At 40.9% G+C, this 142,290-nt stretch overlaps 6 protein-coding genes and 1 long non-coding RNA gene across 10 annotated transcripts in view; 4 read left to right on the top strand and 3 right to left on the bottom strand.

Moving 5' to 3' along the window:
- YEATS4 (YEATS domain containing 4) overlaps positions 1–1,929 on the top strand; it is a 5,709-nt gene extending 3,780 nt beyond the window's left edge. Inside the window, exon 7 of the mRNA XM_057429541.1 lies at positions 1,347–1,929. Coding sequence (XP_057285524.1) covers positions 1,347–1,516 — 170 coding nt within the window. The 3' untranslated portion in view covers positions 1,517–1,929. The remainder of the gene's footprint in view (positions 1–1,346) is intronic.
- A 9,600-nt stretch (positions 1,930–11,529) lies between these two features.
- LOC130610009 (uncharacterized) lies at positions 11,530–20,605 on the bottom strand. The gene is made up of 3 exons (XR_008974936.1): positions 20,424–20,605; positions 19,134–19,218; positions 11,530–11,557 (listed from the first exon to the last, which is right to left on the bottom strand). It is a non-coding gene; the product is annotated as an uncharacterized LOC130610009 (long non-coding RNA).
- Positions 20,606–37,295: 16,690 nt separating this feature from the next.
- FRS2 (fibroblast growth factor receptor substrate 2) lies at positions 37,296–75,979 on the top strand. 4 transcript variants are annotated; one of them, XM_057429529.1, is made up of 7 exons: positions 37,296–37,537; positions 63,187–63,292; positions 65,810–65,901; positions 67,801–67,987; positions 71,097–71,255; positions 72,186–72,349; positions 74,636–75,979. In XM_057429529.1, exons 3-7 carry the CDS (start codon positions 65,836–65,838, stop codon positions 75,584–75,586), a joined length of 1,527 nt encoding a protein of 508 aa, XP_057285512.1. In that variant the 5' UTR covers positions 37,296–37,537; positions 63,187–63,292; positions 65,810–65,835; the 3' UTR covers positions 75,587–75,979. The 4 variants fall into 4 exon arrangements, with proteins under 4 accessions (XP_057285512.1, XP_057285513.1, XP_057285514.1 ...); XM_057429530.1 differs by lacking the exon at positions 37,296–37,537 and adding an exon at positions 41,043–41,096; XM_057429531.1 differs by lacking the exons at positions 37,296–37,537; positions 63,187–63,292 and adding an exon at positions 41,076–41,096.
- Positions 75,980–84,143: 8,164 nt separating this feature from the next.
- On the top strand, positions 84,144–96,248 carry CCT2 (chaperonin containing TCP1 subunit 2). The gene is made up of 16 exons (XM_057429528.1): positions 84,144–84,293; positions 85,465–85,539; positions 86,001–86,066; positions 86,165–86,276; positions 87,182–87,258; positions 88,336–88,448; positions 88,988–89,190; positions 89,363–89,463; positions 89,550–89,677; positions 90,972–91,075; positions 92,845–92,964; positions 93,180–93,308; positions 93,394–93,497; positions 94,525–94,624; positions 95,115–95,256; positions 95,917–96,248. Exons 1-16 carry the CDS (start codon positions 84,291–84,293, stop codon positions 95,945–95,947), a joined length of 1,608 nt encoding a protein of 535 aa, XP_057285511.1. The 5' UTR covers positions 84,144–84,290; the 3' UTR covers positions 95,948–96,248.
- A 2,457-nt stretch (positions 96,249–98,705) lies between these two features.
- On the bottom strand, positions 98,706–99,542 carry LRRC10 (leucine rich repeat containing 10). Its single transcript, XM_057429540.1, has one exon. It carries the CDS (start codon positions 99,540–99,542, stop codon positions 98,706–98,708), a length of 837 nt encoding a protein of 278 aa, XP_057285523.1.
- A 4,687-nt stretch (positions 99,543–104,229) lies between these two features.
- LOC130610005 (cathepsin E-A-like) lies at positions 104,230–113,377 on the top strand. Its single transcript, XM_057429537.1, has 9 exons — positions 104,230–104,471; positions 104,630–104,807; positions 106,849–106,966; positions 107,432–107,550; positions 108,012–108,211; positions 108,605–108,727; positions 109,392–109,536; positions 111,947–112,045; positions 112,141–113,377. Exons 1-9 carry the CDS (start codon positions 104,416–104,418, stop codon positions 112,318–112,320), a joined length of 1,218 nt encoding a protein of 405 aa, XP_057285520.1. The 5' UTR covers positions 104,230–104,415; the 3' UTR covers positions 112,321–113,377.
- Positions 113,378–117,825: 4,448 nt separating this feature from the next.
- On the bottom strand, positions 117,826–139,043 carry BEST3 (bestrophin 3). Its single transcript, XM_057429521.1, has 10 exons — positions 138,868–139,043; positions 134,892–135,061; positions 133,112–133,206; positions 132,267–132,500; positions 126,955–127,109; positions 126,152–126,229; positions 125,601–125,753; positions 122,616–122,696; positions 121,154–121,305; positions 117,826–118,984 (listed from the first exon to the last, which is right to left on the bottom strand). Exons 2-10 carry the CDS (start codon positions 135,041–135,043, stop codon positions 118,087–118,089), a joined length of 1,998 nt encoding a protein of 665 aa, XP_057285504.1. The 5' UTR covers positions 135,044–135,061; positions 138,868–139,043; the 3' UTR covers positions 117,826–118,086.
- Between the last annotated feature and the right edge of the window lie 3,247 nt (positions 139,044–142,290).

Genomic DNA, 142,290 nt, shown 5'->3' with positions numbered 1-142,290 from the left:
GATGTACTTAGTGAAGATTTCTGTTCTGAATATTTGGATTTCATCTCTTTAGTACTCTGAAAGCAAATGTAATACTTATTGAGCCCAAACCCTACCTTGTTATTACAAATTCTAATGCCAACATAGGCCAGCTCACCAGGCCTTTGGCTCATCTGCATGTTCCCCTGACAGCACATGTTACTGGGTGGTTTTGGGCAGTCAGTGTCTGGAGCCAAGAACAGCCATCATTTTGGAGCTCTACAAAGTTTGGGTTCCCATCTGCCTTATGTCTGTTTGGGTGTGTGGACTTGTGAGCTACTTGTATTTTCTACATCTGTTTAGCCTGGCTTGAGGTGGATTTTCCTTATGTTGCATGTTGTTACGGTTTATGTGTAGAAGATCTTTAATAAGAAAGTATTCTCCAAATTTAAACTTTTCTCACTAAAATTTCTGGATGTTTCTCCTGAGAGCAGATAGAAATTTTACTGTTTTTTTTTTTTTGTGGTATATATTCCCTTAAAATGTGCTACTGAAGCAGGTAAAAATTAAGTTGTTTGGGTTTTTTTGCCGTGATCCAGGATTATGTAATGTCTGGAATAGGAAGGGATATCCATGGCCTCCCTGGTATATTGGCTTTGCCAGCTTTGTCCAAAAACTTGTGCATGAGCAAATTAAAAATATCTCAGCAAAGCAGATCGAGACGTTCTAATGTCAGATATTCATAATAGCAGTGGCAGCACAACTAAGTCTTTTACTCCAGTAAGGCAGAGAGAGAAAGTGGTTACAGTACATGGAAAAGGAGTCACAGGATGGCTGGAGAAGGGACCTCTGGAGGTCATCTGCTCCCTCCACCCTGCCCAAGCAGGGCCACCTACAGCAGGTTGCCCAGGACTGTGTCCACATGGCTCTTAAATATCTCCATGGATGGAGACTCCACAACCTACCTAAAGCAGCCTATATCAATGCTTGGTCAAAAAAGAGTTTCCTGGTGTTCAGATGGAGCCTCCTGTGTTTCAGTTTGTGTCCATGGCCTCGTGTCCTGGCACTGGGCACCACATACAAATTATTTGTAACTCTCTGTAATCTCCCATTTATTTGCTGTTACCATGTCAGGGTTTTTGGTATTTTTCCCATTTAATCTTTAAAAAGCTCTAGAAAATGATTTATGATTTAGTGAATTATATAACTCCATCCACACAACTGATTGGCTGAATGAGGCCCAGCAATATAATTTATTTATAAAATACATTAAAATACATTTTTTCCAGAACACCCCATCCAAATTGTATCTGTTGCAAATTTAAAAAAACATGATCACAACTTTTCATGGTACTCACAGTGTTCATTTTTCTTTGTTGCCACCACAGTTGCAGATCTTGAAGTGAAAACCAGGGAAAAGCTGGAAGCTGCCAAAAAGAAAACTAGTTTTGAAATTGCTGACCTTAAAGAGAGACTAAAAGCAAGTCGTGAAACCATCAACTGTTTAAAGAGTGAGATCAGAAAACTTGAAGAAGATGATCAGTCTAAGGATATGTGACAAGCATTGACTTGATACAAGAGCCTATACTGAAAGTGGAAGGACTTCTTCAATCATGACATTGTATGCGTTCTCTTCAGTTCTGTAAATGAGACTATGCAGATGTCACTTGCAGGTGATTGAAGTGTGTGACTTGACTTCATACATGGAAGAAGAGGAAGGTATCCTTGGTTTGTAGGTAAAATCTGTGGATACTCAACAGCTTATTTCTGGTAGAAGGTGTCTTGGAGACCAGGCTACTTGTTTGGTTTTGTTTGTTTTTAAACTGCATTTGAGTGGTATATGAAAACTTAGTCTCGTATTAGTTCAATGTGATTTCACAAAATGCAGGTGTTTACTTTTTTACTTGGTTTTGTATTGATGGTTTAGAGATGCATCTTTAATGCTAAAATAAAATATGTGGTTTTTTAGTATTTTTTTGTCTCTGTGCAGTTGTGGGCTTCAAGAACAGCTGTAAACAGCATGCTCTGATTTAAGGCAGCTGTTGAAATAATAATGGTATGCAAGTTGCTTAAGTCTGGTTACAGTGATTTGTGCATGTTTGTCTGGTATCAGCACACTGAAGACAGCACTTTAAATAACAACTTATATCTGCAGTAAGAGTTTCTAGCCCGACATCTGCGTTAGCACATACAAATGCAGCAGTTACGCAAGTTGTGATCAGAAGCAGGAAATTGTTCCGATCCTGTTTTGTAGAACGTTGGTTAATATTTGCACTGTACTGCCACCAGTGCATCACACATTGTCTCTGCCACTCCTTCCTCCTCACACTCTTCTGCTCCAGCCTGGAGTCCTTCCCTTGGGCCTCCCACAAACTTCTCCAGTGTGAGTCCTTGAACAGGCTGCAGTTCTTCACACGCTGCTCTAGCGTGGGTCCCTTCCATGGGGTGCAGCCCTTCAGGAACAGGTTGCTCCAGTGTGGACTCCTCTCCCCACACGGCCACACGTCCTGCCAGGGCCCTGCTCCAGCGCAGGCTTCCCACAGGGTCACAGCCTCCTTTGGGTACCCCCCTGCTCTGGTGTGGGGTCCTCCCTGGGCTGCAAGTGGAGGACCTCCATGGGCTACAGGGGGCACAGCTGCCTCACCGTGGGCTGCACCACAGGCTGCAGGGGAATCTCTGCTGTGGCACCTGGAGCACCTCCTGCCCTCCTGCACTGACCTGCCTTTCTGCAGAGCTGTTGCTCTCACGTATTTATTTTGCCTGTAACATATCCATGTTTGGGGTTTTTTTCCTTTTGTACAGGTAAAATAGCTGAACAGGGATGGTGCTACCTCAGGGTTGGAAAAGGCTTGGGCACCTTTTGTACAGCTTCAAGATGCCGTGTTGCAGTTAACTGTGCATTAGAGTCAAACATCCCACATTCACTTTCCCGTAGAAAACAAATATTGTCAATGCTTTGAAAACAAAGTACACATTTCTTCATATTTGAAACAATTGTTGATTGGCTTTTACCATGGCTTGGTAAAAATTTAGAACTGAAACAGTTTAAACACTCAATATGTAGACTTCAGTTTTTCGTTAAGAAAACAGCTGTTAAAACTTGGCATATTTAGCTATTAGATATTATGTATGCACATAGACTGGGGAGCAGCTTGTGCCAGTGTGTCTACTCAGAGCCTTCTGGAAATCCCAGATTTTCCGGCTACCTAACTGGTTTGGTTTATTGATTCAGGAGCCAATTTCCTTTCAAGCAGCAGCTGAAGGAGAATGTTAGGCAATTTCAGTACAGTAGAATGTGCCATTGTCAGAGCTGGGCTCTGAAAATAAGACTCGTGTGGGCCATGGTGTATTATACATTCTCCATGTGTAATGTCATGCATTTCACATTTTTTTAGTGAAAAGTAAAATCATCCATACCATTTTCTTTGATGATACCTTATTATCCAAAGGGTTTATTTGGCTGCTTTATTATCTTTGACAATCATCAGTGGCAGATATTTAAGGAACAAAATAGTAGGATTAGTGTGAAGTGAGTTCAGGTGTCTTCTTTTAGCTTCTTGAAGATTTATTCCATTTTCTGAGGTTTATTTGGCTGCTTTATTATCTTTGACAATCATCAGTGGCAGATATTTAAGGAACAAAATAGTAGGGTTAGTGTGAAGTGAGTTCGGGTGTCTTCTTTTAGCTTCTTGCAGATTTATTCCATTTTCTGAGATTTTTAAGGTCCATTTGTGTGTGGTGAAACCAAAACAGGAATGGAAAGCACAGGTTTCATGGTACTAAGTTATATGCAACACTATTATCTTTGTATTTGACAGTTAGAATAATACTAATGTTGAGTAAATCAGATGGAATATTAAAGAGGTTTGCAAGAGCTGTGACTAACAAAAAGAGGTCTGCTGCAACAGGCTTGAATGGACCAGAAGAGAACAGTGATACCTTTTGAATCCAACATTTTCATAAGAGCTTAAAGTATTCTTTTTGTTTACATATTTTAAATATCCCATAAATAGCCTAGTATTCAACGTCACAGAAGCAATGATCCTGGACCCACTGTTAGTAGCTGTTGACATGCTAGGCCAGTGACATAATTTTTACCTGTGGTTAGCAGGGGGTTTTCTCCTTCAACTTCTTGTATTTCTTTTTCCTCCCCTTTATGCTCTCTGTAAAGATCATACAAGAGTCATTAGTTCTCCCCATCAATAGTAAGGCAAAAAAATATTACTAACATCTGTTTGTGCTGAGCAGTTATTGTTGATAGAAAGCAGGAAGAATATCTTCTGCTTTATAAAGTTCCTTCTTCTGTGTTTTCATTAGAAAGCACTTTTTCAGATGGTGAGAAAGCCACTGAGCCCTGCACTAGGCAGTAATTAAATCCTGGGAAAAATTAATGAGAATTAAGAGGTTTAGAATATCAGCTTAAGAATAACTGGAAAAAAACCACCTGCCTGCATTTCACAAGTAAAGCTATAGCTAGCTACCTTCTCTCCATGCAAGTGCCTGGTTCTCAGTTAATAGATAGGTCCAAATGTAACCTATGTGCTCTGCTATTACAAGAGATGCTGATGCAAGCACCTGAGATAGTATATGTACACAGTAAATGTACAATATAGAGCTGACCTTCTAGTGCATATCATTTTCGAAGTTCCTAGAACTGAAATAGTGGGGCACCAAACACACAGTTGTATTTGACTTCCATTGCCCTGCAGAAAAACCCAACTGCTGCATTCTACTTTTGGCAGCCATTCAAAGAAGCGATTCCAGGCAGTTACAGTTCATGCTTGCCAGGGGTGCTCACTTACACGCTAGCTATTTATACTGCTCAGACTGACTTTAGACTGTGGTTTCATCCAGAGTTACAACGGTAAAACACAGATGTATTTCAATCTGGTTTGCAAAGGAAAGGAAAAAAAACCCCAGCCCTCACTGTGCTATAGGTACAGTTTGATCATCACTGAATTGCACAGTAATTTTTCCAGTTGCCCACACTGGAGCTTTAGACCCCACTTGAAACAACCCTTTCATAGGTAAAGATAAAACATGGTTTATCTCAGTTTCTGTGCTTAATGTGATCAATGCTGCCAATGAAGAATGTTTCCTTCAAGCATCAAACATACAAAAGTGGTAGTGTCATTGCCACTTCCACTAAACAGCCTTGGGGGTTTTAAGTATTTTGCTCAGACATGTTAATTGTCATCACAGTAATTTCAGACCCTGCCTGCTTACTCATTTACTGCTCAGTGTTATTTATTGCTAGTCCTTTTTTTATGTAGCTCTACCTCATACAACTTTTTTCCTTTGCCTTTGGGCTTGGCACGCTGTACCTTGCAGACTGTGAAGCTGTGTAAGGGAGGTTTCTCATCAAAAGTGTCATTACTGACAGGAGATGTGTAAATACACTGAATTCAAAGATTTACTTGAGAATTTTTGTGGTTATCATAGGTGGGATTGGAAGGAACATTAAGTAATCCTGTTCCTTTTCTTTCTAGACAGATTCTGGTAATAACACCAACCTAAGGACACTTTTGCTGCTTATGCTTTTAATCCATATTAAATACATCAATGTTTGTTTGCTTCTTAATGGGAATACAGATTTAAGAGCAATTCAGGTTGTTTTCAGACATGAGGTGGTTTTCCAAACGCCAGGTGGCAGGGATGTCCAAAGTATTCTCCAGTCTCAACAGCATTTTAGCTACTGAGATTTTGGAAGATTGGTGATATCTTTGGTGCCCTCATTTGCTTTGAGACTTGATCATCTGATTAGACAAGGTGTATTTGTAGTTTGTCCAGCAGCCTGTGAGCAAATCAAATGTGCTGTGCCAGGAAGCAAAAGAAGTGTGAATGTTTGCAATTTTTATTCACTTGGGCAAGGGAAGCAGCTTTCAAAATATGAATCTATGGGGCTGGTTTCAGGTTGGTTTTTTTTGCTCTTTCAGGCTGAGATTGCATGACAATATGAACAAACAAAACGTAAGTTAGGGACTGGACTGTATACTTTGCTTGCACTCAACTGCAGGTGCAAAATGGCAGGATTTTCCGTAAGTAAAAGTAATTCTTTTTTTAAGCTTCATGTTGATAGAGTTCATAAGCTTCTTTGCTTAATGAACACTATGAATGAACCTTTGGCTTCCAAACATGGTGAAATGTTTAATTTTCCCAAATACAGTAGGGAAGAACATCTCAGCTTAAGTAAGGAAAGAAGAGAGTTTGGGTTAATTTTTAACATTCATTTACAATACATTTATACTATTTCCATTTTAAAATGTTTTAAGCTGGAACCTGAAATCATTTCAGTTTCTAGTGAAAGGCTGGCCTGTGCAAATAGCCAACACACATCTGAAATTAAGATTTACATTTCAAATTTCTTAGGAAAAACCTCTCCAATGCCTAGTGATTAGGCCATAAAAAGAACTCATTAGCATTGGAAAATGCAGTATTTGTCCTACTCCCTCCTTTGTAATTACTACACTTTTGAAGGTGTTCATGTGTTAAATGAGTGGCTGGCACTTATTCCCACAGAGAGAAACAAATTCCATCTGATCTACTGGCTTCTGCTTTGCCAATACTTCCCCCCGAAGGGATCGATAGTTTTTTTTCCCCAATGCCTAATTCTGCAATGTCTGGCAAATCTCACATTTTTCCTACTCTAAAATTCAGTCTTATTTCAAATAACGTATTTTATTTAACCTCTGATCTATGATGTTATTCAAATGCATGGGTTTCATATAAACACACTTCTAAAGCTTTTCAGTGAAACATTCTTGTATCTTTATTCATAGAAGCAGTAAACGAAGACATATGGCTAAAAAGGTCTTCACCTGCTGAATTGATCAGACAAAACAGCACTTCAGTTTAATGACTCTGAACAAAAGATCTGAAATCACTTCACAGTGAAATCATATTTTCTAAGCTTGCATCTTTAAGCACTAGCATGATGGATAAATATAGGTATTAAGAGGTGGAAAAATCAACAAGGTTTATGCCTCTATGCATGTAATCTTGTTACAGGGTGAGTTTTTGGAGTACGGATAGTGCTGCAGCTGTTCCATGGCCTGAGTCTTATGAATGTAGCAGGGCTAGCATGTGGCTCCCTCTTCCTGTCTATATTTATTAAAGCAAGAATTAATCCAAGTCATTTTTTTCACTGTCCTGATTCAAGTGATAACTATGTCCCACTTAAAGCTCCACTCGGGTCCTAAGCCACCTGAACTCTGAGTAGGTAATATGGAGAATCTTGAAAACTTAGGTTTGAGGGGCTTGTGTTAACTTCTGGAGTTATTCCTTGTTTCTGTATGTAAGTCTATGTAGTAGTTAAAGCATTCACTCCATAAGCTAAATAATCCTGAGGAAGACTGAACCTGTATCTCATGGTTTTAGATGTTCTTAACCATGAGATCATAAAAGTACTCTCTACTGCTGCTGTTCACAGTGAGCTGCAGACAGTCAGCTCTGCAAGACTTATTAATTAGGGTATTGGAGAATACAAATTCAGTGCTTTTCTTCAACCTGAATAAAGCCACCATCTCAGAAAAGGGTTAGATCCTTAGTAAATGAACATATCTAAACTAGATGGAGTTAATTTCCTATTACCTTCAGAAGCCATGCACCTTTTAAGTAGAACAAATCTATATACTGGACAAATTTGAACTGATTTTTTTCCTTCCTGCTCCAGGTTAAGCACATTTGCATGGTGAGGCAAGAAACAGCATAGGCACTTAGACTGGACTCCACTGCTCTCCTAACAGTGTGTTTGGAAATGATTAAAGCATCTGCTGCTTTGCACAGCTTTGTGGTTGCTCTGAGTCTTCCTTTTTTAGCCCTTAGCAGCAACACCCAGAAACTGCAGTGTTCCATGAACATGGGCACTGCCCTGGATCATGACAGAATGTCGTGGGCAAGGGTAAAACAGATTTAGTATCCACCCAACTGTGAGGCCTGCAAGCCAGCATATGGTGACTCTTCTTGGCTAGTAGTTGTACTCTTTGAGCATCTCTTTATTGACCAGTCTCCTAGGTTCCTGTTCCCTGCTAGGTTCATTCTACAGGATTTAACAGCCATGAGACTGCAATTTCAAACAGTTCATGCAGTTTAGCTGAATTTAGAATAGAATCATAGATTAGTTTGGGTGGGAAAGGGCCTTAAGATCATCCAGTACCAATCCCCATGCAATGGGCAGGGACATCTCACACTAAACCATGTCACCCAAGGCTCTGTCCAACCTGGCCTTGAACACTGCCAGGGGTGGAGCATTTCCAGCTTCCCTGCGCAACCCATCCCAGTGCCTCACCACCCTAAGTTTTAACCCATTACCCCTTGTCCTGTCACTACAGTCCCTAATGAAGAGTCCCTCCCCAGCATCCCTATAGGCCCCCTTCAGATACTGGAAGGCTGCTATGAGGTCTCCATGCAGCCTTCTCTTCTCCAGGCTGAACAGCTCCAACTTTCTCAGCCTATCTTCATACGGGAGGTGCTCCAGGCCCCTGATCATCCTCATGGCCCTGCTCTGGACTTGTTCCAACAGTTCCATGTCCTTTTTATGTTGAGGACACCAGAACTGCACACAATACTCCAGGTGAGGTCTCACAAGAGCAGAGTAGAGGGGCAGGATCACCTCCTGAGATCTGCTGGTCACGCTCCTTTTGATGCAGCCTGGGATATATTTGGCTTTCTGGGCTGTGAGCGCACACTGAAGCCGGCTCATGTTCATTTTCTCATCAATCAGCACCCCCAGGTCCTTCTCCGCAGGGCTGCTCTGAATCTCTTCTCTGCCCAACCTGTAGCTGTGCCTGGGATTGCTCCGACCCAGGTGTAGGACCTTGCATTTGGCATGGTTAAACTTCATGAGGTTGGCATCAGCCCACCTCACAAGCGTGTCAAGGTCCCTCTGGATGGCATTCCTTCCCTTCATCGTATCAGCTGAACCACACAGCTTGGTGTCATTGGCAAACTTGCTGAGGGCGCACTCAATCCCACTGTCCATGTCAGCGGCAAAGATGTTGAACAAGACCGGTCCCAACACCGATCCCTGAGGGACACCACTCGTTACTGGTCTCCAGCCGGACATTGAGCCAATGACCACAACTCTTTGCGTGCAGCCATGCAGCCAGTTCTTTATCCACCGAGTGGTCCACCTATCAAATTGATGTCTCTCCAATTTAGAGACAAGGATGTCGTGTGGGACAGTGTCGAACGCTTTACACAAGTCCAGGTAGATGACATCAACTGCTCTACCCCTGTCCATCAGTTCTGTAGCCCCATCATAGAAGGCCACCAAATTGGTCAGGCAGGATTTCCCCTTAGTGAAGCCGTGCTGGCTGTCACCAAGCACCTTGTTGTTTTTCATATGCCTTAGCATGCCTTCCAGGAGAATCTGCTCCAAGATTTTGCCAGGCACAGAGGTGAGACTGACTGGTCTGTAGTTCTCTGGGTTTTAAAATTCCCTGGAATTTAAAATAAACTTATAATTGTGCTTGCTTTCTATTAATAAACCAAAAGTGAGTCCGAGTTTTGTACATTTGCTGAGAATAGAGAGAAGACACTTCTTTTAAGGCTGTGAATTCTTTCTGGTACTTTTTTTTTCCCCTCAAGAATAAAAGGTAGAAACAAAGTCATTACTGTAAAGATGATGAAATTCATTTGTATGAGTTTTAGTGTTACAGGGTGACACAGTATGTGTGTGGAAAATGGAAAAGCAGTAAAACTTTTCATGGTTTCATTGAGAAGTTAAATTTAATTAAAGTTTGTTCATAGTCTAATCTGACCATGTCCATGCACAAGGCTGTTGATATTGGTTACTGGCCTGTGTCACCTCTCCATGATCTTGTGTAAAAATACCCCTTAAAAACCAAAACTCTGTCGCTGAAACTCTACTGTACTGTACTGTCCCTGAACAATAAATTAATAAAATTTTATAATCTACAGTATTTTAATAACAGTAACATTTTGAAAACTGCATCTCATGCTAAATCACTACATCAGACACTTGTTATTACAGTTTTGTTGGAATTTCTGCCTAAAAAAACCCCACCACCAAATAAATCAAGTCAGTTACATGAGTGCATTCCAATCTCTTTACTGCTCTGTAGTCATACCTGTTTTTTGAGGACTGACTGTGGTTTACTGCACTTGGACTAGAACTGCATCCAAACTAACTTCAGTAAGACATTTTGTAATTGTGAAGCACAACTCGATTTGAAATAACATTCTCATGATCAAAGATTCTCAGAAGCTTTTGTAGTAATTGGAGAATAACAACTATATAAAATGTGTTTGCTTCTCATATTTAAATTAAGCATAAAGATAAAATGCATGAGAGGGTTATTAAATGAACATACAGATACTTCATCTGATAAGACCAAAGCAATAAAGTGGAATTTTAATTTAGGCATTTGACTGACTTTGTCTAAGAAAAATGTTTTTGAAGTAATGCTGGCCTTGTTCCATAATATCCGAGAAGTTCACTCACTTGTGGATTGCTCCACAGGGATATTCCCTTCAATGCTGATGTATTATTATTTATATTGTATCCTGAGAATACTGTACATGTGAAATGCACAGGCAGAGTTCCAGGCCTGAAGGCCTTCAATCTAAATGGGCAATAGAGGATGGGTGGTAAAATAAATTGCAGTTCTTTACTTGAACTGTAAGCAAAGTCTTTTAGCTCTAAAATTATACCCTTGATCCACTTTGAACTGAAGAAGCATTCAGTACAGTTCTCATCCTGTGGCAACACAACTCAGTCTGACTACACTGGGTAAGCAAAGCGACTGCTGTCTATGGCTTTCACCATCTTTAACAAAATAGGTTTCTTTTAAAAACTAATATTCCTGGAAGTCATTTAGATGAAAATTTTTCTTATGGTTTTAGAAAAGGAGAGATGCAAATGAAACTTGAGCCAAAATACTCTGAAAATCTCCCATTTGTATCAGAAAGACTGATTTGAGGGTTGGAGTGGGCATGCAGTCCTTTGGTACGGAACTAAGTAGCCTTGGGAAGCAAACCTAAACCCCCGTACTCTAAGCATCTTGCTTCATTACTTTGACAAAATATGCTTGTGCCCAACAACTGTGAATGAAGAACAAAAAAACCAAATACTTCAGGCTGCTTCATAGAGGTTTGCACTGACAAGTGGATACGCAGGATATGTAGCCTGCCCTGACCACTAACACAAAGAGCAACTATTTGAACATCTTTGGAAAGGCCAAAAGTAGGACAGAGAGAGAAGAAAAAACATCAAAGATCATCCATGGTCCACAGTTACCAGTTTGGTTCTTCTGCCATAATGAAGCTCTCTTCACAAGGGGGCTAAAGCTTTCTTAGCAGTGGAATAAACATCCCCAGGAGTCAAAACCTCAGAAACATCAACTTTTCTCCCTTCATCTTGACAATCTCATTCTTTGGGGTTTCTTTAACATAAATACAAGCCAAGCAAAAATGTTCCGTTGTCTCTCTCCTCCTGCTAAGAGGCAGTATGGAGAAACAAAGACAACTGGGACAAATACTTCTCTATAGTAGAGTTGGCTAGTCCCACCTGAATCAAATAGCTTTGGAAAATATTCCGTAAGCAGGACTTCCTTCAGACTCTTCCCCATACTTGTTTCTGCATGAGAGAATAATGTTGGTATATATTCTAATTCTGTACCTTATTTGGCTTAAAATATATGCTCTTACACATAATTGAAGGGAAATCTAATTATTTCTGCTTAAAATAATTATTGCTTAAAATATCATTAAATTAACAAGTCTGCTTTTATTTCCCTTATTTCAAGCAATTATGTAGTTTGCTTCTACTAGCTTTATGTGTGAATTTAGGGAGTCCTAAAAGTGAGAAATAATATACTGGCTGCAAAATGAGGCACTGTAAAAGCAGCTTTATATTCTATTACCAATAAGTCTGCTTTGCCATACTCCATCTTCCCTTCTTCTATGCCTTTTCTGAGGGAACATACCCAAAATTATCTCACAGACTTTTATGTGGGATGTCTCAGCTCTGATTTTAAAAGTCATTTTTTCAAGGACTGGAGTTAGTTTCTCACCTTGGATGGCCCTTTACCCTCACTTAATAGTTCCTGCCTACATGGTAAGAAGGTTCTTGCTTTCCTGAAGAAACCCACTCCTTATACACTGGTTAGAAATAAAAAATCCCTGGTATTTATGTTTTTCTTCTCTTAAAATGTCAGGCTATAATACATAGTTCAGCAGCAACTTCATAAACTGAGCTCCCCCCCAAGCAGTCATGGGACCCTTCAAGAGATGGGTAGGTGATACTTTTCACAGCCCTCTGATTTTCATCTGTCTGTATAAATCACGCCACTCAGTTATCCATTCATGGCTAGATGTGATTTTGGAGTATGTGGGACAAAGGCACATGAATGAAGGAGAGCAAAGCCTGCTGTACCACTGTTCAGAACTGTTGATCTTGCACTTTCTTTGTCCACTGCTTTCACTAACAAATTATGTTTAAGAGGCAGGAAAGAAGAGTAATCCTGGCAGTGTGAGCTTAAGTTCCCTCTGCAGATTTACTGCTGAGCAGGCAGAGTTGTTTTGGAAGACAGAAACAGTGTGTGTTTCACTGTTTTTCAATGTGACACTTTGACTTCTTCAGAGAAGCTTTTATTTCTTGCATACTCACCCAGAGGAGCTGCAGAAGATCATTGTCAGTCCAATTTACTTCATTATTTACATCAAGGTTAATTTGAAGTAATGTATTTTATCTTTTCTACTCCAGATAGGAAAAACACTAGATGAAAACAAACACCATTATATCTGATTTTGCTAAGTCAGATCTATCCCTGCTAGGAGAAAAAAAATCCAGGCTGCAATTTTGAATGTTCTTGAAACATTCTTCCTGAGCACCTAAAAGCTGTTTTTTTCTTGAAAAAGACAGGGTCTCTTATTGCCCAGGACACAGTAACTTATGTGTTAGAGAAAGGAGTTTTAGAAAGGCAGATACATAACTCTGGCATGTAATGTCAATTAGAAACTGACATTAAAGACCATTTCCTAAAGACAATTCAGTCATTCTGCCAATCTTAGTTATGCAAACAACCAAGTAGAGCAGTGATTATCTGCCTATGCCAGTGCAGGTTTTTCCACCACTGCTCACTGCACATTTTTGTGAAGGTACCTGCTGTCCCTATAGGCACCAGGTCCCCTCAAAGTCACTTTAATAATCTGCAAACATGAAAAATGTTTACTTAAATGTAGCCCTGGAACCTGGGATGACTAATCCACCCATTCATGAGAACCATCAAAAAGATACTTGGAAGGCTTTATAAAAAACATTCTCTAAGTAAGTCATTTAGTAAGCTGATGGCAAAATACATACCACTAACAGCTGTTGCAGTAAAAGCCTAGATCAACTTGCCAGTTTTCTTTTCTCACTGTCTCAGCTCCTGTATGTTGCCATGTAGCAGGACATAGTCTTGTAAGGGTGCACCCAAGGAAAAAGTAGTGTTATTTTTAACATTTTCTCTCTAGTAGTCACCATTCGTAACCTACAACATATTCTGTGACAAGACTGAGAAAAACATTGATTGATTTAAATCTGCCTTAATTTTTTACCAAAGGCAAAACCTCCACACACTGGTGCTTAATCACACTTTGCATCGTGTACAAGCATGCAGTTTTTCATACAAATTCCATAAGGTGTTTAATCTGCTATTGCAAAAATACTTATTTGCATACAATCACACCCTGCTGTGGTTTTAAATGTTTTCTCAGAATACATTTTGAACCTATTATCTTAACCTCACTGCCTTTCTACCCACATATAGACTAGCAGACATGCAAACCCTTTAATTTTTATTCAGGCCTGACTGTAATTAAGTTGAAGTGCATTTGTTCTTTGAAAGTACAGGACTCAGCTTATTCCGTAAGTGCTGCTGGTAAGTACACTGTTGTTAAGTTGCTGAGCTGTAGCAAGGTTTGCAGCTTACGAATAAAAGTTCTTATTACAGGAGAAAACAGTGAGGGGCAGTTTGGGATATTCTGGTAGTCTGAAATGTTTGTTCATGCCATGCATGCCAGCTGTTGAACAGAAGCAGTCAGTCAGAACAGCCCTATCTTATCTTTCAAAAAATCTTAACCCAAATACCAAGAAATGCTGACCATGATTAGAGAAATCAGGGTGAAGAGCATCTTTCTATTGGCTTTCTTGCTGGAAACAGGTTTGATCCAGCTGCAGAGAATACGCACTCACAATCAGATTGGGCGACATGGCAGCACATGCTATGCTAGGTATACTCTTCCCCACCAGTGTCTGACAAACTAATTATGTATCATTTGTTTAAAGGAGACATTAGAAGTAAAACACAAACACTGTAAGCATGGGTAACAGTGCCTTTACTGACTTGTGCTACAGCTGCACCCTGACAAACAAGTCCTCTTCTTGACGTGTTTTTACAAAGCATTTTAATGACTACTGTCAAGCCACTTAGAAAGTACCTTCGCTGACTCTTGGATTTTCTTTATGGCAAATACAAAATGTCTTGTCCCCCTATGTTCTTGCACTGAACTTTAGTATATATTTATTAATCCAAACCCACTATATTCCACTTCTAAGAAAAAATATACCATATGAAGTAATGTGTAGTTAGGGCACAAACAAATAGTAAGAGCCTATCTTAAGAGGACGGAACTAAGTAGGTTGCAATGGGCCTTGGGAAGACACCAAGGACCACCTACTGCTCAAAGCAGGGCCACTTAGAGAAGATTGCTCAGGACCACATCTAGTCAAGCTCTGAGTATCTACCAGGAGTCACACAACCTTCCTGGGCAACTTGTTCCAATATTTGACCACCTTCATTATATAAATAAATAAATACATACATAAATAAATAAATACATCTATCTCTGCATCTAAGCAGGATTTCCCATGTTTCAACATGTGTCCATTCCCTTTTGGCCTACCACTGTGTAACTCTGACAAGAATCTGACTTGGCCTTCCATGCACACCACAGCAGTAAGATCTTCCCTTAGCTGCCCCCTTAAGGCTGAACAGTATCAGTTCTCTCAGTCTTCTATAATATACTGTCCTGGGTTCAGCAGTAGCAGTCATTTTTTCCCCTTCTTAGTAGCTGGTGCAGCACTGTTTTTGACTTTCGGCCTTGGAACAGAGCTGATAACGCTCAGATGTTTGGCTTGGCCAAGGACTTTTCTGAGCCTCATGCTCTGCCAGGGAGGAGGGGAAGCTAGGAGGAAGCAGAGACAGGACACCTGACCCAAACTGACCAAAGAGGTATTCCATACCATAGCACGTCATACCCAGGATGTAATGCGGAGTTACCCGGAAGGGCTGCGACTGCAGGGCTGGAGGAGGTATCGGTCGGTATTTGGTCGGGCTGGGGGGGCGAGTTATCAGTTGTCTAGTGCTGAGGTGTTGTATTCTCTTCCCTTGTTATTTTCTCTTATCATTATTATTATTGGTGGTAGCAGTAGTGATCTGTGTTATACCTTAGTTACTAGACTGTTCTTATCTCAACCCGTGGGAGTTGCATTCTTTTCGAGTCTCCTCTCTGTCCCTCCACGAGTAGGGGGAGGGCAAGAACGGGGGGAGTGAACGAACGAGCTGGCTGGCTGGGCTTAAACCACAACAGTTCTTTTTGGCGCCCAAAGTGGGGCACAGCGTATGTTTCCAGTCATCCGGTGGTTGCTTCCACCATGGTAAGCACATGGTGCTTGCCTTGGTGGGTTGGTGGCAGTGTGATATAGTCAATCTGCCAGGCCTCCCCATATCTATACTTCAGCCATCGTCCTCCATACCAAAGAGGCTTTAACCGTTTGGCTTGTTTAACTGCAGCACGTTTCACACTCATTAATAACGTTCACCATCAGGTTCTGCACCCGGGCAGCAATATATTTGCACAGTGCAGCAGCCCAGATAGGTTTACGTCTGCGTTGCCATTTTTTCCAGTCCCTTGACCATCTTGGTGTTTCACTCCTGTACTAGTTGCAAAGCAGCCGTACTATATCAGACTCCACAGGTATGCCTAACTTGCTTCTCAACTTAATGACCAGGACTACACAGTCAGGAGGACAGTATAAAGAACAACTCAGGTATAGCATAATCCTTTTTCATATGCAGAATTTTCAGTAAAGCGTTGGTTAGCAAAAACTTGAACTAAAGGCCAGTGTATTCTGTTCTATTTACTAGTTACCAATGCTCCACCTCTCTTTTGAATTTAGTCCCTTTTTGAAAGTAATTATAGTTTTAGATTCCACATTTCTGGAAGCAGTGAGGTCCACACTTTAGTTCTGCAGCATCTGAAAAAAAGACTACTTTTTGGTTGGTTTTAACCTGCTATCAATTACTTACTACAAAAAGTGCATGAGAGTTCCCTACCTTCTCTCCACAAACGACCATTTTATATCATTCAAATATCTCGCCTCCATCATTTAGGCATTGTTTTGTTTTTTTCAAACTGAAAAGTCCAAGTGTAGTCAAGTGTAGAACAGAAACTGTGCTCTATGTTTTATTATTCTTTGCTACCTTCTTTCTGACCTGGAAAACCAACTTCATACTGTTGTCTAGATGTGGCCACACCACTGGTGTACACAAGGATGTCACAACGATTTCTGCTCCATTCTGTCTTCCTTTTCTAATAATTCCTGGTATTTTTGACTTGGAACTGGAAATTAAGTTTCTAAACAATTACCTATAGAGGCTCTAAGAACTTCTTTTGGTGTAACAGCACATGTAGAACTTAGGTTCATACAATTAAGATTGATTTTGCCTGTAGGCATTATTTTACAGCTATTGAGACTGTCAACTTCTAGTTGCTGCTCAGCAGAATGTGATCCTCTTGAAACTCCTTGCTCTCAGCTTTGTACTCCACTACTGTAAAGGATTTTGCATCAGCAGCAAACTGTGCTGCTTCCTTACTCAGTCTCTTTCCAACACCACTTCTAAAATGCTAACTAGTGCAGGTCCCAGCATGAATCCCTGTGGGAGTCCAATCGTAACTCTCCTGTGGTGTAAAAAATGACTATTGCTACCCGTTAACCCTTCTCCTTCCACCTAGGGAAGACAGAAAACACAAGACAAGCTTTCTTCCTAACCTCTGACTGCTCATGTCCTTTAGCAGCACTGGTGAAGGACTGTGCCAGAAGCCCTTTTGAAATCATGGCAATGAATGCATCACCCTGGTTTATCAGTTTGTTGATTTTGTCAAACAACTTCATAATTATGACAAGGCTTCTCTATCTACAAAAACCCATGTTGATTTTTCCATACTCTGACGTATTTGTCTGTATGCTGAAGCCTCACCCCAGCTCTCTGTCAGTAATTTCCCTGTGTGACCTGAGACAACTCTTGGTGACTACACCAGCAAAAGGACTCAGATGCTGAAAATGAATACTTCTGATCATTAAAGCCAAAATTCTCATCCAGTTGTTTTCCAACTATGGAGATGCCTACATTCCATAAATTCCTATTTCAGTGAGGTTCCCAAAGCATCTCTGACTGCTTGTACTGAGTTTGCAAAGCAAGGTTTTGGTAGTGGGGGTCTACAAGGGTGGCTTCTGTGAGAAGCTGCTAGAAGCTTCCCCATGTCCAACAAAGCCAGTGCCAGCCAGCTACAAGATGGGCCCATCACTGGCCAAGTCCGAGCAATTCAGTGAAGATGGTAGTGCTTTTGGGATAACATAGTTAAGAAGGGGGAAAAAAATGTTAATTTCTGTGTTCACAGAGAGAGCATAAAACAAAACGCAGGCCCTCCTCAAGCTGAGTTTCAGGGTTTCTAATCACTGGACTATAGAAGAAGGACAGGATGGTATCTCCTATCCCTTAAATATTTGCATTATGTATAAAGGGGCCTCCTTAGGTCTAAACATGACCTCTTTCTAAACATGAAAAAGTTTACTGAACTCCAAGCAGAGCAAGCAGCTCCTTCCAACTCAGTTTTGATGATGTTGAGAAACACACTTCTAAGTTTTGCAGCTGTACTTCATCACCTGATTTGCATCTGCACTGAAACACATCCCATGTAGTTGTGTTGGCAAAATGAATTATTTGCTTGTGTCCTGGTTATAAGTTTGTGACATGGACCTAACATAATACTCCTGAATTAGCATCGTAGTGGTTGATACAAAGGCACACAGTCCATCTGCCAATTTTCCAATAGCATGAGCAGTAATACCTGCTCATGGGACACAACTGACACCATCCCAGCATCTTACAAGATTCTTTACCACTAATCCCTGGTCACTGTAACTTCAGTCACATAAACGTCATGGGCTTTTCACAGTGTACAGTATAGCCAGCTTGTTTCTCCACTTGCTTCCACCAAGGACCATATAGGAAACCTGAGCAGAGAACTAGCTGCGACGTGACTGACTTCACCTACCAGCAAGGTTTTTCAGTGTTAACTGCCACAAATCTGAGCAGTGCAGTACTGACACCCCCTGCAGACCTAATCCACACTCCCTTGCAACTATAATGAAACCGTATTTCTTCTCTTGAAAAATAAACACAGAAATAATTCCATTAATGCTAATGAAGTATCACCTAACACAATGACAAATGCCCTCAGAATACCTAAGTATTTATTCATTGAATGAATAAATAAGGAGGCCAAGGGCACTTGCTGCACACAGAGATTTGAAATAACCAGCTGCTTTCTCCTGTAAGAGGCATCTATTCTGTGTCCTGAATGAGGAAGGGGGAAAACAGAAAAATAGTGTATGAATGATAGGCTACTTAATTCTGTCATACTTTGTGCCCACAAGCGAGTCAAAATTACAGTTGCACAAGTTGCTGATTTTTAAAAGTCTGACATTGTGACAATGCTCTTTGAACAGTTTTGTACAGTCAAGTGTGTGCAGTTCTGAGGCCCTAAAATTCTGAAATACAAATGGGTGAAGTAAGGACATAGCAGCAATCTTCACTTGGAATTTCCTTGCTTTTGTCAGCTGATGTCAGATCTTGAATGTTATTGCAACACACTGTAGCTTTTTTTTTTGCATTTAATTAGATTTACATCCCACTTGGTTATCACAGGCTAGTTGGAAGCAGACGTGTACATTCTACAGTCAGCACACTGACGCTCCTCTTGGGAAACAGCCATCAAGAAGTTACAGGAACTGCAAGTGGCAGCCTTTGTTAGAGGAATGAAAACAGATCAATTTGGTTAAGGAGAACATCCATTTGTGAAGGGAAGTGAATTAGAATATATACTTGGGAGACTCAAAAGGCAGCTTCACTTGCAGTGATGTTTTCCAGGCTTTCAATATTCACACGGTAAGGACCAAGCATCTAGTATCTCAAGAATACATAGTATCTCAGACAGCAAGCCTAAGAAAACACCTAAAGTTTAAAATTCTGGTTTTGGTAGCATATTGTATTACCTTTAAAAGTCTGCTGACCAACTGCCACAGAGACAAGTATCTGCCCTTCACAGGTTGGTTCTCAGAGCTCATGGATGCTTTAACCACATCAATATACCAATTTGGACAAGAACAAAACAATCTGTTCAACTGAGGGAAACCAAATTACAATATGAACAGCCACCTGAGGAATTCCTGGATGACCAGGTCTGCTCCATTTTTCCCTGAATACCACACGAACAAGAGGACAAGGTCTGTCATATTCCAGCAATCATTTCAGGAAAAGTTTCGCAATGTGAATTACAATGTCCAGCAGCAAAACACCTTTATTTGCTATTGTACATATTTTTTCCCTACTTTTAACTGAAATGATGACAACCTAACTAATGATGACAATACTCGAAGTATTGAACTACTGGTTTGAATTATTGGCTTAATCTTGTTGTGTTGGTGGTTTTTTTGTTTTGTTTTTTTTTTATAAGGGTTTTGTTACAGTGTCCAAAGGACACTTCTGGGGTCAGAATAAAAGAGCTCTAGGTAGCCTCTTACAGCAGAGAAAGAGGGCGAGCTTCTGTACCGCATTTCAACCAGAAACGTGCTTTTGATGCTGAGTCATACATGCTGTGAGACAGTGTTACTGACACCTATAGCTGGGTTAGGTGGTGCCTATAGCATATCAAAGGCCTTCTTTATTACAAAACAAAGTGACTGCAAAGTTCTGTGATTTGTCATGAGGCTATTGCTATGGTTTTATTTTTAACAGAAACTGTTTACTCTCCTATGTTTACTTCAAGAATAGAATTTATAGTTGAAACATTAAGGATCTTAATCAGTATCCATCTCTGAAAATACATCCAGGCTTCATGCTGGGGAATACGCACCTCATACTGATCAGAAAATACTTCCCTGATAAGAAGGCAAACTACACATGAAATGGGATAAATTCCAAAGCTCTTGGGAAGAAGAAATGTAACTCCTTCACTTCATACCTTTGAGAAGTTTGTTGCCACAAATCTCTGAACAATGCATGACAGGGAACTGCAGAAACACAATGCAAAATTTGGCAGTCTGTTCCCAAAGAGTCCCCTTTTTGTCAGGCTCAGGCATTAAAAGAAAGAATACAAGATAAATAAGGGAGCACTTTCTTAACCAGATGAATCTGCTGTTAAAATGTTGTATGGTACTGGACTCTCTCGTTTCCAGAATTGAATGCTGCCTAAATCAGTGTAAGCCACAGGCAAAAGCACTTGACCTGCTGAGTCCAAACTTCATGATAAAGCTCACCACAAAATGTTGGTGCCACCTGGAAGAATTCTGGAGCTGGAACACAAGGGGTCTGTGAACTGACACTGAAATACGTTTTACAATGAAACGAGAACTTCTGGAAATACAAGCCACAGTATATCTGACGCAGCTCAATTCTATTTCCTTTTCAATGACTCCTTACAAAATATTTATATGACCTGCTAATTTTTAAATGAAAAGGATGGGTTAAACTAAAAATTTTCATTTGGGGTAAAAGTTTCAGTATTAATAAAGGAGTTAATTCTAAATAGTGCTAAAATTTAATACCTTTAAGATGAACATTTAACCATGAAATGGTTTACTCACCAGTTATGAATCAGAGAACAATGAAATGTATGGTTACTTTTGATGCCTCAGAAAAACCATGCATTTAGCATACCCAGTAGCCACTGCATAAGACCACGTAAGAAATGCCCAGGCAAACAAACTGAAACATTTAGCTACTAAAATAATGATTGTACAAATGTTAGCTACGGGCTAACCACTATAGAAAAGCTTTAAAGGTGTCAGCAGCAATTTTAATTTTTAAAAAGAAAGAATATGAGTTATAGTGAAACAACAGAGGAGGTCTCTGACTTCAAAGTTGATTTGAAGAACGTTTAGGAAAATCTAACAGAACTGAAGATGCCATCAAAGGACTTAAAGCAATCTAAGTTCATAATGTGCAGAAGTTTGCAAACAGATATGCGATCTCTGAAAGACTAGTAATTGATGCAGCATCTGGACTAGCTGCAGTAATCCCAGTTTGGGATGACAAAAACGACAGTAGATATGACCAAGAACCAGTATGTCTTGGATCCAAAACATCTATGAAGTCAGAAAGAGAAGGAACTGTGTGGAGACCTCATAGCAGCCTTCCAGTATCTGAAGGGGTCCTATAAGGATGCTGGGGAGGGACTCTTCATTAGGGACTGTAGTGATAGGACAAGGGGTAACGGGTTAAAACTTAAACAGGGGAAGTTTAGATCGGATATAAGGAGGTCGTTCTTTATTGTAAGGATGGTGAGGCACTGGAATGCGTTGTGGAGGGAAGTTGTGAATGCTCCATCCCCGGCAGTGTTCAAGGCTGGGTTGGACAGAGCCTTGGGTTGACATGGTTTAGTGTGAGGTGTCCCTGCCCATGGCAGGGGGGTGGGAACTTGATGATCTTAAGGTGCTTTCCAACCCTAACTATTCTATGATTCTATGTGACCAGTCAGAAATTCTCAGCAGGAATGAGATGTGGTAAGGTCTTAAGAAGACAGGAAACCACCTGGAGAAAGAGCCACAGAGAACAGCAAAGTTCCTGAAGTATCTAAATCCAAAATTGGTCTGTCAGTAAATCCGAGTGACCTGGGTAAGAAAACAGGTAAATGGTAAAGACAACCAATTTGGCAGGTGAACAAAACCAGCACTTTACCTTTGATGAAGACAGTGAACTTGACTGTCGAAGAGGCACTATGCTATCCAAATTTAATACAAATCCTGACATATAAACTCTGCCATTCACATGAGCTGGTGAAGCCATAGTGAGAGCTAGAGGGAGTATAAAAAGAAATAAATGACCCAGCAGAATAGACATTTGTAGACTTTGTTCCTTGCTCATCCAGATGCTGCTGAGGCAGCTGTGGAAAAATTGCAAGGTACAACTACTTATCTGGATGTGGACTCACAGATCAAGATCAACAACTGAAGCCAAGCAAACTTCAAGGCAAGTGCGCATAACAGACAATATGAAGGTCACAAAGAATACTGCAGATGTCTTAAGAGCAGGTCATTGCTTTGCAACCCACTGATATATTACATTTATGGGACATGAACATATACAGTATGTTAGATGACAAAGTTTGCTACGTGTCTTCACTTATTACGTGACTCAGTTATAGGAAAATCCCATTTCCTCTGTTTTACCCATCTAGCTCTCTGAGCACTGACTCACACACAGAGAAGCCAACAGCTGCAATGGTACAAATCACAGTTGTGTGCTTTCTCCCCTTTTCCTTCTAGATACTATCACCTTTCTAGCATGTACATCTGAAGAAAATCTCTGCATGGACTTCAGCTTCTCCAGCTCTCATGCAACCTACAGATTAAGTTAATGTTGGGGTAGTGGAGTACTGTCATCCATGTGCTTCTGCCACTTCTGCTATGAAGCAGTGACTGTCAACAGAAGGGAAGGGTGAGCAACTGTCAGAGTAAGATTCTTCCTGCTCTCTGTCAAAGACTTTAAATAACTGAAACACAGTCAAAACATGAGTTGCACAACCTCTGTGAAAGTAAGATACATAGACCAGTTCTGTGAAGTAACTGGGCAATTGGTATTGTTTGGAGGAGAGGTCAGAAGTTAGAGCAAGGCCAAAGAAGCCAGACAGCAAAAGGGAAACATATGCAGCATGGTCTGAAACAAAGCTGATGAGAGTTTTGTGCAGGCTGCTGGCTGCTCTAACCACAAGCAATGTTTTTGGTTTGCGTGTGTGTACTGGGACAGTAATTACACATTCAAGATTAATTGTAGATTACAAGGTCTTCTGGCCCAGGACCTGTTACATGTATTGGTCTGTCAACAGGCAACACACGAGATGACACGTGGGTAGTCACAGTAAGAACAAATATGTGGTGTTTTTTTTGCGCCAGCTAACAGGAACATTCGGTGTTTCCACAAAGCTGCACAACACACAGGTGTTGCACTTTCCTCTCATTATTCTTCTTACCCTATTTATTCCTGTTGTATCTTTGGTTTTAACTGATACACTGTCCACTCTGCTTTCAGTTGCATGTAGTGCACTTAATGAAAACAGCACAACTTCAACAGCTGTTGATGAGTTACCGTGTCAAGTGCCTAAAACACTGTGGCACCTTGTACAGTGCAACTGAAAGCACTGCCTCGCCAGAAATTCAAACCAAACCAGCTGACCCAATCCTGTCCAGAGCTGTGTGCGCAGTTACACCTTTAATTCTCTATTTATTTATTTTTACCTGAGAAGCCAGTAAGACCCGCTCCGCGGCCACCTCTCTCGCGGCTGACCCCTGCACCGCTCTGAGGCGCGCTCTCCACCGAGTGCCGCTTACCCAGGAGCAGCCCTCCCGCCCCTCCCGCCTGTTGGGGTCGGGGCCGGGCCGGGTGACATGGCCGCTACCCCCGCCCTTAACGGCCGCCCCGCCGCGCCGCGCCTCGCTCGCTTGCCGGCTGCCCCCGCCCCCGGCCCGCTGCCCCCGGAAGGCGCTCGCGCCGTGCCCCGGAAGTTGTGGCGGGCACAGTTCGGCCCAGAGCGAGGCCCTGTTGCCGCTGCTGTCGGGACGCGCAGCCGTTACCTGCGGGGCCGCCGTCTTGCCCGTCATAAGCGGCCCGGCCGGCTCGGCACGGCACGGCACGGCGGCCAGCCTGGGGCTTATGGCGGAGGTGGGTGCTGCTCCTTTCCTTTCTCTGCCTGGATACCTCTCGTGGGGATGCCCAGCCGGCTCCGCTGGGAGGGGGCGGCAGTGGAGTCTTCTGGGGCCGAGCCCGAGCCCGGCTCTCCGTGGGCGGGAGCAGCCCCGTGTCTCTCCTCCTCCCGTGAGAGCCGCGCGGGGACGTGCCATGCGGGGGGACCTGCTCCTTCCCCGGTCGAGATGTAGGTCCGGAGTGTGGGGGCTCGCTGTGGGGGTGGCGGGGCTGGGACCCTCGGGGTGGGGACCGTCAGGGGCACGGGCTTGTGGGGGGCTGCGGTCGGGGGACGTTTGTTGGCGGGGAAGGCGGCGGGGGATCAGAGCCGTGTTCTGGGGCGGGAGGGAGCGAGCGAGCGGGGGTGGGTGAGCGGAGTGTGAGTTTAAAAACAAAAGACGTTCGAGTCGTGCTGGCGGTTGGCTCGCTGGGGCAGGGCTGGCGCGGGGTGCGGAGCCCGGCTGCCTGACCGCCCGCGCGCTTGGCGGGTCTGCGAGTTCAGCCTCATCTTGGGTGACCTGTCAAGCGCCTGCACCTTCCTCTGGCTCAGCTGCTTCCATCACATGCTTCTCAAGACAAGCGCATGTTCTGTTCCACGTCGTCGATCAAGTCCTGGGGCTTTCGAGGTGTGAGCCCTGAGACTTAATTGAGAGCTCTGTCGGGTCAGTGGGTTAGTTAGGATCAACAGACAGAGCCTCTTTCGAGGGGAAGGGCGTCTTCCGGGCCTTTCAAAGTGATGCTGTCTGTATCACTGAAAGTGATACCTAGCTTACTTGTTCCTGTTTTAAACTCTTCTTCCTCTGACATAACCCTATGTGTGAATGTAGTGAGGGCAGATATGAAGTTGCAAAGGTCAAAAGGTGTCTCCGTATTCATTTGCCTCGGTTCTTCACCTTGATCTTGCAGTTTAGGTTTTGGGTCTTTTTGTGCCTTTTTTTTTTTTTTTCCATTTTCATGTGGGAAATGAAAGCATGTTTCCTCATCTCCCTGGTCACTGCATCTTGTTCGCTGTTAATGTGCTAGGTGCTAGAGGTAATAATCATGACCAGAAATCGCTTGGAATGTTGTTGGACTGTGAGTTGAAAATAATCCTGTTACTGCAGTGAATACATACTGTAGAAATCAGAGTTGATTTTAGTCAGCATTGAACTGTCATTTCATATTAATAATGTTTTTAACAGTATTTTATTTGTGACTTTTTTGAATAGCCTTTGATTTATTTTTTTTTTCCTATTTAAAGTGCTAGTGACAAAGTTACATTTAGTGTTAATGAGCAAAAATGTTTTCTGAATAAGTATCTCTTTAATGGCATTAATGTTAGTAGTAATTCTGTATTATGAATTTACCATTAAATCTGCTCTGCTAGTCCTACAATATTAGGGGACTGAAAAACTAATATTTTTAAGACTTATTGCTGTGTTAAAAGTAATTTGGTATTAAGATACATGGCTCCAGATCCAATAAGCATCCTGTTTTCTAGTTAAAGTCAGCAGAACTGCCAGTGAAGTTCATTGTGTGTCTTCCACAGTTAGTAAGTGCATTTGAAAAGCACACCTGTCTGTGCCTGCGTAAGAAGAAACCTGTATCAGTATAAATCAACAGTTCAAGTCCAAACCCTGTTAACTCCGTTCCAAATGGAAAGGGATTAAGAACGTTATTTGTTGACCGAGATTCCCTGAGTTTATTTGCTTCTGTGTCAAGAATACTTTGAAAACATTTGTTGAAACAGTGTGCTAGCAGTCACATGTTAATCTGGTTAAATGGCTTTCCCGGGTTTTGCTCACTTTCCAGTTCAAGTGTCTTTGTCTTAAGTGTTGGTGCTGAGTTGTAGTCAAAATAAACTGTTCTCATTTCTGCATAATTCTTACAGGCACAGTAGTTTGGAACGCTTTCTCATGATACAAGAAATCTGTTAAAGAGAGGAAAGGTTGTCTTACTGTTGCAATGGGCAGATGGTAGTTTGTGGAAGAATCTATATTTGTAAGAAAGGGAGAGTTTCATGAACTGGAAAAATATACAAGGCACTTGGGAAGACTGGATACATGAATCTGATTCTGCATGTCAGTTCTCCAGTTCTTGAACTGTGATGTTGGTATGTTTTGTCTTTTGAATTGATAAGATTGTTTCTTTTACTTGTTAACTGGCTCAACATAAATGTATTTATTTGCATAGGAAATAATTCCCTGCCAAATCTAATGCTCTAGTAATGAATTTCTATTGTCTGGATGTTAGCAAGATGATTGCTAACTGTCTGTACTCTTACTTATGACACTTTACTGTTCAAAAATTAGCTTGAAAGTAGCTGTATCCATGTTTATTAGGGGTCTGATTCTGAACACATAGAAATTAATTTTGTTCACTTCTGCAACCATTGTGTCTTGTAGTTTAAGCAAAACAACTTTTTGAATAGTGGATGAAATTCACTCCTGAGCAAAGAGGTTTGTAAGACCACTTTAATCACCGGAACCATTGTTTAAATTCCTTGTAAATACTAAACTACAGTTAAGATGACTTAACATGACTTCATTGGTTTAATTATGTCTGTGTTCTTCAATGCAAATATTTGGGGTGATTTAATCAGTGATATTTAAAAGAATATCTGGTGGAAGTATATCAAGTTAGAGTAGCTAATGCTCTATCTTCATTTTATTAAACATGAAGAGCAAAACTGGTTTAATGTAGTGAATTGATGTCACTTTCTGCTGCTTGTGCCCAAGTACACTATGGCTGCTTAGGTTTCTGGAAAAAAGAATGGGACAAGGTTTAATCTTAGGAACAAATTAATTAAAATAACAATGTCAGCTCCTTTGACAAGTTTCAATGTAAAATGTGGCTGTGTACAAGTGCGTTACCACAGCATCACAAGCTGGTTAAAATTGGATCTTATGCTTTCCTAGCCTTCTTCCCCCTCTTCCTTCCTTGTGCCGGTAAGGGTTGCACTGGAAGCTGGTTGAGGAACCTGAACTAGCTGAAAGCTAGCAACGCTTTTCAATTTGGTAGCCAGTTTTTGATTGACTCGGCACCCTGACCTGAATGACCGTGCAGTTGCATACCTGTCAGGGGCTGTGTGAGCAGAGGTGGCATCCCAGAGATGGAGGGAAGAGTGATACTGCATAGGCCTGAAAGTGTGAGACTGATACTAGGGGGCTCCAGCCTGCAACCTACCACTTTGCATAGGCGATCCGCTGGTATAGACCAGCTCCACCATTGAAAAACATGGTCCTGTTTGTTTCCACCTCGCTCTGCTGCTTCCTTCTTTGTGCAGGCAAATACTTGTATGGTTATGTGGTGAACTGGGTTGAGGTTTGAACGAACTTGGGGGAGGGGTAGGGAGGGGAGGGTTAGGTTTAAGCTGGATCAGTTTGCTGCACAAACATTTGTGCTGGCGCAAAGATGGGGGTGGAAGCAAGCAGTAAGGGGAGCAGGGTGTGTCCGTTTCTTTTGGTGACAGTGACACATTATGCCAGTTTAAAGTATATTCAGTGCTGTCCTCCTTCACTGAGGTTAAGCTTGTGCAGCGTGGAGGATTTGAAGACATTGTTCAGCTATGGTTCATGGGCATATTTTACATCTAAGACCCCTTAATCCATGGCAGGGTGTCTCTGATTTCATTAGGTACTTTGAAGGGATTTTGGGTGAAGAATATGGCCTTTTGTATAGTAACTAATTTTTTTTAACATTTTTATTTGGTACCTGTTGCTTAATTTAGTGGCACTTAATGGACAAACATGCCTGTTTGTAACTGCTGTTCATCCAGTTCTTGAAATGGGGAATTTATTCAGCATATGTATTCTGTTTTTAAAGACTAAAATAAGAAACCTTCAAGGTATTTTGCAGTAATAAGTAGATTAAAAACCCCAGATGAATAAACCTATGAAAATTATGAGGCTGACTTAAGACTTATCACTTTAGACAGTTTCCTAGGAGGCAGTGCGTGACTTCTTAAGTAACTATTTAATGGCTAGTGGTTTTCAAAATCTATCTTAAGGCTTTCAGGCTATCACAGAAGTTGTAAATGTTTCAGGATATGGACAGGCATTGATTTTTATTCCTCCTGTTCCCAAACAGCTGTGAAAATTGTAGACACTCTGCCCCCTGCCTTTTGTCTCTATTCCTCTGCCATAGATTATTACCATGCTTAATGATCCTTTCCACAAAAGAATTTGTATGCAGTGTTACATGCTTTAGGCATAATCAGCAGTTAAATGCATCGTATTAGCTCAGTCTGCCTTCACCGGTCAATTACCTTGATTAATTTTCCTGCAGAGTATTACTGTGCTCTTACACGATTCACTCTGCTGCAAGTCTGTATGGGTGGTAACCTCTTTGCTGGGTGGTGATGAGTAACTGGGCAGTAGCCGCTCTTGGAAGAGATGACCTATCTGCAGCTTTTCAGTGACGCTTTCTGAAGCAAACATAATGGGTTTTATTTTTGTCTGCTACTGAATAACATCGGTTTTCATCAAAGATGAGGAGCAGTTGGCTGAAAACTGTCCAGAGATGTGCAATTTCACACAGCATATGCAGATGATATTTTAGTTGATGCAAGCTGTAGAACAACAGCCCTAATGTAGCAGACTTAGAATTTTTGGCTCTTAAGCATCATCTTTTCTGGTGGCCTTTCTGTGTAATCAGTGGTAGATGTGAACATTCTTTTTGAACTGGTGATAAAACTGATGTGTGGTGTTTTCTAATGTAAGTATGTATGCATATATGTGTGTATATATGTCATGTATTCTTCAAGTATAGTGTAGTCTTCAGAATTTCCTCTTCACTGCTTCTGACAGGGTGGCAATAGTCATGACAACCAATTTAATTCACTCTTTATTGAGGCCCATCTTCCTGCAGCCGTGTGATTCTCCAGAATTTCAGTCTTTCCCTCAAGCTTGAAATGACAACAGAAATAATTATCCCTTGGCTGTAACAAAAAGAACTAATAAATTATTTCTGATGTTTATACAATAAAATGTCATGCTTATTGCATGTTTGGGACTGACTGTATGCATTCTTTTCTAATTAGTGGAAATGGTGTTGTGATTACTGACTATTTCCTTGTCTTGTCTTACAGTACTTTAATTTTATATGTTATTTGTTCTTCTTTTTACATGCTTCCACATCCATATGTGGGATAGTGAGATAAGAAGCTTCTTGTCACAATGAGCCACACTTAATCTGTCACTGACTTCTCAGGTGGTCCAGGATAATCCCTAAACTTTTTGCTTGATTCTCAGTTGACAGTGTAATACTAATATCAGTGTTAAGCAGTGTGTTGCTCTGAATTACTTTAAGTGTAAAATCGTTGTGTTGTGTGTCATTGCTATTGTAGCTGCCTGTGCTGGATGGCCACCTTTATTTACTTCAGCTTTGGAACCAGCCACAGTTGCTAGACCTGCCACTTCACATGGATTTTTTTATTATGTAAAGATTCAGAATGGGCTGTTGGTAGAAACACCTCTGTATTGGTACATTTTTGAATCAGGATTAAAAAAAAGCTCCCAAATGTAGGTTTTAGCAAATGTACTCAAGTATATCTTGCTATTCAGCTTTTCTTGTGCATGAGACTCCATCTAGAGTATGGCGTTCGGGTCTGGGGTCCCCAAACAAGAGGGATATGGAGCTGTTGGAGGATGTCCAGAGGAGTCCACAGAGATCCTCAGAGGGCTGGAGCACCTCTGCTGTGAAGACAGACTGAGAGAGCTGGGGTTGTTCAGCCTGGAGAAGAGAAGGCTCCAGGGAGACCTAAGAGCAGCCTCCCAGTACTTAAAAGGGCCTATAAGAAATCTGGAGAGGGACTTTTTACAAGGGCTTGTAGTGACAGGACAATGGGGAATAGCTTTAAACTGACAGAGGAGAGATTTAGGTTAGACATTGTGAAGAAGTTATTCACCGTGAGGGTGGTGAGACACTGGCACAGGTTGCCCAGAGAAGCTGTGAATGCCCCATCCCTGGCAGTGTTCAAGGCCAGGTTGGACTGGGCTTTGAGCAGCCTGCTCTAGTGGAAGGTGTCCCTGCCCATGGCAGGAGGTTGGAACTAGATGATCTTTAAGGTCCCTTCCAACCCAAACCATTCTGTGATTTTGTGTGTTACGTTTTCTGTTGAGGAAAATCCGATTCAGAAATACTGTATGAATTATCTCAGCTTGCAGTAAAAGCTGAGAACTGTAGGGTATATCTGAGATAGTGGTAGCTTTCCTGAACTGTACTCCAAACTCAGGAGAGACTGGGGCACTGTTTTATTAGTCTGAAGAGCACCCTTGTTCCTTTGGCTTTTTGTCATAGTGATTTTGGTCCTGGCAGGGTTGAGATGCTCCTGCTGCCATTCATATAGTGGTAATGGTTACTGTAAACCACTGATCCGTTACTGACTCAATGGTGAAAAGTTGCTTTAATTGCCTCCCTTTTAAAGGGTAAAATAGACATTGGCATATGCTGGTACCTGGATTCCTGTGTTTCTAATGGAAGATACAGAACCTTGATCTCTCTGTCTCACCGGAACTGCAGTTTAAACTGATGTGCTGATATTTCCACTGTTTTCCTGTGACTGCTGCCAAAGAAGTTAAACTGCATAGTAGCTCTTGCCTGCTGGGATTACTCACCTTGACACAAATAAATATTTGTCTTTCAAACAAACTTTCTGAAATGCTTTGCAGGGGGGTATTATCTTCTCGTGTGTTAGTGTGACAGTGGCACAATATGCGGGTGGGGGCACTTCATTCTTACCATAACTTAGTAAAAATAATAGTAATACTGCTTGTTTAGAATCATAGAACATAGCGAGTTGGAAGGGACCCATTAAGAGAACACTGGAAAGATATCAGCACAATATTAGATGCATTTCTGAGATGGAATGTCTTTATTTCATGACTTGCAAGATGCTTGACAGGTTGGAGACTTGACAGGTTTTGCCATGCCTTAGGACAGTGATGTCTTTTTCCCAAATGGAGATGTTGAAACAGTAGCTTTAACAGGGAAACTGAAGCTATTTATTTTTTCCCCTGCAGAAATGCAAACATTGGTATATATAAACTTAAAGTAAAAAACGAAGGATCTAGTGCTATGTTCAATCTGGATAGCAATGTATCTATCTCTTGCTGAGCTTTACTGAAATGACAGCAGTAGCTTTTTGCTTAGCTGCACAGTAGAGCAAAACAGAGCTGGCTGTGCAGCAGTTATCCTTCAGACATGTCTAAATTTTTCAGTCTATTTATGAGTATCAACAAACACTTTGTGCATACTTTTGCCATGCGTTGAATGCTTCTATTTTCCTTTAATTTAGCTTAAAACTAGTAATGGAATTCCTGAGGTTTTGAAAGGAATAGCTCTTGGCAAGCCTAGAGTTTTGAAGCCAAAGGCAAATTAAGATACCAAGCAAATACAGGGAGGGCTACTTCTTCAGAGAAGTGTGTTAAGATTCTTCTGACATCTTAGTTTGTTGTACTGATTTTTTTTTTTTTTTTTTAATCTCTTTGAATTACTCCTTTAAAGCAAAATCGTTGTTATTTTTCTTTTAAAAAAATCTTCCTGGAACACAAGGTGACTGTTTTGTTTTTTTCCTCTTGATGTCACTCAGCAAGTTTAGCCTTTTCAGCCAGCCATTAGAAGTAGAGGGTGCAATACTCCTTTCTTTGTAGCTCTCTGTATTTTTCAGTAACTCAGGCACTGATTAAAATATGTCATTGTAGTTTAAATGAAATACGCTCTTGCTACTTAATCACCAAAATAATTGTAATTGAAAGTGGTTGTTATGCATTTGTCAGGTGATGTCATAATGCAGTAAAAAATTTATTTACATTTTTAAAGTCTAGTTGTGCTTTTTATAAAGCATATCACTAAGTTGCTTTAGCTTTGTGAGAGTAAGAGGTAGGACATAGGGAAGCTTGCCTGTCTGTCACAGCCTGTCCCTCTTTGGCATCTGTGGTACTGCTTTCTGCAAGAATCTTTCTTCTTTTGTAACTTCTTCCCACTAATCTTGAGCTGTTCAGCTTTCATAGAAATCTGGCATGCTATCTCCTTTATTTAGGTTAGTGCATTTCTTTATTGAGTTTCGTGGCTCTATGTGCCTTCATTCAGTCCTTGCAATGTTTTTTATTATCATAAGCATGTCTGGGAGCTCATTATCATCTCTCTCAAACTTAAATCATTTGCTTGCCATTTGCAATGCTGCTGACAGTGATATAATCCTCTCTTGCCCAGGGCAGTTGTTTGGGAGTAGCCCTCTTTTTTCCCTTGAATCCACAGTCATGTTTTATTCATATCCTTCTTCTTCCTTGTCCAAACAACATTTTCAAGACCACGTTTTCTTTTTCTGTCTTTACAAGTGAAGCTGAGGCCCGTATCTGGAGTACTTCAAGTGCCTCCTCCCTCTTCTGCTGATATTCTTGTCTCTGCAATCTGTTTAAAATACAGCTGGTACCATGTTTCAGTAGTCTGACTGCTATCTAAAGCTCATTGTCTTTGAATTCAAAGGCCTGCATCTCATCATCTTTCATTTCTGCATCATATTCTTTCCCCCTGCTACTTTAGGCATTCAGATCTGTATTTGATCCCTTTCTCCTCCCCCCATATCTTTACTTACATTTCATGTCATATTCTTCACTTTGATTTAGGAAACTTGAGTATAATTGTATGTTATATATGTTAATGCTACTACAAGAGAAAATGACTGCACCTCTGGCTTTTCTTCATGGGTATTACAGTGTCCTGTTCTGTCTCTGCTTATACAGATGAAGTACTTTTTGATGTACCAAAACTACAGGGATGCTGTTACCTTTGGATCTTTCCTTACAGAGACCTGTGAAATGTATGTTGCTGTAAATCTTCCAAACTGGTTCACTTGTCCGATGACTATACTTCTTACTCTGGAGTAAGCAAAGAGCACTGGTGGTATGCTTTAAACTCTGTTGTGAGAGTACAGTGTCAGATTTTGTGGACTTTTATTATCGTATGTGATTTCAGTTAGTAAATATTTTTTTCTGCACTTGGCAGGTTTCTTTACTGAGGCAAATCAGATGTAATCTGCAGCTTTTATTTAAACGCTATACAAATTTGAGTAAACTGGCACTAAAAGTAGTACTAAGTGCCATGTCCTGTACTTGACTTATTGCAGAATGAAAGCTAATATTAACAGAGGTAATACTTTTTTTTTTTTCCCTTTAAATAAGGAAAGCCAAGTGGCTCTTAAATATTTTTTTCATGTCTCATGAAACTTTAGGTCACAAGGTTTTTGTGGCTTGTGTTTTGAATGCTTTTGGCTGGTAGTACAATGAAAAAGTAAAACAATTATAATAGCTAAAATAATTAACATATAGCTTGCTGTGCCTGTCATTAGAAATGTTTTAGGATAGCACAGTTAAATCATCCTGAACCTCTTCTGGGTCCTGGCAGCTTGCCCTTGTGTTTCAGTCTCTCAAAATCTACTTTCATGCCTTGAATTTGAGAGTGCACTGTGTGTGTAACTCAGGAATTTGTATTGCCATAAATGTTAAAGGACAAGAGCAAAAGTAGTTTTGGTGTTGATTCTCTTAGGTGTACAGATGTTAATACTAACGTAAGCTGGATGTTTCATATAGGTCTGTACCATGTTTGTGCAGCTAGACTGGAAGTAGTCTTAAATTCTTAAATAATTGGCCCTTACTTTAAGGTTCCTAAAAGCATTAAATTAGCAATGCTTGGATGCTCTGTGTGAATGTGAATGCCTACTTACTTTCTAATAGGTGTCTCTTTCTTAATTTACTGTTTACGTTCTGAATGGTGGTATTCAGTTCCTGAGAGCTTCCTCTGCACTTGCAGTTTTGCTAGGAAGAATATTATGTTAATCTTTGCTATTAGAAGGCATTTGTTTAAGACATTTTGGATCTTAAAAAGTAATGAACAAGCTAATATTAAATACAGTATTAACCAATAAATTGTTCTCCAAACTTGAACTTTGTGGTATTCTTTTAGTAATATTATAACATTGTTGTGGCTATATTTAGAGAAATTCTGAGTAATACATGCCAGTCGATCAGTCCTGCAACCCCAGAGAGTGCTTCATTCCTAAAAATTGTTGGACTAGAAAAGAAAGTATACAGGAAGGGAAAAAGGGAATGTACTATGTAGGCTTCAGACAAACTGTTGGTTTTTTTGTTGTTGTTTTTGTTTTTTTTTTTATTTTTTTCTTCCTCCTCCTCCTTATTTTTGTAGACAGGTAGATGGGTGAACCTTCCTTACCCAGTGCTTACATCCTGTCTCCTCAAGGTCCAGAAGTTTTTATTGTAACAGAGGTGGGAAGAGCATCTCCAGCTTGTCCTCTGGCTCTTTAGATCTAGAGCAGCGAGTGTTTTGTCTCGGAGGTACAACATACACAGAAACTTAGATAAGCTTCTAGTTTCTGTAAGACTCTTTGGATTTAAGTGTATATTATGACTATTATTTTAAGATACTTATAGCCACTTTGGATCTTGAAATATTTCTACTCGTAAAGGGCAGCAAAGTGCCCTTCAAAATCTAAAGTTCAAGTTATTTGTCTTCGATTTTCTGTGCTTACAGTGAATGTGGATCATCTGACCTTCACAAATCTGTTTTCTTTTACTATGACTTTAGTTTGTATGTCTCACTAAGTTTGCTTAATAAATATTTATTTCTTTCTGCTTCGGGGTTCCTTGTTCTGTTAAGGCCCTCTAAACTGGTCCCACAGTTGTGGGGGACATCATGTATGTCTGCTAAAATTATGTCTCTTAAAGAGTTTGTATTTCTTATGTCAGCTGTAATACAGGATTGTATTTGTTAAATGGATGTCAATAATTTTAAATTGTATGTTTTTTTAAATAGTTTTATATCAAAGTAAAAAGCTGTTTAACATTGTCAGTAGTGTGAAATTAAAAAGTAAACTACCTCTCTGAAGGTTTGCTTGTGCCAATACCATATCAGTTATTAGTTTCTGTGAATTTTTCACTGCTCATGTCAAAAGAAATCAATTACACTTACTAATACTTAAGCCTGTCCCCTACCCTGTCTCCTTCCTCCAAGGACATAAACACCTCCATTTTACTCTGGGGCTCAGCCTAAGGCAAGCTGTGAAGATTTGTGTCCAGGTTTAAATACTTGTGAAGTGTTAAGGCTCACAGGTACAAGTGTATAAAAAAAATTAATTAGTAAGCAGTTAAATGAAATTTTATGTTCACGCCTCACCTCTGATAGCTTCCTATACTCTTACCTATGGCTAAGTAAGTTGGAGTACAGTTTTGAGCGGCTCTTTATTGATGTCCTGATTCATGTAAGAGTTTGCATGGTGTTTTAACTTCTCATTGAACTTAGTGAGATATGTAGGAAAAGTAGGGATTAATTTAAGCATATGCTGTTCAGTTTGGAGTTTAAGCTCTCCTTAAGGTGGGTGACTTCTCTGTAGTCATCAGGAAGATGTCTGAAGAGGAGGAAACCTGTTCAGCTGAGGTGTTGGGGACAGGCTGAAATACTTAATGATGAGTAATTTACTCTAGGGAAAGCTCTTAGTAGCATGATTAAATGTTGACTACCATGAGATATTTTATGCTAATAAGTAGAGTGATGTTAACCAGTTGTTATGTGATATGCCAAACTGCTCTGGCATTCATGATGAGATGACTGATTGCAGTGGTACTATTAGATTGATTGGCTGTATTGCTGACTTAAAAAGTGAGCACTGCATTAAGGTGCACTGGATTATTACGAAGTGTTCTATCATAAGTGTAAGTTTTCAAGTTGTACGTGAAATATGTAGTTTTAGGCTGTTGAACAAAGAAAGTTAAGTATTTGTTTCAATGTTACACATTAAGTAGCTAATTATTTTGAAATTCTAACAGTTTTTTATGAGCTGCTGTGCTCAGCATATTTTAAAGTGCTCATTACACACAGGTCTAGATTTTTTTTAAAGAAAACATATTTGAAATAAGACCTGTTTTCTAATCCTGCTGTCAGATGTAAAAATGCCTAGAATAAGCAGATTGTATTTCTTCATCTTGCTTTCCAATGCAGTGCCTCACAAAAAAGTGTGTGGCCTGAATGTGTGTGGGTTTTGTTTTTTCTTTTAACGGAGTTATGCAAGTTAACATAGCTTTTATTGTTGATTAATAGCTAAAATTATTGGGTGGGGGTAGGATGGGGAAGGGACTACTAGTGTGCATTCTTTTAGAGAAAGAAAATCTTAAGCTCTCTTCCATCACTTGGGTGCTTTCAGCTTTATGTTCTGCTCTGTCATTAGTTTATAGAAATGCTGGCATTCAGCTTGTCAAGAATTGGACATAACCGAGGAGCTGAAAAGAATGTAAACTCTTGTATAATGAAATATATAAAACTTTCTTGTCAGCCAAGGAGGAATAAGTGAAATAGTGTATTAGTGCGGTTTTTAAGTAGTTAGATTTTAGATTTGTTCTGTATGAAATGCTATTTCTCAAGTGTGCTGTATAAAGGAAATGTAGCTTCAGAATGCCTTCTATATTTTTTACTTCAGAACAAGCAAGGAAATGTCACAGAGAATGCTTGAGATGATAGAATAATACAGGCTAGCAGTGTATGGTGAACAGTAAAAGTATTCTACATATTACATCAAATAGTAAATGTTGTGGGCTGTTAGGAATCTGAGAGAGATCTTGTTTTACATTCATTGTAAAGGCTTTCCAGGAATTAATTCCAATACCAAACACTACTCAGTGAAGTCACATTGTTGATTACCTTTCATTATGAATGGACTATTTTGAGGTGGGTAGTTGTAGAAAATTTTGTAGTTACATATGGCTGTGTAAAATGAACATAAAAACTAGACAGAATAAGGGGATCTTGTCTTCAGAATGCAACCCTCATGAATGAAATGTAATTAAAACTGTCACCAGAACGTTTGATGTTAATTTTTTTTTTTTAATGTTAAAAGCTACTTGCCCAGTTAGTCATAGGCTAACCCTAATAAAACCCATTAAACTTTCTTTGGGTTTCAGATCTGTATTTGTGAATATATCTTTTATGCTACTGGTGGGAGTAAACCTATTGTTCCAACAGAAATTTGGTGAAAATCTCAGAAACCTAGAATTTGAGTTTCACTTGCTTTGTGCTAAAATACCGTCACCACTTTCTTTCCAAACTGAGATACAGAGAAGAAGCAAATTCCACTGTGTTTTGGTTGTTCATAAATATTTTTATAGAAGCTTCTTATTACTGAGACCTGAATTTTTTATGCTGATGCATATGCACAGTGAGTAGATCATTCCCACTTCCTTGAAACATATTATTAAGTTGTTTGAATGGCACAGTTTTGCCCAGCTGTTTTACACTTGGGTGAACAGTTAAAATGGATGTCAGTAGGTTTTGAGGTTTTTATTTGAACTCAAAGATAGTGACAGCATAGCTTGGGGTAGGCAGGGCACCTTTTCTACAGTTTGCTTTGCAAAATCATCTATGCATGCATGATAATCTACTTGTAAATCAGTTTACAGTATGCCTTACAGTATTTTTTTGTTTGTTTGCTTTAAGAGGCCATGATGTGAACTGCAGCAATATAGCAGCTGATTCCCGAGTGGTACAGTGTTTGTCTTCTGAATAAGGTAGGGATTTTGTTGGGGGGCTGGCACCTTGTGAGGGTAGTGAATTTAGCTGCTGGCTCCTTGGTGATGGTGGTTGCTACTTCCCAGAACTTCATTTTATTTCTAAGAAAACTGCAGATGTTCCCTTATGTGCATTCACAGGCACACCTTATGCCTATGCGTAATGTAATGAATTGTACCAGTGGGTTATGTGGTGCCCTGCAATTTTTCATACAGATTTTATCCATTATTTACCCATCCATTTTAGTGCCTTTTTTCTTAAATAAGCTACTGTATGTGCTGCATCTAAGGCTATACTATAGTAGTGACTTGGCAGAGATTTTAAACACTTGCAAATGTAATTAAACTTCTCAAAAGTGTCAACTATAGATGGTTTTCTAGGGAAATTCTCAAGTGAGTCATGTACAGTATCACATAAGTAGAAGACTGAGTTCTGAGGACCTTATTCCCTAGGCTTATCTGATGGCTAGCAAGGAAGTCTAGATGTGATTAAAGAACTTGGCTATTGCTTCAGCATACAGAGAGTTACAAAAGTGGCTACGGTTAATATACCTCTACAAATTTGTTCTATCCAGTTTGGCCCTAGTTCAGTGAATATAACAGACAAAAGGTATCACCTCATCAGCCAAGAATTAATGCATTTTAGATAGAATAATGTACAAATTACACTACTGGGGCTAACTGATCCATGTTGCTGCTGTATAGGGCTGTTAGGGTAGGGAATGTTGACATGCTCCGGATCCTGTCTGAAGTAGGCTAGGTCAATAGGACTGCTTGCAAAAGTCACTGACTGCTGCAGTAGAAGAATTTGCATCAGTCTATAATGTTAGGCAGGTTTCAGAATTTTTCAGCAGCCCTCCTTGCAGCATAGTACAGGCTTTTTGGTTGCTGGCACAGCAGAATAGGGGAGTGATCCCACAGCAGTGAGACGTGAGTATAATCTGGCTGTGGTTGCATCATGTATTATTTAAAAGTTTTTCAACTGTTTGTTTTCCCTTCTGCACTACAGTTTGCTGTCCTCTCAATTGTAATGTTAAAAAATAGGCTGACTGAAATAATGCGAATTAAAGGTCTTCTCTCCTTCCCAAGGAAAGTAACATCAATACATATGCTTTGCATAATCTCTTGCTTCTCTTATTGTTTTCCAGGCCACTTATTAAGCATGCTGTATTGGCTTCTAAATGAAATCCAACAGTTTTCCCCTTCTGTAATTTAGGGGATAACATAGAGATTGATCTGCATATTCAGATTCTCAGCATATATGGGTTGGAATTTATGAAGGAGCGTAGGGATGTTAGGTTGATAATCTTTCAAATATTCAGTGTGAAATAATTTACTTGAAGTCATACAACAGTATCAGACTAGATACCATGTTTAGAATAAGCAAATTACTAGTGTAATGATAGGCTATTCTAGGTGATGCATCCAGTTGAGATGTAGAACTGGACCTGTGCTTCATATGGAGGAGCAGCCTTAAAGGCTGAGGGAGTCAAACAGAAGTTGTGGGACCTGGGCAAGATAATGCAGTGGGTGAGCATAGGGAATTTAATGGGAGCTGATAAAGAAAGGGGACTAGGAATTGGTTAGGAAGAAGCTTGGTTTTTGGAATATTTTGAATTTTGGGTGCTTGACTTGGTTTATTCTAGTATCATTAAATACAGAATTTGAATTACAGTGTTTGTCTTAGCAGTAGCTAATTGTCATGTTTCTTAATTCTAAATTACTTTCAAAATATCTACAGTATTATTAGGCAGGGATAAGTGGCTTTGAAGTTTCTTTTCTTTTTTTTTCTTGGGTGTCATCCAGTGTAGACAAAGGGGTTGAGATAAAAGGACAGAGCATCTGGGATTAGAGTGCACCGTAAGTAGCATCATGATTATTTCACACAGCTTCTGAACCTGTGACTAAGTTTTCTTTGGTCCCTTTCTGTATTTTAGAACATAAAGTAGTTTTTTGCAGATTTTGTTATTGAATCGCAGTTTCTGTAACATACTCTTGTTGACTGATTAAATTATTGGTGGATGTAATGGGTTGCTTTCATAGAAGAATGTGTTTTGTTTGCTTGTACAGTCTGAGACACACCATTTATGTTTGCTTTTGAATTTTTTATATGAACTGCAAAAGTACAGAGAGAAAGAATGGGAGTCGTGGTTTATCTTGGATTATCCAAACTTGCTGTGGAACATTGTTGCCAAAGGCTATTATGCTGAGAGATTATTATGTTTATGAAGTTGTTGTATTTTCTCAAACCACAATTCTTGTAAAAGGATAATTAACTTAAAGCTTGGGCTATTCTTTCCAGAATGTGCCAGTGCCAAAATATTTTCAAACAATACATAGTTATCATTTCAAAGATATCCTTTTAACTTGAAATACTAAATAGTGCAATAAGTTTTTAAAACATACTGCTGTCCTTCTAGTTTACTAAATGCTATTTTTAAGGTAAAAGCAAGCCATTTATCTCGCATTAGAAATCAGATGTGAATGTGCTACTTCATATGAAGTCTTAAAGTTTATGTTCTTGCTCTAAATCAATATTTATGCTGTTGATTTTCTTATGCTGGGGGGACATATGCGCAGAAGTCTTGCTGTTCGTAGCTGTTGTTGCTGAACACTTTAACAATGAGGTTTAGCAAATCACAAGCTTCCAAAGGTTTCATGCTGTGTGTTTATGTAAACTGTAATTTAATACTGAGTTGGATAATGCTTGAGCTGGAGTTTGTAAGGATGCTTGACATCCATAGTTGACTTTTTGAAAAACGATGGGAATGATTTCCATCAGTCAAGTGAAACAGCTTAAGTGTCAGGAGTTTAGTATTTGTTTGTACACTTCGGTGAAGTTTTACGTTTTTGTTTTTAAAGAAAACTCAAAAGTAAGTGGACTTTTTTAACAAAATCTGTACTGGCTAAATTATCAGTAATCCTGCTCCTAAACGTTTAGGAAATTTTGAAGCTGTATCTATGCAGAATTGTTGACACTTTTACTGCATTAAAAATGGCAGTTAGAAATAGCACAGTTAGAAATTGTAGAATGCCAACATGCTGCTTCTGTAAATCTAGATTTAATGAGCCTTATTAATCTCATTCTTGATGTTGCAACTGGAGTACTATGCTTTTGATAAAAATTTTTTCCCAGCTTTTAAACAGATGTCAGTATTTGCTTGAAATTATACTTTGCACACGTAACTAAATGTAGCTTTATATGAACTTACCTTTGCATAAAATACATTCAGAGAAAGCAGTTTCAGAGACTAGGTGTTCTGTAGGTTTTTGTACAACTGATACACAAGTTGATCTATTTTAGCAGAATACTGTAATATCTCTTTACATCACAATGAAGCTGTATTTTCGTGACCACTTTAAAATGGTCCAAGTATGACCTGCTTCCAAAATAGAAGAGTATGATTTCTCCTTAGGCTTCATGGTCCAGCCTTCCTGTTCTTGGCACAAGAAGATGAGTGCAGTGATTTGAACTGAAGCTTGTCTGGCTAATTATAAGATAGCCAGAGCAGGAAAAGACCATGTCTTTCAGATGCAGTCACCTTTAGATCACCTGAAGGTAACAGATAATAGCATTCTGAGAAAGAAGAGCACTGCAGTTAATTAAAAATATCTAATATGACTGCTTAATTCACAAAAATAAAACGTCACACTACCTGATAGCCAGGCATGTTTCCTATACACAGGAGGAAAAAATATGTCCTTGTTATAGATTGAATTTGTATTATCTCAGAAACATAGGCTTGGTTTTGAAAGAGGTGTTTTTGTTACCTCCTGTCAGTGCTAGTGGACATAATTCTAGTAGAGAATTACAATTTTTATAAAAGAACTACTTATATTGGGCATTTTTCTGTGACAACACATAAAAAAAAAAAGAAAAAATTGAGTGGAACACAGATATGTAAATATTAGTATTGAGTCATTTGGATTTCTCCGTGATTTCACAACAGCAGTAAGAAATTATTTATTTATTTACTTTTCAAGGAAGCAAGCAGGGCTTGGCAGGATAAGAGTTTATGGAGTAGCCCAGTATTTAATCTGCAATATATAGAGGGGCCTTTAGTGAGTGTTACACAGCTGTATTGTGTATCAATATTAACTGGTTTGGCGCTTTTTTTTTTTTACTTTTTAAAAGGTGTGTGGGCATCATAGTTATTCCCTTTACATAACTAATATCAAATGCTCTAATTAAAGTACATCGATATTATGTATAATGGGAATGATATATGAATAGAATACAACTGAGTTTCTTCTGTAAATGGGACTTTTTATATCTTTCTCCCTACATCCCAGTCATTCCTGTACCACATATAAATATGGCTGCTGGGACACAATTAATGTAGTGTGGTTTTTTAAATTGTGAAAGAGAATATTTAAGAGAAAGTCAAAACTTTTAGATGTTTAGCTTTAATCTTGAGTATGTGGTTAAAACAGCATTCACAATCCTTAGCTGTTTAGAAAACGGTCTGCCTGTAATGTTAAAATCTTTGACATAAAACGTGACTCTTATTAATATAAGCATCTGCTTATACAAGTAGAAAAAGCATCCATTCTATTTAACCTTTACCTTAATATTTTCTTTTCAGTATAAATACTTGTTACTGCTTATAAAATCATTGTGCTTTTTGTTATATTCTGCCTAGATTAGTGCTGTTCTCTGTGTGGAACAAATTTAAGGTGCGAAATGACTTGCAATTTGTCCTCACTATTAAATTCAGCATGATGGAAAGATTATTACATGAAACTTAAGTTCTTAAGGTTAACTTGTAGCTTTACTGACTGTGAGGGGTAGTTTTAAGACACCGTTGTTAACAGGAATTTTTAAATCTGTTCTTCCCAGAGACTTCCTATCTGTCCTGGTTGTTTGAAGACAACACTCTATGTTTCTCGGGTTGCACTGAATCAGTAGGAAAGTTGTGAAGTTAATTAGATATTATTAATAACATCTGGTTTTGCTATTCGTACTGCTGTCTTTTTCTGGATAAACTAAATAAGCAAGAACACCAAAATATTTTTGAATTTGAAAGAATCAGCTTTTGGTAATTGAAGATGTGATTTTAAAGGAATGACTTGGAAAATACATATAAATATTAATGGCATCCTTTAATAGCTTCTATTTATCTTGATATTGTTTAAAATGTTATTTAAAATATTATTATATTGGTTATATAGGTACATTTCTATGCAAAAACGTGCACACATGCTGCTCTGTCAACTTGTGTGACTGGTTTCGGTGGTGCTTTGAGGCCAGTGTTTGTCTGTTAACTCAAGGTGAAATGATAATCTTTGTGTTAGTCATCATAGATAAATTGCAACTTTTTGAGGATCCATCTTTATTTTTACAAGTAGCATGCATTACCTAGCTAGCACAGGCAGCAATAGCAATGGAGATGGAGGCATAGGCTCAAAGAGACTAGTCCTTTTTATAAAATTAAGACCTGCCACCTCTTTCAGAGTTGGTGGTGCAAAAACTGCTATTTATGAGACCACAAGTAAAATCCATCCTGCTTAAAACCAGTCACATTGGGTAACTGGGGGGGGGGGGGTGTGGGGTGTGTGTTCTTGTGTGTAGTAAAGCTTCAGAAAGGAGAAACAGCATGCTCAGGACCTGTCTGTGTCTATATTACCATGCCAGTAGGTAACGCATGATCATGTCCTTCTGCCTGTTTATTGTGTAGCTTTGGTAAAGATGGAACTTATTGCGTTAAGAGACTTAACTTGGATAATGCTGTGTATTTGAAACTAGGTAATTAATGGATGTTTTAATCCAACTAATAGCCAAAGCTCTTTGAACCAGTCAAGCACACTTGCAGATCTGTTTCCAAAGCATGTCAGTATCCAAAATTATAAGCTTGTTGAGCAGATTCATGAGATATTTGTGCATTTGGTAGAAATAAGTTGCACCATCTTAACTGTTTATTCAAGTTCTCACTGGTTGTTTATGGTGCAGTCCATACAGATAGATGCTCAACTGCATTTAACATGTAGTAACAGTTTTTTGAAATGTTTGATGGGTACATGGTCTTCTGAGCCATCTTTTCCCCTTGCCACATAGGCACCCTTGTATAGCCGTTAGATTGTAAGGGAATGGTGGGAGACTTTTTGACCAGGTGCCCTTTTTGCCTTTGAATTTATATGAGCAAAGCTCTGAACATGGTTGTAGAAAAGATTGTAATTTCACATGATTGAGCCTCCTATGCATGTACCTTTGGGCTCACTAGTTGTATTATCTCCAAGAATACAGTTCCTGTAGTAAAAGTAAACTACTTTTGGCACAGCCTGTCTTGAAAAATGTCTTAACTTCAAGGTCTTTCACCTTGCTTTTTCTTCCCTTGTCCCTTGTACTATTGCAGACAAAGATTTTAAACATAAAAATAAAAATGGATCTATTAGCATTGTGTGATGACTAAGTAAGATATAGCTGAAGGCCCATAAGAAGGTTTTTCCAAGTGGAATTTACTGACCAGTTGTACACTTTCCCCCTTCCAAGCCTGTGCTCATCAGCTGTGTGTTTGATGTCTCTACAGCTATGGGTTTGAAGGGTTATTAAGCAGTACAATATCAAACAATACCTCTGTAAGTATAAATGGCATGTAAAAACTCGTAACATATTCTCAGATTAAGGGAGAAAGTGCAAGGCACTTAAAATGTATGATAAGCATAAGACTCTTTTAATGTAGTTGAAATGAGTCTGCTCATTGCTGGTTCTTGGACAGAGAATATTTTCATTGCATGGGAACAGACAAAAGCAACAAGATAACTGTGCAATAAAATGGGGATGCCAGTTTAGACTGGTAGAGGTGTTCCTTCCAAGGAACTGTGGCTGGACTTACAGTTTTCATGTCTGTTACAGTGTGTGTAATGGTCAGCTGAAATTACATCTCTCTTGTGGTAGCTGCAGTATAAATATTAGGGTGGGAATTACCAACTGTTGTTTAGGATTTATAGTCTAAATGGATGAAACAGGCATACAAAATAACAAAAAAAATGGATTATTTGATTGTATATTGGCAGCAATCATGGTAGCAGGCTCCTTTATATGAACTAGGGATGAGCTGAACAAGGAAAATGGAATGAGGGAGATAGATGAGATGTGGTGAGAGGAGGAGGAGCAAGGAAGTGAGATGAAGATTGTAACGGACAGAAAAGGTCAAGCCAGCATAGGAAAGACAGTCGGGGAGATGTTCAGAGAATCTTTCAAACATTCTGGAAACCAAAGGTCCTCGCCTTAGCTGCTTCTGGTCCTGTCACGTGGGTTGCTTTTTGGGCTTCATCTGACTGGCCTTGTCCCCTGGCAAGGATAATTTGTAGTATGGTGGTTGGAACTCATCACCCTACTGATTCACTAAACTCCAGAGTTGGTACAAAAGGGCCAGTTGGTATTTTCATGGTATTTCCCAGCTGAAGTTCCTGTGGCAGGAGGTGGAATGCTATAGGAAAGATGGGGGAAAAAATTTGAGGTAGACAGAAAAGGGAGGAACACCATGTCCAGCACTCATGCTTTATAAATCGTCAGATAAAACTGTTACCTGAACTGACTGCTTCTGGAAAACCTCCTCTTATACAGTACAGCGAGGGTTGTTTTTTTCCTTTATGGAATAGGTGAAACTCGTTTTCAAAGATTCTAGATCAAAAGTAACATTAATGAAACCTGAAAGTTTACACTTAAGACTTCATAGCGTTGTTACATAGCAAACATTTTGATTTTTCTATCCAAAGATGCACCTACTTTCAAACCTGTGTGTTCACAGGTTATTGCATGTTAATTTGCACTGTTCCGTGCTTTAAGGTACTCAGTAATCCTGTTATGTCAGTCTTGTATGTAATGCAGTGATACGCTAAAACGTAGTCCACGGCAGGAATATATTTTAACACCAAGTTCAAATGTAGTTTTTATTCTAATACTGCTTTTGAAAAGCTTTACATGTTGGAGAAAATGGCTGGGTTTTGTTTGTTTGGGTTTTTTAATGCCAACATTTATTCTTAGTCATAGGTTGCTTAAGGCTAGAGTGGAGGAACCTAGTCTTAGTCCTTTGTGTTCTGATAAGAAACTACAGCTCACCCATTTACTCTTAAACTGAAAGCAGTTAACTTCTACCTAAATAATTTATTCCACAATGTTTACTGGCCTTGATTTTTGGAGCTACTCAAGACATCAAAGCTCCACCAGTTTTCTTGTCAGTTTATTACAGACATTAATTGCTATGTATTTATTATATGCTTAATTATTTGGGGGGGTTTGTACTTAATGATTTAAAAAAAAAACCCACTTTTTTAATTCTCAAAGGTTCTATTGAGTTATCTCATGTTGAAGTGTAAACCTTTTTGTTTGTGTCCGTTTGAGAATTTTTTTTTTTATATAAGTACTTATCAAACTATGATGATGATGATGGCTTGACTTTGTGAATGAAGATTTGGGAAGGGCTTTACCCACGCTGGCAGTATCCCACATCTCTCAAATACTAAAGAGCACCTCAAAAGTCAGTACTGCATTTCTTCACAGAATAAAACATTATGCTGGGGTCTTGGGTGCCAGAGTGTTCAGCTAATAAAATATATATGACATAGCTCTCAGAAACTTCTTTTAAATTACTATATTTTGTTATGATAACTAGTAAAAACAAATCCTCTGTGGACAGTGGTGGTTCAGTTTAGCTGGTTTACACTTTTTGTGTATCATTCCCTGGCCTTTCCTGAGCAGCTGAAATGTTTTGTAGGGAGTGAGAAGATCTGTTATCTACTTTACAGGCATTTGATTATTAACAATGGTAACAAGCAGTTTCCCTTACTTAAAAATATTTGTTAAAATATTTAGCTGTCATGGTTTATCAAACCACGGGAAATCAAACACCACACAGCCACTTGCTTACTGCTCCCATGTCAGGGTGGGGGAGAGAATCGGGAGAGTAAAAGTGAGAAAACTCCTGGGTTGAGATAAGGCAGTTCAGTAGATGAAGCAAAAGCTTTTTGTGCAAGCAAAGCAAACCAAGGAATTCATTCACCACTTCCCATGGGCAGGCACATGTTTGGCCATCTTCAGGAGAGTCAGGCTCCATCGCACCTAGTGGTTACTTGGGAAGATGATCACTGTCACTCCAAATGTCACTTGCTTCTTCCCTCAACTTTATATGCTGAGCATGATGCCATATGGTGTGGAATGTCCCTTGGGTCAGTTGGGGTCAGCTGTACTGGCTGTGTCCCCTCCCAGCTTCTTGTGCACTCCCAGCTTGCTCTCTGGTGGGGTAGGATGAGAAGCAGAAAAGGCCTTGACTTTGTGTGAGCACTGCTCAGCAATAGGGAAAACATCCCTGTGTTACCAGCACTGTTTCCAGCACAAATTCTATAGATATTTTCATATAGAGCATTGAGAAAGGTCGTAGTAAGTCAACTTAAGTAATTGTTGAACTTAATTTTTAACTTGCAGTCATGTGTACCTGAAGTCTAGTTTAAAACGTGGAATCATGTAAATTAACACTAAATTTAAAACACAAATCTAGTTCTTAGAATTGAGTGAATTAGAATGGATTGTTTTCTTTCCATTCTTGTCTAAGTAGGTGCCAGCAAGCTTTATGGGCTTGTTATTTAAATGGGTTTTATGCCAAAACATTTTATGTGCCATGTTTTTAAAGAAATTGTGCTGTTTTGCTAGAGACCACAGAGTTTTCACCCATAAAATGCTCTAGCTGTAGAATCTGTGAATGATTGTTTTTTTGTATCATCTTTGGCCAGTTTTATAATACCCTGAAGCAGCAAACTGGCTGTTGAAACTCTGTAATGTAAGTTGTCTGTCCTCTCCTAGCAAATTGTTGGATTGGGGTGGTATTAATTTCTCTTATTGCACCTACTTTAAAATTAACCTGCAAGACCCATAGGTGGGCCTGAATCATAACTTTTTTAATGTTTCTGTTAAAATGCCTGAATCTGAGTTCTTCTGTGTTCTGTCCTTTCTTTGAGGCTTTCTGTGACTTTTCACTGACAGTAAGGTGTGATTGATTATTTAACTGCAGCACAGAATAGAGTAACTACAAAGGTGTATTTGGGGGTGTAGTTTCAAAAAGCATTTTTCTCTGTGGTGCTGTTCGTATAGACAGTGCCACCCCCCTTATATGTGCTTGGATGTTCATGCGGTGAACCTGATCAGGAAGCTGGTCCAGATTGAAAAATAGCTGAGCAAGGGAAATAATGATTATTTTTAGTCCACATAAGTTATGGGTGACATCCTGATGTTTGGAAGTGATGGGTAACTGAAAAAAATGTTTGTAGGAAGCTGAGATACCTGCATTTCAATTATAGGGTTTTCTTACTAGTATTTTTGTTTGTATTTTATTTCTCCATAGCAGTAAAGGATATTTTGCATACATTTAAGTAGAGATATATATTCTAGCTGGAGCAGGAGCATAAGTAAAATGATCTCTGGTCAAGCTGTGCTAATGGAGGTGTGTGATCTGGATGCGGCTTGAAGTCCCAGCTGAGCAAAGCACATAGCTGTTTATAGCCTTGCTCCCCCTGCACATTCAGGCTTTCTCTCAGTTGTGCCAGCTCCATCACTAAGCCAGCAGGAAAGCAGCTCAGGAAGCTAAACTGGCTGAAATGTAGCTTTTCAAAAATATATTTTCTGCTGCTCTTGCCCCATGAGGCAGCTCTCCATGGAGACTGGTTAGGGCCAGATTTCACCTGTGGCCAGGAGCAGCAGGAGGGCCCATTGCTGTACCTCTGACTTGTGTAGCCTCCATACACCAGGAGTGTGGCATGCTGAAAGGTGGCTGCATCCATTTCTAAGCAGCTGTGTTGTCTTCCTGCTCTCTGTGCTTCCTGCCAGACCCTCCACATTGTCACTGCATTACCCCTGCCTGGTTTCAGCAATCGCCTCTACCCTCTGCTCCCCTGGCACCTTTGCAGTTCTCCATCGCCTTCTGCAAAGTGCTGCCAGACTGGAGGGAAAAGTAGCAGGGGTGGGGAAACATGCCTTGAGCTTGAGGACTTTGATTTGAGGAATGCTGGTTTAGATGTGGTGGCTGGCATATGGATAGGGACTTTTCATAAGAGACAATTTGTCTTCTCTAGCCAGTAAAGCATTTAATGTCAAGAATACTTCAGAATCTACAATTCATCTCATGAAGTTCTGCAGGACTTTCAGAGCATCAGTAGTACATTTATTTTGGCTTCTCATTTGCAAGGCAAGTTTAATAATGAAAAATGTCACAGAAGAGCTACTCTGTATACCTTTTAAGCTAATGTATTCTACCAAGTGGTACTACTTCAATATCCATTAAATAGCATAGCTGGCACAGAATGAGAGTGTGATCTGTTGTTGATGAAAGAATATAATGTAATATTGAGAATTAATGTAGCATACCCCAGGAGCATACATGTTGGCTGGTGTGTGTGCCTTCCCCCGCAATGTATGTGTTTTCACTGTGGAGGTTCATCACAAAAAAAATAATTGTGTAGCTCTGAAGGGTAAATTTGGAAGCTTTAGTCCCAGGTAAAGATAAGACCCTGTTGTGGAATTGATACCATTTTCAAAGGGTGCTATGGTTTCTGCTTTGACATAGTCATGGCTAGTAATGGTAATAAAGTCTTGGCATCTTCAGCAGTCTCTAGAATTAATCCTTTATGAGAGAAAATGGGCTTTCAATATAGCCATCAGATGCTAGCAAAATCGATGGGCATGGACAAGCTTGTCCGTGCTAGCTATAAACCAAATCAGCTTGTTTTCTGTATACAGGAGTGTTTGAAGTTCTAGTATGGTATTTTAAACTACATCAGTCTCATTCATAATATCTAGAAGCTGCAGAAATTTGAAGCACAAAAGATTGGCTCATACAATAAAACAGAAACATTAAGCCAGTGTGAACCCGCATGTAGAGATTACTGCTGAATGCAGTTGGTAGAGAAACAAAAAATCTGTATGAAGTCTTTGAGGGCTCAGTATTTCAGGTGATATTTGACACTGTACAGTGCTCAGAATTCCCCATAGCCAAGCAGAGGTGGAGGTGTGTGGGGTTTGTCTGAGGCTGAAATGTTACCATCCCAGCACCAGGAAAGTTCAACATGCTTCTTAGGCTTTTGATTTAGGATTTAATTTTTTTCTTTTAAACTGAATTGTATCACTGTTTTGCTCATTCATGGGGAATTAGAGCCGAGTCTTCATACTTCCTTACAAATCCCAGTCTTGGATGTGACTGCTGTGTGAGATCATGTGCTGCACATACTCAGGCATCATATTTATTGATTAGAGAATATGTGTGTATTATCAACACAAGAATTCAGAACAGTTTTTTATCCATAAAGATTATCTGCTACTTAAAATAACAAGTGATAATTTCAGTACAATAAGGTTAATACGATTTTTCTGTGTAGTTGAAGGTACCAGTGCTTACAAATATCATGTGACACACAAAGTCAACAGTTTAATCCTGAAAACCTTTTGACAGAAACTATTTTCTAAATGACACCTGGTCAAACTTTATTAATAGAAGGAATATATATGTAATAGAAGGAATATGTAATAGAAGGAATCTTATGGAAGGACTTGTTTAAATAAAAGTAAATGTGACTTTTTTGGTGAGAGAAGCTTCATTTTATTGTAAACTTCTGTTCTTCAAAAGGGCACCTTCACTGTACGTACAGTCTTTCAAACTACAAATTTGGGACAGTAAAATGCTTGAAGAAGAAGCTTCACTAATGTCTTGGAAGAGTTCAGTCTTACAAAAAAAAAAATCAGGCTTTTGGATTCTTTTCTCTCCGTTTCACCCCGGCCATACTCTTACAGTTAGTAAAGATACAGTTGGTAATAGTGATTTAGAAAGGTGTCCCAAGGGAAAAAAAGGAAAAAAAAGAAATTATGTAAGTAGTAGCAAATCATGTGGTCCACAACTCACGGTATTGAGGAATTTTTAAATGTGGCTGGGCTTGCAAGCCATATTTGCATTCTTATGTTACAGTCCATTATTTTGAAAAGTAAGAGCAAATGGTTACTCAAGCTAATTTTATAATGAAACCCATGGTTCTGGGACAATTATTTTACAATACTACTTACAAATAGAATTAGTTTATCTTTTTAGGAAGGGTGGTTCAAAGTTCAGTGCAAGATCCTATAGAAGGGCAAGGTGGTATATGTTTCTCTGATCTCTTGCAATGCTTGACACATTCTGTGACATTTTATTTGGTTGTGCACTTGTGTCTAATTGTTTGACAAGCAGCAAGACTTGTGGCCAAGTGGTTTAGCCAGGATCTTTTGTGAGTGGCACAGGACAAGAAAAAAAACCTCTGGGGTCCTTACTGACTGGTGATGCCAAACTATTTTAATATCTTTTAACTGTCATCAGGTGTTGTGGTGTGGTTTTCTCAATCTTCAGCTTCCATAAATCTCAGGAGGGACAGCTGTTCATTCATTGTTTTTCCTTTTCTTACATTTTTATTTTTCTTTATATGTGTCAATACCCTCTTTTGAGGATGCACTAACAGGGAGAAGAACTGTATATGCAGTGTGATGCAGCCTCAGTACTATTCTCCTTTTGTTAGGCTGGAGGCTGTTCCACTGGCAAGTGGTCCATGCTGTGGTCTGATCAGAGGAGGAGCCTTGCCACTGGAAGCACTGCTGTGGCAAAGATGCTCTTCCTTAATAGGACAAGCTGAGCTTTAATCTTTGTTCTACTGCTTATTCTGGTGTGTAGACACTGACACATACATGGACAAATACAGTGTTTCCATTCATGTTGAATAAGGGGTAAAACTTAAACAGGGGAAGTTTAGATTGGATATAAGGAGGAAGTATTTTACTGTGAAGGTGGTGAGGCACTGGAATGGGTTGCCCAGGGAAGTTGTGAATGCTCCATCACTGGTGGTGTTCAAGGCTGGGTTGGACAGAGCCTTGGGTGACATGTTTTAGTGTGAGGTGTCCCTGCCCATGGCAGGGGGGTTGGAACTAGATGATCTTAAGGTCCTTTCCAACCCTAACTATTCTATGATTCTATTCTAGCCTTCTAATGCTACTTTTACAGGTCTTTATTTAGGAAGAGATCTATACAAATCGGACAATTAATTATGGATCCTGCAGAAAGGTATGTTTATTCTTTGCTAAATGAAAAGGCTCTGTGGTGATAACATTGGGCAGCAGTTGTCTAATGAAGTATAATAGTCATCCAGCAGAATAAAGCTCTGTAGGACTCTATATTGAGAGCTCCAGGTTGCTACAGAAATTTCTGTAGTGTTTCAGCAGTATTCAAGAAAGAAGCATTTTATAAGCCGCAAAAAGGAGCTTTTAAAAAAGACTGAAATACAGTAGAAGGAAATGAAGCTTTTAGCTGTGTTAGTTGTAAAGCACTAAGAATAAAGATTTGTTGTTTAATGGAGCTTTGCTCTCCAGTGTACAGGTAGATCAAACTACAGTTTTTGGGAACTTCCATTTCAAACAGGAAAATACTTTTCAGGTCATGGATCAGCTAGACTAACAGGGAGCATGTTAAATCACTAACAAAAGAGTACTCAAAACTAAAGAGAATGTTTTAGTTATTTAATTATATAGAAGTTGACTGTAAGAGATTCAGCAGTGAAAAGAAAGTGGATGTACAAACATGATTATACTTGGGTTTTACTTAAATCTGCTGGGCAGATCTTAATAATCAGAATTTTAATCTGTTGGTGTAGCCCAAAGCATAGACAGGTGTCTACACAGTCAGGTTACCATGGTTTAACAAATCAGACATGTTAACTGAATGTGCTTATGCTCTTTTGTATTGCAAATGCAAAGGAGAAAAAAAAGCAAACCTAAATCTGCTTTTTGGCAGATGCAGTTCAGTGGTGACAAAAGGTACCCTAGGGTTGTGGATCTGATGTCTCATTAGCTGCTGGTGAAGAGTCTACATAGTCTTGATTTAGAGGAGTAACTAGACATTGTTAATCTTTACCTTTCATACAATGAATTGGAGTCACAGGGGACGTAGAGTTAAATAATTGTTAGAATTTCTCCTTAAAGTAGGAACTAAAAATGGACAAGAAGCATTTGCGGAGGCAACAGAACTAGGAAATTCAGGAGTCTTTCAAATGTGCCTTAGAGAGTTCTTTGCAGAACAGGGAGAAATGGTAAACACAGGAAGCAATTTTTAAAAGAACACAGATTTAATGATATCTTGGGAGGATGGGATTGTCAGTTTTCTAAGAAGCAAAAACCATGAATAAAAGCTAGGTGTTCAGGTAAGGCCAGGTTCCTTGTATCCAAGTGCTAAGAACTTGCTGATAGTGAAAGAGGAACCAAATGACAGATGGAAGAAAGGCACTTCTTGAAAATAGATACTGAAACTGTATTTATCTTCTTATTTATTTTTGTAAAACATGCTGGCGTGGTCTTGGTTTTGATAACATCTTCCTGAATCTGTTTAACATTTTGGTAAGAAGGACCTTGCAGGATTTTTTCAGTGTTGTTTCTGTTCATCTGTTAGAAGACTGGGTATGAGACATATCAAAAACATAACGCAAAACTTTTCCTGAAATGTTTGAATAAACAGTCTTTCAGAGAATAAAATACTACAGAATATAAACTCAATGCCTTTTACTCAATTACAAATTTTGGCACTTTGCTGGCTTTGAAGACTTGGCAAAAGCTGTGGGCTTCAAGGTTTAGAAGGCATTTGTGGTTAAATATTGGGGAGCTGACTCACTAGTTAAACTGACTCAAGCCAGGCATCCTTTTTGAGAATTAAACTACATTCTCTCTTCCTCTTAGGCCCCATTACTTGACTTACTTCTTGTAGCCTTCTGCTTTATTTTCCCATCTCCTTGCCTTTCTCCTTGATCCTGTATTCAAAAAGCCTTTCCATAACACCCATGTTTAAAACTTCAATCCTGTTTTTGCTGTTTAATGTGTAAAAATAATGCTTTTCGTGTATGTTGTTCTTGAGAGGACATTTTAAAAGAGATCTGGAATTTCCAAGAATAAAATAATTTAGAAGTGCTTGCGTGTTTAACCTAATGTCATGGTTTGGAGTTTGATGTTCTGGCTGTTTCTTTTAAAAGGATGTAGTTAATCTGGCAGTCATTCACAGAAAACAATATGGTGGTGTGGATCTGGAGAAATTGTTTTAGTAAGAAATTGAAAAATATTTGCATATGTGTAAGTTGTTTTAAAAATAATACCAAGTAAAATATAAGTCTTGTTTCTCTGGAAGTTTAGAGCAAGAGGCTTGGGTTTTGGAGAGTGATTAAAGAGTAGAAACAAGGAACATTGTCCCACATCCTCAGAAGGATTAATGGGGATAGTGGAGCAGAGTGTGTGCTTCTGTTCAAGATGCATATTCATTAAAGACCTAGAGGTTTTGAAGTGTGCTGAGGTGATGATTTCAAACTTCCATTTAATGCTGTGTGTGTATATATATATATATGTATATGTGCACACATATTGATAAACTGTTCTATTCAACCTAGTACCTGGATGAAATGTGTGATTACCTTCTGTATCACATTAAGATAGGCCAAAATATGGGGCTGCTTCACTTCAGGATAAGGGATTGTGAGTCTTAGAATTAAATGCTAATGGGAAGTGGAGAGGTCTAGGATCAGATTCACACAAATCAGTCTTATATGTCATGAAGTATTTAAGAGTTGGCACAACATCACTGCCTGCTGCAGTTTTCTCTGCTTGTCTAACTCAGCTGTTTGAGTTGGTCTTTAATCTTCAGTTCTACTGTAATTGTGGCAAATAAAAGCCTTTCAGTTAGAATGAGCATGTGTTTTTAAGGAATTACGGATGAAGTGTTCCAACAAATGTTTAACTAGCTTACCTAAATTTGAGCATTTTGCTAAAATGATCACTTTTAAGGAAGACTGTAGAGAATTAAATTAATGCTAACATGCCATTTTGAAATTTTACATAATGACTCTTGAAGATCAGTTGCCAATCCTCAATTTAAACAAATCAACAAGGCTCCTCATTTGCTTTTCTTTATGTTTTGGGTTTTTTTTTCCTCTGCTTTTTAAAATGGTATTGGGTATTATATTGCACTAAGGCAGAGTGAGGTGTGGAGGGGGAAGTTGGTGTTCACTTTGAATCGAAATGTACTGTTACATATACAGCAAAACAGATCGAGTTGTGAGGATCTGGGTGTTCAAAGGGACGAGTGAGAAAAGAAAACCTCCTGTGAGTCTGAGAAGCAGGCAGTTGGCAGCGGCACGAGGTGCCGGCAGAGGAATGTTGCTGAGAGGGCGAGTTCCTGGTGTGATCCTGCATCAGCCTCCTCGCCGAGCGTTCAAAGCGGGCTCTGAGGGCGGTGTGCCGAAGTGGCAAGCTTGTGTGCTGGAGCTTGTGTGTGGTTGCTGTAATTTTGTTTTCGCAGGAGCCAGAAGGCTTTTCAGTTTAGCTTGAGTCTTGCCAGGTTTGTTTTTTGTTGTTGTTTGGGGTGTTTTTTCCCCTTTGGAAAGGGCTGAAGAGAGAAAAGGAGCATACATTTATTACTTTATTTTAAACATAAGTCTGACAACATGCTCATTTAATAAAAATCTTGAGGTAAAACTCCACCTGTTAGCATAAGCAAAGTTATAAACTGGATTCTGCAACTTCACCTCTACCATTCATAGTTTGTTTTCCATAATTGCAGCCAGCGGCACCAAACTCTTTCTCAGCATGTTTAGTTTCTCCTTGGATCTCCTTCACTGTTTTTAACTCTGTTATGGTTTGTTAGTACTGCTGCTTTTTCATCCTTGTAGTACTTAGGTACCTTCAATATTAATTTTCTTAGTAATCATTGCCAAGTGGATGAAGGGTAAGCATTATGTCTGACCTTAGTTCAGCTTGTTTTACTGTTAAAACACCATCACCCCAACATACATTTGCTGTTTGGGGGTGAATTGGAATTGTTACATCACCATTTCTCAGACTGTGCAAGACAAGGGCCTTCCAGGATACCTGGAAGAAGAGGAGTTGATTTGAAGGATGGTGGCATGTTTGGGCAGGCAAGGAGAACATTTTGTGCCCCTTTTGCTCTATTTCTCAGGGTTTCTTCCTGTTCTGCTGAACACTTGTATCCCTTTAATGCCCTGTGTTTCCACAGGAGAACATTCCAGCTCTGGCACTTCTTACATGTGTTCAGTCTCCAAACATTAGTAAATTAGTCAGCCTTTGCTGATGTACAGAAATCTCTTACTTTTTTCCCAAGTAATTATAAAGTGAAGAGGTCCTTTTTGTGACCGTTGGGGGAATGAGGTTCTTGGAGCTGACCACGCTCAGTAATTGCTAGTTCAGGGCAATGTCTTATTTCGGTGCTACATCTCTTATGTGCATGTGAGCTCTGGTACGTGGGAGTCCCGTGTTCCAAAAACCTAAGTTTTGTTTTCCAATTGAAAGAACTTGGCTTTGTGGTAGTGAAGATAGCTAGCCAAAATAAATAGAAGGTCGAAGTATGGGCTATTTTAAGTCCTAAGTAGGATACCAGGATTCTTAAATCATGTAGAATTTGCCACCATGGATTACATCATGACTCTGAAGACACAGGATTTGCCACATCAGATAGATAGGTTATCCATTTTATCCGTCGTATTAGCCAGTTATGAAGCAGGCAGTATTTGGCTACCAGAAAAGCTCAAAGGGCTGACTGCAGTACCATTTCAGCTTTCTTCACCTATTTTCTGGAAGGAATAACATGGCAATAAACCAATCATTATTTTACTCAGTAACATTTTTTCTTATGTGGTAAGTTGGTTTCTCTGTTTATTAGTCTGTTTGCTGTCTCAAATGCCTGTAGGATTTCCACTTGCATCCTAAATTTGTTATGTGCGAAAAAATCAAACTGCTTTGCTTTACTGACAGCTGTGGTTAAGGAGCAGAGGATGTGTAATGTGTTACTTAGAAATTGACTATGTGTAACCTGAAATGCTCAGATTTACACTCTCAGTTTGTACTTAATATCTAAGGTGACAGTATCCAGGTGAAATTCCATGCTGTAGAATAACCATTAGCACCAATAGTGCTCAAAAACCCTTCAGGTGAGAAAATGACTTACCATAATGCATCTGTAGGGATTTGGCTGTGCTTTCTTCAAGTATTTTCGATTGTGAGGGTTTAAAAGAGGAGAAAGATGTACTGGAATGAGCTTCAGGGAGGGACAGTTCTATGCTGTGTGGCTCATCATAGGGCAAACAGAAAAACAAAACAGAAGTTGAGTGGAGTTGCTAGTCTTTGAAGGAACTGAGTATGTAAGCTTCAGGTTCTGTCATGAGAAGATTTCAGACCGGTAAAAGTAATGTAAACTTTGCCATTGTTTGGGGTAAATTTTTAAATAAGGACTTAATCCACAGTTCATGCAGTATTGCTTAAAGTATGTTTTTCCTTTGACTTATTATTTCCTCAATATTCTTCATGAAGGATCTAGAAGAAGAGGCTGCTTCATAAATTGCATCCCATCGTTGCTGCTTGTTCTTTTGCAGGGTGAAGGTTGGCTGTTAAACAAACTTAAATACACCAGTTGTAATAAAATATCGAGCAATACTTACCATGCTATGTAAGGGTGGGAATGATGAAACTTGAAAAGTATAACATCTGAAATAATTTTATGTTTAGTATTATTCTGTAAAGAGTTTATAAGGAAAAATAGGTCCTTAAGGGAAAAACAAGGGACAGGAAGAGAGATCAAAAGTAAGTTGTGGAGTGGTTTTTATCTGTTTGACAGCAGTTTTGTTTCCATATAATCAAAGCCATAAAAAAGATTAAATACAACTTCTGCTTTAAAAGAAATCAGTTTTGAGACATCAGTAACATTCCTATAAGAAGCCATTCATCCAACTCTAATGAAATTAGATTTCTTGTTTTGCATAGGTCACCTCTGTCACCAAGTCTTTTGTCTGTGATTGATTAGTCTTGCAGCATGTGCTGGCAGCTGATGGTTGCAGTAATACTGTTGCGGATGCTTCATGTCTGAATACCTATATAAATGTAAACATCCAAACACTTGGAGGCCACGAATGTTGAACTTTGAGAGAAAAGTATCAAAGATAATTTTTCCTATTTCAATGTGTTCAGTTGTCTAGCAGTTTGTCTGTGATGTCTACTGCTAGTGTCTAAGTCAGATGCAATGTAGACAGCCAAAATTTGGACTTGGTTTCTCATATGCAAAATGGAAGGAGGTCAGTGTCTGTGGAGTGAAGGCATTGAAGTAACCTAAAATGCAGGATGAATCTGGTGTCTACTGTGAGAATGAAGACCTTGGGCCCACTGTAGGAGAGGAACTGGTTCGAGACCATCTTAAAAATCTGAATGTGCAGAAGTCCATGGGTCCTGATGAAATCCATCCACGGTTCCTGAAGGAGCTGGTGAATGAAGTTGCTAAGCTGCTGGGCCATCATATCTGAGAAATCACGGCAGTCAGGTGAAGTTCCCGATGACTGGAAAAAGGGAAATATAACCCCCATTTTCAAGAAGGGGAAAATGGATCACCCTGGGAATTACAGACCAGTCAGTCTCATCTCTGTGACTGGCAAAATCTTGGAGCAGATTCTCCTGGAAGGCATGCTAAGGCACATGAAAAACAACAAGGTGCTTGGTGACAGCCAGCATGGCTTCACTAAGGGGAAATCCTGCCTGACCAATTTGGTGGCCTTCTATGATGGGGCTACAGAACTGATGGACAGGGGTAGAGCAGTTGATGTCATCTACCTGGACTTGTGCAAAGCGTTCGACACTGTCCCACACGACATCCTTGTCTCTAAATTGGAGAGACATCAATTTGATGGATGGACCACTTGGTGGATAAAGAACTGGCTGGATGGCCGCACACAAAGAGTTGTGGTCAATGGGTCAGTGCCCGGCTGGAGACCAGTAACGAGTGGTGTCCTTCAGGGATCAGTGTTGGGACCGGTCTTATTTAACATCTTTGTTGCTGACATGGACAGTGGGATTGAGTGCGCCCTCAGCAAGTTTTCCGATGACACCAAGCTGTGTGGTTCGGTTGATACGCTGGAGGGAAGGAATGGCATCCAGAGGGACCTTGACACGGTTGTGAGGTGGGCTGATGCCAACCTCATGAAGTTTAACCATGCCAAGTGCAAGGTCCTACACCTGGGTCGGAGCAATCCCAGGCACAGCTACAGGTTGGGCAGAGAAGAGATTCAGAGCAGCCCTGCGGAGAAGGACTTGGGGGTGCTGGTCGATGAGAAAATGAATGAGTTGGCAGTGTGCGCTTGCAGCCCAGAAAGCCAACTGTATCCTGGGCTGCATCAAAAGGAGTGTGACCAGCAGGTCAAAGGAGGTGATCCTCTATTCTGCTCTTGTGAGACCTCACCTGGAGTATTGTGTGCAGTTCTGGTGTCCTCAACATAAAAAGGACATGGAACTGTTGGAACAAGTCCAGAGGAGGGCCACGAGGATGTGGGGACAGGGGACTGGAGCACCTCCTGTGTGAAGATAGGCTGAGAAAGTTGGGGCTGTTCAGCCTGGAGAAGAGAAGGCTGCGTGGAGACCTCATAGCAGCCTTCCAGTATCTGAAGGGGGCCTATAGGGATGCTGGGGAGGGACTCTTCATTAGGGACTGTAGTGACAGGACAAGGGGTAATGGGTTAAAACTTAAACAGGGGAAGTTTAGATTGGATATAAGGAGGAAATTCTTTCCTGTAAGGGTGGTGAGGCACTGGAATAGGTTGCCCAGGGAGGTTGTGAATGCTTCATCCCTGGCAGTGTTCAAGGCCAGGCTGGATGAGGCCTTGGGTGATATGGTTTAGTGTGAGGTGTCCCTGCCCTTGGTAGGGGGGCTGGAACTTGATGATCTTAAGGTCCTTTCCAACCCTAACTATTCTATGATTCTATGTGACCAGTCAGAAATTCTCAGCAGGAATGAGATGTTTTAAGGTCTTAAGTTTTAAGAAATTAGGAAGAAAAGATGCTAGCCATTTTTCAACTGCCTTACTCCCTCAAATACTGGTTTAGCAGAATAATTATTTTTTAAAATAATAATAGTTGCCTTTTCATACGTGTATCTCGTGTTTCCAAATGACTTATTTCCACAGAAATTGATGTTAAATGTAGAGTGTTTGGTAATACTTCCTTTTACTCTACCTTTTCAGTAAATACTTTAAATGAGTAGGAAATAAAAGTGCAGAGGAGTTTGGTGTTCTAGTAGTTGGGATTATGTCCTTTTACATACATGTATGTACATTTGATTTATTTTTTTTTTTCTACATAGCTTAGGCCAAATGAGAAACAGTCTTCGAAAATGGTCGATGATGACACTTTAAATTTAAAAGTGTATGTAGTCTTCTAAATTGGAAAGTTGGAATATTATAGACAAAAACGATGTTCTAAATGTGTATTTCTATTGCTTAGCTGTGATCAAAATGATATTTTGATGCTTGATAATATGTGAATGAATACACTCAAGTGCTTGTCAGCCTGAGTGCTAACAACCTGTACACAGGCATCTTTCTCCAGTTACTCCATTGTACTCATTGGCCTTTCTAGATACTAAAATTTCTGAAGCCCCAATTTAAAAAGCCCAAATTTTTTTAAACTACACTTTTGTGGTACAAAACACTTTATGTTAATGTGCTATGGTTATGTTTTCTGCACTCTCCCTGTATGTGTAAGAGCAAGACATACAGAGGATCTAGCACTGTGGTAGTTAGTGATTTGAAAGATCACATTTTCATTTGAAAAGAATTCATGCAAAAAAATGGATTTACAGACAAGGCATCTTTGCTTCTCCATACTTCTTCTGGGCCATGCTATGGTTTGGGAGTTTTCCTTCCCTGAGTTCTAAAAGCTGTGTGCTGGGAATTGAAATATCCCCCAAAGTTAATCTTTGATTCTGCAACCAGAGCATGCAGAGCTAATTTAACGCCAGGTTTTACCTTGGCATTGCAACAGTGAGCAGAGTTTAATGGGTCAGCCAGTTATCATGAGCAAAAGGAGGAATATGACTGCAGCTTGCCCATGTGGCTTTTCTTACATGAAGGAAACACGTATGTTCTGACGATTCCCAAGCTGGGGACATTGCACAATTGCAAGTGTCCGAATTTCCCCAAGCTTTGGCATACAACTTTAAAAAAATATCTACTGTATTTACATTGATACTTTGTCTTCTTTGACTTTTCAGATTAGCATAACTTGTTGCCGATGCGTAGTTCTTTGAGGGAAAAGGACATGGTTCACTTTACAGAGCCAAGTAATAAATCTTCCTGAAGTTATGGCAGTTCCTAACTTTAACTCTGTTAACAAGGTGTAGATAAGCGCTGGTCCTCGTTTGTCTTGCCTGGGATTTTACCTTGTAGAGCAGTAATGAATGTGTTGGGGAGAATCAGAAAATACTCACCCCTTCCCCCTCCTTGCATGACTGCACCCAACCACCACTGATATTTTGTGAACGGGAAATTACAGCTCCTAAATTTGACATTTTAGACATAACTGAAAAGATTAACTTTTAGGGTTGTGGCTGTGAAAATGTCTACTCCTTGTATGTTTAAGTTTGGGTAAATATTTTGCAATCTGGGAAGATTTAAGAAAATCACAAACAGTAAATGGCCAACTTGTAATTGGAAACAACTGGTTGGAGAATTTTGCTATTCCTTTACGTTTAAAAGAAGTTAGGTGCTGTAAATTTGTGTGCTTTCTTTTATCCATTAAAATCTCTGTTTAGATCACTTGAAGTATCATTCTTGGGTAACTGAAAATAGGCTCCTCTGCTTTGGGTAGCCAAACCATGTGAAGGCTTTATAACTCTGCTAGAAAAATATCAGGGTAAATACCTGTGCAAACACACCTGCATGAGTGTAGCTTGCCTGTGAAAAGTTTTAATTTTACTATTTTTCTAATGACTACCTGTAAGATTCCACTGGAGTGGGGTGCATGTGTGTGCAAAGCTTTCTGCTCCCTCTTTCCTTTCTCCCATCCTAAAGATTTTTAGCAGGGAATTCGGTAAACTAAGTAAATCCCAGTCATTAGTGCAGCAGCTAAGTTTTCTGAAAACTGGGCAGAGATGGCTAATGCTGTGATTCTGTCCCCAGCTGGCTCTGGCACTTGCTAGGCTCTCTGCTGAGCTGGTCTGGTATGTTGAGCCAACAAAAATGTAACCTGACCAAAAAACAGTTAAATAATACCAGCTAGATGGGTCAGGCCATCATAGAACCAGAGCCCTCTGCATGTTGCAGAGGGACAGATCTTCAATACAACTGTGTATGATTTTGTCCAAGATCAAGAAGGCTTATGGCTAAAGGGCAAATAAATTATAGGAAGCATATGTGACTTGCTCCAAGTTCCTGGTACTAAATACTACTTATGCACAGCAGAGAATCTGTATGTGTAGTATGTGTATGCAAAATAACATATCTGTCAAGCAGTTCAGTAAGTTTAGCCCTCTACCGTTGTGAAATCTAGGGTTTAGTTTCAAGTTAAATACAAGTTGGTTATTTCTTTTTTTTTTAATGTCTTACTGCAGTACAATCAAACTTACCTTGAGTCCATGTCATCCTTTAGTGTTAACTAGGATAGCTTTATTGGATCAAACGTGAAATACAAGTGTCTCCGGTATCCTGTTTCTGACAGTAAATAGTGAATTCTGACAGCCAATATTAAATATAAGGGAACAGTAAGAAGGAGCATGTCTGTGTTCTAAGACCCTTCTAAATATCTGCAGCTTATAGGCTTTTTGAGCCAGATGTGACATCCTTGAGTTTACAAGCTCTTCATGGAGCTTGTGTTTCCCCAGTTACTTTCTGAGTCTTTAAATTTCTGGAACTCATTCCCACAATATGTTGTGGATCACAAAGTTTAATTACATACCATGTGCAAAACTACTGTGTTTTTTTTGACCCTGCCTCTTAATAGTGTCCACTGCTGCTTCCTAATGCTTGCACTTGGAAAGTACTTGTGCTTTATTTATCTCCTCCATGTCACCTATGATTCTGTACTCATCTTTTCTAACCTCTGTGGCTCCTTTTTCCAGGCTGAGCAGTCCAAGCACTATGTTTCTGGTTTTACTCTGCTTTTCTTGACAGGGGAAGGCATGATTGCATACCTTACTGCATCTGTGGGTGCACTGGGGATGCATACAGTAGAATTGTATTTTTGGTTTGGCTCTTCGAGTTCTTTTCAAACAATTGTTTCATTTGCTTTATGATAGCTACTGAGCTAGTGTTTTGTTGAACTGTGTGACTACATGACTGTTTTTCCTACCAGATAGAGCTCCTATGCTAGTTGCGTTATTTTGCATTTACCAGTGCTGCAGTGTTAGCCATACAAGTCAGCATTTGTGTGTGTTCAGTAGGATAAGCAAGAGGGAGTTAGGCAGAGGAAGCTGTATGTGTTCCTTCTGTTTGTGTCCTGTGGTTTGGGTCAGTATGTGCTAAGGATAATGGGAGCTTCATATCTGTCACTTCCACACACTGAATTGGGTAAGCAGTGAGTGGGAATGAGTGGAGTCCCCAGTGTTATAAGGTGACAATGCAGAAAGGGACACCAGGTGATTTTCTTCCAAGACCCAGCTAGGCACTGAAATGCTGGGGAAGCTCTGAGAGATCAGTCTCTTGTTTAAAATTCCACTTAAGATGCATCCTGGCCAGCAATACCTCACTTGACATAATACTGCCAAAATAATTTTAAAGTACGTATTTTTGCTATTTACTAACTTGTATCTTAAAACCCAGAAAAATTACATTTCTCTGTACTCTTCTAGTTCTAGGTCAAATGATTAGTTCTGTGACAAGGCAGCATGACACTTTGAGTATGACAGAAGCCCTGATGCTGCAGGAGAGGCTGGGAATATTAATGGCCAAATCTAGGTGAGTGATTTTTAATTCTGCTGGTTCCCTAACTGTTTCATTTATTCCTCGTAGCCTTAGTTTACATCTCTTCTTTGAACCAACATTGCAGTTCTTGATTTTCTGAAGTATTAATATCAGAATATATTGGAGACAAAGTAACAAGCTTACATAATTATCAAGACCCTACCCTTTCTTTTTGTCTTTCTTGAGATACAGTGGCCATACTTCATACAATTTCATATAGTTTATTGCAAGCTTTCTGCTTGCAACTCTAGTGATTTATTCCAAACTATTTTGCAGTTAAGGATTTTTTAAATTGTTTTAAGTTTGCAAGCACCTGCCTACAACAGATTTTATCAGCTGTTTTATGCTGAATGCCGAGAAAGTCATGATACTAAAACAGCATGCTACTGTCTAGTTCTGTTTCCACTTTGTCAAAATGTTTGGGGAGGTCTAACACTGAGCTTTATTAAGTGCAAGTTATCTGTGCCTGAAAGCTGCTAGAAGCATCTACAGCTATGACTGCTGTATGGACCAGAGCTTGAAAACTTTTGCTGCAAATTTATATATTCATTGTGAATCTGCATTGCAGCTGTTGTCACTTGTTGCTCTTTTTAGCAGTGAATTCTCAGCATGAGTAGGGTACCATCAATAGGCTAGCAAGACCAACAACGTGAACATTACTGTAGTGAGGCATTGTGGAGTGCAGGGTAGGAAATTAGTAGTAGGTTTTATTACCTGTATCTCCCTCTCTAAACAAATCAGGCAGAATTCAGAAGTAAAAATTTTGCTGAACTAACTATGGCATGTATGTGTGAAGACTGTTAAAAATAGTCTGTAATTGAGTGATTTGACTGATGAAAAAGATTTAGGACTTCGCTATGCAAAAATCAGTTGTGTGTAGCATAGCTTCATTCTCTAACAGTACAAGCAAGCAATCAACTCCCCAGTTTCATATTGAGCGGAGGGAAAAAAGCTCCATCAAATTAATGCATGTTTTGGTGTTACAGCCAGAAATGACAGTAGAGAATCCATGATTTTGACTGTGTGTCTGGCACTTTGCCTCTTATTGGGATTAATCCAAGCCATATTGTTACCTTTTATGTTAAATTCTCCATTTCACCTCTTCAGGGCTTTAGTGGCAGATTTATACAGTCTCTAGGATAGCCGTATCTCTTTTGAGTGGGTTTTCTGGTCAAGAAGAGTGGAAGAGTTATCCGCTCTTCATTGTGTTTCTTGCACCTTACTTCTCAGCAGACTAAAGTGCTACTTGGGGTACTACTTCTGCATGCTAATACAAATGCCTGTCTAGAAAGCATGTCTCAGTCTTATTAAGGTGACATCAGATTTTTTTCCCCTTTAGTCAGGCAAAGTTACCAACCAGTTCCTCTTTCTTGATTCCTAATGGCATATCTTGTGTTGACTTACTCTTCCAGGATTTTGCCCCACTTTTCATTTTTGTAGTGGAAATTCTAGTTCTTACCCAGTATAAAGATGAGGTAAATAGTCAAGGTTTCTTTTGTCTGACTCTCATTCTTAAATACCCATTTAATACCCTCTACCACCCATTCTGCAAGGTGGTAGAGGGAGGAGAAGGTTGTTGTGAGACTTGGTTCTATGAACATTTTATCATTGTTTTATGAAAGTTCTACCACACATAGAAAAATATTTAAATGAAAACATTTAAATGCCAAATATTTTTATTTCCTTATTTTAGGTTAGTTGAATATTTTAGAGTTTTATAGCAAATGAAGTAGACTCTGTAACACAATCCAAATAGAACTGAAATAAAAAAACCTTCAAGTTTTGAAATATTTGTGTTGAATGTGGGTTTTTTTTCCTTCCCTTGACTTTGGTTGCATAGTTTTATGTACATTGCTATATGGGAAGTATTTAAATGTGAAGCACAGAGGCTCGCTGCACTGCTGCCAGCACAGGGCTGCCTCCAGGCTTAGAATGCCTCCATTCTCTCTTGCAAGCCAGCCCTGGAGCTGCTGAAGCCAGGGCAGCCTTTCAGGACTGCCATGCAGGCTCTTTGTGTTGCCTCTGCCTGGTAACTTCCCACAGCCCAGGGCTTGTATGGGCATCACTAGGGCTGTGCTCAGCAGTCTCGGCTGGGGAGTGCTCATTTAGAACTGGAATCCAGAGAGTTGCCCTGTGTAAAGGCCCTGGTTCAGGAGATGAGAATTGCACACAGTAAGTTGTTGGGTTTTGTTTTCCCCAAGCTGCTGCCATGGGAATTAAGGTGACAAATCAAATGGGTCTGTTTTGTAGTAACCTAGAGTTGAATTATTGGTAGGACTTTAACCGCTCGGTGTTGCCACTCCTAAATGCCAAATCTAATTTAACTATTTAAAAATATGTCTAATATTTATGTTGTTTTTGTTTTTTTTTATTGCTTATGACTGTAAAACTCATCATGAAGAATTGTCATTTCAAAGAGCAATTTGTTTGGGGTTTTTATTGATAATACTCTAATTATTCTTCAACTAAATGATACTTCTCGTGTTTGGTTGGGTCTTTTTTCGCCTTTAGAGATCACATGGTCTTCTAAAGAAGTCATGGGTAGCTGTTGTAGCTGTCCAGATAAAGAAACTGTCCCAGATAACCATCGAAATAAGTTTAAGGTAAGCAAATGATGTGATACGTTCTTAATTATTTTGTTGCTTTCTTGCAGAGCAGGTAATTATTTTTTTCTTAAAAAAATTAAGTAAAAAAAGGGTGAGAATTACTGAACAGTTAAAACATTGCAGAGTTGAAAGTGTCCATAGCTACAGGTTTCTACTGCCCCTTTGAGAAATCCTCTCTTACCAGCAGTGACAGGAATTCTCTAGATGGGTAGGCTTTTTTGTGACAGTTTTGATCTTCAGGAAAGAGCAGCAGTCCTGTGCTTTTGTTGGTAGGGCCCTAGTAAATGTTTTTTGCCTCTGTGAGGTTATGGAAGTTAGGAGGGGAGTTGTGAGCGTAAGGGAAGATCTGTTGGAGAAGTGTGATTGTGAACCTGTATGTGGAGTCAGCAATGGAAAATTTTTGAAGCCCACTACTAATGGCAGTATTTTTGTCAGGATAATAAAAAGTTTTTATTTTGTCGTTTAAGAAATTTTATTTATAAATGTGCTTCTGTCCCTCGTATCCCTGGAATTTATAAGCTTATGTCACACTTGTTCATATGTTTAACATGCTTAATATGAAGCTGCTGAAGTCAGTGACTTTAAGTAAACATACCTTTGCATAGTCACACAAGTCAGATTTGCTTCTGTGCTCCAGACTGTCTCTGTGAGTTGGCAAAGGAATGTAATGCTTCCATAGTGGAAAAACTATTCATGAGTTGCCTTAGGGCAACACCAAAATGAGCTTTAAAGCCATGGGATTTCTGGAAATGTTTCATATTATCAGTAGAAAAAGCTGAAGGATAAAATATTTTTCTGTTTTCTTGCTTTTTATGCATTTGACATCAATCACTTTGTGTTACTAGTTCCTATTTTTCTCCTCATAGAATTTGTCTATTGTTTGTGTGGGTCACTGATTTAGCAGCAGGGGGAGGAGATGCAAGCATGTAATTTGTAAAATGAAGAAAGTTGGCATAAGCCTCAGTGGCAGATTTAACTATTCCTAATTCTTTTCAGTTGACTAGATTCCAACTTGAAAATCTCTCTTTAAGGAGTAACATTCATCAATATCATAGGGAAGATTTTTTTGGTAGCCTTTTTATTGAGTAAGACGCAATCCCATTAGAAGCAGTATTGTGAGATAAAATAAATGCAGAGGAATCTTCTAATTGAAGATGTCCATACAGGGGTGTTGGACTAGATGACCTTTGAAGCTCCCTTCCAACCCAAACCATTTCTATGAGTCTGTGAAAATAGACATTGTCCAGATTGCCTAAAGGATGCAGATGACCTCAAACTGGTTTAAAAGCAGAAAAAAAGGGTTTTAATCTTTGTACACATTTTCACACAAGGTAATCATAGGATATTTGAATTATTTGGGGTTTTTTTTTGAAAAGGCATAAAAAAGTCTAAACCAGTCTGGTGATTCAGCACAGTGCAAGGCTACACACGTATGTGAAGGAAGCTTTATCTTGGAGCTGCTTATCTTTTTCATTCCTTTACCCAACTTTAAGTGGGGTTATATGACAAATCAAATGTTTTTTCAGAAATGGGTCTCTAAAAATATTTCATTATCTGAGGTATGCCTTATCTGGATGAAAACACTAGAACATGTACATAAAGCCAGTTTAAAAAAATTAAACTTACAAATCTCTTGTGTTTTAAATTTCTCCTTGGATTTTACAGTAATGTCATGTAGTCTTACTCAAACTGCTTTTAAATATGTATTACTTTTAATTCTGGGTGGGGGAAGCAAAGGAACTGGTTTGATGAGGTGTTTTGTGTTTTTAACTTTTACCTCAAGGATCATAACCAGTATGACAGAGCAGGTGGAGCATTATCAGGGAAACATTAGTAGTAGTAGTATTGGTGTTCAGACAGTACTGACCTAATGCTATTTAACTTCTTTTTTTATAGGTTATTAATGTCGATGATGATGGTAATGAACTGGGTTCTGGCATAATGGAACTTACAGATACAGAACTAATTTTGTACACCCGTAAAAGGGACTCTGTAAAATGGCACTACCTCTGTCTCCGTCGCTATGGCTATGACTCAAATCTTTTCTCTTTTGAAAGTGGCCGAAGGTGTCAAACTGGACAAGGTATGTGATCTTTTGGTATTAAAAGCTTTTTGGAAATTATTTGATGTTGGATGACACTTCCCTTCCTTCTCCCCCCATCCCCCAAACAAAAAGTATATCTCCCTGTCCTTTGGCAAGAGTTCTAAAGGCTATAGTTTTATATGGGAAGGTGGTTTCTGGGGTAAGAAAGTGTGTTACCTTATGAGGAATGGTCTTACGGTAAAACGAGGATTTCAGTTACACAGTTTTTGGCATTGTAGGTCTGGATAGCTCTCATCAACTTAGGAGGTGTTTTTGGCAAGGAAATCCTTCTACCTCAGAGGCTGACTTGACCTTCAGAGAAGGGCAGTGAAACCTGGAACTGTGGAGGAATCTCCTTGGAATTCAAAGAATTCTCAATTTTTAGATTTTTAAAAGATTGGAGCACTGATATGAACTGGATATCCTGACTCTGTTATTGTCTTCAGTAACACACTTGTGTTTCTTTCATCCTCTTCCTAAAACAAATGCCACTTCCATTTATATCAGTGATGCCATTTTCAAATTCATATTATTTGTATGAAGTGTAATCTCCAGTTATGCTCAGTTAGTTATTTTCTATGTGGCTTTAATTGGAAAAGATGGTTACCTTTGCAGTTCCCAGATCATGCCTGCCTTTGCCAAGGTTGGCTCCCAGTGAGAAGATTTAGGCTTTTCTCTCTTCACTGCAGCAGTCCCCAAGGGTATAGTGGTTTTGGCCTCGTTTTGCATCTTTCCACTGGAATGTAGCTGTGTGTAGTTGGAATTCTTACGTATTCGTATCTTGTGAAATTAAGTTGCGTTTTCATTTTCTTACAGATTTTTAGCATTTAGTCGTGCTTTTATCAATAATGATATTTAGCAATTGCACCTTCTTAAAATTTGACTGTAAAAAATCAGTAAGATGAAAGAACTTGATCATAAACAAAGTTTACCATTCAGTCTTCCTTGTCCAAGCAGAGGTAAGAGCAGACAGTTGGGGTATTCTCAGCTTATTTCCTAATGAGAAACGGAGATGTTTTCAAATGTTACAGCACACTCCATACTGACCTAAATTCTCAGGCTCCTTGAAGCGAGTGATAAACTTTGTCTTGAAGGAAATCACTTTAATTAGTTTTTCAGATTTAATTTACTGCTGCTTCTAAATACGTAAAATAGATAAAATTAAACTGAAAATATTATTTTAAAGGTTCTTTCCCATGGCCTGTTAGCAAATGTGCACAATTTTCCACCAAAGTCTAAATGACTTTTCTGCTAGCTTCCTATATTAATTTTTAATAGAGAAGATTAAGCAGCCTGTGTAAGCAGCAGCCCTTTCCTCCCTCTTTTGTTTCTTGCCTTCCTTATGTAATATTAAAAGTCTGTGAGTATTGAGAAAAAAGAAATCTGCCAGAAAATGTTCTCTCTGCTGCCTTTTTTGCAGTGGAGCATTGTTCCTGAGACCTACACTGGGCACAGTTGCAAAACTTCACTTGGTGAGATGACCAAGAATTTCATTTGAGTATACCCTGAATATTGCCCAGCAACTTTTACTGATTGCATTACTTGATATTCTCGTTTGTGTTTTCCATTTAATCTCAAATTATATTAATTGATAAGTTTTGGGAGTGCACCTAAATAGATAATTAAGGGTAGAAAACTTGGGGGAGATTGTGTGTCACCGTGTTCCGTAAATGACAGATCACATTGTATTAATGTGGACATATTTAATAAAAATCAAGGTTTCATCAGGTTGGTTTTGCTTGCAGTTTCAGTGCCAATTTGGTTCACCTCCTACTTTAAGGAATCAGCAGTTTGGAAGCACTTTTTAAAACAAATAGGTAAAGACAGCTGAATTTCTCAGAAACATACTGGGAGCTTTTTAAAGTTTGTGAACCTGGATTTTTTTCTTTTTTTTCAATTTTATTTTACTTTTTGTCCCTTAAGATTTAAGTATCTTGTGTGAATTTTCATAAATATGCAAAAAATTAAACATGGTTTATACTTGAACTGGATCGTGGGTTGGAGAAATGGCGTAGAGAAGCAGCTCTGCAGCTGCTGTGTTGCAAGCATGAAGCTTATTCACCACAGCAGCTGAATATTAATTGTGGAGTGTCATTCCTCTAAGTCCATTTGATATATTCCCAGCTGGGGTTTTGTGAACTTCTGCCATGTGGAGCCTTTCTGGTAGTTCTGATGTCACAGTTCTCTGTCCTTAAATAAATATATTTTGATAGTAATTGCCAGTGTATTACCATAACTGTACTTACAGAACTAGCTATTTAGGTAGGTAGTTTTAGTAGAGTGTTTTAAGATTGTAATACTCACTTTAAAAAATGAGCAACCCACCCACGTTTAACAAGCATGTCAACTTTAACTTCATGCTTTCAATGGAAGAATAATCCAAAGCTGCGACTTTGCTGGTGATGGTAAGTTGGGGCGCTCCCTGCTGTTTAAAGGCAAAGTGGCACAATACACACGCAAAAGACATGGTATTGCTGCTAACTTTGTTTTCTGTGTCTATCCTTTAGCCTAAAGCAATTGGTTTGTTACTGTCCGTTTCACACAGTTTGTCTTACTAGCTTTTCATTTTAATCCTTTCAAAGAAACCAAACTTTTATCCAATGTTTAAATTCTTCTTTGCTGTTGTACAGGGATCTTATTTTTATGGTAATTTAATAGAAACCTGATTTAAAAAATATGACTGTGTAACACCACAGTAGTTTCATTTAGTAGTTGTGTTTTGGGTTTTTTAATTAATTTATCAAACAGGTATCCTTTTTCTCAGCTTAAAAAAAAAAAAAAAGAAAAAACCTTGCCCTGCTTTGTGTGTTTTGTTTTGTTTAAACCCCTCATTTAGCACTCAAAACTTAGTTTGCTCTTATCTGAACCAGTTTTCTGTTCTAACTGAACTTTTGGTGCATGGGAATCTTACTCTTCTATTAGATACACAAATTACTGTAAAAACCTTAAAAGTGTTTATTTTGGTGCAATAAAAGTTTCTTAACATTTTGTTTCTTTGGCAGGTATTCATTCCATGGATTCCAGTTCTGTTTTTTTTGAAAGTTACATACATTGTAAGACATGTTTCTTTAAGTTAAAGGATTTTGATTTTTTCCTTGTGTATTTATAGGAATCTTTGCCTTTAAATGTGCCCGTGCAGAAGAGCTATTTAATATGTTGCAAGAGATAATGCAGAATAATAGCATAAATGTGGTAGAAGAACCAGTAGTAGAAAGGAATAATCATCAAACTGAGTTGGAAGCTCCAAGAACCCCTCGAACACCTACCAGTAAGTATGGTTATACTATCAGATGACGTACCTGAATGTAATGTGGTGCTTAGCTGAAAATAGCATTTAATTTTCATTAAATCTTTAAGTAATTAAAAAGAAAACCAATTTAAAGCTAAGAGGCTAAGTACCAGTAATGCATTCTCTTGAGGTACTTGCTGAGGATTTTTTTAGGGAATCCTAAGTCTTGGTAACAAAACTGCCATGCTCAAGTTCTTCAGCTTTAAGAAACAAGTTTTGGGAACTTGGTTGTTTCATAAGAACACTGCTTCACTGAAGCAGTGTTGCATTACACAGCAATTCAATAGGTGTATGGGTATGAACACTGAAGCAGTGTTGCTTTATAATATGTCACCATATTTTACTTGCAGCATTTCTGAGAAATGTTAATGTTGGGTAATGTTCCAACCTTTTTATTAGGGGGGAAAAAGTAATGGTAATATCACATCTACAGTGGGTTTGTAATACTTATTTTGCTGTGAGTAGATAGATGGGTGGAGTCCTTTCAAAAATACCAGAGGATTTTAAGTAATCTCAGACAGATGGCTTGATATTTGAAACTAGGAATTCCAGGTTATTGATGATTTCAGGGAAATAGAAGCTTATTATTATGTGTACTGTTTGTTAAGGAGACATGTTAATGTAAAATGAGAAGTTGGATAGGGAGTTTACTGGGGGAACTGTGATGTGTAATACACCTGGATTTCAGTGGTTGCTTCAGAGATTTTTCTCAGTAAATACTGGGATGCTGTACTCTTCCAATTTGCTTTTCCTTTCCTCTCCCCCAGCAATTCCCCCCAACCCTTAACATTGGTTTACATATTTTAATTTCTCCTTTGAAAATCGAAAATGAAGATACAAAGCATCTTACTCATATACAGTAAAATGTTCTATTTTAATATGGCTTTACTTGTTTTCTAATTGAATCAGCTCCTGGGTTCAATGCACAAAGTTTACCTAATGGCTATCCCAGATATCCATCTTTTGGAGATGCTTCATCACATCCTTCCAGCAGACATCCTTCTGTCGGAAGTGCACGCCTCCCCTCTGTTGGTGAAGAATCAACACATCCTTTACTTGTAGCAGAGGAGCAAGTGGGTATTTTTTCCTTTTATGTAAGTTAGGTTCTGCATTAGTTCAGATTTTTCTAATGCTTGCTCTTTAGGCTTTCATTTGTGTTTTTCAGTATAGGGTGTAATGTATTCCTACCATATATTAACTGCCTCAAAAAAGTGTTTGCTTTGCCTTTTTAAAATGACACTTTGTAGGATAGCTTGTGGAGGAAAGTAACTGCTTTAAGTTGCTCATCTTATATATTAATAAAGATACAGAAAGTATGTATTGGCATATACTCAAAAATTTCAGTAAATATTTTTTACACCACCTGAGTTGTACTTTCTAATGAGAGATCTTGGTCAAGAAGCTGCTTTACATTTAAGTTTTCTATTTGCTGAATAGAAATTGTGGAATAATTTAGGTTAGAAGGGACCGCTAGAGTCCTCTAGATCAAATCTTAAAGTTAGAGGCAGCTGCACAGAGCCTTGTCCTGTCATGCTTTGAATACTCCAAGGGGATTCTACAACACTCTGAGCCAGTGTTTCACCACCTTTGTTATGAAAGCATTTCTCACTAATATGTCAATGGATTTTTTCTTGTTACACCTGGTAACTCATTGCCCCTTAGCCTTTTGCTGAACAGCTTCAAAAAGGGTCTGGCTCTGTCTTTTTCTTTACCTCTTAGGAAGTTGAAAACAGCTGTTAGGTGGTTTTCTGGCCTTAAGACTGAACAAGGATGGTGCTCTGAAATTCTCCTTGTATGTCATGTGCCTTTCTAAACATGGCTTTCTACTGGACTTTTTCCAGTGTGGTGATGTCTGTCTTGTACCGGGGAGCCCAGATTCAGTCTCACGAGTGCTGGATTGACAGTAAAAATCACTTTCCTTAACCTACTGGGCTGTCCTTTTGCTAACACAAAGCAATGCACATTTGGTTTTCATTGCTGCAAGGGCACACTGCTGACTCACATTCAACTTACCATTCACCTGGACTGCCAGTGCTCTCCTGCAAGGCTGTTTTCAAGTTGGTGCCAAGCTTGTGGTATAGTTGTTGTTCCCTGCCAGGCACTGGACTTCCCATTTGCTGTTGCTGAACTTCATGAGGTTTCTATGAGGTCAGTTCTGCTGAGATCCCTCTCTACCATTCTGGGATAGACTGAAAACTTCCAGAAGGGTGTGTTCTGTCTCCTCATTCAGATTGTTGCTGAAAATGTTAGTCAAGTTTAATAAAATTTGTGGTGGGATTTAGGAATATATGTATCACAAGAACCAATGCTGGAAATCAGAGAAGGTAACTGGAACCAAGTGCAATGAAACATCTTGTGGGAAGGATTTGTTAAGAGCCCCCACAGAAGAGTCCAAGTGTTGCTGTTGGAGCTGTTGAAGAGAAATGAGTTTAAGAGAAAGCAGTGAGTGTAGGAGTCAAGTGAGCTGTAAATAACACTTCAGCTTGTAGAGCTTAACAGAGAAGTAGGGACGGCTAGATGACTGCTGCTGTCAAATACTGCTTTTGCTGTTTGGGTATCCAGACACAGAATTAAAATTTAGAGAAGGAATCCATTACTTCAGTCATTCCCGTTCAGCCTTGTGTTGATCCACTGTGGGAACTTGGTATATTCCTGCCTTTCTTAGTGGCATTCAGTGCCAACTCCTTCTTGTTTCTAATTGAGTGCCACGGTTCATATGGAATTGTGTATTTTTCTCCATTAGTTTCTGGTTTTAGGAGACTGTTGGCTCTTGAAGAAAGAATGGACTGTTTTTCCAGTAGAGCCAACCTCTTTTCTCATTGCTTGAGTAGTACGGATGGCTTGATCCTAGGGGTGATGGGGTGGGTGGGTGTGTTAGTTACATTTCCTTTGCAGTGTTGAAATTACAAAGATAAATTTATCTAAAGCAACTGTTGAACTGTTGGTCACTGCCATAGTGAGGGACAGCAGAGCTCACTGATTTGTTCGTTTGAACTAATGAGCTAAGTTGGAGCAGCTCAAGCTTGCCCTGACCAGAGCAGAGCTGGAATAGAACATTAAAAGCTTTAACTAGAGCAAAATTGAGGTAAAATACGAAATCAAAATAATCATTAGTGTTAGGTGTAAGTTCTATTCTTTTGTTAGAGTAACATCAACAAAACCAACAAGGAAAAAAAACCCTAAAACAGCACAGTTCAGCAACATGTGAAAGATATGACATCTGCTGTTAAACAGCTGCTATCATGAGATTTGCTTTTCTGGTATTTTGATTAGAAAAGCAGGGACTTAGAAAGAAATTTGGAGGGGGAGAAAAGGCATGAATAGCATTTGAAGTTACTTGTTTTTTCTTCCCCTTGTAGGTGCACACTTACGTCAACACTACTGGGGTACAAGAGGAAAGAAAAAGTCGATCAAGTGTGCATGCGCCATTGGAATCAAAGCTTTCAAACACTGAAACAGCAAAAGCAAAAGAGGATCAGATGTGTACTGATGACAGAGATGCTCAGGTTCTCCTGGAGCCTGAAGGAGTCAAGTTTGTTTTAGGACCAACACCTGTTCAAAGACAATTAATGGAAAGAGAGAAACTGGAGCAACTTGGGAGAGACCAAGTTAGTGGCAGCAGCACAAACAATACTGAATGGGACACTGGGTATGACAGTGATGAACGCAGAGAAACGCCATCTGGTAGTAAATTGGTGTATGAAAACATAAATAGGTTATCAATCCCTAGTGCCTCAGGGGTCAGGAGAGGTCGTTTGACATCAACCAGTACCTCAGACACCCAGAATGTTAACAACTCTGCTCAGAGGAGAACTGCGCTGTTGAACTATGAGAACTTGCCATCCTTGCCTCCTGTTTGGGAAGCCCGCAAGCTGAGTAGAGATGAAGATGACAGTTTAGGACCAAAGACCGCATCTCTAAATGGCTACCACAATAACCTAGATCCAATGCATAATTATGTCAATACAGAGAATGTAACAGTACCAGCAAGTGCTCATAAAGTAGAATTTACACGACGTCGGGACTGTACCCCAACAGTCTTTAACTTTGACATTAGGCGTCCAAGTTTAGAACACAGGCAGCTCAACTACATACAGGTTGACTTGGAAGGTGGTAGTGACTCCGACAACCCTCAGACTCCAAAAACCCCCACCACTCCACTTCCGCAAACTCCAACCAGGCGCACAGAGCTGTATGCTGTGATAGACATTGAAAGAACTGCTGCTATGTCAAGCTTGCAAAAAGCACTGCCCCGAGATGATGGTACTTCTAGGAAAACTAGACATAACAGTACTGACCTGCCTATGTGAGCCTGGGAAGCATTAAATCATTTGCACCTTTTGTGAAGTTTATAGAATTGAAGATGCAAGTATTTTGCATTTCTTAACACTAACGCCTTTTATAGACTAATAGAACTTTTTCTGCCTACTTCATGTACTTGTTTAACTAAAGGGAATTAATGTAGAGCAAGTATTCATTTAGGTAACACTATTTCATTCTACAGTAGTAGTAATTACTGCATAGCAGCATCACCACCTTTCACAGTGCCTCTTTAAATTGATTAGACTCCGAGTGACATGCCAGTTTTGAATTTATAAATATTCTGGTCTGGTGCCTATACTCGTTAATGACATTTATAACACTTTTTAAAGCCTCTTTGATATGTGCATTACTAGCAGGTAAACCTAATCTTTCAAAATACATATCTTGTGTTCATTCCTCATTGAAGTGGCTCCTCCAGAATGAAATGTATGTTAATGCATTAACTCACTCGGTTTGACGTTCACAAGATATATTGGTTCATCTCAAAGGGTATAAACACCACACCTTTTTTGTCTTTTTTTTTTGTTTGTTTGTTTTGTGTTTGTTTTTTTTTTGTTAGTTTTTTTTTTTTTTATTAGACCACATAGACAAGAAGGCCTCTAATTCTGAAGTTTTCTTAACTTGTGTGATATTTGAGAGGTTACATCAAAGTTAGTTGATCAGAGCTATGAACACATCTAAACCCAGCCTTAAGCTCCTTCTGCTAGAAGAGAATTCACAGTGGTATATCAAGTTCCCTGTGAAATCTGACAACTTTAATCTCATTAGAGTTTGTTTGGGGTTCTTTGTGAACATATTTGCTATATGAATTAAGGCTCTCTTGTCATTTCTTAGTTCAGTGTGCCTTCCTTCCTTTGCATTTGTGTGTTTCTTTTTTACCTGTTCCATAATGTCTTGTTTTTGAAGGTCAACATTTTGTACATAGCTTTAATTATTGTTCAGGGTCATTATGTGTTTGTCTTACTCTCTGCATTTGACAAAGAAAGACTCTTGAAGGTCAGATGGTTGTCTTTGTCCAGTGTTCTACGTTTTTATGCCTGACAGAGATATCCCAGTTCTCCAGCAACATGCATGATTGCACAACTGGAAAGGTTTATTATGCAGTTATTGTCTTCCTCTAACGCATCAGTCACAGGTTACACGGGAGGCAGGGTACTGGACTTGATAGTTCTTTATAGAAAATTGTACATCCTAGCAGTGTGCATCCATAGTTGATAGTATAATTTAGAAAGATATGTAGTGAATTATCTGAGGGTAGTATTATCTACGAGCATACTTCTTTTCCTTTTGCAGTTGGTGAACTTGGTTTCAGTGATGGCTGCTTAGTGTAACAGGTACATCCAGGTAGAATGTTGTTTGTTGAATATGCCAGATGCACCCTTAGCAGAAGTTCTTTGTTTTGTTGTTTTTCTAATACTCTGAATAATGTTAGAATTCTGGCAGTATTGCAGGTGCACCTTGGTACTAGCAGCAGAGGAGATTAATCTTGAGCCTGTGATTGCAAAGGAAATGACACTTCTGTGAACTGGTGTGATATAAAATAACCCTTAAACTGTGAGTGAGAAAAACATGCAAGAAAAGCCATTTGGAGATATGTAAAATAATTAAGGTTCTTCATGCAATATTTGAATTCAAGTTTTGTAACAAACAAACTACGATTATTTTCTGTCTTTTAAATTGGAGTGTGTTCCCTGTTCCTTTGTTAACTTTTTCTTTGGTCTTCTCTCACTTTACTAGTGGCAGCACTAATAGCACCTGAAACACGTGTCTTGTCACACCATTAACGGATACCAGGCAACCTTTACACTCTGACTGTCATTGTTTTTTACAGACTGTATGGTACTGAAATACCAGATGCACAAAGAAAATAATTTGCAGAAGTAAAATATGGGAGTCATTGAGATCATTGTGAGGAACTTAAATAAGATTTAAAAAAAACCACTTTGTTAATAATTTCATGGTCAACCCATGCATGCTCTTGTGATAGACGTGTTGACTTGTGGGGAGACCTTGGTACTCAAGAAGGTCTGGAGTGAAACATTTTACAGGTCTGCAGTGCTAGTGCTCCTTCTCATCTTTGCCATTGCCTCACCCTATGCTATGGACCAGTCTTGGTCTATACGGAAGAGAAATTACCAGATATTGCAAAATAAGTAGTAGGTTAATGATACTGGTGTAATTCTGGCTCTTAGCTTGGAGCTCACTTTAATTTGTGAACTGAACTAATGCTTCAGCATGTGTTTAGAGGCAAGTGTGTTTGATCTAACCAGCTGCCTAGAAATACTTGGTTCTCATCTGTATGGTGTGGGTGTTTCAGAAATACTAATTAATTGGACCTGTGAATAAACACACCCTTGAGGCAGGGAGACAGTATTCTTAGTTGACAAATAGGGGAACAGAGACTTCAGGTAGATCCTGAGTGACCTGTTGCAATTACAGCCACCAACCACGTCCCTCCTTAGTTCTCGTGTGCTGGCCTATGTCTATTCTGGTCTCAGATACAAGGGATGCTCAGAATATTTTTTTTTAATGTTGCAAGTTTCACAGTACTTTATAGGGGTTGTTTTCTTAGCTCTGGTCCCCAGAATTGAGAAATTTCAACTTTCTGTAACCTTAACTATATTAACAAGTCTGACATATTTGCCAGGACTATTTTTTTTACCCTCTTAAATTTTTCAGGTGGGATAATGCTTTCTTGTTTTGTGTGCACTGCAGACATACTGGGTAGTCCCCATTACCCATGCTGCTCATTTGTAGCAGTCCTTATTTTCTTCCCCTTGAAGTAGATATAGTTGCAATGCACTTTACCCTTTGAGACTTAGTAAATAGTTTTTCAATTCAGTCTCTTCAAGGCTGTGATGTTAGGTTTAGTGTCTGTAATCTAGGATTCAGTTTTCAGCTGAAATCTCTCCACAGTATTTAGGTCATATTTATTTTGGGCCCACAGGTGTGTAGACTGAGAAACTACAAATATGTAACCATTTTCTGTAGTAACCAAGCCATGTTAAGTTTACATAAACTAGATCCTGCAAAAACGGCAACATCTCCATCAGTTATAATTTCCATCCATAACATGCAGTTGGCCGCTACCCTTTAAGCACATTGGACAAGGGAAAGCCTTTAACTGTAGGTATTCCTTTAATGCAGTGATTTGGGAAAGACATACATTAGAGTATCTCTTAAACAAAGAAAAAACTGAGTTGACAAAGATGAAACAGTGACCAAAAGTACATAATAAAGATTGTATTAGAAATACAGTTAGTGAGAATTTAATCCATTGATTATGTCAGGAAAGTATTTTTTTCCCAAATTGATGTCAAGAGAAGGACCAGTTTTTAAAAATTTTGTGGTGTTTCTTGGTGATTCCATAAAAAAATATAAACCAGACCATTCTGAAAACCTTAATTCTCATTAGAACAGGTTTTGTTTCCTTGGATAAGTAAGTTTCCAAGGGAAAGCACTAATCCCGTTCCTACTAAAAGTCTACAGAAATCTTATAGAAATGTTAAGTGTTCAAAAATACCTTTCATATCATAAACTGCTTAATTTCCCTTCTCCCTGAGATGTTTGGATATTTGTGTGTTTTACCCCTCTGACCAGGATTTGGGTGTAAAAAGGGCCACAAAAAGGTGCAAACTGTATGGAGTCTGAGCCAGTGTCAAAAAAGGGCTGCTCTTCTGTAGGTGACAGACCAGCAGTTGATTTTGCTGGTTTTATAACTGTGTGTATTGACTCAAAATCTGGCTGTCCTTGCTTTTGTTTTATACTTAACCACTTCTCATTGAGACAGGATCAGGAGAGAGCAGATTGTCTTTACTCACTGTTGGTGATGCAAAAATGCGAGTTCTGATTAATGTCAGTTACTTCTTTAAGCGTGTAATGATGTATCTGATTTGGACCTCTATTTCTAAACAGTATTTTACATGTAAGGTGGGATCAGTGGTGAAATTCCATTTCTACACTGTACTAATTTATTTAATGGCTACAAATAAGATGAAGCTGATTTAGTAGGAACTAATTGTGGACTTAAATCTGAATTTCTCCCATTTCCCCTGAAGAAGTTCGGTTCTTCAGTGATAGATAGAATTAGGTATTTTTGGAATTTAGTACGATCTTTCCCATCTTTTCCCTGAGGTAGCAATTCAGGCATTTATATTTGACAGTATTTACTTAATATAAATGTAAGTTCATTTATGATGTCTTTATTTTAAATTCATATACACTCCAAAAAAAGTCAGAAGAAATTCCACCACAAAAAACTGCGTTAAGATGGAGTCAAGGTTCCTGATGTCCTTCTTGTAGAGCATATACAAAAAAGATGGGAAAGTCACCAGTTAAGTCACCAGTTAAGGTTCTTTTCGCAATCTTTAGGAATTACTTCCTCTTCAGGACAAGATAAGTGAATAAGGAGGAAAAAACCCCTCAGCTTAGCAGCTGTAACTCTGACCATGTATACATTATGTCTTGTGATACCATGCTGTAAGGTATGTGACTAAGTCTTTCAGATGTCTTATTAGGATATTAGCCATTAAAACATGGTGTTTACTCCAGATTAACGCGGTGTTTTGTTTTGAAATATGTAGGTGTACAGATAGAATATGAGAGATGAAGTTACCTTCAAAGTTGATGAAACAAGTGTTGGACATTTCTATATTTTTAGATACTACAACGGGCATTTTGAAAATTTTCTTGCAGTTTTAATAATTATTTAGTGTGGTTACATACATATATTGTGACAATGTTTTCTGCTATATCCATTACTTTGGTGTAATTCTACTTTATGTAGCGAATATGTGTATATACAAAGGAGTTTATGTAAAAAAGATGATTAAGAAATAGGCTCAAGCCCTTCAGAACAGGGACTGTCTTCCTCTGTGTCTGCAAAGTACTTCATGCCTTGGTGTCACAGCCACAGCTCACATCTGAGACCCCTGGTGACCTAATTGCCAAGCAGTGAGTGTGGAGGAGCGGCTCTTCTGCTTTCCACGAGAAGCCTTGGTACAAAAGGTGCCGTGAAACTCACCTTGCCGCACACTGGGGCTGTGCTGTACGTGGTCATGCCCAACACCACCTGCCAACCAGAATGCCCAGAGTCCATGTCTCTGCTTCAGTCCTTCCCTTTGGCAGTAGGAAAGGAAGTCTGAGGTAGGAGCTTTGATGTCATCAGGGAATCTTCCTTGTTTGCAGGGTAATCCTTCTGGAGCTTGGTCAGGCCTCATGCAGTGTCCTTTGAAGCCAAACACGTGATTTGCATTGACTTCAAGGGCCACTGGACGTGCTCCTGCAAGATCAAGTTCTGCTGACGTAACAGCTCTGTTACACCTGAAGACCTGGTTGGTCAAGTTCTTCAGGAAAGGTCTAAAAATACTGTAAAAATATAAATATATTTAATAACAAGTACTGAAAAAAAAATCCTATTTGTTGTGGTCAGAGTTCAGATTATTATGTGAATTTTGATTTCTTAGTCATACTTGCATATATATTGCTTTAACTATTATGTATGAAAGAGGAAGTGATTCTGAAGTGCGTGAAAGATCAGGATTACACCTGTTTTGTAATGGTTGTATTAGTTAGGAATGGATGTCAGCACATCTAACTCCATATTAATGCAGTTTTTTTGCATTAGAATGTGTATGTCATACACCCACATTTTATATATAATATGTTATATGTTTGGTACTAACTTTGTATTTTTCCTGAAATTTTGCCAAATCTCAAACACAGGTGTTCTCACTTGTAACACTTTGGTACTTAATAACTGAATGTATAAGAAATGCTCTGGTATGAAAGGAAAGAGTGTTGTCTGGTGTCCCGCAATACAGATGTCTGAACCAGCAGGCCTGTTGCCTTTTTCGCATCTCGCTTTGCTGCAATGTCATCACCTTTCACCTCCTGACAAACAGGCTGTGTTTTAAACTCAACTGCAGACCTGCCATTACAGTTGGATACTGCGCTCGCACAAAAGCTGACTGGTAGTAGTGAGAATACAATAGTCACCAGCGTGCCACAAATGCATTTATTAAATGCAGAAATAGACACTTCTACAAAGGCCAAAATCTTATGTTGTATGTTCTTTTCTTGTCATTACATTGTATGATATTGTAAGATTATTGTATGTCCTAATTTGCATTATAAAATGTTTTTTCCTACTTAAAGGCATAAATATAGCAACTTTGTATAAAGGTAGCTTTCTAGATTTTTATTTCTTTTATATAAAAAAGTCTAAACAGTGGGAGTACCATTGCCAAATTGTTTATAAAATTTCAATTAACTTGCCCTGTTCAGTGAATTTGCTTTTACAAACATTCCGTATTTCTTTTATGAAAAAAGTAATATTATACTATGCAGAAAAGAGTGTATTTTTATGCCATTCCACATTTATCTTAAAAAGAAATTAATTTCACTTGTCTGAAGCTGTCATTACTGAGGAAGCTTACCAAATGCACATTTTTACATGTATCTGTATTATGACAACATTTTCCCCTTTACCAGTGCCAACTTCATTTGGAAAAAAAAGAAAAAAGGTAGCATGGCAATAAACTATTGATTTTTATGGAAAATGGCCTGTGGATTACTTTAGGATTTCCCAGTGTCAGTGTTGCTTATTGTATTTCGTTAGGATCACTTTTGTTGCTTTTCCTTAACTCATTGCTTCAGTTCCACTTCAGTTTAACTTGTTCCACTTGCATACCACTCATTGCTCAGTGGTTGAAAAAGAAACTAGAATATGCTAACGTGGAGTCTGTGAATTTTTCTCCGACATTTGTTTCACTTCTACTGCTGTTCTGTCACATCTTTCTCATGTATGTAGACTTAGATATCTTTGTTGTTGTTGTTGTTATGGTAGTACTGTTGCTGTTGACTACTGGCTGGTGAATCATGTGCTAGCAATTCAGATGTGCTCCTGTCTCAGCTACGAAGTGCCTGAGAGACCACAAAACCCCTATGGGCTTCGCTGGGATAGTACTGATAAATTCAGAAACAAAGTAATGAGAACATACAAAGTTGAAGTCCTGTCCAGAAGGCCTTGTCACTTTTTTTCAAAGTTCAGTATTTCCTCTTTTCTCCCCAGTCACTGTTTCAAGGCATATTGTTAATGGTTTCTAGTCAACAAATGACCAAAACCCTAGAAACATCAAGTGATGTTTTGTTTTCAGAACCTCTTAAGCAACAACATGTTGGTTAGGAAACTTAGCTGAAAACTCAGTTCTCAAGAAGATCTTCATAGTTTTGCAGCTTTCCTAATGGGAATGGCTGCTTAGCAGTTCATGACACTTAACATTTCATAATAAGGTGATACAGAGTTCAGCAGAAACTCTGGTTGTTTTTATCTTCATTTTGAAGAGGAAAAAAGCTTCCCAGAGATGTTTGTGCACCTTTCCTGATGTGATAGCAGGTAAAATATATGCAGTTAGACAACTTAATTTCTAGCAATATTATGACTAAACCATAATGCAGCTGATGTGATTCCAATTAAAATATGCATATGTCTCACGTCCTTGAACTAATGATGCTTTGTTCTGAAATAAAATTTTGAAGCCAGCTCAAGATAAGGTGGCATTGAGCAGCCAAACATCAAAGAGCTGACCTTCCAGCTGTAGATGCCTAGGGCTAGGATTTCCAGTAATGCTATAAAATGGCCTTGTTAAAATTCCTATACATAAATCAACAGTAATATATCTGTTTATTCTCTGTTGGGAGCACCTGAAGAGTTGGATTTTGTGGAGAGTCTCTGTCTTCCTTCCTCCCACCCTCAAAATCCTATCTGCTCAGAGGCTTAACTGACTGGCCTGACGTGAAGTTAAACCTGAAACTAGATGCTGTGATCAACGCCTCAGTTACTGGTCCCAGAGAAACCAGAGAGCGGTTGCTGTTCCAGCAACCGGGTTGCTCAAAGTCGCGTCCAGCCTCACCTTGGACACTGCCAGGGATGGGGCATCCACAGCTTATCTGGGCAGCCTGTGCCAGAGCCTCAGCACCCTCACAGGGAAGAACTTCTTTGTAATATTGAATCTGAATCTGCGCCTTTCAGTTTAAAGCCCCTTGTCCTGTCACTACATACCCTTATAAAAATAATGTATTGAGTGGGACTGTGCTGGGGTTGTCTCCCATTCACTACTTTTAATCGGTGATCTGCATGATACAACAGCAGGTATCCCGGACAGTCTGGCAAGTTCACTGGAAGACAGGAGCTGCTAATTTGAAATACTTCTGACCAGTTTGAGAACTGGGAGTATGATGAAATTAAAATAGGGAAGCTTCTACCTCCTTCGGAAGGGCAGAAATAACTCTGCGCAGAAATACAGTGCCCAGATGGCAGCTCTTCGGAGAAAGGGTGCTGCGGGGCACTGCCAGGCGAGCCCGTAACAGGTGCTGCCGCGCAAGACGCGGCCTTAGCGCGGGAGGGCAGCAGCATGGCTTTAAGTCGCGTAAGTCCTTAAAACACCCGGAACCACCCCCCGCCACACCCGCGCCGTGCTTTGCCTTGCACAGCCACTGGGGGCCGAGCCCCAGCCTCCTCCTCCTGAGGGGGGGAACGACTGCGGCTCCCAGCCTGCCGCGCGCCGCCGGAAGCGGTGGCTTCTCTGACGCCAGTTCCGGCAGGAGATCGTGGGGGTTGTGGGTCCGCGCGCTGGTTCTCTGTTGGCAGCGGCTGTTGGCGGGGTCCCGGTCGGCGGCAGCACCGGCACCATGGTGAGCTCGCGGCGGGGCGGCGGTTCGGCCCGCCCGGTGTTGCGCGGCGGGGCTGAGCGGGGCGGAGCGGCGGGCGCACACTCCCCGCAGACCCGCGTGCAAGGGCCCGGCGGCCGCGCCCCTCTCCCGCGCTTTGTCCGGCCCGGAGGCTGAGGCGCTCGCGTGGGGGCGGCCTCGCGCCCTGCCCCGCGCGCGGCTGGCGGGGAGGGAGGTGAGAGGAGGAGGAGGCGGCGGCGTGTTGGGCATGGAAGGTTCTAGAGCGCGGGCGAGGAGGGTCCGTGAGGGCGCGGCCGGGCCGGGCCGGAGGGGGCGGGATACGGGTCGAGTCCCGGTCTGCTGTCGGCCGTTCCCATCACCCCGCAGGAGAGGGGCTCCGGGTCTGCTCGTGCCCTGCGCCCGCGACGCGGCTGCCGCCATGGAAGCCTCTGCTTCTTCCTCGCATCTCTCAGAAAGCCCGGAGAGGCAGCACAGAGGCCCCGAGCGTGAGCGGCCGCTGTCGATCGCCGGCCGAGGGCTGCCCTCCCGTTGTGTGGGGCCTCCTACCGCAGCAGCGTTTTCATTTTTGTTGTCAAAAGCAGTGATGTAACGGGCACTTTGCGTAGCAAAAGGGGTGAGCTTGCTACACAGCAAAGTAAAATGTCGCCGAACTCCCTTGTTTTCGGATTTGGTCCTACTCCAGTTAATGCCCTGAGTTCTTTGAAAGCATTGGTCTATAAAGGAGTCTGTTCATTATTGCTGTAATTAGTTTGCGTGGGAATGCAATAAAGTGATAGGGCTCAACACAAATATTGAAGACCCGACATGGTTAGTTAACGAGATTCTTTTAAGTTCTGCTCGTGGTGCCTGTCTTTGGATGGTTTGAGTCTGACAGCCATGCAGAACAGGACCATGAAGTAAGGTTCTGGTAACAGCCTTCCAAAGGAATATGGGGTACAGTCTCTAAGAGCAGATTGCAGTCGATCTTGTAATCTTCATGTGATTGAGATTGCAAGGTAGATTTAAAGAAAGAGTCAAAGTGAATTTGTCCTGAATATACCTTTATCAAAACCAAATGGGGTATGGAAATAAATAATTGCAGTAATTGTTTAGGTTGTTAGTGCCAGGAATTTGTTTCTAAAATGCATAGTGTTATTAAAGCTAAAGGAATATTCTTATGTTAACTCTGCTTTAGGCATCCCTTTCCCTTGCTCCTGTGAACATTTTCAAGGCAGGTGCAGATGAAGAAAAGGCAGAAACGGCTCGGCTTGTAAGTTTAAGCCTCTAAGAAACTGGGGTAGTTAAACCATGTCTTTTCTACTGTTAAATGTGCTTTCGGTTTTTGGTGATGTGGAACTTAATCTTTCTCTTACTGTTTCTTTCTTGTTGTATTTCTGTGAACAGAAGGAAAGAGGAGTGTTGTTCATGCTAACATGAAACTCCTCATAGTTCAGAAACTAAATAACTTTAGCTCGGGAGGTTGGTGTTCATTGAGAGGCATTTCTCTTGCCTATGAGACAGGCTTTTATGGTTTCTGTGGGAATTCAGTATATTTGATCTGGTTACAAAAATGTATCAGTTCAAGAAACTTCACCCCAGGCTCTGCTGAAAGAAAGTGTGCTGTGGAAGGGTTGGGTTAAGATGTCACCTTGCAAATTATGGGCTAGCATATAATTCTTGCGTTAAAGTAGAAGTAAGTCATTCTCTAAGATATATTTGCTTTCATTTCAGTCGTCCTTTGTTGGTGCCATTGCTATTGGTGACCTGATCAAGAGCACTCTGGGGCCTAAAGGCATGGTAAGTCAGCTGCAAATTCTCAGTAGTCGTACCTATTAATTTAGTTTTAATAGTTGCAGTACATTTTGAAGTGGTATTCTAAATCTTGCGTCTTGTAGGACAAGATTCTTCTAAGTACTGGGAGAGCTAGCACAGTAACAGTTACCAATGATGGTGCAACCATCCTGAAAGCTATTGGAGTTGACAACCCAGCTGCCAAGGTCTTGGTTGGTGAGTTTTTAACAGCTTGTAATTGCAATACTTGGCATTTTTTTCATTTGTAACTTTGTTATTGCAGGGTTTTTTTGTGCTTAGAATTAACTTTTCTTAAATAATATGAAAAATTGAAGCAGGGGCAGGGGAGGGAGGCAGAATTCCTGAAGTAAGGAGGCCAGGGTGTGGCAAGAATTGTGGAACTCCGCAGAAGTAAAATTGAGGTATATGCTGCTCTTGCAAAACTGTTCTGGTGTCTCATTTTCCCTCAGCCCTGGTTTGTTCCAGGAGTCAGAGAGACAAAAGAAAACTGTCCTTCTTTTTCACTGGGAAAGTTTGAAACAGAAATCTACTGGAGTACAGAGGATCTCTCAGGTTCTCCCTGATGTAAATCTCTTTTTATCACTTAATCGACGTTGTACTCTGGACAGTTTACCTTCGTAAAGGACTGTCTTGGCATGCCAGTGGTCCACTTTTAGTTTCAAGCAGGACACTGAACAACTAATTCAGTGTCGAGTTTCTTAATGGTTTCATGTTTGCTGGGTCCTTCTGTATCAGTTGTTCATGCAGCCTACATGGCTATTATATTCTCTGATCCAGTATGGATACCTTAGAACTTCTGTCCGGCCTTGCTTCCTTTTAATGACTATGTTTAGGAATAGGGAGAGAGTGGGATAGCTCTTGACCATCACCATGCTGGAACTGGTGTCTAGGTTGCAAATAAAGAGCAGGAATTTGGAGGATGCTGAATTTGATATGCACAGGTTTTTCTGTGACTTACAGAGTGACCTTTTTAAACTATCAAAAAATAAGATTCTTTTTTCTTCAAACAAATGTGAAGTGAGAGTAATTGTATCTGAATCTGGTACTGGTGAGCGTGGTATTTTGAATCAAAAAATTACCGCAGAGATTTCTTCCTTCAGACATGTCAAAGGTTCAAGATGATGAAGTTGGCGATGGGACTACGTCTGTCACGGTGTTGGCAGCTGAATTACTGAGGGTGATGTATTACAGTTTTTCATACGTGTTTCTATTTGGCAATGTGCTCCTGTGGTGTCAGTGCGAGGTGTGGTGTTTGATGTTTATGAAGAGGGCTCCCTAAGTATAGGAATACCTTGCTCCATTGCCATTGAAATTGATAGGGGGAAAAAACCAATTTAGGTATTGTGTCATCAAATATATATAAAAAATATTTTAAACTATATTCCTTATATTACTGTTGACAAATTCACTAGTATTTTAATTTGGTACATTTTAGAAAATTATTTTCTCTTCCTTTAGTATATAAGTGAAACAGTGAAGTATCTCTCACAGGTCACTTCTTGGATGTCGCACTGAGCAGCGTGCAGCACTGCTTAGTTGTGACATTCACTCCTCTGAAATCCTTTTCCATAGCATCATTGAGAGAGGAAAAAAAAAAAAGGCATGTTAAATTCTGTTCTTGTGTGCACAGGACTTGAATTTATCTTTTAATTTCTTCAAATTATTATTTAAATAATTATTACATTTCCTTAAATTATTATTAAATAATGTTCCTTTAAATTCTGTATGGTTTTCATATTTACATAAAATCTTATACTGCTAAACTCTAAATTCGAAATTACTATGAAAGAGACTTCAGAAGTGAGGAATTATTGTTAGCAGAGATGTGCCAGTAAATCTAATCATCTCAGATCCAGAAGCTGTGATCAAAAACATCAGAGAAATGATCCGTCAGCTTGCCAAGTTCCTCTCAAAAAGGGAGTTAGAAGATGTTTGTTTTTCCAACTACACTTTAAATTGCAGCTTTAAGTGAACAGGAAACTGATCTAAAACATGAAGCCAAAGATAGCTATTCTGAAGTCTGTGTCTGGTTGGTTTTTTTTCATTAATCAAACTTCAGTATTCCAAGGGCAGATTGTATTTGCCTAGATTGGAAATAAAGCTGCCAATAGGGTCACTTTCATTTCATTGTTACAGCTCTCTGGTTTTCACTGCCATTCAGAATTTTCTTATTACTTGGAAGTGTCTTTCATAGTTAGTGACACTAAGTGTACCTTGGGGGGAAAAAAAATGATTATTTATTTCATTTAAATAGGAGGCAGAATTACTGATTTCAAAGAAGATTCATCCTCAGACCATTATTGCAGGCTGGAGAGCAGCCACAAAAGCTTCAAGAGAGGCACTTTTGAAAGCAGCTGTGGATCATGGGTTAGTAATGTACATTTGCTGTAGGTCTTTATAAACCAGTCAAGACTAAAACATCACTAAGAATTATATACCACTGCGAAGTTCTTTGCTTTCTTTTAAGTAGTGTGAAGGCTGAATTTGTAAGTTGTAACAGTTAAGAAAGGCTTTTTGCTTTTTTTTTTATAAGCTGCTTTATGAAATGATTTAAAATTAGTTATGATGTGCAGAAACTAAATACAAGGAGTAAGTTGCTCCTTAGAACAAAAATGTGAGCTGTTACTTAAGATTTCCTGCTGTGATTTTAAATGTGACTGTTTTCTTTACCCAGCACTTTGAGAGCACAGATTTGCTAAAGCTGAATGCAAAGTTTTTCCTAATTGAAATTTCAAGTGCAAGGTTGTATTCTGGGACGCTGGCAGGATTCTGAGTATCATTTCTCAAAATGGAACATGGTGCACGTAGACACAGGCAACAGGAAGCGGGGAGAGACTTATGGTGATAGGTTAATGATAGTTAAAGCTTTCAGACTTTCCACTTTAACTGTACTGCCTTTATTTTAGTGATGATGAAGTGAAGTTCCGTGAAGATTTGATGAACATTGCAGGAACAACCCTTTCATCCAAATTACTTACTCATCATAAAGATCACTTTGTCAAGTTAGCTGTAGAAGCTGTCCTTAGGTTGAAAGGTTCTGGTAATTTGGAGGCTATCCACGTCATTAAGAAACTTGGTGGAAGTTTGGCTGATTCCTACTTGGATGAGGGTAAGTCTGTGTGTTGGCTGAAAGCATGCTTGAGAAATTAAGCTGTCAAATTTGTTCTAGGAAACATTGCTATGTTATTGTTAAATTGAATACTAAATATGAGGGGGATTTATAATAATTTAGATTAATTGCTCTCCTTTTTAAGTCTTACAAGGCCTCTCTGTTACTACAGGCTTTTTACTCGACAAGAAGATTGGTGTAAATCAGCCAAAAAGAATAGAAAATGCAAAGATTCTAATTGCAAATACTGGTATGGATACAGACAAAATTAAGGTATGGGACTCAGCTACTGTTGTGAAACAATGTTTTTGTAAATTGACTTTATTTTTAGACTGAATTCTTTGGTTTCTTTTATTTAGATTTTTGGCTCTCGTGTTAGAGTGGACTCTGCAGCAAAAGTGGCAGAAATAGAACAAGCAGAAAAAGAAAAAATGAAGGAGAAGGTTGAGAGTATTCTGAAGCATGGCATAAACTGCTTTATTAACAGGTATGCCCCTTCTTGGAAAAAGGGGAGAGTCACAAAGTTGTACAAGTGGCACTGTTTTCCACAGAAGCAAAAACTTACTCTTTCAAGACATGGTGCCTCTTATAACTCACTTTATAAATCTGTGTCAAACATCTGTAAGAGCCATTGACAGACTGATGAATCTTACAGCCCCTCCATCTATGTCATGTTTCACACACTGCATTTTTCTTCAGGCAAAATGAATACTCTTTCCATTGAACATGGTAGAGATACAGAGTCCTAGAGTCAGGAGTCCTGTTGGTAAATTGATGGAAGAATCCTTTGAAGTATTCAGAAAATCCTTAGCTCCACTGGTGCTATCCAGTATGCTTGGAACATGGGTGGTTGCTCTAAGGAAGCTCAGGTAGCATCAGTCACTATAACCAGGCTAGTGGTGCTGCAGTTAGATTGACTTGACTTTCAGATTTATTCCCTGATAAAATTGACTTCTTATACTATAGATCAGCATCACATCAGATACTGTAAATGTTAGCCAGTTAATTACCCCTGAGGATATGTGTGATAAAGGCCAAGGCCATATGGTTCTGGGGTAGAAGGTGTTTTCTCCGCGTGTAATCAGCAGTGTCATTTGTCACTTTGAAGGTAGATCAGAAACACCTTTCTTGCTGGAGATGACATCTCACAGCTCCTGCTGAATTTCTGCAACACTCAGCCTTTAATTAGGAATGGAAAAATAATCTGGCGTAGCTCTCCTCAGTGGGCATTGGCCATTGAACTTTAGGTGGCTGCTTTGTTAAGATGCGGATATGTATTAATAAGGGAACATGTACTCTTCTCTGTGGTCTGCTGTTTGTGTACGTTACAAGATTGGCCATTTGTTGTTCCCAGATTTGTAAACTGTTTGGTTTTTGTATTGGTGAAGGAATTAAAGACATTACTTCACATGTTCTAGTGCACCCTGCTAGAATAGGGAGTCAAGTGCTCAGCAGGCACTTTGGATCAAAGGACTTAGTATTTAAAGTGTATGGGTCCTTGTGCTTAGTGTGACAGTGTCTTCAGGGAAGGGTATTTCAAAAAGCTTTGAGGTTTGATTTTTTCCCTTTTTTTTTTTTCTTAGCTTTGTGTGTTTTTCCGTCAGTGCATTTGCTTTTGTGTGGTGTAACATTCCATGTGTGGTAGGTGTCTCAAATGTTGACTGCTTTTGTAGTTTTCAGAAACCTGTTGCATGACCATGCTACTGAGTATCAGGTGTCCTTTTGTTACACTGGTTTTGTCGCATGGGTAACTGGAGGATGTGTCTGTGTTCTAATTGTAGGCAGTTGATCTACAACTACCCTGAACAGCTCTTTGGAGCTGCTGGCGTCATGGCTATTGAACATGCGGACTTTGCTGGTGTTGAACGTCTGGCTCTTGTTACAGGTTTGTGGAGTATCTTGCATGAAACTTGAAAGGGCGCATTATTTGTTTAGTAAATGTTAACTTGTGATCACTTAATTGTAGTTTTTATTATTAAGCAGATTTGTGAATATGAAAAGTACTCCAAATAAGCTTTATTTTATAGATCTTTAAATACAATACAAAATTGGCCATAAGTAACTTTGAAATTACTCTGTTGATTTATCAACTCCTATGTAACTGTCAGTATTTTTTTTAGAAGCAGGTAACTCAGTTTCTATATTTAGTATGTTATACTTTACCCATAAACTGTCTTTTGATTCTGAATCCTTCCTGCATAATAATTTAAACATACTTTTTTTTTCCATAGTAACTGTGAGTAAAGGATCATAATGTGAACTGTGGAATTTCATTTATCCAGATAGTAGTGCCAGTTAGTTATTTTCTTTCATATTTTAAAAATACTTTCAGTTAAGTCTCTGCTTGATAAGCTTCTGAAATACTTGTTTTCTAGAGAAAAGGTGAAACTTAGCGATAGAAAGAATAAGAAGATGAATCCACTAGTTAATGAATGCCATCTGGTTATAAATATCTATTGTTTGATTGTAATAATGGTCATCCCTTGTTAAAAATGTGGGCCTGAGTTATCATCTTGAGGTGGACCTCAAATAACACTAACAATGTGGATATTTTTAGTAGTGGTCAGTGTAAATGTGATTCTAATAACCAATGAAAACAAAACATCTGGAATGCTACAGTTGATTCTTGTTGCTGAAGTTAGAGATAGTTAGCTGGAATGTTATTAAAAAGCTTATTGTGAAAATCTTCATGAGAACAAAGAACTGGCTTTGCAGGGAGAAAGGAAAATACGCTGGCTTTTTTAGTTTAGCACAGCTGAAGTTGCGGTTGTGTGTAACTGTTTGAGGACTCATTGACACAGGCAAATGCTTGATTGAGAGGAATGTTGCTTATGTTCCAGAGCAAGTACAAAGCAAATTTTGTAGGCAGAGCAAACGGACCATATCTAGACCACACTGGATCAGATAATATAGCTGAAAACAATAGACAGGCTTTTAGTAAGCATAAGCTCTCTACTACAAATCTTGTCTTCCCTTGTAACACTACAGCTACAGCAGTGCTGCAAGCCAATGTGGAACAATTGAGCATAGATTGGGAGTAAATACATGTAAATGTTTTTTTTAATAGGAAGAGAAAAGTACTAGAACAATATTCAGAGGCATTTTGGTCTTTGTAATATCAGTTTTGTTTACAATATGGAAGTTTACAAATAGTGCACAGTATTGCTGCTACAACGCTGCATGACACTTGTAATTCACGAGAGTGGTGGCTAGTGGTTCTCAGCCATCATCAGGCAGGCAAGATGAGTAGTGGCACAAGCTCAAGTTTAAAAACATAAAAAAACTTGACCTAGTATTTTATAAATACTGTATCAATAAATGCTGTTAAAACTTTAAACAGATTGACATTTTAATACTGGCAAAGATTAATGCTTAGTCTCTTACCCAGACAGAACTCAAAAGCATTGCAGCTATTGTAATTTTTCAGATGTGAAACAAAATACTGATTTGTTAAGGAAGTAGAAGATTTCTGGTACCATATGCTGACACTGGAAAAATTTGGCTTATCAGTATTATTAATTTAAACCTGGGCAATTATGAATACTGTTTTGTTTGTTGTTTGTTTTCAGACCCCTCATCCCCCCTGGGTTAAATCTTGCCTGAACAGACGTCTTCAACATGAGTTCTAACTTTAGCATGATCTTACATTTGTAGGTGGTGAAATTGCATCAACCTTTGATCACCCTGAGCTAGTAAAACTAGGAAGCTGCAAGCTTATTGAGGAAGTCATGATTGGAGAAGATAAGCTCATTCATTTCTCTGGAGTGGCAATGGGTAAGTGTTTTACCACTGATGTGATAGCATAGTGTACATAATTTCATTCTATCTGTGAAATGTCATCATGCTTCCTTTTTCCCCCGAAACTGATCTGGGTGGAACTTGACTGCAGTGATAGCAAAACTGTTAAAAATGCTTTGCAGTAGCTTCTTTTTTTGTGTGTTGGTTTTGTTTTGTTTTTTTTTTAATCTTTTTACATTTGTGCTTTTTAGGTGAAGCTTGCACCATAGTTTTGCGTGGAGCAACACAGCAGATTCTAGATGAAGCCGAGAGGTCTTTGCATGATGCTCTCTGTGTTCTTGCCCAGACCGTGAAAGACACTAGAACTGTGTATGGTGGAGGTGAATGTTAGATTCTTCATCTATGATATTAATTTTGTAATAACTGTTCAAGTCAGACATCAACATCTGTGTCTTTAATGACTAGGTTGTTCAGAGATGCTGATGGCTAATGCTGTTGCAGAACTTGCCATCAGAACACCTGGCAAAGAGTCTGTTGCAATGGAGTCCTTCGCTAAAGCCTTAAGGATGGTAAGTTTGTTCAGTCAGATTGCTTGGATTAATAGACATAAAATTTCACCAAATTTGCTAACTTCTGGCATCAGATAGTTGTTTCTCTTTCAAAGTTTTGGTTGTCTAAAAGTAAAACAGTGAAATTTAGCAACACAACTTGGATGAACAAATGGGAAAACTTGCTGTTTTCTCTCTTAGGAAATAAGTATTGGTGTGTTAATAATGCAGCATGTTACAGAATTCTGAATGTTTAATGCTAGCCCTCTTTTAAGTGGTTCTTCCTCCTCTTAACCTGCAAGGTTAAAAGTGCAGCAGAAATGTCAGCTGAATAAGCTGAGATTTTTTTGTGCTGATTTATGAAAGAGCATTCTATTGATACTATTGATTGTATTCATGCTCTAGTACTGTCTAGAAGTTTCTAACTTGCATTGGAGTCTACTCTTACTTCCTAGAAGATGCATTGCAAGTAACGTTTATAGAATATTATTGTGCTAACAGGCTATCCATTTGAGGGGAGGAAAAATGCCTTCCTGTTATTTAATCTAGGGAAAACCAAAGACCATAGGAAAACATTTCTGCAAGAAAATAAAAAAGCATCGTAAGACTTGGTGTTACTTCTTGAGCCAGCGCCTGCAATTCGCACTCCTTTCACTTCCACAGTGAACAGAATGATCAGGTGGTTAATGCTTACCAGCAGGCTCATATTCTTAAAATGAAACTTTATTTCATGTTTCTCCAGTTGTAGTCTGAAATAGATAGATTTCATTCTGCCCATGTAAAAAGAACTGAAAAAACTGCTAACATGATCCTGCCCTCTCAGATACTCTCTTATAACAAGGTTTTAAGCAAAGTCCTTAGAGAAGTATTTTGATTTTTTTTTTTTTTTTGTTTTCTCTATCTTCTGATCACTGTAACACATCTGCCATACTTTTGAAACTTCCTGTTGTTGAAACTGAACAGTAAATAGTAATATCAAAGTATGTTTCCTGTTTACTAGGGATCAGGCCCTGCATGAATTAAAACCAGCCTGTGTTTCTCCCCATAGATCCCAACAATAATAGCTGACAATGCTGGCTATGACAGTGCAGATTTGGTTGCTCAGCTCAGAGCTGCTCACAGTGAAGGGAAGACTACTTACGGACTTGGTAAGGGGCTTCATGTTACTTCTATTACTGGACTCCTGTTTGGTAGGGCAGTGAGGCTTATTAAACTCGCTCACTTGTCTTTGATACATTCAGTTGGAAGTATGCTGATTTTTGTTTGCTTTGCACAGAGCATGGGCTGCACTTAGTCGTTTATCATTCTACCAAACTTTCCACAATAGAGTGAAATGCTTTGTTTTTCAAGGGGATGGGTTCCACCTGCAGAGACGACTTTGCTCACTCACATTGAGTCTAGTTACATGAAGCTTAAAAAGAAAGGTATTGATTTAAAACCATTTTTTTTATATATATAATTGCAGCATGTTAGGCTTAAATTGGGACCCTTGAAGTAAAAGACTTTAATACTTTCCTTACTATTAATGTCATTCATTTGAGCCAGGTGAGTTACCATACTGCCAGCTTCCTTGTAATTTCCTTAAAAAAAAAAACACAAGTTCAAACAAACAAGCTCTTAATTTGTCTCTCCTTCCAGATATGAGAGAGGGTACCATTGGAGACATGGCAGCCTTGGGAGTAACAGAAAGTTTCCAAGTTAAGAGACAAGTTTTGCTGAGCGCAGCGGAAGCAGCAGAAATGATTCTTCGTGTAGATGACATTATTAAAGCAGCACCAAGGTATGAGCTGAGTGTCTGCATGGTCAGTTGTGGTATAGAGCAACCTTCTGTGGAAGAGTAAACTGCAGTTCTAGAAATACTTCCATTTGTAGTGAAGAATGACATCTGACATGCTAACGTCCATGTTACATGAGGGGGATTTTTTTGTGTTAGCAGTATAAACAGGCCTTTTGAGCGATCAGTGCACTTTAACTAGGCACTGCTCAGGCATGCTAATTTATCTTGGGTCACCAGCTACTCATATGCCATAGATAGCAGTAAAACATTTGCAGAAGTGGCTGACTAAAATGTGAGGGATCATGCTGCTTTGCTTTTTTCTTTTGGCAAGAATTGCGGTGAAATGCCTAGCTGCTTCTAAAGTGGAATCTGTGGCTAAAACAAAACCACATTTGTTAAAAAGTTCAGGAAGAAATGCCTCTTCTAGGCAGATTATCCTGAGCATGCCTGCTTCCAGGTGGTCTGCACTGCTTTGTGAATTGCAGGGTTTTTTACTGTGGTCAGAGGTGGTGTATTAGCTTTGAGATGATGCTGCCTTTTGTGCTGTGAGATAAGCACTAAACACAAAACATCAACTTAAAAATAAGGGTAGGTTGGGAGACTGGTGGACATCGTTGTGTGTGAGGAATTTTCTGATTTTTTTTTTTTTTTTTTTCTCCCCAGAAAACGCGTACCGGACAATCGCCCATGTTAAATTTTCTTCAGTACCGGATGAGCACAGTGAGGATGTGTGGACCAGATCTCACCTAGTAGCTTTTTTTTAATGATCTGTTTCTTGTGAGGTTGTGGAACAGAAGCTTGAAAAGAGCAAATCTCCATCAATAACATGAAATAACTGACTTCAGTTGGCTTTAACTTATTTCGGTTTCTGTATGTTGTGGGGAAGAATTCACTTTCAAGTAAATCAGGGGCTTTATACAACCCTCTTTTCTTCTGTTCCTCTCCACGTTCCACTTAAAATACATGGAAATAAATAAAAATTCATATTCATCAAAGTTGTCTTTGTGTAGAAGCAAGAAGGCCAGTTCCATTCAGGCAGCTGCAGCCCACACCCTCAGTCCTCAGATGCTTCAGGCATCAGCACAAAGGGTAACCAGTCCTGTCTGTAGGGGCCTTGAGTTGGGATCCTAGAAATAGGTTCTGAAGTTAAATGCTGTGTTTTTCTGGTGATACTGGGGGATTACTCATTTTTTGCTGATAAAAGGAAGAGAAAAAGCTGAAGAGGAATTTAGTGCCCAGAACTACAACTGAAGGGATTTTACAGCTTTTTACCCTAGAAATTTTATGTAGGTGGGAGTTCTGCAGAGGGGAAGGTGCAGTCTGGAAGAGATGACCAAACATGCCGTGAAATACTGAACTCGAGCCAACTTTACAAAACCTTGCATTAGAGGGTGGTTGGTGGCGAGTGTGGCAGGCTGCATTGTGCTCCTTGCCCCCCCTTCCCTTGTCATGTCTGCTGTAGCCTGTCTTTATATTCCCTTTCCTATTCCAGTGGTTGCTGCAAAGGCAAAGTTTTTTAATTGGACTAGTTTCTTCATGCTCAACTCATAAAGAAGTCCATCATGCCTGCAGCACATTCTCAACAGCTGGAAGCAGGGAAAAGTAGAGGCTCTCACTGTCTATGTGGGAGCCCCAAGAGCTGAGCCAGCTGTGACCCTTCTGGCCCTGCAAGGATAATGCAGTACCTTGGCAGACACCAGGGCAAGGCTGCCAAAGCAGCAAGAGTACTTTCTTGATTTCAAATTATCTATGCAAACATTTTTCTCATTAGGTTTCCTGAAACAAAAGCGAGTCTGTTTACAGAACACTCCTCCAAACTTAAACTTACATCTTCAGATCTCCAAAAGCGACAATATGTGTTAGGAATGCTACATTGAAATACAACCGCTGACCAGCAAGTGAAAGCACCTTCTTGCCCACCTGCTCAGACAAGTAAAATACCAGATTAGTTCCATAGGGAGTAAGCCATTGAACTTGGATGTTAAAAAAGCCCAAAACATTTGTCCTGCTGAGTAATCCTCTGGGAAGAAACAGGTTAGATAAAGAATTTGGAAAGAGAATTTGATTAATTCCAAAGAAGGCTGTTTTAACTCACCGAGGTGTTTGTTAGTGTACTTTGTTTAATTTGACTACATGCTACATGGGTGCCAGCCAGATCTAAATTCAGACTTCATTTAACAAGACAGCAAGTGCTAGCAGAGGCTATGTGTTTCCAGATCATTTTTCAAGCATGTAAATGACATTAAGCAGTCACGAACTGGCACTGGCTCAATTCTGTTCTGGGAAGTCAACTGCCGCTGCTGCAGGCTGCGCTGGTGAGACAGTTCCACTCGAGTGAGGCAGAGAGGGAAGTGGCTGTTACGTGCCGCCACAGGCTCCCCACCATCTTTAGAAGCTGTCTTCTACCAAACTCAGTGATCTGTGCTGTGGAATCAAAAGCTAAACATGTCATTTTGAGCCAGAGTTCTGTGTTAAACAATGAAAGCAAAACATACAATGAAAAAAGAGTTCAGTGCGTTTTGAAGGGGATCTGAACTTGTCTGAGTTACAGCTGCAGAAATACCCAGCTGAAATCAACGGAGTGAAGTTTGCCCCAGCTTCAAGTTAGGTGCAAGTGTGTAACAGCAGGCTCCCAGCCCAGGGCTTTATTCATGCAAGTTTACCTTTACAGCTCTTGTGGTGTTTCTGTTTTAGTCAGGCTTTGATTTTCTTCTTTGCTACTGCATGAGAACTTGGTGTGTAAAGCTACCCTTAATGGCAATGTTGTTGGTAACAGAAACTAGCAGCAAAGCCTGTTGCTTTCCTCACCATCATTTAGAATGCTGCTTGGCAATAACAAAACAAGGGTGGTTGCAAATTTTCCAGGAAGAAGGCTGCACTGGTAAGAGGAGAGCTTGCTGGTACATACGCACTGTTTCCTTGATAGCACAGCCAGGGCTCTGCTACAGCTTCCCACACGGCAGGGAGGGAAACCTTCAAGCTGTTCCTGTGTTTCAGATAAGGCATTTGAGACAAATGCTGTGCTTACTTTACTGCAGTGACTCAGAAGCAATCACCTTGAACAGTGGCATCCAGCTGAGCTCAGACACCTCAGCAAGGTGGAGGGGAGAAGGGTGAGCCCATGGATGAAGAGTAGCAAGTCCATTCGTGCTCTGCACAGTCCACCCATGGAAGACATCTGAACTGTCTCATCTTTGCTGCCACCTCTGAGTGGTCCCCACATGGGTGGAGGGGGAAGATGATGAAGCCTTTGCTCTAGAGAGTGCTGGGTGCTGTGCAAAACAGGTGACTGTACAAGAGGGTTTTGCTCTCATCTAGCTTCAAGCTGGTGCACCTACTCCCGAAGACTAGCAAGGCAGTGTGGGGCTCCCTGGATGCCAGCAAGCAAGGGAGAAAGAAGTAGAGGCTGGGTGGTGGTGTGAGTGCACTGCCACCTTTGCCAGAGTGAAGCATCAACAGGGCTCGACTTCCAGCTCAGGCTTGATGGCAGGAGGTGGCGATGGTCTCTCATCGAGTGGAATTTCTACCACTGCCCCGGACCGCTTTCGGGGTTCAGGAGTCTCCTCTGACCACCTCCCCACCCTGCGAACTCCTTTGGCCACTTTGGGTGCGTTCCTGCAGGGGTTATGGTCATAGATCACTAACTTCAGACCGGGGAGGTGAGCCAGGCTGGGGAAGAACCGGATAGAGTTGCGATCCACGTCGATCACCTCCAGGAAAGGCATGTCCAGGAGCACAGCGGGGAACTCAGACAGCAGATTGCCCGACAGCCAGATGGTGCGCAGCTCCTGCAGGTACTGCAGCTGCGTGGGGAGCGTGCGCAGCGCATTAGAGCCAGCATGCAGGGTCTTGAGCAGAGTCAACTCGCACACCACCTCGGGCAGGTACTGCAGGCAGTTGGACTCGATCCAGAGGGTCTTGAGATTCTGCAGTAGACGGAGCTCAAGGGGCAGGCTGCAGAGCTTGTTGTTGCCCAGGTAGAGGATGCACAGCTGCTTCAGCGTGCACACGACCAGGGGCAGTGCTTTGAAGTTGTTGAAGTCCAGGGCCAGGATCTGCAGGTTTTGCAGCTGCTCCAGTTCCGGAGGCAGATGGTTCAGGTTGTTGTCACTCAGGTACAGCTTAACCAGTTCCCTAAAAGAGCAAATGTGCAGAGGCAGCCGCCTCAGCTGGCTGCCGCTCAGATCCACCATTTTATCCACTGGCATCTCTTCTAGGTCTTCCACGAGGTACTTCTGGCACTCGTTGGAGGGCACAAAAGCAACTACGGCTTTCAGACTGTTGCCCATCCTGTGACTTTTCTTTGGGGATGGCTGGGAGTGTATGTACGGGACAGGAGCCCGCCTGTGCACTGGCCTGCCAGTAACTCTGTCTTCCCAATATAAGGCTCTGTTTACATGGCACCAGCCGTTAATCTCAAGGGCTCTGAAACATTTCTGATAACCAAATGAGTGTTTGGTGATGGGGATTACAGACAGGACGATGCAGAGTGCGGGTCTCCCTCTCTCACACACACTCCTGCTCGCCCCTCCCCAACAACATTCCTTCTTGCCTCTTCCTGCAATGCACACTGTAAATGCTCACTGATTTTGCCCCAGCCCATCTCCCCAGTGCCCCAGCCCCTAACTTCTTGCTCTGGCTGTGCTGTCTGTGCAGCCAGTGCTCTCTGCAGGGATTAGCTTGGGAGAGTAAACAGCGCAGAAGACCAGATTTCTAAACTCAGATGTTTAGCTTTCATGAGACCTTCAGCGGAAACATCGGACGTAATCGAATTGGTGTTTAAAATACCTGTCAGGGCTCGACTGACTTTCCAGACGGGTGGCACTTCTAGGGATTTACTTTGCAAGGTGCCAAATGCATAATTTCAGAGTGTAACTTGCCACCCAGTGCTTATCTTAAAGCTTTAACACAAATACTTGGCAAACTGCTATCTTGAGCTGTTCTACTATTTATGTTCCTAATTTAATGGTGTTTACTATAGCTCCTGGCACTCTTGACTTTGTAGGGCCTTTCTCATTACATTATGTTTTACATCTTATCTGAACCCCTGTTTAATATGCTCACTATCACAACCTGCCAACGCTGTCCTCCGGCCACCTTCCAACTGTGCTACTGCAGTCCCTGTGTTCCTACCAAAACCTGAAAAGAAACTCCCATGAATTTAATTCCATCCAGATTCTCACTTGGTATGAGTGAGATACATACAATGTTAAGAATTATGACTATTTAGATGTGACAGTGTAAACTGTTCCCCTCCTTCTCTCAGCAAGACTCATTGCTGTTCAGGTCAGGAGCACCTCTGATTTCTAGGAGGAAATCTTGAATTCCCATGTGCAGGCACCTCTGTATACTTTGACTTTTTGAACTGCTTCTGTTTTAAGTTTTCCTGGGGATTATCCTACCTGTGTGTTGGACATAGCTTTACTATGACCTTTGGGTATGAAAACTGACAGAATGTTTTCATAGAATCATAGACTGGTTTGGGTTGGAAGGGACCTTAAAGATCATCCAGTTCCAATCCCCCTGCCATGGGCAGGGGCACCTTCCTCTAGACCAGGTTGCTCAGAACCACAGCTTCTGTGGGCAACCTCTTCCACCATCTCACCACCCTCACAGTAAAGAATTTCTTCCTCATGTCTAATCTAAAACCACGCTCTTTCAGTTTAAAGCCATTCCTCCTTGTCCTATCACTACATGCCCTTGTAAAAAGTTCCTCTCCAGATTTGTTGTAGGACCCCCTCAGGTACTGGAAGGCTGCTCTAAGGTCTCCACCAAGTGAGCCTTCTCCTGTTTTAAAGTGAAATGGCCTTTCCAGCAGCTGGCTCTCTACTTTGATATACCTACAGCTTGTTGCTGTCATTTTCCACGCTTACCGTAATTTAGGGAAGATACTTTCTTCCAAGAACCTGCAGTAGGTTTCTGGGTGTTACATTCTACACAACCAAAATACATGATTGCTGAGAGTCACATATTCTTGGAAAAACAAAAGGCAGAGTAAACAAAAGATTGAGAAAAAGGCAATATCACACAGTTGAGGTGGCCTCTGATCTCTGGTCACATCTGGGAATAGAGAGCTCTCTACTGGCACTTGTTTTCCAGAGTAAAGCAACTCTTAGCTATCAATCAAATGTATGCTGTAGGATGTTTACTAGTCTTTTCTGTGCAAGATGTGTCTGTGCCATGCAGCAATGATGCTATGAAATGTAAGGAGGGTTTCCTGGGGGAGGACAACAGAGAGAACATCTGGGAACTAGTGTTGCTGCAAGGCAGAGAACAGTGAGTGCTGTAACGTGAACGCCATGAAGTAGGTTTTGGATGGAGAAGCTGGGCAGAGTATCAAGCCTGGAGAACAAAGATATGCCGCAGTCATCTGTGGCTGTGCTGTGGAAGAGAGGCGCTGAAAATACTTGCTGTCATGACAGAAGGCGGGACATGCTAGGCATAGCGTCCCAACAGCACCAGCTGCTTCTCACTGAATGAGCACCTCAGAGAAGCCACCTTACTGCTTGAGCACTACACACCCTGGCAGAGGACTGCTGTGGGGGTCCTGTCATTCATTCCCAGAGTTCACAGGGCATCCTTTCCCAAGCAGGTACCCTGGAATGTCATCTGACTGATAAGAAAATAGACCCATGGCCCTCATGGTTTTTGTATATGTTTCCATTTCCGAGGAGCTGTGGCACCTTCTAAATGCAAAGCTCCCTGCCCTGTAAGGTACTGTAGGCTAGAGGGGTTGAAAATCAAATGAATTTGGCATAAATAATAATGAATTAACATTCATAGCAAAGACATGTCCCTTAGACAAATCTCATCAGATATCCTGCTGATCAGGACAACAAAAAAGCCTAGGTAAAAGTATATCAGCTTCTTTGTTTAGTCATATTTTCCTTAATAATCCATATGGAGAGAAACAACTTTGCAGTACACCTTATGTTTATAGGCACACGTACTTACATTTTTTTTTCTACTTGAATTATTTCTACTGGAACTTTTAAGCTGCAAACAACTTGGGGATCCTTTGCATTGTAGTTTAATCATTATTCCAGCTTATCAAAATAAGTCACGATGACCTTCTGTTGCCGCATTTTGTACCTCTGTTGGCGAAATGAATGTCTGCTTGGAACACACGGTGAGATCAGAGTATTTGGGGAAACTATAACCTTTGTGTGGTGAGACAACAAAGGGCTACATTTGCAATAAATGAATAATCTTGAGCTTTCTGAGAACCAGCGACTCAATGGAGGCTCTAAGGCAAAGGCAGTCCCCTCACCAGACCCAGGGCGGTGTTTTGAAAGCCACTTCGTGTCTTCAGTTATCCTGATGCCCTCCAATATGAACATTAATGACTTCCCAGAAGCATTTGTGGCATTTGAGGAAAAGTTCAAGTGATAAAGGTACTCAGCACAGACGTTGTCTTGCTCTTGTCAAAATGACACTGCTCTACCAGGGGGCATGACATCTGCTCTGCTGCGCATCAGGTGGCGCATGTAGGCTCCTTGAGAAATGCCTTTGCTCCCTGGAAGTTCACAGATGACCACAGCTATTGCTCACTGTCCTCACTGCCAGCACCCAACTCCTGCAGCTCGGTGGCTGGGGCAGCTGTGGGGCAGAAAATATAATTGCTTGCTGAGAACTTGTGTAAAACCTCTGAGTTTGCAAGAAACAGGGAATGCTGCTCAGGGCTAAGGAATTAAAGACCAATCGCAGTAAAATGGAAACCAATGTAAAAGCTGTGATTTTTAGATTTTAGTATTTTTTATGTAAATTAAGACTAGAGCTGCTGGTGCTTTTTCAGATCCAAAGCTCTGCACACAGCTCTGGACAACAGCCTTTGCTGAGTTTCTGTAGCCCTCATGCTTTTGCAGGTAAGTTTGAAAAAGTAGAATGTGTGTCTCAAAATCCAGGGGACTAAAGACTAGAGCTCTGAATTAGTTTATTTTAAGGCAAAACACTGTGTGTTTGTTTTTTTTTCCTGTTTTTTCTTGACTGGAGCATTGCTGCTAGAGCAGATGATGACTCCTGCCTCCTCCATGTTCTTGACATTCACTCTTCGCTGTGCGAAACATCTGCTGTCTTTTTTGGGAAGGTACTGAATTCCAGTTCACCCTCATGTGGTGAGCAGTTCATCTGAAATAAGTGATGTATTCCAGGGAAAAAGTTGTCATTGCTCTTTTCCCGGCATCCTAGCATAGGCCTTTGAACAAAACAGGCTGATTATTCACATTTAGCTTTGTTGCATGCCAGGCTGCAGCATGTGATTGCTCACTGCGCTTCCTCATGCAGAGGAAAGATAGAGAATGTCTCACAAGTAACTCACAGTCTCAACGCTGAGCTTCCTCGCAGGCAGTTAATGGGTTTGGGGTTGCTCTCTGTCAGATCAGCCTCTTCGACACCGTGACTTTTCCGCCAGTTGGAGTTGGATACAAGTGTCAGGCAGGGGTGGGAACCGCTAACCTCAGGAAACTCGCAGGAAAATAAACCCGAGCAAGCGCTTCCAAGTGTCTTGCTGAAACCCGCACAAAGCCACTGGCTGTTTATTACTGTGTGTTGCAGCCTGTCATGGTTTTTACTTTCGATCCCCATTTTTTCATGTGGCAGTCATATTTATGTTTAGCCTGGAGCTCTCCCATAAACAGGGAATTAAGCTTCAGTTGTTAAGGGATGACTTGTCATAACCCTATCACATGCCCTGCTGAAATACCTCCATGTAAAAGGGAAATGGTTACATGTTATGTCCTCTTTCTCTGCATTGGACACATCTGGGCTGCTTGTCACTAAAATAACCTTGAAAAGAAGCTTACTTGGAGGGAACCAGGCAAGTTCCTGGACCACCTCCTCTTTCCCATCCTAACAGTAGCCAAGCTCATACCATGTATTTATGTAAATGACACTAAGGATTGTTAATAAAATGTTTATTTGGTCTACAAATAAAATGTCTATTTGGTCTACACTGTGCCCTGGTCATCTGTCTTAGTAGCTCCCCTGGACACTGCTATTTGCACAATCCAGCGGTTACTCTGAGAGCAAATGAATCACTTTTCTGCCAAAGCACTGACCTCCTGTGATTGATTGACCTGGCGAACAGCCCTCTGCTGACAACGGGCTATAAAAAAGGGACTTCTGAGTAAATGAGTGTTGTTAGACTCTGACCTGCTTGGAGCCATGCGGGTGATGCTGTTGGCTGTGCTTTATGTCCCGTTAACCCTGGCCCTGGAACGGTAAGAAAATGCATCTAGCATCACTGGCACGTTTGAGATGCTTTCCAGGGTTGCTACTTGAGGTCTCAAAAAATAAGCAAATTTAACAATAAAAGAGTGTATGAGAGCTCTAGAAAGGAGACCCAGTGAATTTTTGTGCATTTATGTTGTTTCTGTAGAATCCCCCTCATTCGATTCAAATCTATCAAGAAACAGCTGAAAGAAAAGGGAGAATTAGAGGAGTTTTGGAGGAATCACCACCCTGACATTTTTGCCCGGAGGTACCTGCATTGCTTCCCTGCAGATATTGCTTTATCAGTTGGAACTGCTTCAGAAAGGCTGTATGATTACATGAATGTAAGTACAGTTTTGGTAATACAATCGTAAGGATTTGTTGTTCTCTCGAAGATGCTTTATTTTTTTCCAGCACATTTCAAATCTAGTCTCTCAATGAATATATAGGGCTTGAGGTGGCTTGCTGCTCTACACTATTAGATCATAATATCACTAGGTATTCGATCATACAAAATAGTCTGCTAGTCTGCAAAATATCACATGTCTAGATCCAGGTTAGCATGGGACCTGTGTAGAAAGCTGATGTAGTCTAGCAGTGGTAGTTCTCTGACAAGTTTCATTTTTGTGTAGATCTGGATTGGACTTGATTGGGAATCCGGACTAATGTAGGTTTGCCTGTATCAATCTGTGTTCAGGACTGCTTTTTTTTTTTTTTTTTGTGGCAGAACTTGATTGCTTCATTTAGCTGTATTCTATTTATCAGAAACTTGGATGTTTGCATGGTATAAAAAAAATCCCCCAAATCTCATTTATTTGACCATGTGGTGTCATAAATCAGTGATAGCAAAGACCCAAGTAGGGTTTTTATTTGTCTGTTTTTATCTCCTGAGCTTAATGTGTATTAAATATTGGAGACTGACCTGGCTCTCACACTAACCTGACTGAACTGACTACCTAAATTGAAAAAGGTAAAAAAGGAGTTCCATTGGATCTCAGACAGGCAAGTCAGCAGGTCAGCCATTCTGTAGATTGTCTTTCCTGGGTTTAGCGTGTTGTCCTCTTGGATGGTCTCTGTTCTCTGTTTTATTTGATCCTTCTGTTATGCTTATGTAAAGAAAAGCTAAGTTGCAGAGACATTGTGGAGGCTGCATGTGAGCAGGGAAGGGAAGGCTGAATTAATTCAGCAAGAACTTCCTGACACTTGAGAGCTGTAATGAAATATGTCAAGGTGAGCTAGAGATGTGTGTAAGATGTATTCTTCTGTAAAAGAAGAATAAAGGAGACTGAAACATATCAGCCTGCTTTAAAGCTTATCAAAGAGGGGATAAATCTCAGAAGGACAAAACACACCCCCTTCCCCAGCATATCCAACTAACACCAGGAACACTTTAGTGGAGGTTTCAGTGCAAGGTGTTTGTGTTTTTTCTTTTTGATGTACATGTCTTAGAACTGCCTCACTTTGCAGATTAATTGATAAAGGTTTGTTTAATACAGGAAGGAATAAAATCCTACTGTATGTTCTCTTAAATGGTGCACTTGCTTGCCTTTTCATGACTATCTCATCCAGACCCTAAACTCTGGGGTCAGAAACTATATTCAGTGTATTAACAAGTATGCTCTTGAAGATACACATTCAAATATTTGCATTGCTACAAAAGGCTTGGCACTGGCTATTGCTTTTCTATCTGCGTTTGAATTCCAGAAATGCCTCTTCCTAAAAATAGGCCTCTTAATGCTGAAATGCTCTTCCAGGGCCAGATAGGGGCACTTAGACACTTGTATTCGGGATGTGGATAAGCTCTTCGCTTCAGCACTCACGTATTCACAGATTATCCTCAGCTGGTATGCAGGAATGGTCACTCATTTCCACTGGATGAATTTGTTCAGTTCATCAGACACAGTCAGTGCAACAGAGCAATTTTTTGACTTTCTAATAGCTGATAATTACAAAGGAAAAAGCTCAGCCACATGTGACAGTGTGCCATTGGTTGGAGCCCTCTGACGCTGACAGAGGCCGGTCATGCTGTCTCTGCACCACTGGTTTCTTACTGACATCAGTAAGGAGCTGCCTGTGTGGTTGTGCGAGAGTTTTGTCTTGGAGTTGACTGCTGAAGTTGGTGCAAGGGGGCTTGCTGACTTCATGGGGGAACCCAACTGAGTGTTTGCTTAACAGGCTTTAAAAATCCTGCACTGTTATGCATGCAGCTGGAGTGAAACCTGCTGCACACAGCCACTCCTGGAGCCACACGCAGTGCCCTGTGCATGCCTTCATGTTCAAATTGCACCCAACCCCCTGAGAAAGCATTGTGTCATGCTCCCACGTCTGCCTGTTTCTCGGGAATAGCAGTGCAGCCCAGAGCAGGTTGTGTTGTTTGCCCCCCAGGCACAGTACTATGGAGTTGTGAGTGTCGGCACACCGCCCCAGAAGTTCACCGTCGTGTTTGACACCGGCTCCTCCAACTTTTGGGTCCCTTCTGCTTATTGTATCAGCGAAGCATGCAGTAAGAAATGTTACTCTCCCTTTTGCTTTGTGTCTTGGGTTCCTTGGACACTTCTCCTTTCCCAAGGAGCTTGCCTGCAGCAGGGATTTGGGAAGAGAAGATTTGGAGCACCCCTGAGGGTCACTGTCCCCTCCCTGGCTTGCTCCTCTGTCCCTCCGCATCACCCCACAGCCAGGGCAGGCACTGGCTGCACTGCCATGGGTCCTTCTGCACCATGAGGTACCTAATGTAAAGGGCATGAAAATAAACCTGAGAGCTACCAATACTGGTGAAAATGCCCATTTTTGTTTTAATTTGTCTTTACAACCCCAAGTAACCTCCAAGGTACAGAAAAATAGGGCTGTCTGGAGGGCACATCCACCTCCATCAACACCTTCCTCTTGCATCTCATCTGGTTCTGCACTGGGGAGCAGGTGCATCACCATTACCTCCCCTCGGTGCACAAATGTCATTTGTTTTGTGTAGGGGTGCACCAGAAATTTAAGTCCTTTCTGTCAGATTCGTACGAGCACGGTGGGGAAGCCTTCTCCTTGCAGTATGGCACGGGACAGCTTCTGGGCATTGCTGGCAAAGACACGCTGCAGGTAAGTGTCCACCTCAAATGGGTGTCAGCCTCCAGGTCAGCTGTTTTAAGGCAGTTCACATTCTGGCTTTGCCCTGGAAAGCCTTACCTGGTTTAGGCAAGGGCAGGGTGGAGGCCCCAGCAAGCTGGGTGCTGAGAGGTGAAGGTGCTGTTCCAGCTTTGTGCTACCAAGACAAACCCATAAGATTCTGTTTTTCATTTCTGCTTGTCTCCTTGGGTCCTGTCATGGATTTATAAACAAACAGCCATAGAATCCAGGCATTACAAGGAGTTGATGTAGCCTACCTGCCAAATGAGCACCTGTTCTATTGATGCAAGTCACCTAAGGATATTGTGCAGGCTTTATAAAAGGAATGAATCCATTCATATGGATCTGAAATGTGGATAATGTATTCTAATTGATGGTGTCTTTGCTTTCAACTGTTTTGGGATTGTTGTTTTTCTTTTTTTGGTACCAAACAGATCAGTAACATCTCCATCAAGGGCCAGGACTTTGGCGAGTCGGTGTTTGAGCCAGGAACAACCTTCGCCCTTGCCCATTTTGATGGTGTGCTGGGCTTGGGATACCCCTCCTTGATAGTAGGCAATGCTCTGCCCGTGTTTGACAGCATCATGAACCAGCAGCTGGTAGAGGAGCCGGTCTTCTCTTTCTATCTGAAAAGGTCAGTCTTTAAAGCGACACTGCCAAAAGAGAAATACATCTGTTTTAACTGTTGACAGCCATGCATCTTTATAAAGCTTCAACTGAAGAAAGGAATTTTCCCCATTTCTTGGGTTTTGATTGGGTTTTTTTTTGTTGTTTTGTTTATTCTGAGGCAAAAGCAGCAACTGGCTCAGCCTGCTCCTGCTGCCTATCTCAGTCCTTGGCAGCCTACAGAACATCTTCTCAGAGGTTGTTTGGAGGCTCTGAGATGGGACATATGCAGTTATAGGTTAGAAATAATCCCTTTCAGTTCCCATACCTGAATTTAGGAACGGCTGTGGTTTGTCTTTTGCTTTTTTAAGTGTCTGCTGGCACGCTCCCATGTCTGTGTTAACCTGTCTTCTGCTTTCAGAGGAGACGACACTGAGAATGGTGGTGAGTTGATTCTGGGGGGGATAGACCATTCTCTCTACAAAGGTTCAATCCACTGGGTTCCAGTCACCGAGAAAAGCTATTGGCAAATACACGTGAACAAGTATGTATGAAATATCTGGTGGAATTCACCTCCCCAGGTAAAACCTGCAGGCAGAAACACCTGGTTATACAGGAGGACTCAGCTGCAGTGTTTTACCCTTGTGCCTTTAGAAGAGGGGTTTCACCAGAATGAGGCAGGGGTATATTAGCTCTTTGAATCGGCTGAGATACGGGTGGCTGTTTTCTGGCAGAGCATGTTAAAATGTTTTAGTATGATACACCAGTGGTCAAGTTGACTCTTGGTAGACTATTCAGTTAAGAGGTCAAGGCACACAGGAACAGAATCCAGCTCTGGGTCTTGCTCTCATCTTTCCTGTTAACCTTGGTCAAAGAAGTCAGTGTCTCTTTGCTCCTCCTCCATCATGCTGTGTAAATCAAGGACAACACATACCTGTGGGTGAGAACAAATTCATCTGCAGGCAGCAAATGATTAGGGCAGTAGGAATCTTGAGAGAGTGAGTCCACAGACAGGACATCTTCCTCATGCAGTTTCCTTTTATTACCTTCTTGGCTTCTAAAGACATTCTTGTCTTTAAAGACTGGCAAAGCTTGGCAGCTAGTTTTAACCTTAGTCCGTACTCTGGCACTTTAGCTAGCAATAATGTGCTGCTTCAGTCAGAGTGTACATGCCATTTGCTTAAAGATGCTTTGTTTTTCGCTTGCAGTATAAAGATCCAGGGCCGGGTGGCATTTTGCTCCCACGGCTGTGAAGCCATCGTTGACTCAGGCACTTCTCTTATCACGGGCCCCTCTTCACAAATCAGGCGATTACAGGAGTATATTGGGGCAAGTCCATCACGTACTGGAGAGGTAAAAACTATAGAGCCAGAAACCAGTCAGAAAACAGGAAGAGAAACTGGTATTTGGTGCAAAAAGATTATAGGGTGGGAAAATAACCAAAATAATAGCTCAGAAATGTCCCAGCAAAAGCTTTGCTTCCAGGGCAGCACTGAACTCACAACCAAGCTGGTTTTGACCCATCTGCCTTGCTGCCCCAGCCCTCCTCACAAATGTCCACTTCCTTTCCCATACTCATCTGTACCAGCGCGTAAGAAAGTAATGGGGGAATCTGTTTGAGGACTCCATCTGTAGTCTACATCAGAGATCATTCTCTTTCATAAAATCAGAGGATTTTCACTGTCCTCAGCTGTAGACATTGGCTCCCCAGTGATGCTGCCATGGCCAGCCCCATCAGCATCAAATGAAAAGGGAAAGATATTTTAATTGCATCATACAATGGCTTCACTGACAAGACCTCTCACTGTCAGCTTGCAGTGGAGCAAGCAGTGTCGTGCCAGGGCTCTTGGGAGTCACTCACCACGCTGGCTCCTGGCAGATGGGCCACGTGCTTGGACAGACCTCTCTGTCTCTTCTTCCTCTGTCTCCTCACTGGTTTTCCTCTCTTCCCTTCTGCTCTCTCCTGCATCCCCCTTGCATCTCTGCCACAAGTCCTGCCCTCTCCCAACCATGCCTGCCCTCTGAGGAGAACCTCCTCCTCCTCCAGTGGGACAGAACATCTTTGTTACCATTTGATGGCCTCTGTGACCCTGCTCCTACAAACCCTGACTCCCTGCACCAGTCTTGGGGGGGCTTGCATGAGCCGAAGTTGCTTGAGGTAGCTTAGGCTTTCCCATGGCCTTGCCATCCCAGGCTGGGATGTCGCTCTGCTGCCCTTTGCATCTCCCTGCTGGCAGTTTTCACATGGTGTAACTGAACCCTTGTAACATCTAAGCACTCAGTTAGCAAGCCTGAGATGGCTAAATCCACCTGCTGCCAGGGAAAGAGCAGCTTATTTTTACTCAAATGCCTTATTGCTGGCCCTTGGCTGATTCCCATGGGTAATCGCCACATCACCACAGCTCCAGTGCACCAAGTAAAGCTGCCCTGTATGACTTCTGTCAACTTTGCAGCTAGCTGTCTTGATCCTGACCCACGACTGCTCTTGGAAGAGCATTGAGTGTTATGGTTGCTCTGCAAAGATCAAAGACATAAGTGGACTTTTAATCTGTCTCCTTTTGTAAATGGAAGACCTGGAGTGGCACTTGTGTATTTCCAATGTACTTATATTAGCATAATATAAACCAGGAACAGGTCATGGCAGTATAAGTCTATATACTCCAGTGCTGACACAAGAACACTCAGCCAGCATCTCAGATTCTGCAAAAAAGCATCCTGAAAGCAAGACTTTCTATGACTCTTTTTGCAGCAAGCACAGATAGGCTAAATATATAGGCTCAAATTTATCCCACTATAAGTGGGTGCATCCATCAATGATTTTACCAGAACTTATATCTCTTACCAGCAAGGATTAATTTATTCTGGACATACTAGCTATGTGAATGAATAAATGTAAATGAAAATGTCTTGCTTCTTGTCTCCTACAAACTATCACACTGGCTTTTTCAGTCTTATCCTCTGTATCCCATCATTTATTTGTTCTAATGGTATGACACCTGATAAATATACACAAGATTTAGAGGTATGTTTTCATAAAGCAGATTTAACAGCAACAAAAATAGATTCTTCCTTCTAGGAAGTCTCTAAAACAATGACTTTAAACACTACAGTTTCCACAAAGATCCCTCTGGGGCTTGGAGCATTCTGCAGTGCCATTTAACATACCCGTTGTTTCATGAAATAACAAGAAAGGCCAGGAAATTATCTTCTGTATTACTGTAAGTGGATGTATTACTTATGGGAATTAATGACCATGCCAGAGTTTAGTTCTGATCTTTAAATCCCACTTCAGAGCAGTGTGTAAGCACAAAGCACTGTATTCCTCACTGGCTTTTTTCCCCTAAAATGACGATGTGAGGGGAGGGAGTGGGGTGAATGCTCCCTACGTAGGCTGGAGGCAGTTCCCTCCATCCAGTCCAAGTCTTTTGCTTGCTGAAATGGATTCACTGGGGCTCACACACTCAATTTTGCTTCTGAGTTCTACCTGGGGCACATCAGTCTCCCTTCACCTAATTTCTTCTGAGGCTCACGAGGATTTTCATCAGTACTGGGTTCCTTGGGGCTTTGGTGCAGCAGTCTGAGCTGCTAGGCTGGTTTGACCCAGTGCAGGAGCTAGAAAGCTGGAGGGCAGTGTTGGGCCATAAGTCATCCTGATGCTGCTTGTAGCAAATTCGCTATTACCTGCTGCTAAAGTCTTGTATTCAAAGGGCAATACTTAAAAAAAAAGGCAAACCTATCCCGCCTCAATCCGTGCATCACACAGTTTCTTGTAGACTGCAGAAGACTGTCCAGTTTGCCTCACATAAGCTTCACGATTGGACACCATGAGTACAAGCTGACAGCAGAGCAGTACATCATAAAGGTGCGCATCTGCAGCCTCCCTGTTCCGTATTTCCTGCTTCTTTAGATGGGCCTGGAGCAGGCTACCCCAAGGACACTTTGTGCTTTCTCTTCCAGGAGTCTATTGAAGACCAAACCTTCTGCATGAGCGGCTTTCAGTCTCTTGACATCCCGACTCGCAATGGTCTGCTCTGGATTTTAGGAGACGTCTTTATGTCTGCGTTTTACTGCATTTTTGACCGTGGGAATGACAGAGTGGGATTTGCAAAAGCTGCTCATAGGAAGGATTACGACTGAGTCCTTATAGCGTTTATTCTGCCTTAACCTAAATGTTAATGTAATGATCTTCAACACAAGCGTGAAGAAGGGCTTTAACTGAAACTCTGGACCTAAATGCGGTTGTGCTGTCCCCCACCAGGTTTTAAGGGCTTTGATGTGATACTTGTCCCAAATTACACAGCTTGGTTCAATCTCCGTGTGTTTACATCTCAGAAACTATTTTTCCTAAACAACTGACGGACATCACAGCTCTCAGGGTGAAGTGCAAACAGCTCAGCACTCAGGTCTGCAAAAGAGCAGGAAGGATAAAATAGGCTGAACAGTGCCAGGCTGACAAGATAGCAGTTATGAGCAGGGGAAACTAACCCCAGTCTGGGCTGCTCTGGGTGTTCTTTTTTATTCTTGTGTGCTAGTTTCTCACTGCTTTCCTTTTCCTCATTATTTTCCATGGCTAGTCCTTTGTCCATCCTTGTTTCCTTAGTACCATGGAAATTCTTTTTATACTGGCTTGTTCCAACCAGTTTATATAAAGGGGAATTTGACTGATGTCTGTATGACCACTAATGTCCACTACTGTTACTTGCACACCATTTCCTCCTCCTTACGCCATCTCTCAAATTTGCTTTTTCCCTTGGGTTCATTCTCACTTGTCACTTTCCTATTCCTCTTTTGGGTCTCAGCATTCAATGCCTATTTCTTAGGTCAGATGCTGCTTTTAGTAGCTGACACCTCTGTCCCTTGGCGGTGTGGGCAGCTGGGAGCAGCATCTATATGCGTTACTAAACCCAGACCACAACCCTTGCAATGGGAGGTACAAAGGGGTACCGATGCATCCTCCCCACCTCAGATGAGTTACAGGATCAATGCACCAGCACTTGACATTTACTGTCTCTTGCTCAGCCACTTCTTGTCACCAGTGGCAGCTGCTTCAGCACTGGCAGAGGTGTGAAACAGCCATAGGTAGCTGTGCTCATTTGGCAAAAGAAGATTTACCAAAATTACACCCGTAGGAGTATGTGGATTGTTAGAAGAGATACTGCCCCTGTACATGTGAATAAAACTTAACCAAACAAAATCTGCTTTGGTCTTAGTGCTGTTTCAGTTTCATTTTGTGTTGTCTTACAGGGCAAGGGGGAAGAAGGCATGCAACAGAAATTGAAAATACAGGTTGCTCTGCAGCCTGGAGGGGAGAGATTTGATGTGTTGGGTCATTGGGGCTGCTTGTGTCTCACTAAAGCTGATAAATGCCTGCAGCTCCAGCCCTATGCAGCAGGCACCTCCCAGGTAGGGCTGTGGGGAGCTGGAGACTGGCCGCACTGTGGCATGGCTGGGGCAGGGGCTGGTGGCCCCAGGGGACTTGTTGCTGCTGCCTGTCTGGATGTGCTTAGCGCAGACCCAACACAACATCCATTACTGGCCTTGGCAGCTTTGGGGTCACAGCCCCTTAGATTTGAAGGCTTTAGCTGTAAGACTCAGTAAGTATTATTAAAGCAAGATGGCTTGCTTGTAGGTATCTCTGAAATACTGATCCTGCCTTCCAGGATGAAATACTCCCTCTCTCTGGTGCATGTTTTCACGACCCTTTTTGCAGCCACATTGTGTTACGCATTTGGCATCCAGGCTGTCAACCTGTAGCAGTGGGGACCTGCTGCCACTTGTCTCTCTGCAGGCAAGATGGAGCTGTATGAAGTTACCATGTATTTCAGGCCAGCCTTGCCTTGTTTCGCCTTTGTCCATGTCACTCTTAAAGAGTAGAGCGACCATGAGATAACTTACTGGTCTAGAAAATGTTGTTTGTATAGTTGTAAACCGCAACAAACATCCATAAAGCCTTCTCAGTCAATTAACAGCAGGGGGTTATTTTTGTTTCCCCTACTATGCAGCAGACTTAACACATTGGTACCTTTCAGTTTCTCTAAAATAGGTATATATTCCTCAAACATGAGCTTGCAGTCAGAGTTAGAGATCTGTTATTTATGATGGCGGAATTTAAAGATGATGGGACATGCCCCTGCAGCCAGTCGGCCCCTACACCAACAACTCAGCTCTACAGATCCCAGAACAGAGCATTCACACATCCAAGCCATAGGTGCAAAATTCGGCAGTGCGTGCAGGGACCAGCCCTCTCTTTGCCCTGATATATCTTATCCTGCTCAAGATTAACACTATCTGATGGGAGCAAGCTGCTGCTCTGACTTGTCTATCCTGGCCCTGTTCTATCCTCAGTCTTCTCCAGCCTTGCCAGATTCTGTAGGTTTGCCTCACTATTCCTGGTAGGCATCAAGCTGACTTGCATGATAAGTCACACCTTTGCAAGAAGTGCTTCTTGACAGTTCAATACAGCCAAGACAATTGTGTTTCTCAAAATGCTTTTATTCATGCAATAATTTGACATATTTTATATAAGCAAACATGAACTGTAAATTGCTAAAATAGTCCATTTACCATGCTGAGGAGAATAGCGTACTGGGAGATGTGAGTAACAGAGCACAGAACCCCAAAATCAGAGCCTGCGGATGTTTGCAAAAGTGGGATAGCAGACTAAATGAGGAGACAAAATTTCTTCTGGGAAGTCATCCCAACACTAGCTTCTTTGCAAGCAACAAACAGAATATTGCAGCTAATCTGGAGCTGGCCCATTACGTGCACAGTGCTATTTGTGTAGTGCAGATTACATTTGTGGGACTTCACAGAGCAGTCATTCCTAATTTAATGTGTCTACATGTCTAACAGGCATCTCTATGGGACTTAACTGAAGCTTTTATCTTCCTAATAGCTACGGTGTGGCTACCCTTACCCTCCACTGAAGAACAAACATAGTTGATGGGCCAGGGAGTGCCGGCAGAGGTAGCAAAATCGTTCCTTATAAGATGCATAATGTCCTTGGTGGAAAGCAGCAGTGTGTGTCCTAGGTAGCGGCTAGGCTGAGAAGAAGGTGATGGAAGATAAGCAGAGCTGGATGATGTGAAGCTGAGACGGCATCTTCAGGTTTAGCACTGCCTCATGAAATACGCTGATGTCTGGGCTGGGGAGGATAAGCACTTTGCTCCAACATCTTAAGCCCTGGTGGAAGCTGAGGTGAGAAGAGAGTAAGGAGATGTAGTGGGAGTGGACCCTCAGTGCAGGTTTGTACTGGGCAGTTTACAGTTATCTGTTTTCTGGCTGAAATCCCCTTGCAGAGAGAAGCACAGCTCCTCAAGCTTACGTACTGTGAGGACACAGCTAGACAACAGGGCAGACTTCCTCCATAATGACTGAAAACCCTTCCTGTACCTGCACAGCTGGGAGGAGAATGGCCAAACTCCTCCGAAACCTGTATTGCTCTCCTGAATTTAACAAAGCTCTATAGAGGAGTGTTTCAAGGAGAGCAGCATTTGCTTTAACTTTGTGTCTAGCTGTGTGACACGTGTAAAATGTATCATTTATACCTAAACTTTACTGTTTCTTAAAGTTAAGCTGATTGGTAAGTGAAGTTCCATGACAGTTGCAGATGCAATTAAACTAAGAAAATGTTGAATTGAAAAGTGTTGCTTTGGTTCAAAGAAAAAAATAGAGAATAGGGAAGAAAGAGTGAATGTGGGAACGATGCCTTTTTTTTCTCTGCTAATGTAGGGAAGGGAAAGCTATGTGTTTCCACCACTGCCACAGGCTGATAGAGTCCTCTTCCCTCGGGAGAGTCAGCAGACCGGGGCTCTGATGGCTGAAAAGCTAAAGGATGCTGCCAGAAGCTGCTATTACCTAGTAACAGCCACCCAAAGAATCAGACTGCTAGGTTAAGGTGCTGTTTATTTCAGTATCATTTCACTTTGTCAAGGCTCTCATTCTGTTGGTCAAAACTGACCATAACAATTTGATTTGCCTGAGGACTTGTTGCGGGTGGCAAGGGTGAGGTTGCACCAGAATGCCTTACTGCAAAACTGTGACTGATTCTCAGTACTCAGCTGCTGTCAGACACTGGCACCACCTCATCCCATAGCATGGAGAAGTGCCTCCGTAAGTGCCTGTGAAATCTGTGCTTGGCTTTTCTGCACACCTGAAATTCCCATAATCTGAGTTTAAACACATCTTCCTGGGGCTAAGTAGTGTCCTCTGCTTCCTAAACTGATACATGTGCTTTTGTCTAGTGTCTTTGAAGGATTTGAAAGGGAGACACTGCTCAGAGCATGTCTAATGCACACCAACAGTTCCCAGACTGAAACAAAGCTGGAAGAAGTAGAAGTGAGGAGAGTGGTTGATTTTTTCCCCTCCCAAACCTACCCAGATGGAATAGCAGAGTCGTGTGCTATGTGACAGCCTTACTGGAAGGGCTCCTCACTTAAGCAGCTGGACATAGGAGCAGGAGCAAGCAAATCTGTTCATTCCTTTCCCAGCTTCAGGGGGTCCTGAAGACTCTCAGGAGCCACTGGTGCTACCAGTTACCCTGATAGAAAGCATGGTTTGTTGGCTGAAGTGCAACTTTCTGAGCAAGACTGCTGGGTGGACAGGCTATCCACACAGCCCATGCCACTTGTTGGCTGCTGCAGCCCCATCATTCCCTTGTCTCCCCTCCCTCTGTTCCTCCCAGTCACTGAGCTACCTGGACTCTCCCTTGTCTAATGAGACCATCTACTTGGATGCTCGCTCATGGGGGAATGCTGGACTCACGCTCCAGACTGAGTCTGTGTAGATGTGAATGAGAGCTGAAACCAAAGAGCTGCCGCTGCTTTCAGGGCCTGCTTTGAGACTTCTTGTAGAAGTGGCAGCTGAAAGGCCAGGTTGCTACCAGGAGGTTCAGGGAGGCGGCTTAGCCGCCCCTGGAGCAGCAGGAGCCACCTAATGCTGGCTCCGGTCTGAGTTAATGGAGGATGTGTGTGACACATCTGGACAAGTGTGGGAGCAGACAAGGAGGGGAAGGAAGCAGAGACCAATTTTTGCTAGTGGTCCTGGGCCATTTACTTGTCTACCTGGGATATCTGAAGCCTTCCAGCTGAGGATCTCTGCAAGAGTGGAGCCCTAAGCTCAGTTGCTCCTGCAGCTCCATCACCTCTTGAGAGAGAGCCACAGTCCTGGCATCACCAGGGAGGCCACCTGGGAGCAGCATTTTACAATAAACAGCCACCAGGTACAACATATACATGCTCCAAGGAGCAGAGGTCAAGGCTCAGACCCCCATGCCCAGTTCATCAGCAGCTTTGCCTCTTCCATTTTTCTTAATGAAGTTAAACATTTAATCCTTTTATTTCCCACTCTGCAGTGGCACAGCTTCAGTAGGAGAGGGGGGCTTTTGCCCTACACATGTGGTGAGACTGATTTTTCAAGCATTCCTGCAGACAGAGATGGTGAGCTGAATCTCTCCAGGCTGGGTAAGGAATTGAGCCCACACCTCCCCTCCTAGCCATTTGAGTGGAAACCGAAACTATTGGTAGGTCTTACAGAGATGTCACGGACCTTAATCTGAAGGAGCGGCCAAAGGTCGCATCGTTCAGTGTGGATCCAAAGTGGACAGAAGAGCCACCTCTGCTTTCCTGATAAACTCAGTGGGTGAGCCTGCACAGCTCGCTGCCATGTGCGCTAGCTAGCTTGCGTTCACTCCTGAGGCTCCCTACAGTTTTACCTACAGGATCACAGATTTCAACCAAGTGGCTTAAAGCATGTCACCATAGTGCATTCTCTTTAGGTGCCCAATTCCTCGTGTTCAGGATTTGTCTGAGTGTTGTGTTCTGCCCTTCACACTTTCAGCAAACCCATGTGAGAACCACTTGCGCGAGAGGACAAGAAGTTCAGTCAAACCCAGAGCAAGCACGGTCAAAGTTTTCTTTCACTTTTCTCATTAGAAAATTCCACTATAGCTGTTTCTTTACTATCCAGGTTTTCCCACAAGTGCTGCATCTCAAATGTCTCTGGAGCAGCAGCAGAAGTAAGCTTTTTTCCATCACTGGGGGTCCTTTGTTGTGAAGATGTCTCAGAATCTGTTAAAGTGTCAGCATTTGACGTTGTATTTTGACTATGGAAGCTCGGTAAACTCCATCGCTGAATGTTTCTCTCCTGATCTGTTATGAAACCGGCTAAATTACTAACGTAGGGTTCATGTTTGGGCTTCCCTATCACAGTAGGAAGTGACTGATGCACCTCAGAGCCTGGAAGGTATGTAGTGACTTCTGGGGGGAAAAAAGGGTCGTCCAGAAGACTCACATTTGTCTCAGTTAGGCTCCTTTGGAGCTTCTCTTCTGGCATGCTTGCGTTGCCCTGTGTTTGCGGATCTGGTTTGCCCAGCACATCAAGCGCTTCCTCCTCAGCTTCAGAGATGATGACCTCAGGAACTGGTTTGTTTGTCTCAGATGAAGTGTCGCTGTCGCCAAATGGTGTCTCGTTCCTTGAGGTTTCAGTTATGGGTCCTAGGTCTCGGCTACTGTGAAGTCTGTTATTTCTGTCAAGTCCTTCGTGTTTCTTCTTGAAGCTCGAGGTGGAGTATCTCCCCCTTGTGTGCATTTCCTGCAGGCGCCTGATGTGCCCCTTTTCATCTGCTGGGAAGAACACCGAGTTCTCGCTTGTCTGCCGACTGTAGCGCCTCTGAGCTGGAGGTGAAGGGCCCTCGTGGACACTGAGGAATCTCTTGACTCTTCTCAGCACTGAACGTTGCCTTCGGTGTTTCTCCTCTTCCCAGGGCCACTCTTCCCCGTAGAGGAATTCAGTGTCAGCCAGCCTGCCAAATAAATCCTGTTAGTAGGTGTCGCTTATATATAGAAAGTGTATGTGGTCTGCATGCACACATATCCCTCTGTCTCAGCAGGAAGACGTAGGAACCAAGGCCCTAGTGTGTCCCAAGGAAGGGCATGAAAGGGGTGAGGGTGTCAGGAAATAGTGCCCTGCCTTTAGACGAGCCAGATCACATGGAAAGCTCTCCACATCCAAGTGTCTGTTCTCCTGAGGATGAGGCTGGGAGGGCATCCAGCTGGGCATCTGGCACTACTTCATATTTGAGCTGCAGCCCTCTGTGGCAGCTCCGCGTGGTTAGGCTTATGAATAACATGAGGGAGAGGGGAAAAAGAAACCCTGCTTGGTGCTGTAGATAATTTTCAGGAGAATTCTTCAGGCAAAAATAACAAGAGTGAAAAGGCTGCTCCTGGAAGCAACAATGTGATGGTTTCAAAAGATGCTGGAATTACTCAGACGGCCAAATCCCACTTACTTCTGGGGCACGACAGTGTGTCTGAAAGTCCCGCCTGTACCTGGTACTCTTCTCCTGCCCAGCCTTCGTGGTTCTTGAGAACAACTATTGCTGCATCTGCCAGGCAATTCAGTACACATTACTGACCCAGTGTGCCCCAGAGGACAAGTCAAACTCTCACAGTTACCTGTTCTGTGTGCAGATGGCAAAGGGGCTCAGGCCAGACCTGAGGCAAGGAGAACAGGGAGGCAACACCAACCCAGAGGGACAGAGGAACTTCATCCAGCATTTATGAAGCTCTTAGAGTCATGGAAGTGTTTGGGTTGGAAGGGACCTATAAAGGTCATCCAGTTCCAACCCCTCTGCCAAAGGCAGGGACACTTTACACTAGAGCAGGTTGCTTAAAGCCCCATCCAACCTGGCCTTGAACACTGCCAGGGATGGGGCAGCCACAGCTTCTCTGGGCAACCTGTGCCAGATGTTGGCTTGAGGGGGCTGGGAAAGACTTTGGCTCAAGTTTTATTTATGTCCTTTGAACTTGGATGAATCTTTAGACCTGTTCTTTGAACTGTGCACAAGAACTACCAACTTTTTTAGAGAGATGAACAGAGAAACAGTTTAGAGGCGAAAATAATTGGTAAGAAATTCAACACATCAGAGCTGTTTGCATTTCACAGGGGCTAACATGGAGCCATTTTTCATTCACCCCGTTTCATTTTTTGTCCAAAGTGCTTCTTATTAAAAAAGTGCTTGCAGACTTAATAATGTTTCTGCTCTGCCACCTTTTCTCCCCTTGCAATTGCAGTAAAATATATTCTATGAGTTTTTCTTCTTTACCTTTTCAAAGCAAAAATCAAGCAGATTTAATTTTGAGAAAGGCTGGAAAATTTTGAAGAAATGGAAAACTTCTTGAAATAAGTTTTAAAGTTAACAAATGGCTACTATAAAGTTTTTAAAAAATTTTCAGATTAAAACATCTACTTGCCCTTGTATTTGTTCAGGCATGGTGGTATTTACACCTACTGACCTGTTCTATATTAAAGTATGTCACAATGTTTAAACTCAACAGCTTCTAAGCTAACTAGCCTATCACTGATTTCTCATACAGATTCTGACAGCACCAGGCAGTCCTCTCTTGTCTGTATGTTTCTTTATAACAATGGTTCTTGTGTCAGTTTCTACAAATAACTCCATTCCTTCACAAAATCTGGCTGCTCCAACTTCCATGCCTAGATTATTAGTCAATGAAAAGTTGTGCATTCACAATAATTTCTTGTTTATCTTCACAAAAATCTGAACTGATTTCAGCCATCATCAGCTACCTTAACAAGCACAGGAATAGCTATTTTGTTAACTGGGGGATGTATGGAGAAGCTGTAGTAAATAATTATTAAGAAAAGTCAGTTACTGTCTTCAGGTGCCATCCTGTGCTCAGCAACTATCAACACTTTCCCTGCAAACATATTCTATTTAGTAATTACACAATTTAAGCTATGGGTGCCAAATTCCTATGAGCATATGGACCTACGAGCACATGGAGACATCACCACCTGAACACCAGCCTGTCCACTCCCTCCTAACATCATTTCCACCTTCCTCGCTCAAGGTATTGTCACAGCCCGCAGCCCTGCTGTCCATCAATCAACATGGGCTGTAGGGGTGGTGATATTTCTGATGCCATTAAGAACCCTTATTGCCACTCACCCCATTTCAATAGTCGATCCAAGAAATGAAGGAATACAGTAATCAGCAGCTGCTTTTGTGTAAGGTGGCCGGGCAGAGGAGTCGTTCCAGTAAATATCTTTCTCCATCCTTGGTAAGTTCATGTGCATCTCATCCACTGCTAGAAGTGAGACCTTAGATTTTTTTGGTATAAATCATGTCAGTTTCAGCACAGTACAGTATAAGACATAATCTGCTCTGGACTCCCCAGGTCAACATTTCTTTCAGAAACACCTGAAAGTAATTTCTGTGTACTGGCCTGCATACTAGGAAGAGACTCGGTAGTAAAAAATATGCCCCCTATATCCTCCTATACTCCTGAAAGCATAAGTGTTGTTGTAACTTGAGTCTTCTGTGCTGCAAAGTTATTTGTGTCAGATTGAAGTCCTCATGCATGATGTAGATAAATGGACATGTGATCCTCCGCATGCTATAGGAAATCTGTGCTCCCTAAAATGCCCAGAAGTAGAGAGGCTTTCTGATAGGCTTTGCCCACATTTAAGATGTTCAGAACCAAGCACGTGGCCATCCTGTTCTAGGACATTCCAATACATTTTATACAAAGGGCTCTGAGGCACCATAGAATAAGTAGCCTGAAGCAGTGTTAAGCTGGAGATCATCTCTGGCAGCGTGAAGGCTTTTCCCACTCCTCTCCGTACCTGCATTGCTTGTTTTGCTTAATATGCTGATTTAGTTGCCCTGCCCTTGCTTCCCCTAACATCTGGGCTCTGCTCTGCAGTCTTAATGGTCCCCAGCAGATGTGGGGTCCAACAGCAGCTCAAACCTATGCTTGACTCTACCTGCAAGGGGAGCAGCATGTGACACTCTTCATGTCTTTGGGCTCATTCAGACATACAGAGGCTGACGACAGGAGCCATTTGGAAATCAGGGGTAGCTGCAGTAAGTCTGTACCCTGGCAATCTCACACCTCCTGCCACTGAAGATGCTGGCTTCTGTGCCCACCACAGATGCTGCTGTCACAACATAAATCATGGTATAAGCCCTGCTTATTAGTTCATGGCCCTGCTTGGTCTTTTTGGGATCTTCACTGCCATTTTTTTAAAGGCAGGTTCATATACAATACTGTAATCTCTAGACATTCAGATTAGCAAAACGTGTCCTTATCTATGTGGGAGGAGATGGCTTTTGGATTTGCAGGATTGACCTACATTACATGTTTTTCCAGGCATAAAGTGAGCTTATAGTTTGAGGTCAGCTGTTTACTTGTCTAGTCAGGCATCATAAATGCCAAATACTAAAATCAAGATGCATTAACTTGTCAAAACAAAATCTGTGGATCACAGCCATAGGTACTCCTTCAGGGAAAGAATTTGTTATGCTGACACTTGTTGTCCTTAGTTTGTGCCTCAGTATAAGGAATAGGATTAAATGTAACGATAACCTATAGTACAGTAAAGCTGGAAGTAGAAATAACAACAGCAACCTGTAAATTCCTATCGATGCACCAGTTAGTTTCAAAATCATCATCGTCTTCTCCAAATGGATTAATAAGTTGTTCAGCAACCTGAAAGGAAAATGAGACAGTGAATAGAGGTTGGCATGCCATGTCAGGACTGCTGCCACAGAGAAAATAAGATTGGATTTTTCTCTCTCCCTGCCTGTCACTTCCAATCATATCTTGAGCTCCCGTATGATGGTTTTGCTAGCCTAGCGAAGGAACAGCTTGCTTTCCCTATAGATTCATACCTCTGTGTCTCGTTGGTGCTGTCAATCATAACTGTCAGTGCCGGCCTGCTGGGAATTGAGACATGTCTGGGCCACGCAATTGTCACATAAGATAGTCATTACCTCTCCTTACTGTTGACTTTGGCTGATTTAAATGAATGTCTTGGCAGCTAGAGGCTCTGTTACTGCATTATGCTATACAATGCTCCACCAGCCCATTCGGTCAGTATTCCTGAGCCCTGCAGCTGCAGCCTGCTGGAAGGACCACAGCTTGTCTCTTGAGCTCAGTCCGCAGCCCCTGCTTCTTTATCGTGGGTGATGCTGATGGCATACCTCTGAAGCATTCCAGGAAAAGCAGCCCACCGGAAGACTTGACTCAAGTGAATGCTGTGCATCATGCTAGCTAAAGGCAAGAGAGAATCTGAGCTTGTTCTGTCATTCAACTTGCTGTTTTGTGTTTCTGCACTTGAAGTGTTTAAAACTGCAAGGGAGAAGCCCATCCTGTGGAAGGCACTACCAAACAGTGAGCTCCAGCACCTTTGTAGTGAGGTGCCCTAGTCTGGGAACTAGGATGGGAAAGGAAACCTCTCTGGCTGCCCATAGCCTTATCCTGTCCTGTTCCCCTCACTCCACAAGGATTAAATATATGGAAAAACAACAGACACTGCCCCCACTCTATGCTCATCAAAGTAGATTGTGGGGAGAAAACTTCTAGCTGCTGGGGGAGAAAAAAAAAGATGATGTAAGAAAAACTGAAAAAGATTTAGGAAATTCAGACTGCTTCTCTATTTCTCAGTTCCTTGGTACACTGAGGTTAAATATCGTCTCCCCTTCATGCTCTTCTCCTTCTGTTTGTCTTTTTAAGCCTCAGTTTTGAAGCCAATCACATTCTTGCTGACCCTCTCAAGCCTTCTTGATGGCCACCAGGGCCAGGCCAAGTCCTCAGTTTAACTTGGGTACAGGTAAATAAACTGTATGATTAAACAGCCCTGCTCATGAGCCTCACAATGGATGACTATGATCTAAATAACTGATAATAGTAAGGGAGTCACTCCCTGCCTATTTATTCCCATGTGCTTCTATGTTGTACCAGTGGGTAAGCACCTGCTGACTCTCCTAGGTCACGACTTCCCAGGCCAGCAGTGGAAGACATCAAATGAAGTGCCAAGCAGACTAACACAACAGAAACACCCCAAAATCAGGAGGAATGAAAACAAGACAGGGGACACCTCTGGTCACACTATTGGCCTGCCCCATGGCATTAAATTTTGGGTATAGCTATGGAAGTAATGCAATAAGAATGACCTAGAACACATGCTGCTTTTGCAGGGAATCACCAACCAAAAATCCACTGCAAAACCTGTCACATGAGCTAAAAGAATTAAGCAGGGCTGGGACAGAGGGAACAGCATTGATGGCCTTTTGTTTGGCTGAGCTGGTCCCGGTATGTGAGACACGACTTTACTTGCTGGAAAGGAGTGCGGTGCTGGACAACTAAGCCCTGTATTTGGACAGTCTGTCTACACCTGTAATGATAATGGAGTGTCTGGGAAACTTTACCCCTGTATTGTAGGTATAACAAACCAGGCCTGAGGCCAAGGCAAGAGCTCATTTTAGCCATAACTTCTGAGAAATAGCAAAGTTACTGGAAGTCAATAGCTTGAGGCTCTTTCTGCAGCCTGGCAGCCAAAGCTCAACACACTCAGCAGGAAACTGGCTGTAACCTTCAAGACAGAAATATCCTGACTCAGGGCCTCTGCAGGTTTCAGCAAACCTCTGGACCAAGGGAGCACTGCCAGTATTAAATCTGCTTTTAAAAACTGCTTCTCCTCCCTTTCATTTCCTTAGGCAGAAGGTTCTTCAGTTACAATGGCATCTCATACCTGCTATAGCCAGGATTTGGCTGGTAGCCCTGAGCCAACCTGGAAGAGATGCTACTAACAGCCTTGGGTGCTGATGAAGGGGAAACCATTCATCCTTCAAAAGCACCAGCAGGATGGTCAAGAGGAACAGCTTAAGAGTTTTGTAATCAGCAAATCTCTGGACAACACTGCCTAGAGCAATGTGCTTTCCCCACCACAGCAGCTTCCCTTGCTCTCTCTCATGCTCCCCTCAAGGCTGGTCCCTGTGTGGCACACCCCTTTCCCCATGAGTTCCTAAGACACAGGGCTAGAGGAGCTTGCTCTGCAGACACTTTACTTTTCCCTGCAATTAACAGCTTGGTGTGCTGCTTTCTCTACTCTGCATTTTGGAGTTGGAAAGGGGGCTATAAAATTAGCCAATTTTGCTCAATTTATATTCTAACAGAAAAGTTAGCTCTAAGTTTCCAGCCATGATTAATAATCCCAAAAGGAAATCTTAATGCACATAGACCCTAATGTACCAATTTGCTTTTTATTTGAAACTTTTCTCCTTTCTACCTTGATAGCCACTGCAGAAGCAAGAACTGCCATGAGGTATGCCTTAATTACTCAACTATGAGATTGATGGTGATATGTTAACTGAGCAGACGTCAATGGGTAGCATCCAATTCTATATATAACTCTTCTTTATAGTGAACATTTTTATGAGGTAGGGTTGTAGCCAATATCAGCTGCTACTGTTTGATAGCCCTCTGGAACTGGAGACCTTTAATTGCTTGCATCTGATTAGGTTAACAGCAGATACTAAAGGCTGGCTTTGATCAAAAGAAAGCATGATTCAGTCCCTTTCAGCCCATGACTTTTCCATAAAGCTAGTTTACCTTGAGCCATCCTGCGTAGAAGAAGAACTGTAACAGTGTGAAGATCGGAATGTAAAGATCTAAGTCATGTCCCTGATACCCTTGGTCAGTATCCAAAAATTGGCGCCCTATCAGGCAGGCAAAGAAAAAAGTATAGACTGCGAGAGTAACAACCTGCAAAGAAGAAAACTTCATTGAAATCATGTAATGATGCATAAAGCAACACATATGCAAAGGCTTCTGACTGCCTTTTGCATATAATTTACAAATCTGTAGGAAGGTATTATGAATAGAGGGGTCACAATTATGGCCAGGGAGAAGACCCAGGAAACATAAAAACCTTTCAGTGCTTCCCTCCTCTCCCCCAGGTTCTGAAAGGTCTTCAAAACATCTCTGCATTAAATGTGACTGTTAAATATGACTTAAAAGTCAGCCAGGCCTTTGTGATCCTGTGGGAGTCAAGGAGTGTTCAACAGCTCGGAGAATCTGGTTGAGTCTATGGATATTTTTCACCAAACTCCCCTTTTATAGAGATGGTGTTTGGAATTTTGTAAAGGGTTAGAGCTCAGTACCTGGGTATAGACCAGTGGAATTCCAACCCAGTCATAACCAAACAAAAGACTACACCAAGACCGGTACTTATTCATCTCCTAAAAAGAAAAAAAAGAAACAAAGAATAAAAGAAAAAGTAGCCCCCAAAAAACTAAAATAGCATGGGGTTCAATTCTAAATTATAGATACCTTGTTACAAGTCATTTTTGCACATATGAAAGGACAAGGAGATACAAAAGTTTGGTATACAGAAATTGTTATCATAATTACATCCAGCACCCCACTGTCACATTTGAATATTCATTTGGCTTATGGAGTTGGAATGCTTAGTATATTACGGATTTCTTCACAAATTATCTTTCATTTTTATCTTATCTACAGTCAAGTGATACATGAAAGAGAATATATTATATCATAAAAAGGATGTCTGACCACTTAATGAAATATTCAGGGAGATTGTCTTCCTGCAATTGATATTAAAATCTTCCAAATGTCACATTACTCTCTTTTTCTTTTTTTTTTTTTTTTTTTACCCTGCAGCAATGGAACAAGTATGAATTCACAGTGATGTTACAATCAATTTTTACTCATCAATTTGGTGCTTTAGTTAATACCTTCTTAGTCATATAAATACAATCCCAGCAAACTGCTGCTGTGTGTACTTGAGAGTACAGAGGTACACAGAGACAAGCAGTATAAATCCTGAGTAAGATTGCTTAGACGACACTGGAGAGCTGTGCACAGTAAATCAAATTATGGAAGTGAAAAGCTACCGCATAGCAATTTCAGATCAGTTTTCTGTAGATTTACTTTTTCTACTTACGTTCAACAGTGTCTGCAGATCTACACTGTCTCGAATTCTCCCCTCTTTTCGTGCCTTTGAAGCCAAATTCCCAAACCAGACAAATGGAACCCAGTATTTCAGGTGGGGAGACTTCAGGTCATCAAAGATTTTTCGTTCATATCTTGTCATAAAACCTGTTTAGCCAACAAAAAACAAATCCAAAGACTTCATTTATTCTGTGCTTTCAGTCCTACTGATTGTCTAAATTTTTAATGTGTTTGAGTCTGTTTATGTGATATTTGCACAGAACTATCCTAAATGCTATTTATAATTCTGACTAAGTGGTCTCTTCCTTTTTTCTTTATTTGAGGTTTTTGCTAGGATAGATCTTGCCTGAAACAACTGCTTTTGCAATAATTACCTGTTACTTTTCAGCAATGAGGGCATTAGACACACCTCCACATATGCTGTAAGGGCACTTAGGTGACCTTCTGATACTGATGATTTTTTGGTAAATCTGCAAAGCAGCGAGCAAGCAACAAAGGATACAAGCACATGCATGAAACAGAGCTCCACAGAGACTGCGCCTTCTGCCGGCAAAACACTTCCCTGCCAGATTGTGTTTCATGTTTTCTTTGGGGTTATGAAGGCGTGCAAAGAGAGGGAAAGGGAACCATGCACAGAAATCCTGCTGCTAGTGGGACACCGGGCCAGATGACATGCTGTGAGGCTGCTGGCTGAAGCTGCTCTCTGCCTGGCAGTTTGCCTCGCTGGGGTGCTGGAAAGGTATTATGTTTCCTGAAGAGTTCCCTTGGCCTTGTGAAGTCCTGCTTCCCCCTGCTGCAAGCAAGCCCAAGGTCAGAGCGCAGGGGAGCCAGGGCTGTGAGGGACAGCACCTGCATCAGAGCAGGTCGCTGCCTGGGACTGGCAGGGGAGCAGCTCTACCTCTACCCTCTTGGATAAGAAAGCACTGCACTGCTGCTCTCCTTCCAGCCAGCCTGTGAGAAAAACCACCTCAGAAAATACGTAAGGGTGCATTCACATTTTCTTATGTCCAAATCCTGTATTTTCTGTGATTGGAGTAATCTTCAGGTTTGGAGAATCTTAGCTTTTTGCTCAGGTGTGTGACACCTCCCTGGGTGCGTATAAGGCTTCTTCTGTTTTGTTGACATCAGCTCCAAAAGCAGACAAAGTTAGTACATAACAGCCTCAAAAAAAGTGGCTCAGCCAATCAATTAGAAGCCCGAGTGCTGAAAATTCAATAGGGGAGTTGAGAGTAGACAGGATTTTTTTCTTGTCTCCAACTCGTAACTAAGAATTGTTGCTAACAATTGCTAAACTGGCTCATTGTTGCTGACATTGCTAAAGATGCATGAAGCAGAGAAAAAATACAGAAACCCAGTTGTTTTGTATAAAAATGTGAACAAGGTAAAAGGAGATTTATGAAACACAGCAATCTTCATAGATATTCTGCTGTTGAGAAAAATGCCACTGTTGTACATTTGCGACAAGTCAGCACAGGAGGTGTGAAATATTGCTACTGAGAAGGAACACAAGGACGGGACAGAAAATTCCATGGAAGAATAAAAGTTCAGCAACAAGACACAGTACTCCTGCAGTATCACAGAATTTGGTAAGTTTACAGCCAGCTCTCATAATCAAGTGCACAGAAATAATCAGGCAACCAGACAAACAGACCTGCTAGTCATGACTCCTAAAGACAGTTTTTCAGACTGCCTTTGATTTTTGGCTGGTCAGCCTGCTCATTATGGGACAGGAAAAGATATTTCTATCAGACTGAAAGAGACAGACAAAATATCGGAAAATTGACAGTCTGGAGTAAACACTGGATGCAAGTCACTTCAGAGGCTCTGGGAAATCATCATTTGGAAGAACACAGCCTGAAGAACAGCGAAGGTACAAGGATCAGTTCAGCTCTCCACTGTTACCTGGGCATCTTTTTGGTCAGAAAAGTTCAACAAAGCCTTGTTCTTAGAATCATAGAATAGTTAGGGTTGGAAAGGACCTTAAGATCATCAAGTTCCGGCCCCCCAGCCATGGGCAGGGACACCTCACACTAAACCATGCTACCCAAGGCTCTGTGCAACCTGGCCTTGAATGTTGCCAGGGATGGAGCATTCACAACCTTCCTGGGCAACCCATTCCAGTGCCTCACCACCCTAACAGTAAAGAATTTCTTCCTTATATCCAAGCTAAACTTCCCCTGTTTAAGTTTTAACCCGTTACCCCTTGTCCTATCACTACAGTCCCTAATGAAGAGTCCCTCCTCAGCATCCTTATAGGCCCCCTTCAGATACTGGAAGGTGCTATGAGGTCTCCATGCAGCCTTCTCTTCTCCAGGCAGAACAGCCCCAACTTTCTCAGCCTATCTTCATACGGGAGGTGCTCCAGTCCCTGATCATCCTTGTGGCCCTCCTCTGGACTTGGTTCCACAGCTTCTCATGTTGAAAACACCAGAACTGCACAGTACTTCCAGGTGGGGCCTCATGAAAGCAGAGTAAGTTATGGCAATACAAACAATATGCAGTTCAGAACCATGTGCTGTTACTGCAACAGGTAGATAGAAGTTTAACTACCTGCTTCTGTGTTACGTGAGAAAGAGTTAATTTAGGTACTTCCTTCCACCAGAGGGTTTGGAACTCCATACTTCAGCCTTTTGTAGGTATTCATGTCACTGAGCTCACACCTCATGTTTCTCTTAGGCATTTCCTAGCAGCTGTTTTAGGCTGCTCTGCTCATCTCCTGACTCATTACTCATGTTTTTTAAGACTTGTGTTCTTGGGCATCCAACTTCCCTCTCGTACTTTGCAGCCAACAGTATTGGTATGCTTAGAACTGCTGCTAGGCATTTGACGCTTATGGCATACGTGCACTCAGCATCATAATGTCATGAATCCACAGGCATCTACTGCTTACAGCTCCATGAAGAATGCTAACAAATGAAAAAAAGTTCAGAAAAGACTTAGAAGATTCTCCCTACAAGACACTGTCTTCAGTGTCTTGTAAGGAGAGACTATAGATGGTGAAGTTCCTAAGTTTATTCAATCCTTTATGCACTCTGTTAACAGGTAGCAATTGAGAGAAAAATGATGTTTTAACCTAGTTAAAAAAATAACAACTCAAACCCGTTCCAGAATCTGGTGATTAGAAGATGACCCTGTGCAAGTTCAGACTGGAATAAAATCCCACTTTTCAGCAGGGAGTTCACCACTGTGAGTGTCAGTTCACCCAGGATGCAGTGTAGTCTCCAGTATACCCGGCTGAATTTTAGATCAGGGCTGGTCATATTCCTAGAAGGTATTATAGCTCAATCAGAAACTGCAACATGACAAAGGATGTTGCTAGTAAGCGTTTATGCCTTGTGTTATGGATGAGTCAGACTCCATTATCATGGTATTGTTCTCAGATTTAAAATCTATGCATTTAAGCAGTTCACTTACTGAAGAGAGGAATGTGTAGCAATAGTTACACTGTGGCAGTTCTGTTTCATAGCGAAATGCAAAACCTGCGCAGGTTGTTGCAATGATGACAGATTCTGCTGGTCATGTTCATACTAAATGCTGCACTCCCATGCAGTCTCACATGTAATGCCACAGGGAGCTAGGGAGTGGATAATTGCAGAGTACTGTCTTAATCACTGGATGTTAACGAAGCAAAATATACCCTTAAGTGCTCAGTACTGCAAAAATTATGTGGCACAATATGTATTAAAAACTATAGAACAAGCACTGAAATCCAAGGAGCTGACTACACTGTCAGTACTTATTTATACCATTTATAGAATATTCTTCATTGTTCATAAGAAACCCCAACAACAAAAACTTGCTTTCCAGTCTACAGTTCTTGTACAACACTGCGACATTTTGTCTCTTGTGGAACAGATTGTCTTTAGCAATAGGGAGGCAGAGCTGGATTAGCCTGCTGGAAATGTTGTAATTTTCCAGTGTGTACTAGAAGCAGATTGCTGGGGAGAGTGACAGAAGCTTCCCTGACCTTTCACAGGCCCAGGTAAACAGTTTTGTTGAAGAGCACAAGGAAGAGAACTTCAAAATCCAACTGAATCCAACATAAATTTTGGATAGTAAAAGACTCTTATTTTTTTTTCCAGTAAGATCAGCGCATTCTGCCTGCATTTTTGTTAATATCCAAAGCTTCTCGCACATATGTCAAATGTGGATATGTATGTACACACTGCATATTTTAACTTGCTACAACTTTGCTTACTAATCTCTGCCAAATGAATAATTTTAAGTGAGAAATGCAAGACAGCAAAAAAGGTATGACTTCTCCTATTTAGAATATATCCCAATATCTCTGCAGTGGCATTCTATCCCTGACCATGTGAATCAGAAGGCATGGCATCACACCTTGCCTTTAAATACTCAGCAGTCAGACCTTCACAGGCAAGCAGTCTTACACGACTGAGCTCTCTTTCCCAGCATCACACCTCCATGTTATCAAAACAAATCAAAAATAAAGACATACTTATTAATACCTATTATATTTACCCCTGAAAAATTGTATTTAAAGTGAGATTTTAAATGTAAAGAAAAAGCCCTCAGGGTTATTTTGGATTTTTTGTTGTTTTTTTTTTTTCTTCTAAGTAATACTTAAAATGGGAAATCTACTCAAAGTGCAATCTACTTAAAATAAATAGAGATAAAGCTGTACTTGTGAAGCTCCTATAGAGATCAGTCTCTGATACACGAGACAAGTTGTATCCTGTGCATCGAGGCAATGCCATGTGTCAAGTCACCTTTCCTACTGCACCATAATGCATTGCAGCTACATTATTTTGCATGTTTTGGAGAAGGTTGTACATGTTCCATATACCTGTGTGTTTGGGGCAGGCCTATTGCCTCCATGATGTCAGAAAACAGATCCACACGAAAGTCTCCAACTCATTTGATTTCTATAGTGTCACTAGATGAAGACTTCAAGAGCATTAAAGCCACACACTTAAGGGCACATCATTTAATCCACTGACAAAAATGTAGTCGCTTTGACATAGAACCGTAGGTTGGAAAAGACCTTTAAGAACACTAGATCTTAAAGACCTTTAAGACCTTGAAGTATTCAAGGCAAAGTTGGATGGGGCTTTGAGCAAGCTGGTCTAGTGGAAGGTGTCCCTGCCCATGGCAGGGGGTTGGAACCAGCTCAAACCATTCTGTGATTCTATGGATCCATTAGTCCAACTATGAAAGACATGAGTTAGTATGAGGCACACATGGGGCCAAAGAGGAAAGAAAAAATGAGTCTGCCTCCTTCCCTCCTTGTGCCCCCACCTCTGAACTAAAGGAAAGAAATCCAGGGGAGAAGGACACCAATACCTGCTCCAACCACGTGGTCCACGGTAGGGAACCTTTTGTACACAGCTGTGCTCACAGAGCGAAATATCAGCAGAGATGTTAAATTCACATAGCGCATGAGAGTCCTCCTTAACAAGCGCCCATATTCATCTCTGCCCTGGACACAGCTAGAGATGAGGAACATCAGACGATCTGGCCATGGCAAGTTCACAAACTGGTTCCACCAGCGATTCACCACCAAAGTAACGTAGAAACCTGGGAGTTAGAAGGGGAAAAAAAGTGCAGTGCCTGTCAGGATTTCTGTTTAGGTCACTTTGATTTGGTTTACAGAGTGTTATTCATATCACTAAGCTGCTACATTTCCCAGAATAAATGCAGTATATCACGTCAAAACCCATGATGCAATCAACTCTCATTATTTAATAGACACTGCAACTTAATGGCCCATTCCAGCTGAGATTCTCATACTCATTAACTTCCAAATTTCCTCTTCTGAGTAAACCTTAAGTGGATTTAGTGATTTGAAAGATCGAGCACAATGTATCAGTGTTAGTGGGCACTAAATATAGTAACTTTACTCTTTTTTTGGTATAATAAATAAATATATATATAAAAATATATAATAATATATATAATAAATAAATAACTTTACTCTTTTGTTGGTATAATTTGAACATGAGTATAAATGTTGATTTGACACAAGCGACTTGAATTTAAGGAGATCTGCTTGAAGCTGATGATTTCATTGTGAACCTCTAACCTCCCATAGGCCCCTCAGCTCTGAAGTGCTTCCATGCACAGACATTCACAAAATGCCTGAACAGGGACAGTGCTGGAGATTGATTTCACATGTAACCGGTACTTACCAAGCACAAAAGTTACCGGGATTTGTTCAGCATATTTGTCACAGTAAATTGATAACTTTTCAAAGAACCGTTTTTGGCTACCTGTAAGAAAAAATCTGCAGCAAGAATAAAATGTATCTGTCCTTTCATAATATTCTGGCACTAGCTACAAAGTGCAAATAGGTATAAATAATCAGGTATGTGCAATCAGGAGCAACCTTGGCTAATGTCTTCAAGTGAATTCTTAAAGGTAAAGTCCTTAACACTTTTGGCATGTAATACAGAAGCTGAAGAAGAAGACAGTATTATTCCCTGTTTTTTTTTGCAGCTTTCTCATGGCTAATTTGACTGGCAGTACTAATTAGGATCACTACACCTGGAGAATTAGTTTGCTGTCTCAAAGGGACCAACGATGATAGCAAATCTGTAAGTCTGTAAGTAGAGCTTACCCTCCTTTTCCAGAGGGCTACTTACTAAAAATGGTCAGGTCTGGTTGAATTGCAAAAGGTTACTAATCCCCAACTGCTCTTATTTGGAAATGTTATGTTTTTGCAGTATTTTTTTTATTCTTACTCCTACTAAATATTTCTCTTCCACAAGATTAAAAACACAACTACTGTATTTATTTTTCAGTGAGGACAATATTCACCAAATGATAGATAATGAGTGGAGTATGGTCGCTTCTGCCCATGGGAAAAAGGATATCTAATGAAATACAACAAGCCTAAATAGAGCATTTGTTTTAATTTGTATAGATTAGTATTACACTTATTCTTCGATTTTATATAAAAGGAACACATGACAAATATTTGTTAGGTTTTGCTTATAATTGTGCAATAGAACCTGGAGCACATATAGAAGCTTTTGATGGTGTATTTACCATGGTCTTTAATTGCCAATTTTAATTTTAATACATTTGAGACTCCTGTGTTTCTTTACGTATTAATGCTGAGTTTACGGGTATAGAACATTTTGCAAAATTAGTGATTAATCACAGAGAAACTGAAGCTCATTTTCTCCTTGCTTCACTTCGCTTGAGCAAACACTGAGGTCTAATTAGAGATCAAGGTAAGAGCTGAATCATTATTTTTATACTTCTGTGTGGTGTACTTCATCAATTGAAGTTTCACTTCACTAACTGATGCAACTGCATCTGTCATACAGGTGTTTAATTCACACCTTGGTGGAAGAAGCAGCTCTCCTAATGTGACTCTTCCAGGTGCTGGGTGACACAGAGCTAACAGCCACCTCTGGTTTCCATGAAGTCTTGCTTGGCCTTCTGCAAGCTTAGAAATAAAGTTTGCATGTCACCCTAGCGTTAAGCAAAACTTCTCTTCTCCTGACTACATAACCTGGCTCTCAGATTATTACCTTTCAGGTTTGTTAAAGAAATTACCACTGAGCAACTGAAGACACAGTTCTGCAATTAGAGTAAAAAGTCTATACTTATCATCCAAAGCAGAGAGGCACGCTCACTGCTGCCAGCTCCAAGTCAGAATGATAAAAGCTGTATAACATAGGCTAGCCATGGATGTTTATTTAGCCTAACTTCAGTAGGATGCTTGCTCAACAGTGGGCTGAAAGTAGAATCAGCTGAATATGATAGAAAGTATTTTATTTATATCCTACATGCTTTCTCTGGAACATTAAAGTAAACATGGAAAGGAGAGCGCATTAGAAAAGGTCCAAGGAAAAGACAATAACTATGTTATAACCTCCCCCCATCATTCATCAGCCTAACACTATGAAGTATGAAACTTCAGTATAACATTTAATGAGATGTGAATTGGAAAGAGTGTACCTGTATAATACACTTATCGCTGTGTAAAGAGTAGCAAAAACAATAAATTCTCTGTACAGCAATTTGTAGATGCTGCCTTTCCACTTTAGGAGTAATCTGTGAAATCCAAAGAAAGTGGCATTTGCTACTTTGCTGGAATAAGTGACTGTCATCGTCTTGGCAGGCTGAGCCTAGAAACAGTAGAAGAGAAGCAGGAAACCAACAATATTTTAGACATCATATTCTAACCTGAATGCACCCTTGTATAGGTAGACACATAGATATACACACATATATGCATATAATGGCATAGGTATACATAAATACATGCTGTATGTATTTATATATATAGATAGACAGAGAAAAATTATAGTCGTGCAGTTACAAGCCCCTTTGAGACCTGCAGATTGACTGATGCAAGGCTGGTTTTGGGTTTTACCTCAAAGACCACTCAAAAGCAACAGCTAGCACTGAATGTGGCCATCTGCCTGGGGAGCAGTGGCAGGGACATGTTACACCTCTGAAGTATCTGCTTGCTCTCAGTTTTCTCCAGTCTGGTGTGAGGAAAGAAAAGGAAATAAATTTGCTTGAAATTCTTTTCCAAACTTCTTGGCTTCTCAACAGAGAAGGAAAGCTGAATTCCACAAATACCCCTTCCTCCCCAGCCAGTATTTTTAGCTAGCTTTGGTAATTATGCTCATCTAAAACTAAATGAGATTTGGAGACTGCCTCCTTCATTAGTGGTTGCGACAGCAGCTGAGATCAGGTGGGGAACCCTGTTATTTCTCAGCCTGACAGCTAGATGTACTCCTGAGTACTCACATACTCAAAATATCATGCAAAAAAAGCCGTAGGTTTGTCCTGGTAGGAAGCATGTGACACAGTGTAATTAAAGCACTAAAAGTATACAAGTAAATATTTTATGCTGGGTTTGTTACTTACTTACCCGGTGCAGGGAGGTACTACAGGAACTTTCATGCGCTTACAAAAATGCCCCCAACAAAGTCCAAATGTGGATGAAACCAATTTTGTACAGCATGGAAGAAAGGGAGTAACTAAGACAAGACAAAGCCTCAAGGTAGGGAGTAACTAAGACAAGACAAAACCTCAAGTTAGTTGTGTATCATAAATAAGACTCTTGTCTATATTCTCTTGATTCCACTGTAGGTCATTTACTCTCAGAAAAAATAATCTGAACACCTAGTTAACAGGTGGCTTGGTGGAATTCCATGCAACATGGCTGTGTCTTTGATGCAGAGCATGAAGTAAGCCATTAAAATTCAGCTGTAAAAGTGCCACTTTTTCTTTTAGTCACCAAGGGAATTAGCAGGAAAAAGACACATAAGCCTTCTACTGCTGACAGACTGCCTCTTCTCCTCTGCAGGATGGCTGCTCAAGGTTTGCCAGCATGGGCTTGGAGATTTTTTTGGTGTTACTGGGTTTTTTTAAGATGCATGGGTTTTATTCTTTAGCATCCAAATGATAGTTTTCCTTTTTTCTGAGACTCGGAAGAGGCCTTTGAAATTTTTGTTCTTGTTGTTGAACTCCATAAAGTTCAATTCAGGAGCCAAGCTGACTGGCATGCAGAAATGCAGTTCTGTCTGCTAAAAAGCAGTGGTCAGGATGAAACACTTAAGAAAATGGAAGCAGAGATTTCCATTTCCCAGCAGAAATGGGGCTTTATAAACAATGAGAGAAATCTGTGACTGGGCTATAGTGGAGGAATGGGGTAAAAAAATACTCTTAATGATACACTGAGCTCTCTTAAAAGTATAGGAGGCTTTAGTCCTTGCCCTTTGCCCATTAATGCTGGGGAGTACACGTATTCAACCCAAAACATCAAGAAATGTGTCTCTACCTCCCCACTAATACCTAATCTGTAATGGAAACCTCCGGTGGGACTACCCACGTGTAGGGGCTTAGATCTAAAAATGATATCTGATAATGTGAGGGCTTATAGCCTGGCAGGAATCCAGACCCCCAGGGTAACACAGTGCAATGATTAGAAGATAAAGTTAGACAAATGCAGTCTGAAGTAAAATACAAATTGCTAACTGTGCGGGCAACAAACTGTTGAAACATGGGACTGGATAGACATGCTGTGGTTTAGGATCTTTAAGATGAGAGCAGGTAGTTGGACAAAAGATGACCTTCAGGAAGAATTCACATAGCTGGGACATACAGGGTTGAGGTTGAGTGGCTCTGCTGGTCTCCCCTGGTATCTGGGCACCTGTGAAACTTTCTGTCCAGTCCCTTTTGTTGTGGGCCATGGAGGGAAAAAAATTGCTTTGCAGCACCTTCATAGCCTCTGCAGCTCTGCAGGAAGGCAGTGATTGGTGTCAAAACCATAGAATCATAGAACACTCTGGGTAGGAAGGGATCTTAAAGATAAAGGGGTTCCAGCCCCTTGCCATGGACAGATGCACCTAGCACTAGATCAGGTCATGGATCAGTTTCTGGACATGGGGTTCAGAAAGGAGTCATCCTCCCAGGCATCCATGACTGGATGGTGCCAGAAACTGGTCAGGAGCTGAACTGAACAAAATGGGTCCACCTCCTCTACAGACCTGCAGCAAATCCTGTCTTGCAAGGCCTAGTGGATGGGTTTTGGCCACAACTGCAGATCTGTAATGACAATAGGATTCAGAATTAAGAATATTTCCCCATCCCATTAGACTGGGAGAGTTTTCTTCATGAAGTACTATTTGCCTGCTTGATTCAAACAACTATATTTCACTTAATCAGATTCCAGCCATCTCTCTTAGCAGTTTACTCGATGTCCTTGGCTCTGAATAGAAACTCTTCACATTAGCTTGAGAAGCACTGGTCATCTGCAGCTTTTTCTTTCCACCTCTGAAATGGGGCAAAGAAAAGTGGGACTGCTACAGCAGTTTCAGCATTCAGTACCTTGGTTTCCTTGCCCTGCTTTGCCTGTGATGCACCGTGGTTTTGCTTCCTGCTCAGCAAATGCTTAATTGAATATACATGATTGGGTTCATATAGGGACTTCAGGGTAATATAATTCAATGTCCTAAAATATACATTAGGTCAGATTAGGTGATTTAGACTATATGACTATATGAAGCTATGAGAGACAGCCATGTGTCTGTCTGACTAGATTTCACAACATAGCAAACAGACTTAAATCTGCACTTGTGCTTTTTTCCTCTGGGAACAACTTGAGTGCAGCTCTCCCCCTGCTTCCCGGGAACTTTTGGCATAAAGCCTTGCCCCGAGTCTGGTTCTTGCACAGTGGTCCCAAGACCTTGCTTCGTGAGCAGCATGTTGACTGAGAGGCTTTCCAACATTAGTCATGGGCACAGGAAATGAAAAAGCTAAAACTGAGACAGATAGGAAGAGCAAAGCATGACAATGCCCCCCCAGCACATTCCTGCCTGGGCACTATTTTGGCCAGGCCACAGAAGGACAGAGTGTTAGATTAGATACCACAGGCACTGGTGTCATGAAAGATTTTTATATTAATTGTGTTGCTCTTAACTTCATTAGCAGGTACAGAGCAAGGCTTTCTGCTGGATTTGCGGACTTTGGCTCATATCTATGATGCTGCTTTTCCTTTTGTTTGGTGTTTGTTCCCTGTCCGAAACTTTCTCAAGCACAGGCTGAAATGTGAGTTATATATTACACCACTTTTGCTAAGATCATCAGAAGCCATTAGGCATAAACACCTAAAAATAAAACATTTCCCCCAGCCCCTACTAATATTGAGCCCACCTGTAAATGGGATTTTTGCCTGGCTGAGAATTTCAGGATGCATTGGGATTCAGAGGGAAACCACAGGAAAAAATAACAGCTATCAGTGTCCTAACTGACCATGAAAGACACATTAGAGAATGTCTAAATAGTGGCTCTGCTCAGACCTACCCCTTGTTATTGTGTCACTTTTTTTCTTAGTTCATGAGGTAGTAGAGAAAGTGAGTGAGAGAGATTCAAGTTAAGCTAACTATAAAAGCATATTAAGCTAACATATCCCACTAACCTGCTATTTTGATTTGGCAGTCCAAGCCTGAAGGCAAATCCTGGACCCTTCCTCTTCCTCAGGCACCCCAAAGTCCCCTTTGGGTCTGCAGTAGTCACCTTGTTCTTCTTTTAACCTGAAGCAAGGGGTTGCTGCTGCCGAGCCCCAGGAGGAATGGACTGACAAGAACAGGGGTTAAATGTCTTTCCACTTCTGGAAGTCTGTTTTTGCCAAGTACCCTGTCCTGTCAGTTACAGAGGGAACAAACGCAAGCAGCAGCAGCAGCAGCAGCTGCTGATCTTGCTCTTTTCTAGTCTATAATTATAACGCCACTTGCCATCGGAAGGACCCCTTTCATTTGAAGGAAGAATCTTGTGATGGTTTGGCTGGCACCTCCAGTTTTCTACCGCTGATTTCCCATCCCCAAAATGGGATGGACAAGAAGGGAGCATTTTTATCTGAGACTTCTTTTGAAAAGCCTGATCTCTCTGTGAGGACACATCAGTGAATAGCACTGACTACTTCTAAATGGGAAAACCGAAGAAAATTATATATATATAAGAAAAACTGGGAAATCAGGACTCTGGGGTGTGCTGTAAACATCACCCATCCCTCAAAACAGGCAGAGTTGCTGCTACTAAAAGACTCAATAATCCTATTAATGATGGTACATCTCAGCATGTAAAAGTCTTTCTGCAACTGGTGGATCTGCACAGAACATCTTCTCCCTTCCCCTTTGTAAAATGAAATGAACTCTGTCTTTTATGACCCATGGCATTAAGAGGGAGCTGTAAAAGGTGTTAGACTGTAAAAGCCCAGGAAATGTCATATAATGTTGCCATAAATCTCTATGGAGACTAAAATAATGCAACTCTGAAGTAAATAAAAAAATTGGGGGGGGGGGGGAGAGAAAACAAGGTTTATGGATTTAATACATTTTATTATTAAAGGTTTCCCCACCCCCACATTAGTCCCATAAAGCTATTTGAGGACACTTATTTAATTAGAAATCCCTCGGAAAGAAAAGTAGTTGCTGCCATTGTTTGCCTTTCTTCTTGTTGGCAATGGCAGAAGGAAGACACTTTGATGTCAAAACAGACAAGACATTAGACTGTGGCATGTGTGTGTCAAGCAGTGGCCTGCGGCAAAAGACAAATTATTTTAACATTCAGTGACTTGGCATGAAGAAACATACTGCCTGATCCTATTACAGTGACTGCCCTCTGCAAGGAAAACTCCTACCAACAGGGATATTTTAAGGTCATGGGTAAAATAATTACTTAGACCTAAAACATTTTTCTTTGCTGAGTATAATCATTTGCTGGTCTCACTGAGCAGTAAATAATAGCACCTCTGTGTGTCAGTGGGTATCAGGTGGTTTTCCTGGCAGCTTTTCATTCTTCCTGCAGATTGGAGCAGCTGAGATTGCTCCTCTGGCTCTGAGCTGTTTTGCAGAAGACATGAGATTTAGAGCTCCTGTGTGTTCAGAGGCAGAAAGAAATACAGGTTTCCAGCTGTGTAGCTCCATTGTGAGTGGTTCTGTAGGAAACGCTCCTCTTTTTATCGCTAAGGTGCCCCTAAGTCCTTGCTGAATGTTACCCAAAGACAGGCAATGTTTTTATCTCTCCTTCATTTCCTTCCTCCCCAAGAGAAGCATACTTGATTTGTGTAGAACCTTTGCTAACAGTGGCTGTAGTGTGGTTTTACAGCATCCTCTGACTTGGCTGGGCATATCCTTTCCCAGGTAATGGTGCTCTCATTTTAGGGACATTTGAGGGTGCAGTCCCCATAGGTTGCTTGCGTCTACCTGGATTTGGGAGGAAGGGAGGAGGGAGTGACAATTTGTAACTCCTACTGCAGAGTTCCCAGTTAATGAACTTACTACAGTTTCTAGCTGATGCTTGTATCTGTGTTAGCATGAGTGAGCGGAGATATTTATTGTAAATTTTAAGGCTGTCTTGCCTTTGAATTCAGCTCTTCAGTTTATCTTTATATTGATATTTTGAATCCACAACATTAACAACAGATTGGTTCTTGGCTCCAAAAGCTTAATTATTACAGAAGGGCTGTGAAAGCCACCACACTAATTTCAATGTCCAGCAAAGACTACCTATACAGCTCTGCAAAAATCCTTTTTTTTTCAAGACATTAGAAGCTTCCTTCTTCTTTGGAGACAGAGGATTAGGATGGGGACTTGGAAGGAAGGAAATAGCAGTAAATGGTGTTCCCAATCTCTGACAAAAGTGTAAGCTAAGGCTAAGGCCTGAGAAAATACTGGTTAATGACAGTCACACTCCTTTGCTTCTGGTTGATGCTGACATGGCTGTGACAGTCCTGCTGTATAAGAAATGCCTGCTGGAGCTTTAAGAGGGCTGCTGGCAAGGAAGCCATGTACAGAACATTGCTGCAGCAAGCACACAGCTAAGAGCTGTACGGAGTCATCAGGGCAAAGAGATTCCTGTGGCATCTGTTCCTCTGCCTTTACCGCTGGGCAGCGGTCTCATAGGGGTGTTACAGCACTGGGGATGGAGACACACCAGGTACAACTGTCCCATGTCTTCTTCCTCCCCCCCCACTGTTGTCCACTACATGCCTGTGTCAAGAGGCAGCCTGGCGGCAGTGTCAGGAGGAACAGGGTGCCCAGTGGGTGCTTTGTGCAGAAAAGATTGACCTGTTATACAGTGGTTTCATGGACACTTGATTTCCTGGCCTCCTTCAAGTAGCAGCAGTCAAGCTTGGGTGGGGTTGCTTCCTTATGGCAAAAATCACCATCCCCCACCCCCCCGCAGGCTCTTTCATGCAGCCTCCCTCCAAATCGCCTGACAGTGAACCCCCGTTGCTGCATGCTGCTCACCACTGATGAGCTTGCAAAAATTGGGATAGATAGATTGCGTTGGGATAGCAGGCATTAGCTGGGCAAGGCACCCTTGGGCAATTTGACAGGAAAGGGGACATGGGTTCTCTGCAGCATTATCTGCCTAGAGTTATCCAGGAACAAGCCTGGACTAATTCCCAGAGATTCAACAATCTTTAAAAATAATTCTGATGATTTATTCCAAGCTGTCACAGTGAAGATTTCTCCATCAAACACTGAACTTGCAACAGACTGAAGAACAGAGCGACCTGCAGTATGTGACATGGTACTAAGCACTGGAACTCCTCTCTCACACTTCCTCATAACCCTCTTTCCGCTGAATTTGTTGAATGAGCCAATCTGTGCTACAAAGAGTCACCTGGGCAATCTGAGTGTGAAACACTCTAATACACTACTTAATGAAGAGGCACATTCAAAAAGGATGCCAACTGATTAACTGGCTAATGGGCAGCTGATGTGTGCAACATAATAGAGAAAATAAATAAATACATATTTTTGAAGGAATAAAGAAGACAAAGTTCCATAAAGGTTTGTCTTTGTATTGCTTTCCCTCTGCTATGTGACTGTTT

Source organism: Pezoporus wallicus, unplaced genomic scaffold, assembly GCF_028554395.1.
Source record: "Pezoporus wallicus isolate ANWC-B61680 ecotype Strahan unplaced genomic scaffold, APGP_CSIRO_Pwel_v1 contig_5069, whole genome shotgun sequence".
In the NCBI taxonomy this organism is placed as follows: domain Eukaryota; kingdom Metazoa; phylum Chordata; class Aves; order Psittaciformes; family Psittacidae; genus Pezoporus; species Pezoporus wallicus.
This window is presented reverse-complemented; position numbering and strand designations above follow the sequence as displayed.

What these genes read in the sequence shown, in the direction of transcription:
- LOC130610005 (XM_057429537.1), top strand. Translation starts at nt 104,416, where the DNA reads ATGCGGGTGATGCTGTTGGCTGTGCTTTATGTCCCGTTAACCCTGGCC. An exon ending in TTGTATCAGCGAAGCATGCA is followed by an intron (nt 106,967 to 107,431) that starts GTAAGAAATGTT and finishes TGTTTTGTGTAG; the next exon opens with GGGTGCACCAGAAATTTAAG. An exon ending in TGGCAAATACACGTGAACAA is followed by an intron (nt 108,728 to 109,391) that starts GTATGTATGAAA and finishes TTTCGCTTGCAG; the next exon opens with TATAAAGATCCAGGGCCGGG.
- CCT2 (XM_057429528.1), top strand. An exon ending in TGGCAGCTGAATTACTGAGG is followed by an intron (nt 87,259 to 88,335) that starts GTGATGTATTAC and finishes TCATTTAAATAG; the next exon opens with GAGGCAGAATTACTGATTTC. An exon ending in TGATTCCTACTTGGATGAGG is followed by an intron (nt 89,191 to 89,362) that starts GTAAGTCTGTGT and finishes CTGTTACTACAG; the next exon opens with GCTTTTTACTCGACAAGAAG.
- BEST3 (XM_057429521.1), bottom strand. Translation starts at nt 135,043, where the DNA reads ATGACAGTCACTTATTCCAGCAAAGTAGCAAATGCCACTTTCTTTGGA. An exon ending in TTCCACTGGTCTATACCCAG is followed by an intron (nt 125,754 to 126,151) that starts GTACTGAGCTCT and finishes TCTTCTTTGCAG; the next exon opens with GTTGTTACTCTCGCAGTCTA. An exon ending in GGATCGACTATTGAAATGGG is followed by an intron (nt 118,985 to 121,153) that starts GTGAGTGGCAAT and finishes TTTATTTGGCAG; the next exon opens with GCTGGCTGACACTGAATTCC.
- FRS2 (XM_057429529.1), top strand. Translation starts at nt 65,836, where the DNA reads ATGGGTAGCTGTTGTAGCTGTCCAGATAAAGAAACTGTCCCAGATAAC. An exon ending in AAGGTGTCAAACTGGACAAG is followed by an intron (nt 67,988 to 71,096) that starts GTATGTGATCTT and finishes GTGTATTTATAG; the next exon opens with GAATCTTTGCCTTTAAATGT. An exon ending in AACCCCTCGAACACCTACCA is followed by an intron (nt 71,256 to 72,185) that starts GTAAGTATGGTT and finishes TAATTGAATCAG; the next exon opens with CTCCTGGGTTCAATGCACAA.
- LRRC10 (XM_057429540.1), bottom strand. Translation starts at nt 99,542, where the DNA reads ATGGGCAACAGTCTGAAAGCCGTAGTTGCTTTTGTGCCCTCCAACGAG.